The sequence below is a fragment of the Thunnus thynnus genome, chromosome 22 (assembly GCF_963924715.1).
Source record: "Thunnus thynnus chromosome 22, fThuThy2.1, whole genome shotgun sequence".
Taxonomy (NCBI): domain Eukaryota; kingdom Metazoa; phylum Chordata; class Actinopteri; order Scombriformes; family Scombridae; genus Thunnus; species Thunnus thynnus.
Genome location: NC_089538.1, coordinates 13,715,883 through 13,860,061, shown reverse-complemented (window position 1 = coordinate 13,860,061; position 144,179 = coordinate 13,715,883). Strand labels below are relative to the sequence as shown.

The following is a 144,179-nucleotide window of genomic DNA, read 5'->3' as shown; positions in this document are numbered from 1 at the left end:
AGGATTGACATGCGTAGGTTAGACGTGCCGTAAGAGAATCCCTGCAACAACTCCATTCGGCACATACATCTCTCCTCATTCATCTCCCTCTTTTACTCTACGAAAGCATCAAAATAAGCTTTGATATTACATTATTTCCATTATCAAGTTCTTTTGATTTGGTCCACATGTGTGTGACCATCAAGATTATTGTTGACAGACTTGTATTAGCTCATAAGACAGTCAGTCAACTGTGATATAACCAGCTTTTTCATCGGATATGTCATTCTCTCTTTATGAGTGCGAAATCAATCGCAGCAAGTGTCTTTCAGAGGGCACTGCTCAACACGAGACAGGTGGCAGTGCAGGGCTGTTAAACACACACACACACACACACGCATGAATATACACACACACACCACACCTGGGTGAGGGGGGCTTTTATCTAACCTGTCGATGCAATAAAGCCGGTTTCCATAGCGATAGCAGGGGTTGGCATGGTGATGGTGTCATTGACCCGGAGATTAAGCATGACAATGAGCCATGACTGTTTTTTTTTTTTTTTCTTCTTCTTCTTCTTCTTTCCTCTCCTCTACTCTGCTCTCCAACAGTCTCAAATTCCCTCATGTAAAGACCACTGAAGCTTGATAAATGCCTCAAGGACGCATATCGGCGCACAGTATGTAGCCGCTCATCCAGTTTTGCGGCTTTTTTTTTTTTTTCTACTCGCCTTGCTATGTAGTTTACCGCATGTAAGAGGATAGTTGAGGATAATGTAGCTCTTATTTTCTCTTTCTGCTTCTCTCCCCCATTCACTTTACATGATGTAACTGCTAACATGATAGCCCAGACTGGGTGGTTTAACTCTCATCTTCAGTGGTAGTTGATCTACAAAGAGTAGTAGAAATGAACAAAAGCTATGATGTTGGAAATTCATATTTTTCTGTATGCTTTTGCAAAGATTTAATATATTTTTTTCATTTTCATACCATGCAACATATTAATTCTAAGCAGGTGCGGTATTTATGACAGTGTTCAACCTGGAGTCGGTATGCATACTAAATACACAAAGAAAATAGAGGAGCTCCAAAAAAATCTTGGGGAAAAAAAAGAACATCTTTGTGTCTTTGTGATGTTTAAAGGATAAGGCTATAAAAACACCAAAACTTAAGTCAGTTTCTCAAAACTTGTGAACAAATTCTCAATTTCTCCCAATATTTCAACTGAAAACATCATCTTTAAAAACAGGTCATGTATATATTGTTTCTTTTTTTTTTCTTTAAAAAAAAAGGCTAAGTAATTGCCTAAGAGCTGGGCACTGTAGTTTTTTTGCAAACATTACTCAAGCAAGAGTAAATAATGCACTTTTAAGGACTATCTATATCAAGCTTTGGCTGCACAGGCAGTACTTGAGTGTAGGATAACTGAATTGACAATATGAAAAATATAGAAGATTGCCATCATTACCCTTTAATTTGCAATGTCATTAGTGCGTGTATTGCATCCTTTTATGTTAGGACAATAACTATTAACTACTGTCTGCAGTGTGGGCGTTGATTGACAGCTGTGATTGACAGTTCACTCACCTGCTGCTCTCCCCAAGTTTAATGTTGCTTGATTACGATATCTGCCCTGTTAGCACAATTTAGCTGAAGTAGCTAAAGTTAGCCCAAGCGTGCACCGCAGTAAGCTAGCCTTAGCTTGGGTCCGAGGTAGCAAGACGTGTTTCTAGAGCGTGAAAGGCAACACCCCGCCCTCCTTATTCTGAAGTTCCTGGCTCCAAATAGTTGGCGTTGACCATAAGCAGCAACTCTGGGCTTCAAACTGGCTCCAGTGCAAACCAGTGGATGGTGTCACACCTCGCTACATCCATCTTTATAGCCAGTCTATGCTTTAAACTCTGCTCTGTGAGTGAGACTGTATGTCTTTCTTTGATGAGATCGTTCCCTTCTTTTTAGAGTCATTTGTCCCTTGACTGTGCCAAAGCTTATGCAGCAAAATATCAGAACAGTTGACAGAGTGTTTCATTGATTGATTGACCATGCGAGTGATTGATTTGTTGATTCATACTGTAGCTGTGTACAATGTCTTAGTTGCCTCTCCCAACTGGCTCATCAGATAAAGTGCACTTAGCCAGAGTATAAAAAAACCATTCCAAGGATGAAAAACCAGAGGAGGGAGGGAGAGAGGGAGATCTACTTGGCTATTGTCACTTTAGCCTCCTGTGTTTCTTGCACCTGCGGCTGCTAAAGTGTAATAAGAACTACTGCAACCCCTTCTGTCCCCTTTCAAAAGGCAGTACACATGAACTCATACACACAAACACACACACACACACAGAAGAGTGAAGTTTTAGCTCGTCAGCTGTCATGCTGTAATCCACTTTAGATGGCCTCATTCCAGGCCCGCTCTCCGGCTAAGACAGGGGTGTTAAAACCAGCCGGCAAATATTTGGACACTTTTTACAGTTTGGCTCTGGTAAGTCGAGTAGGTGATGGAAGTGACAGTAGATTACACAGAAAGGTGGAGTGTGTGTGTTAATGTGTACGTGCATCTGAACACCCGATTTTGTCATTTTTGATAGGAAACACCGGGTAGTTTTTTATCCTAATCTCTATCTTACATACATACACACACACAACCACTCCATTCATCCTGCTGTATCACCGCGAGGCGAGCTGACAGAGACTTTGTCAGCAACTTGGAGAGTGGCTGTTCTGCCCCCCCCCCCCTTCTCGCTCTCTCTCTCTCACACACACTAAATGTCTCTCTCTCAGCATTACTGTAGTTCAGCCCAGTGCCTCCATCGTCTTCTGACACATCACTGCAGCATTGTGAGTCATAGGCGGCCATCTAAAAGGCGGGCGGGCGGGCGGATGAGGTGACCGGCAGGGCGTCAGTCACAGCTTCCTAGAAGATCTAAGGTGTTTGTCGGCTGCTGCAGCTAAAATATGTCAGTTTGGCTTCATCATGAAAAACTTATATTGTTCAGGGTTCCTTAATCAACCTTCTCGTATCACTTCCCATTAAGAAAATCTGTTAGATCACATTTATCCCAACGAGATTTCATTTGTATTAGGAAAAAACACAAATTATGCAGTTATAAATATTTCTTTTTGAAGTAACCCTGAGCTAAAACGTGCGCTCATCACCGGAAACAATTTGGGCTTGAATTCAGCTCGCAACCTGTTCTGTCAATCACAAGTGAAGATAGTGAGCAGCCTGCCCTACTTATCTATTAAACTCTTTATTTTGCCAGGAAGAGAGCAGAGAGAGTTGCACACAGGGGGAAACCCCTTACCTTCTTCTTTTTCTTTGTTACTTTTGTTGTTTCTGTATTTTAAATATGTTTGGCTCTCGTTCTCTGCTTAAATTAGCACTATTTTCTTATTAGGCTTCTTGCTTTATTGGACATCCTTGAACATTCCCATCACAAGGGGCTTTTGTGTGTGTTTTAATTTATAACAAAGCATCGGTTTTGTTTTATTGCAAATACTTAAATATTCAAGGGTCACAGGATTATATTTTTATCCCTTCTGCTGTTTTTTTGGCCTCTACACCCCTACAAATGCATTATGCAAGTGAGTTTGGATCCAAAATGTCCCATAATACCTAACCTTGTAAGTGACACCTCCTCCTCCAAACCAACTGATATTGTACATGGTAGCGTTGTCTTCTAGATCCAAAAGATGCTGCAAAATGGTACCACATTTGTGCCACACAGACACATCCACTGTGTGGATGTAAATTAATTTACCAACAGGCATTTGCGGGAGAGTAGGCTGTCCTACAGACCACGCCACATGCCATCCTCTCATTCTGCTTGTTCTCTGCATCTGTTCCCACTGCGAATGCCAAGGGAACAAGGAGTCCAACACGGAGTGGCTTTGAAGCGTCATTGCCCTGAGCGCACCAACGTAGTTTTCCTGCTCAACGGAGCTCACAGTCGTTCGGCTTGTCCCTCACTCGCTCTGCGTCTTCGCCCCGAGGCTGTAGCCGCATGTGAGTTACAACACATGGAGTAAAGATCAGTTGGTCATGTAGTGGAAGGTTTCCAGTGATTTTTTTTTTTTTTTTTCCCCTCCTCTCTCCTCCTATTGTCCTCCAATGTGACTGATAGAGCACATCAAGGGACCGTGCCAGGAAACGGCCCTGATCATTTCCGACGGTATCGAATCGGCTGTCACTCAAATGTGTGTGCAGAGCGGCCGAGGGGGGAAGAACGGAGAGTCACTGGAGCTTACAGTAGATATGCCATGTGGAGTGGGAGATAAAAGTGGGATGAAAAGGCCACTATTTAATTTGATGATGCCTAATTATGCAGCTACAGTGTTGAGCGTTCTGGTATCCGACTAAAAAGATTGCGGAGGTCGATCGCTGTTGGCTTTGGTGTGTAAGACTAATGGTGACGATGACGACGATGATGATGGAGGCAGCGGTGGTGCTGATAATAACGTTAACTTACAGCACATAATCACACTTAAATCACATTTCATAGTCATATTATTTCCACAAATCTGCATACCCACATTTGATTAGTACATTCATTTCCTTTCATTTAAAAACAGTCCCATCTGTTCTATACATAAAGCAAATCTGCTCATATTCTTAATACCACTGATTACTGAGCATTAGGAAATCTGGCTAAGGCTGTGTATTATACATAACTGTGTCATTCAAACGTTTGCTGTGCAGCAGCAGAACAAATCTGCCTTTTCTTATTGAAAACAATGAATTATGAGTAGGACTGGGTATTGAACCTCAATGCTTTTATGGTACCAACTGAAATGTCTCCAATAGCACCAGGTAAGTAAAGCCGGCATCAAATGTAATCTTATTTAGTGCTGTTTGATCAGATATTTCTTAATTTAAATGATGATTTTGCCAAAAGGTTCTTGTAGGGATCGTGTGTGTTTAGACAACATTTAACATTTAAGAAGTTTAGCTTCTTTTGTCAAATGAAATGGAGAAATAGATGTTTATTATTCTTAAAGTAAGATATTGAAAAAAAAGTGTAATTGTGATAAATGGTATTTAACTTTAACAAGGTATCATATCAGCACTAAAATCAAAAGAACTTCAAACAATAACCAGCCCTAATTACGAGTGAAGTGAAGCTAAAATCAATTTTTTTCCCCTAATAAGTTTCTCTGATCCTTCATATCAAAGCTGTTTAATGAAATTACTCCCCCTTTTTCATCTTCCCTCAGTTTAACACTTTAATAGCTCTTCTCTGTCAGTTATATATGTTTTTTTGTGTCATGATATTAAAGACTTTATATTTACATGATAGTTTGTGACGTATGGCGGGCAGATGGCGTTTTCATCGAACAAGCGCAGGTTTTTCAAACATGACTGCTATTACGTGAGTAGAGAGGTGTGACGCTTTCTTATTTAAACTTTAAACTGTGATGTTAAAGCAATTTCCATCCGAGATAGAGCTGACAGCGTGCACCGCAGCGCACACAGAGCAAGGATTGCGGTGGCAGGTACATCCCTGATGTCACAAACTGGCTGGTAACCGTCCCCCCGCTGCACCGCAGTTGCGCCTGTGGCTCTGGAAATTGCTTTAAATAAGTTGCACCGTGTGCATCATTGACTCCACTATTCACCCTGCGCCACTGATCCAAAAAATAGAGCCCTAAAACAGTTTGGAAGATCACAATGATACACATCTCCTGTCTCTGTTTCTCACCTTCCCTGCCCTCTACTTTTCCTCCCCCCGCCACCCCCCCACCCCCACACCCTTCCCTCCTCAGGGTCTGGTGGGAGAAAAATACGGCAGCATCCGAGTGCCGGGGGAGGTGGAATCAGCGGAGTTTGAGATGATCTTAGATGCTGCTGTGGAGGCGGGGCTGGACACACACATCTTGGAGGAGTGGTACTGCAGGGATGAAAACTCTGTGCCACCCGCATACTACCTCAAACCCAAAGCCCAGATGCTTAAGAACTACCAGAACTCTGTAAGTCCGACTAACCTGTTTTCTGAGCTACTCTCTCGTGTTATTTTACCCACATTGCTGTCATAACGTCACTTACAGGAGGTTTTAACTGCTAGTGTTGATAATGGATTCTTGTCCTTGAAGAACATATTTTCATATGCACATCAAGAACAGTAAACCAGCTTTGTTCGAAGTTTGTGAGGAGTCTTTTGAAGTCCTGTGCTTAAATGTTCGCCCACAAAAAAAGAAAGAGTAAAAAGAAGTTTTAGTATATTTTCAAATGACCCCATAAAAGTGATTTAACAACATTTCTGTGAGCACAATTAATTTTAAATAAAACTGTTTAGCTTCTGAGTCCCACCTTCTTATCTTGTCCCAAACTTTATGGAGGTAATGAAATATCTGGCTGAGTTTTCTTTAAAAACTGCATGATAATGCTGCCTTGAATTTCACTTAAGTCATAAAAAAACAGTATATTATTGGCCAGGGAAGCACTTGAGGATTCTTTGAAGACGGTATAATCTCAAGAATCAATCGTGCCCGTAAAGTTGTGTATGCTTTATGTTGTCGAGCGATTCTGCATTCATGAAAACGCCTATTCCGAATCCTCTCATGAAGCACAAATGTGTTACTGTACATATCTGCACAGTGCTTAAAGATGAGATGATGTGATGAGAGTCCTCAGTCCAAACTGTAAAGTCAGACTGTCCTCTCTTTGCCCTCTATCCCGCTTAGATGGAGTCAAGCAGCGCAGCCAAGAGCAAGAATGACAAGGCCTGGAGGAATGTGTCGGAGGAGATCAAGAGGATCTTCCGAACGGCGGTGCTGCAGCTTCAAGAGAAAGGGACCATGAAGAGCGCTCAGGCCAAGAAATTCCTTTGTTCTGGTTAGTTTCAGGTCCACTTTTTTTATTTTTTCCTTTTTCATCTTTTCATGTCAAATCTTTTGACGGCTTCTTTTCAAGTGGGAATACTGTCTGGTGGGTAGCTCTCTTCTGTCTTTAGTAGAGATTACAAATCTGTTCTGTTACTTTTAGCAACATTTTTCATCAATAGTTGCCACAGTAAGCTATTTTTCACCTAGAAAATCAAATAAATCATATCTTTTAATATACATTATGACAGATATTTGTAATAATGCATCACAGCGTGTGTCTGATTGGAATGATGTTTACTTGCTGGAGTTTTCCGCAGTGTTTTATAGCAGAGGAGAGCCACCTCGTCTGAAACATTAGAGGACGTTCATGCATTTTTTTTTTTTCAAAATGCCATTAACCTTTAGGGGAAAAAGAGCAAAGCAGCTGTATCACACAGGCTACAAATCTAATAACTGGATCTGTTGTTTCGACCGTCATCTTGTAACATTGATAGCAAGAGATGAGATGCAATCAGGATCTGTCCGACTCTGCTCAGCAGATGACACTGATTGATCGATCACATCGTACGTTCTCCTCACAGTAATTAATCCAAGCAGCGGAACACTCCAGTAGCTGGATAGGCACTGCGCATGTCACATAACCACAACGTCCCTGGTTTGATTCCAGCTCGGGACTTTTATTGCATCTCATACCCATCTCTCTCTCCACTCGTTTCCTTCTGCTTCTTCACCGCCCACCATCCGATAAAAGAAAAAAGCCACAAAAAAAAATCCAAGCAGCACATTGCAAAGTCAGGTAGCGCTGTTTTTCTAAAGGGAAATGCTTTTTTATTCAATGATTTTTATTATGTTTTGTGTATGTTTATACGCAATATTTTAAGTGATTATCAGGCTAATTATTGAGTTGCTTTGCTGTACGTTTTGTCAGCCATAAAAGCACAATTTTCCAATTAATATGGTTCTTAAAATAACTCAAAAAATACTAATTATGGATTCTGAGCTCTCCTGTTAAACATTAAAATTGAGAATTGAGTCAAGAACCTTAACAACGTTTCTCAATTTTTCATACCTCTGCCATTGCAAAAGCTACAAGTGTAACTCTTAGACATTTAATGTGTGCAACATTAGCTCCTATCTGGAAAAGACTCTCCATCTGGGATTCTCCCAGTGATTACTCAACTGTTTGGACAGCACTGAACTAATCTTTCCAGACATCTCTTTTTCTTTTCTTAGACAATCATTGTTGGAAATGATCAGGATTCGATCATTTCCAACAATGACAAGCTGTTGTTTTATAGGTCTGTGCCTGGTCCTGTTTTAAGAGTCCGGGCACAGCTTGTAGTGTTTTGCAGAATAATACAAAGCTAATTAAGTAAATGCAGTTCAAGTTGTATAATTTAATATGAAAAGTAAGCACTTCTTCTGTGTCAGGAAACTGCAGTTTTTGTGCATTTTAATTGAGCACATTGGGCTTTAAGCGGTGCTTGATTGTACTGTACGGAGGAAGTTGTGCCGTCTCCTGGAACTCCCAACTTTCCTTTCACACTTTTCTCTCTCCCGCCTAATTAGTAGGCTACCATGTGAGCAAAACTACACAGGAGATGCTGGCAGGATTTCAGTCAGCTGGCTCTTTGTGGGGGAGCCTGTGATACAGTTCAGTAGCGCCGGCTTATGTGATTTTATCAACTTTGTTTCTCTTTAAATAAGGCTCAAGAGAAATCTGTCTAATCTGAGGCTAAAGGCCTCTAAAAGCCGTTCAGATTTGCTCCCGAGAGAAATCTAAATCCTACATCTGTTAGACCGCTATCTTTGGAAGTTGTGCATTACAGTCCAGCGGTGGTCCTTATCGGCTGCTTAGAGAAACAATGGCGAGTTTTCACAAGTGAGAAATTAAGGAAGATTTCACCAGAAAAACAAAAAATTACAATTCTTTTTTTTTTTCCCTCTCATTTCAGCCTTGGAGGATGAATTAGACTTTGCCCTTGGGAAACAAACTCCTGCCTTTCTCAGGAAATGTGTCTGCTACATTCGCAAGATTTCCAACTTTGACCGCTTCGCCAAACTCCCCGACATGGCCAAGTACATGGACACCGTGGTTAGCGCCGACCGCGTCATGCGCAACCAGGAAGCCTATGAACGCCTTCTGAAGGTACGGGACGAGTTCATCCCCACAGTGGTGGCTGCCTCCAACCTCCGTGTCTACTCTTCGGTCACTCACTGCGACATGAAGTTAGGCTACTCCCAAGAAGTGGAGAGCCACTACGTTGAAGGTCTGTGTAAACAGTTCTACGAGGACATGGTGGATATCATCCAAGCCACAGTCCAGCAGAACTTTGACACAGAGACTGACCCGCTGTACGATGAGATCCTGCAGCACCTATCCCTCTGTAAAAACTACGCGGCGCTCTTCGAGTACAAGAGCGAGTCGCTGGATTACGTGCAGGAGTACGTTCTTCCGTCCAAGGGGAGCAGAATGAGCCCTCTGGTGGTGTACGGGGGACCCTGCACCGGAAAGACGCTGCTGCTAGCCGAAGTTGCTAAACAGGTGAGACATGAGAGAGGGAAGCGAGCGAGTTATAGTGTCATCTTTCTGCTTTTTAGTGATCCCCACCTATGTGTCTCTCTCAATTTGGTCCTCGCCCACTCTCACATTGTGTTCCCTCTTGTGCTCGTCTGTCGGTCTGATGTGAGCATGTGTCCATCTTTGTACGACAGAGTATGAGGGGGCGTGCAACTGTTCATCTCTTTTCACCAAACACTTCCTTGACCATCTGTGTGTCTGCCAAGACAGACCATCACCGTGCACATGGCTCTAATTTCCTGTGAAGCCATGCGGTGTGAGTGTATGTGTGTGTGTGTCTGTGTGCATGTCCACATCTGCATATCAAATTGTAGGTGAGCATTTGTTTTTTTTTAACATTTGAGTGTAAATATGTGCAATGATGTTTTTGATGATGTTTCATTTGTGTGTGTCAGTATGCCCATGTGCCCTATTCTCTGTTCACTGTCTGGCTTTGTGTGCGCCATCTGGCTGCCCAGCTACATTAGTATCACGCCGTAACCCAAGATTACACAGCAGAGACCCACAGATCCACCCCTCCTATCAAACCTTTGTAATAGATGTCACATTCACACATTCTTATTTTAAGTGGCATTCAGGGTGTACACATACTTTATAAAATGATAAGACAGGCAAAACAGTGTTCAAGGATTAGCACTCAGAATGAAAGATTACAAGGGGAAACAACTTCAGGACAGACAACTGTAAAGGTACATACACACACCCACAGAGCAGAGCTCAGTGATGAAGAGGAGAGGGGATGGAGGAGGTCTTGTGAAAGGAAAAATTATATTATATATTAGTATTACTTTATATATTAGTAATGGATGAAGAAATTCCATGATCATTCCAGCTTATAGTGCTACAAAAAGTCTGGATTTTAGTGCCATATCACTACATTTTTCCACCAGGGGAGTTCTTTCTTAGAGCATGTCCCGATTCCTCAAGTGAAAACAAGTTTTTGTAAATTGAAAAGGATAAAATATGCTTTCTTAAATCATCAGAAAAGATGTTAGAAATACACAGAATGGTGTGTATCTATTTTATCCATTCAAAACTGACTAATAATTCTCCCAATTGAAAAGAAATAGCCTGTTAAAGCGCAAATAAATTAAATAATTCATTTAAATGGTTGTGGTTAACATTTTCAAATATTATGGAGTATTTTTGAACAATTACTGCCCACACAGATAAGCTGACTGCTTAATCACACAATCATATTACATTAATACACATGTGTGAGTGGGATGTGTTAGCTGTGTTGAAACTGCCCACGTCATCATTTACTGGAAGGCTGAAGGAGAAGAACTGTGTCATAAAATACTATAACGTCTTGCTCCTGGTAATAAGCTTAAACATAATCAGATAGATGGAGTATAATTCAAATGTTGGGTGTCTCTCACAGCCATGTGGTCCTGTGTATTATCTTCAGCCATTTGTTGCTTATAACAAGTTTTTAGAAAATCATTTTAAGTCCTGTGTGGCTCCTGTGTTGAAGGAGGAAGTAATGTTATTAGATTTAAGCCAGACTAAAAGGTGCAAGAGTGTCCTGGGGCCTGTGTGCCTCTGTGCTGTAACTCTGTGCTCAAGTCCAGTGGGTGTGACTCACACCTGATCTGTTCGGTTTGATTCATCTGAACCCCGGAGGCATTTATAAAATGTCTTTACTCTTGAGCTCTGACCACAAAACTAAAAGGCTGACAGAAAATATGGTTCTCCTCTGAGTTGACTGAGCTGTTTGTTTACAGCACAGACCAATCACAGCTAATGTCATACAGTTATGTGTTAATTTAAAGGCTAAAGTGGATAAATTATTTTCATTAATCTTTTGATCATAGCGTCATTTTCCATTATCATGTAGTAGCCTTAGAGAAGTTATGCCCTTCTTCTGTTTCTAGTGTCTCAGTATCTCAAACAAAAGCCAGTTGTTATATGTACAAGAAGAAGTACAAAAAATAAATCTAGTTATCTATAATTTGCACACGTAATAATGACCTGTGTGTGAAACATGCAAATTTTAAGATAATGAGCAAAAAAAAAGAAAAGATGTGAGGATTAAGCTTTTTTTTTTTTACAATGTGTGTAATATCATAATTTGCCACGAGTTTCTGCTGGATTGGATGTAAATATACATGCACGTAGTAATGACTGGATGTTGGTTTTTGACAGCATGTCTGTATCACATCTTAAGTTGCATACTCACAGAAGCATGTGCACAGACTGAAAATCCTTTTTACCACAAACAGGGAAGTGTAAAGAGTTAAGTAGATAAACTACGGTAGGAATTTGAACACACTGAATGCATAGCCTCGGGAACATGATTTCAGCTGACTATTAACGCCCCAACTGATAACGATAAACGATAAGTGTGTCTCCCCATTGAGAGAAAGGGAGAGAGAGATGCTGTGCACATTTACTCATGAGGCACAGCAGTGTAACTTCATTGATTATTTAAATCTCCTGACACACTGACAGGATCGGTCAGGATCTAATGTTAATTAACGTTCTCTGTTCTTCTACACATCTAAAAGCTCAGCTGTTACACAGTCCAGGTTCATACAGTGAAATTGTTTAGAGTAAAAGCAGCTGTCCTCCTGATAAATCCTGCTCCATCAGAGCTGTCTAAAAGGCTAAAAGTTTAATTCTGTTTCCCTTGGAGAGTTTCCTCTGTCCTGTCAAGTTGATAACTGCAGTTTTCAGTTTTGCTGTTTAAATCCTGCTGTTTAAGTCCCACGATATTTGCTGCAGTGACATTACTGCTCGCATGGAAACGTTTACAATTACTGAAGGCAGCCTCTAATCATTAAAGTAAATCATTAAAGAAAACACTCATACATCACAAGAAATCACCTGGAAAGCTTGCAATGCTCGACATAATTTAAAAAGCAATACAGCCTATTAAAGGGACGGGTAAAGGTGGAGTGTCATGTCCACAGTAAGCAGTTCTGTCAGGCTGCCGGAGACAATTGTAACCAGCATGTGTCAACCGGGTCTGTGAGCCACCGTGTAACGTCCGCTTCTTTTACCCACTCCATTATCTTTACGTGCAGGGTCTATTTTTGCCTGACTGGCTGGAACACACCAGAAAAAAAATTATTACCCCTGCTTTCCGTGGCTGTGACTAAATGTATATCTTGTGTGTGACATATAATTAAATGTCTTCAGTCTTCCACAACATTATCACAGTGAGCTCTAAATCCTGGACCCAAATGTTTTAAAAAAATACACACAACTATGTGTATTTAAAAAAAAGTATGAATACAGAACTTTTCTTATGAACTTTTATTTCTAATAAGACAGATTGTTTGCTCAGTTGAGTCAATAGAGTTTTGTAATGATAACAGGTTTGTGAAGATACATAACAGGTTTATATATCATCAGCCAAAGCACACTCAGTTGAAGTATAGGAATTATATACTGTATATCATATGATAAATGACACTACTTATTAAATAGGCAATTATAGCATAATATACAGCCATAATGGCTTCCCAACAGTACCATGGCTGCTTTGGCACAGTTAGAGAATATTGCCAATGTAAGAATTGGTCTTCAGAGACTCTGCTGAGTTTCCGGCCTATGATAATGGCTGGCATTTTCTGTACACAAGAAGGTTAATTAAAGTTATGGCTTTCATTTATAGCTGATTGTAATAGTAGGAATTAAGCTGCGCAAAGGCATACAGATTCACAAAAACTCAGAGTGTTTCAGAGTTTGAATTTAACTTTTCATTAACAGTTGAAATTTATAAAACCGTATGACTCATAAAAATTATGTAGGATGGCAAAAAGATTGTATATCATTTATTCAAAAATGTTTTGAAACAGACACTCAACCACACAGACACACACACGTAAAACATGTTCACAATTGTAAATACTCCACTGACACATGCTGTGTCTCTCTCTATTTCTCCCCATTTCTCACAAATACACACAGCTAAATGTGGAGTAGGCGTCATCACTGTTGCCCTGAAAGTGTCAAATAACATCTTAATGTCTCCGGAAATCTCAGCTGGGCCATTTAATGAATTCATGAATGAAATTATCATATCAATGAAGCTCCAAAGTTGGAGTAGTTCTCATTCATAGAATATTCTAATTGTATCATCATTCTCATGATGATACAATTATTCATATATGAATTGAAATAGATGTATTTGTGACATTGTCAATGTTTGAGGACGTTAAAATGAACATTATAAATGTTTATGCATTTTCTATGTCTCATAGGAGATATAAATTTGGTGTAGCACAGATACACTGTCATAATGTAAAAATAGAGTAAACCTCTCCTGCTTGCTGTGCTAATGAGCCCTTGCTCATACTGTTAGAATAACAATTTATCACTTTAGGGCTTTGATTATTCTAGTTGTTTGACTGTGGTTCTCTGATCAGACCTGGCAGAATACAAGTAATTTTTACTCACAATAAACAAAAACAATTTCCTGGGCCCCATGGAATTGAGATAAGATTTGTATTTCACAAATGTGTTAGGGTTTTTCAAATTGACTTTACAGCTTTACAGCCCTATGTGTTATTCTGATATTTAGAGAATCTGTCCATAAAAAAATGTATTCTAACAGCCTTTTCTCTCAATCCTGTTTTTCAGGCCTACACATGGCTGCAAAAAGAGATTGGCCCTGAAGCCGACCCAGTGGTCATTGTTCGTTTTATTGGCTCCAGCCAGCCCTCCACAGACCTACGCACCCTCCTCCAGAGCATCTGTGAACAGATTGCAATAAACTACCGCTGCCTGATTCACTTTTTGCCTAACAAGATCCAGGAAATGAGGGAGCTCCTGATCAACCTTTTGGGGGAATCATCCTTCCACAGGCCCCTGGTCATTGTCCTGGATGCGCTGGAGCAGCTTTCAGATGCTGATGAAGCTCGCAAGCTGTGGTGGCTCCCCATACACCTGCCTCGGACAGTCCGCATTGTAGTCTCAACTTTGCCCAATAAACATGGCATCCTGCAGAAGCTCCGACACACCATCCATGATGAGGGGTATTATGTCGAATTAATCCAGAGGGACCGCAAGGTCTGCAGCCAAACATTAAAGCAGCAGTTGCTGGGTGTGAAGAGAAAGGTCACCTCAGGCCAACAGATCTATGTCAATGAGGCACTTGCCAAGTGTACATTGCCAATGTTTGTCAACCTCATCTACAGAGAGGTAGTTCACTGGAGGTCTCACAAAGATGTTGACGACAAATCCCTGTGCTCCACAGTACATGAAAGCATAGAACAGCTATTCTACTCAGTGGAGAATAAGTTGGGCCAACGATTTGTCTTCAGAGCATTAGGGTATATCACCATGGCCAAGGCAGGGTTAACTGAGGTCGAGCTTGAGGATATTCTATCCCTGGATAACATAGTTCTTGGTGATGTCATTGTGGCATCTTACCTGAAAAACCCCTTGAGGATCTCTTATGACCTGGTTGCAAGGCTCAAAGAGGAGCTGGAGGGTTATCTGGTTGAACGTCAGGTACGCAATGTCACCCTGATGGTCTGGGCCAACAGACACCTGCATCTCATTGCCCAGAAGCTGTATCTTAGCAACGAGGAGGACGTCCATCAAATGCACAGCCTGCTGGCAGAGTACTTCCTGGGAGCATGGTCAGGAGGCAGGAAGAAGATCTTTACTTACGATAACAACCATTTCACTTCCCTAAATATATCTCATCACAAAAACCCCCACCATCAGCAGTCCCATGAGAAAACATCTTCTGACAAGTACTCCTATGACAGGCAAACTCCTGAGCAGCCTTGGGTGTTCCAGTGCAACCTTTTGGAGCCTGACATTTTCTTTGTCAACCACAGGAAGATGACAGAGCTGGTGTACCACCTCACCAGGAGTGGACGCACTGATGACCTCATGTTTGGTGTCATCATGAACTTCAGCTGGCTATACACAATGATCAAGATTGGCCAGTTTGAAAAGGCTTTAACAGACATTGACCTAGCTTACAGCTACACCCAAGAAAAAGAACTTAAGTTCCTGGCCACCACTCTCCGTAGTATCAAGGTAAAAGTGCTGAAGAACCCAGCATCACTCTCTGCAGAACTGCAGCAAAGGCTTCTGCCAGTTGTCACCTCCCTCCCCAAGCTCAGACACCTCCTCCTGGAGTGTGATAAAGATGGCCCAAAGTACTGCTCCATCGTTCCTCTCCACTCCTCTATGGATGTCACTTACAGTCCAGAGAGGCTTCCTCTGTGCTCAAGCTACATGCAGATTGTGGAGATCTTGCCCACTCTAGCCCCAAACATAGTCCTCGTAGCCCTGGAAGATGGGTCTGTCAGCACCTGGGATGTAGAGAGCAGACAACTTCTACGACAGATCGACACAGCCAGATCTGTTGTGCTGGGAATCAGGCTAACCACTGATGAGAAGTATCTGGTTGTGGCCACCACCAAAAATACGCTGCTTATCTATGATAATCACAAGTCCTGCCTTTTATCTGAGGTTGAAATCAAGGGGTCCAAGCAGGGTGGCGTCACTGGTGGGGTGGCCTTCATCAATGGTTTTACTTTGTCCACCCATCATGCTTTGGCTTGGCTTGAGGCAAGTAAAGATGTTAATGTCATTGACCTACTCTACGGCTGGCCTCTCTACCAGTTCCATTGCTGGTATGAGGTGACCTGTGTCCAGTGCTCTCCAGATGGGATGTATGCCTTCTGTGGCCAGTACCTCAACACTGCATCCATATTTCATCTGGGAAATGGTGACAAGTTGGCCACTGTGACCTCCGAGTTTTCTGGGGGGTTCGTCAAGTCCATTCTTGTTCTGGACACCCTTAACCAAATGGTGATGATTGACAATGAAGGCAGTCTATCAGTATGGAACACCAAAGAGATCACCAACCCGAGACTGATGGAGGATTATGATTGCAGAGGGGATGATAGTGAAGTGGTGGGCATTGAGTTATCTGAAGACCAGCGCTCTATTCTCATTTGCAAAGCCAGAAGTATCGAGGTTCTGGACACAAAAGTATGGAAAATGGTGGAGAAGTTCAAAGCCAAACGTACTGAACGCTTCGTGGCTGCTGTTCTATCCAAGAATGGACAAAGCATTGTGGCCTCCATGGAGAACACCTCCTCTATCTTTGTCTGGAGGAGGGACAGTGGACAGTGCATGGCTAGCCTGATTGAGATCTCAGGGGCTATCGTCAAACTCATTAAATCAGTCCACCACAATCTCCTCCTTTCTGTTGCCAGCAGTGGAGTGCTGTCTGTTTGGGACATTGATATCATCACAGCCATGTCCAATATTGACAAAACAGGTAAGAAGATCCAGACCTTGCAGCTGTCTGGCAGAGAGGATTACGTGTTTACCATGGATGGTTCAGAAGCTGTTCACAAGTGGAACTTCAGCACTGGCTTTATTGAGACAGTCTTCAAGCATGAGGGCATGGTGGAGAACTGTGTCCTAACCTCCTCAGGGGATCTCATGGTGACTTCAGATGACAAGTCCAGTCAGTACATCTGGCAAACTAACACTGGAGAAAACATCTTCCGCATCAATGGACAGAGAATCTCCCAGCTGCTAATCACCCACAATGACCAGTTTGTGGTGTCCCTCTGTGAGCAGAACGCCTCTAGAGTCTGGAGACTCGCCACTGGGCACAAGGTGTGTAACATTTTGGTCACCCTCCAGAGTGCACTCATCACCACAGCAAACACTTTTCTTGTGGGAACCTCCAAAAACAAGCTCCTGGCTGTCAGCCTTTGGTCAGGCAGTGTGTCCAAGAAGTTTGTCTGTGATGATGGTATTACCATTGTCAACTTCAAGCTCATTCCTGACTGTCCTGACTGTGTGGTGTTCATCACATCCACAGAGACTGTCTTCATCTGGAGTGTGGCAGATGAGTCAGTTTGCAGGCGTGTCCAGTTGCCAACCAACTTCCTCAAAAATCTAGAGGACTTCCAGATCTCCCCCAATGGGAAACTAGGAATTGTCTCCAAAGGTGATGAGAATATTAATGTCCTGGACCTTCATAGTGGGAAGCTGCGGCTTGTCCATGCTGCTGGTATAATCTGGCGTCAGAAATTATCAAGAGATGGACGTTATCTAGTATACGTCTGTTTCCGTAACTGTGATGAGGATGACGATGCCGGTGTTGTATCTAATCTGATCGTGATGCGCCTTGCTGATGGTAAGAGCATCGGCACATGCTCCTTGTACAAGACGCCCACCTTCTTGTCTCTCTCCCAGCGAGCACTAAACATCATCATTGGCTTTGAGGACGGTAGTATTGGCACTTACACAGTGGTGGACCGTGTAGATGCTGCCCTCAAGATAAAGATAGCCACCTCCAACAGCCGACAGATTGTCAACAATGCCTCGCAGAAAGTGCGGCCCAAATGTGGCAACCATTCCTTTAAGACCATCGCAGACTGCACTTGGAGGGAGTCAACAGAGGTCTTCTCCAGGGACAGCCCCATCAATGTGTCTGACTCCGGTGAAGGTGAGTCGACCACGCCTACAAAAAAGACTGAACTGCTGCAGTGAGTGGGTCAGGATCAGGGAAGCGGGTGGAGTTAAGAAAGAAGGGTGGTGATAAGTGACAAAGTGTAGAATCTCTGGGGTTGCAGTTGATTCTTGTTTACAGCCACGTGATTCAGCTGCAGATGTCAGCCCTCTGGGTAGTTAATGGGCCGACCATTTTAACGCTGCACTCAAATTATGTATTACTTACTTCCAACTTATGATACCGTTTCTGTTTGTTTTACACACAAAGACTGTTAGAAAAATACAATGTTTTTGAAAAGAAGAAAAATGTTAATTCTGTGAGGTATTAGTTTGCCATTATGTGTCCTTTTGCATTTGAAGAACAAAGTTATAATTCAAATGTCTTGGTCAAACATTTTCAAAGCCATTCCAGTGATCTTAGCCACTTTCATTTTACATTTCCTTTATTTACATTGTGCACATTAAGCCATAATGTTGTTCTTTAAAAAAAAAAGAAGAGTATATTTATGTTTGTATTAACATCAGTTGGTACTGTACAAAAAGGAAGAACTATGAACATATGTACATATCTCTTTTTGGCTGCTGCAATTTGTGCAACTCCTTAAAAATGTTATGTTGTGCTTAATGCAATCAAAGTGAGTGCCTGGAATTTAAAATGTTCTTTATGTGCAGATTACAAGATTTATGAAAATGCAGGGAATTTGTAAACACAGTATACACACAGTTACATAATACTTGCATTGATGTTAAATCTAAACGATCAGTGTATTGAAATCCAGTCAACAACACGAGAGATTGATGGCATTGCTTTTGTAATGATGGTTATAGATTCTTGGAACAGTTCAATTTGATTTGGATTTACCTGCAGTTCCATCAGTTTGTGAGCTGCTTGTTTTAAGGGGAACACCACTATTGAGCATACAGTGTAGCATAGCACCATACACATTCACGCCTTAACCAGTGTACTTGCTTTAGGTTTAGTGGATTTTGTTCAAATGTTCCAGTAGAAAAACGATGGAGTGATTAGTCCAAACAGCTTGGCCATGTGAATATATTAGTAGGTGGAAGCACTTTACGAGTGGTTTGTGAGAAATTAGTAGATTTATTCATATGAAACATTGTATAAATTGTTTTAAGTGATCTAGAGTTGTCTTAAAACAGGTATTGGATTCACTTGCAAGCTACAGCTGACTAACTTGAAATGCTACAGTTTCTCTTAAAGCCTGGTGTCATTATAAAATAATAACAACTGACTGCAGAGATGGGGGATTTAGGAATGCACAGGCTCAAATAAGGGTCAGTAAGATCTTGTGAAATGATGTTCAGAGATCTTTTCAAAGCCTGCGTTTGTATAAGCCTTTGTAAACCTGCATGACAAATTCAAGGTTGTGAATGTGTAGAATTTTTTTGTCAACAAAAAAAAAGAGAGACTGTTGAAATAAGATGTGTACACAAATTACATTAATGGTGATGTTCTGCAAAGAAAAAAACTGTGAACATCTTTTTAGATTCACATGTACTTTATTCTAGTCTGTGCTCAGATGTTCACAAAAGTGTGAACTTTTTTTGTGTAACCTCATTGTTGATATAATTTTTGCACAAATGAGACTCAGACATTCTTTTTCTCTACAAAATCTTTTCTACACATTCACAAAATTGAATTTCTCATGCAGAGAGTTCACGAGTTTACAAGGGGTGATATATAAGCATAGGTTTTGAAAACGTTTTGACCTTCATGTGAGCCCGTACAGTAGAAATCTGACTCTGGTAACATCAGGACAGGCTGAAATAAAAGCTGCAGTTCGCTGACAATCTAAAAGCATAAATAATTTGTTTGGGAATCTCTGAGGCTGTACCTTGCAGATACCAGGATAGCTTTTTTTAAGCATGTCTGTAATAACCCAAAACTTAATTTGAGTTCTGCGATTTGAGCTCTAATGAGACCAATCATCGAGAAAAACACACACTTTCACTTTGACATATACTTTTTAAGGGCTATTCCATCTTATTCTATGTTTACTAGTTTTGAACTGTTGAGATAACGGCCCTTAGATAATGTCAAACCGGGTAGCAGCATCAAGCTTTAAAATACTTTACTCCCTACAACTCAAGAGTTTCTAAATTGAAAAAAAAAATTATATCATGTAATTGCCAAAGTCCCGATTATAGTTTGTGTTTCATTTTGTTGACATTTGTTTTTTGAGGCTTGTACTGTAATTATATTGTTACCAAATCGTTTCAGTGTTCTACTGTGATTATGTTTATGATAGAGAAAATGTGCTATCTTTGCTAAAAAACAAAAAAAAAAAATGTTGAAAAAGAGTCATCCTATGATATATTGGAATGCCAGTTTAAGAGTATATTTGAATGTGTCCATATGGAAGCCAGTAAATGGTATTATTGTATGTTAAAGTAACTTGAATGACTTTTAATAACTTACATGTTTGCAACTCATAGTTGACATACTGGTAATGAATGTTTCTATGGTATTCTTTGTATTGTCAGGACTGACTTACCTGTTTAGAGATTTATATTTTCATAAATGTTGTACTTACATTTTGTTACAGAGTTGTTTAACTGGAATTCAAACAGAAAAGAAACTTATGTCTGAAGCAATATGAAACTAGTGTGTATGCATTGTTTGTATGAAACATTTTAATGTAATAAAATGGTTCACTTTTTGCCTCCAGTCCACCGCCTCCGGCTTGTCACTGTAATTAGAGGCTGCTATAAGACATTGCGATCATGTTTCCACATTTAGGCACAAAAGTGTTTTTTATTTACCGCCTTTGATTTCAGAGAAGACAATGACTGATGTGAATAAGCTACATTCTAATTGGCTACAAATAGCCTGATCCTGAAGCAGCAGTGGCTGTTAAGTTGCAGAGCATGCTGTGAAACAGGAAATTTCCTGTTTCACCTCATGCTCTGCAACTTAACTTGGTGTTTTTTTTTGTTTTGTTTCTCAGAGTGAGAAAACACTGACAGAGCTGACAGCCTCAAACACACACACACACACACACACACACACAAGCTGTAAAATGATTTGATAGGCCAGTAATTGCTCTTCCGCGCTTGATGCCGAATGCCTGACAAGCGTGGTGAATATTTCTCCAACACTGGCTGACATTGTCATTATAATTAGCCGATGCATGTGCAGTGCACCTGTACTGTACCCTGAGCCAATCACACACACACACACACACACACACACACACTCACACACACACAAACACACGCACACAAATTTGCAAGGTAAACACATCCAGGATGACGCTGTGATTGGCCAATAAAAGCCTGTTGCTTTGGGCTACCATTTTAATTTCCCAGCGGTGTCACTCTAAGCCAATCTGTGTGTATGTGTTGTGTCTGTGTGTGTGTATATATGAGTGTGTGTCCTGTCTCCACGGCAACATCAGGTCCACAGCGGTGACAGGCTTGGCCACGCCTCTCATTGTAATGATGGTGAGCTCATGTCTGTTGGCTATCGGGGCTGCCTCCAGTCCTTATGACAACAAGGGCTTGACTATCGCTAGCACATTCCACCTGCAGCGCCGCACAGGCATATAATTACACCGCTTGTTTGTTGAACAGGAGGTCTCCACAGGTCACACAGTGTGCGTCTTTGTGTGTGTGTGTGTGTGTGTCCCGTACAGTAGGTACAGTATGACATTGCCTCTTATTTACTCAGGCTGGGAAAAAAGCCACTTCATTGTCAGCGGCATTTACTCTATAAGCCAGGGCCCTCCTTTTGTCATCCATGTATTTTTTTTCTGACTGTAACCTGTATTTTCAGGTTATGGGGAAACCTGTGAGTCACCCATATTTCTCTCTCCCTTCACTCTCTGGCAGGCCAGATAAACCAGCCACAGCTAAACACTTTAACCTCACTGGCAGCTGAAATTTAAGCAGAAGGAAAAACCCTGCACAGTAAAAGCTTTAAAAAAAAATCCACTGGTTGTACACTGTTTGACTAACTAAAAGCCTTCCTCCAAATATGGGACGTTTGCACGGGGAAATCACACCAATTTTTAGACAAAGCCAACATTTAACACTTTAGTTACAACAAATCCTATCATCAAAACATATCGGCTAAAGATCACCGCTCATTTCATCCCTTTTATCTTGTATTCTTCCCCTACATTTCCCCACGGCCTCAACGCTAGACCCCAGATAGGAAAGATAACTACCAACAAGCCCTGACCTAATTTTTCCTGAGCATGCTGGGAAGAGAGATACTGATACTGTATGTGGAGGCTTCCTTCTCCGTTTCTGTCGCTCAATTTTGATTTTCAGGTGGAAAATTGGAGATCTCAGAGGAGCTGTTCGCCTCTGATAAGTTAAAGAGATTAGGGCGCCACTCCACTCCGAACCGCTGTGTTTGGGGTTTTTTGGAGAACGGAAGAGGAAATGGCGAGGGCACAGGCCGATGCTCAAAGAAAAATAGTTGGACGCAGATAAAAAGCTCCTGTGCAAATGTTTGTCCCATGCAGGTCTTATCCTTGAGTCATCAATAGACTCTGTTTAGCCATTGACACAAATTTGAAGGTAAATAATGGTCCAGCTTTGACTCATACGTACCAAAGTCCATTTTTTATTTGTCTGTTTACTGACATGTCACTGTTGATCAACAAGGATATTAATTGTTATCGTTTTATGGTATGAAATGACTTTTAAATGACAAAGTCTGAAGTCAAGCACACCTGAAATAAAGATTCAAATAATTTCCTGTTTCCTGTTGTAGTAGAAGATTAGGTCAAAACTACAAAGTCAACATACCGACCCGAGTAGTCTTTGTTTTTCTTACTGTAGTTGTATTCTTCACCTCAGAAATAGCAGTTTAGACATAAATCTCACCAAAAGGTCCATTTAGTAGCCGTGCTGGAACTTTCAGTCGTATCACACGATCATCAGCAGATTGGGATGAACTTTGAATTTCAGCTTTTGAGCCAAAATGGACAAGAAGTCCTTAAAGTAGTAATAAAAATTAAAAACTTAAGTATCAACATTTCTATGGCCAATTCATGTGACATAATCGAAAACTCCAGTACAGCTTGGTGAGATTGTTTTCTCAGAGTCTAACGGTAGATGTTTTGTCAACCATCGGTTTGTTGAATTTGTTTTCACCTGCTTGGAGAACAACAGGGTTTGATAAAACTGCACCAGGACAATTCAGATGCTGCTAGTCGGGCCTTACGTTACATAAAAGGACACTTAAACCTTTATGTGGTTGGGTCAACTTTCAGTCATTCATAGCTTTGTTGTCTAATGTGCAAACAGAACCATGTGGTACATATTAGGTTGAATAAAAAAACAGTGGAAAAACACACACAACATTGATCATGTAAAAAAAATTTTTAAATCAACTTTCATCTTCTCCTTCCTCCGTGTCAAAGTTGCGTTCTGGTCCTCTCACAAGAGCTTTCTTGCAGAAAAGGGAAATGTAAAAAAGGAGGAAGCAGCGGAGTGAAAACAGAGATGGGCCGTATCCTTGAAAAGGTCTAGAAAGGGTCTATTTTGCATCCGACGTGTCACATCGTTGTCATGTTTTGTGTCTTTGCCATCTTGTCAACTGCAGCCAAAGCAGGAAAATGTCTCCAGTGTTTTTCATTGATATTCTGAGTATTTTCTTTTCCAAAAGCCCGAGTCTGAGGACACCTCATACTGTAACTTCATCTTCACACATGAACAAGTCAATGAATGAGTCATGAAAAACTGTTAACACATAAAAACAAGGTAGCCACATTTTAACATCTCATTTGTTTTCATCCTGCTAATTTCAACTAGACAGCTGCAAGAGAAGTTATTAATCTCAGTCAAAGGAGTATGCCACTTGTTTGTTTAATAATTAATTTATGTTATTCCTACTGTCAAGAAAGCTCAAGGTCCAGTAATGTCAGAAACTGGCCAAAACTCTTTAACCTATTTCGATCAAAACAATTGTGTATTTTGTAGCATTGTCATGAGACAGCACTAAGTAAATTTCAAATATGATTTTTGTTTTTGACCCCTCCAAGGACAAACTTACTTCTGTAAACACTGAAACCGGTTTTTCAGCTGTGTGTCACAGACTGTATCATGCTCACTCATTTTAATACATTTTCTGAAGTGTAAATGTTGGATTTATTCACACTCAGAAACATATAGTACCCTCTCTGGGCTGGAGCCAAGTTTTGTTAAGTGGGTAGCAAGTGCTAGGGGTGATTTCACTCTAATCGCATCCTAGTCATATGATCAACCATAGTAACTGTGAGGAGGCAGGTCAGGTTAAGCTGTGTCAAGTTAGACGCAGGTTCACAGCGTGTAACAGGAAGTCAGGTATATTAAAGCCCCATGTGGTATCTTGCATAGGACTTATAGGTGCTAGTGTAATGCTAAATATGGGTCTGATGGTTATTACTAGACAGACATTAAGAAACTATATTTCACAAAAAACCCTCCATTGGTTTGATACTGAATCATGTTTATAGGATGGTTCCCAAAATGGTTTGCAACCTCCTAAAACAAACCAAGCTCTCATTACAGATTATGACAGTGAGCCATAATCATAACAGATTTTTTTTCCTCAGACTGTTACATGTTTCATTTAGATCAGAAAATGATCTCTTTAATCTACTTGTGACCCCTTAAATTTATCTTTGGAAACTCTGAGGGGCTCTGACCAGATTTGGCACCACCCTGCTAATTTTAAATTTATGTCAGCCTTAAAAGGTGTGTACAATCTTTTCTGCTAAGATAGCAACACAAGTTTAGTTAGAATTAGGGAGATTTGGGGAACTCAAAAAAAGTCTGTGGGATATTCATTTTTATATTTACTTTTATTAACTTCTTTAATGATTAATCCTTGAGATTTTCTCTTTGGTAAAGCACTTTGCTTGAAGATAATTTCTAAATACAGTTGGATAAATTATACATGTGGTAGTCATAGACTGTGAAAAAATATGGACATAGCCATCATGACGTCACCCATTGGTTTGTGGACTACTGTTTTGAAGCCTTGAGTTTGGCGAATTGACTGTCGCCATCTTGGATTTGACCATCACCATCTTTAATTTTTGGAGCCAGAAGTGACCATATTTGGACGAGAGGGTGGAGCTGACCCCAGCACTAGCTTCTAGCTTGGTTAGCACCGGTTAGCATGGTAAATTTGTAGTATATGGTTAACTGTGATAATGCTAATGCTAACTTTTGCTTGTGAAAAACAGGCTTAAAACCATTAAAACAAAATGTACTCACTGGAAAAACTGAACTGGCGATTCCTTAGAGGGTCTTTGGTACTTACTGACAAGACTATTTTAGGTGACCAGAATGTTACAATTAAATTTCATGAATTATAAATGAAATACAATTGGACCTCTTTTGCAACCAGTGGAGTCGTCCCCTGTTGGCCATTAGAAAGCATGCAGGTCAGGTTTAAGACACTTCCGCATTGGCTTCACTTTTCAGACCGTGAGTCTGACCACTTGATGGTACTTCAGGTGTTCAGGGTTTATTGTGAAAATGATGACAGGAAGCAGCTGTGTAACACTGGGTGTAGCTTGACGGTGGTCCACCAGTTTCCCAGGCTCACTATCCATCAGCAGACTGCTGTTCAAACAGGAGACATGGGACTGTGGAGTCACCGAGGGGGGGAAAACTCTTCTCTGCGACTCACCACAACAACTCAAACCAAAGGGAGGAAGTCATTTCTAGCTGAAGATGTTTCACGGAGCCTATATTTCTAATTTCTACTCAGTAAAGGACCGGAAGAGAGACAACTTAAATGACAACTGAAGTTATCCGTGCTTTTTTGATACCTAGGGCAAAGTGCCACACCTTCGCTTAGCGCAACAGGTAGGTTGAAACAACACTTGGATACTTTGCTTTGCCTTTGTGACTCGCTTACATTAAAAATACTGCTCTAAATTAAGTTTAAAGATCGTGAAAAGTGTTGTTGATACGTTATTAAACCTTTGATAAGATATCTTAGACGGAATAACAGGTGGAGGTTTAGTGTTGTCAGCCATATGGTGGCGAGAGCCTGCTTGGAAAAAAACAGTAATAACTTCAGGATAGAACATAAATACAGAAAAATAAAACTATTAAAAGGGAGCCACTGTAAATAAAAATACTTTAAAGCATAATAAGACCTTTGTAACCTCGTTGTTTAGTAGCCAAGACAATATTTATGTCAGTTTTTATGCTTACTATGGATGCGAGTGTACACCTGTTGCACGCTATTACACTATAAACACATGAATAAATAAGTAAATGTGCATATACATGTAAGTATAGGAAGGGCCATAGCTAAATACACCCCTAACCACTATCAGAAAAGAAGGCATTTAAATGTTTTATTTGGATTTTTTCAATGTTTGTTCAATTGTTTTTCTATAAATATCTTTCTCCTCACCACAAGGAACACAATTCTGGGAGAGAAATACTGAATCCTTGATATATTATATTTTTTGTTGGACTAAAAGTAGTGAAATTTAAAAATATAGGAATCAGCTTATTAAAATACCTGCATTATGTAAGTTTTTGATTGTAGAATCTCGGTCTGTAAGTATTAAATATGAATTGTAAATATTTTCTCAATTGATTAATTGCTATGAAATGTAAAAAACAAACAAACAAAAAACAATTTCAAAATTTTTGAGCAACAGTTAAGAATCCAGAATCCAAATATATTCAATTTACAATCATTTAAAACAGAGAAAAAATAGAAAATAGTCACATTTAAGAAGTTTTTACAAGAAAATTTTGGCATTTTTGCTTAAAAAAGTGACTCAAATGATTAATCAATTATCAAAATAGTTGCTGTCAAGCAACTTATCAGCTCCAGTTGAATGTAAACTTAATCCAGGTTGCTTAAACCCCTAAACATCCATGAATAATACTGCATACATGTCCTGAATAATAGCATGTATGTGTGTAAAAACAACAGAGCTTAAAATTTCTGTCTCACCCTGAACAGACTGCCCATGGGCAGGTGAGGTTAATGAGTGAATGGACGCTGTTATTGGGGACATTGGAGGAGAAGGAGGAGTGGTCTTGAATCAGTTAACCAGAACCCATGCACACGGCCTTGGGCTTTGTTTGCACATCAAACATGTGAACTGGGGGTCAGTCAAACTTTCTGTCTGAGCACAAACCGGTCGTGACTGTTGTTTGTCATGTACAAAATTCTTTACAGTAGTTAACAGTTGTGTGCGAGCAGCTATTAATGTGTCTCTTAAAACCTCATGAAGTGTTGTGTTTTTTTAGCTGCGGGCGAGTGAGATTTACAGCATCATGACATTTACACAAGAGACTATGCTGTGGCTTGTAAAATCTATTTTCTTACCTTCAGTGGCTGACGCCACCCATGTGCTTAGTTCAGCTTATTAGACAAAACAAGCCATTAAAAGTACATGTAAATACTGTTTGCTCAGTGTGTAGTTTGCTTTGCACCAGGGCTAGTGACTAAACCTAAAACAGGATATAGACATGAGAATGGAACTCCGTGCTGTTATTTTCATTATGGTCTGATTGTCCAGATGTACTGTTTTTAAGTTAAGGATGTGTTGTTGTGGAATAGTAAAGGAAACCATATTTCATTAAAAACTTATATCATTTTAATCAACAAAGGAGTACAAAAACTCAAGGAAGTCTTGAGTATAATAAAAAGCCTTTAATATTACATGGATCACACCAATGCATTAGATACACTGAGTATATATGTTATTACAGTCAGACTGAGGATGCCTTGGCTCTTTCCATCTTTTCTTTTTTGTATGTTTGAGGCCCTTGACTCCAAAAATCACCTTTGTTCATTTTTTAAAAAACACTGTTTTACATTTTGTTCATAAAAGCAAAGACGGACTCCAGTTATTCCAATTTTTACAGGTAAATTTGTAACCTTACGCGCCAGATGGGGTGTTACACAGAACCATCGTTCCTTGGCAACTGTTTGGAAAAGGAGAGGCACTTTCAAAAAAATACTTGGCAGGTGATTGGATGAACCATCTGTCTATCATCTTCTTAATTTGCGAGGCAGCTGGTTTTGCGAGATCACAAAATCATGCAAGAATCCTCAAAGGAAGCTGATTTGGTCCGAACCACTGGTGCTTCGGATACAAGTGCATAAAATGGATTCCTGCATGGTCTCATGATCTCACGAATCCAGCTGCCTCACAAGATAAGTAAATTTGTCAATAATTGACAAATAGAGACAATCTCCAAAGATTATAACAAATTAATAAATTCATAATTTATTGAGTACCAATGCCAAAAAAATGCTGGTTCATGTTCCACAAACACAAATGGTTGCCTGTTTACCTCCATTGAGACAGACTAACTAATTCAGTTTAGGATGAGATGGATGGATGGAAAATTTTAAGACGTCACCTTGCTTTTTTCTGATGTTTTAACATCAACAGTTAATCCATTAATAAAATAGAAATAGATATATTTCTAGATATGGAAAGAAAACAATGAATTCCACACACTGTTCATCACATATTTTCAATTTATTGACGATTTTTCGATCTTCAGACATCCATCAGGCAAAACTAGATATAAAATCATCAGTCGTAACTCTAAGAAAAGTTAGTCCACCTTTCCTTATGTAAATTCATATTATCCTACCAAAAATATGTGAAGATATCGTCCTTTAGGAAACAAACTGTAGATACAGTGGTTGTTTGCATGGTACAGATCAACTTGGAGATGTAGTTTATTATTCACCCCGGCGTCACTGGTTCTATATCATTTAAAACCTTTACTGCTCTTTGGCTCCTCGGCTCGTAGACTTGTTTACTTACTAAAGTACAATTTGGAGCTCCTGGGTCAGGATCCACGTGTGAAAAAACAGCAGCAGGTCTGTTTGCAGTGCGAGAGCGCGAGTGAGGAGGGGAGCGCTATTGATAAGTGTGGGCTGTTAGGTAATAGAGAGGAGACAGGACTCGTTTTCATCAGACTGCTGCCCAAGGCCATCTGAAGATGATGTTTGGACACAACACATAATATTACACACACGGAAAAACACACACACTTAGCTGTATGATATCATCTGAAATCAGAGGAGGTATTTTGATATTTCAGACATTTCTTACTGGACCAGCAGATCAGGACCAACAAATTAATGCTGCTGTAAATCATCTCTTAACAAGGGCTGACTTCATATAAATTGGTTGCCATGGGTACACTTGCCTAATTGCACCTGCCTTATTCAAATCAGTCAAGTCAAGGTCAGCTCGTCAAGCACATTTGTCAAATCTAAAGTTGTAGAGTCCTTTTCTGTTGTTTTTGTTTCATAACAGATATTTAACAATTTCATTTCCACTTCCGCCTCCACACTGACAGCGGTAATAGTTTCTGACTGAAGCTCTTAGCCAATTTTAATTAGTGATTTTAAAACGGTTTTATTAATCTAAAACATTTTTTAGCCACATTTTACAGACACACTCTTTTCAGGTGCAATGGATTTCATCCAAACAGATTTGGGTCTCATCTAATGGCTTTTAATATGGAACTTGCGCTGAAGTCCTGCAAGAATAACTGATACTGGGTGAGTCCAGATCCTTCTAGTGCTGTTTCACGTATTTGTAAGGTTCCTGTAATAATTAGACATAGGTCTGTCAAACGAAACAGGCACATATTATGCAGCGATATTAATCATTTAATAAGGATCTGAAACAAAACCCCAGTATTGAGAAGAGCCATCTTAAACAGTCTTTCCTGAGTTAGAACTGGAGTTAAAACTGGAGCTGGGGTTTTGTTTGTTGTCTTATTAGACATTTGTTTTAAATTATTTTTTTTTATCTCTTCTGCTGATTCAGATTTTATGTGTTTAACAGAATTCTGGTTACAATCTAGTGATCACAGTCAGCTTGATCTGAATTGTGCCCTCCAGATTATGACGTTTTAGCTGACCGAGGGATTGCGTTCATGATGGTGGCCTTGTTACTGTCTATAGGAAGCTTTTTCAAATGTAACCTAATAGCTTGTAATGATTTTTCTTCCTTTGAAGTGCTCCTTTTTGATGGAGCTTCCTGAATTTTTATCTAGTCTTGTTTTAATTTATGATAGCATTGTTCTTTGTGGTGATTTTAATATTCACATTGATAAGTCCTCTACTGTCCTTGCTACTGATTTTTTAAATATCACTAAATCTTTTAACTTTCAACAACATTTGTCTCATACCAAACTCATAACTGTGGCCACACTCTAGACCTTGTCTTTAGTCTGGTCTGAGAATATCATCTGTGGAAATCATGGACATGTTTGTATCTCATCACCAATGCATTGCTTTTAACTGTGAATTACAGGCTGCTAGTACTGTCTTGTCACGCCCTAAGTATACTCATGTCTTTAATGAGCATAGTGCCTCTAAATTCTGTTTAATTCCCCTGGCAATATGTTTCCTGATTTCTCCTACAACAATGATATGGTTAATTCTTTTAATTCTCTGTGTTCCTCAACCTTAGATGTCATAACTCCTTTGAAGACTGGATCTAACTCAAAAACTAGAAAACAGCCCTGGTTAAATGACAGTACTCATAGTTGTAAAAGGAAATGCAGAAAAGCAGAATGTAGATGGAAGAAATCAGGTGTCCAGGTCCATTTTGTGGCTATGAAAGAGTTATTACTCATTTATAATAGGATGTTGAAAGATGCAAGAACATGCTATTTTTCTGAACTTATTTCTGCCCATCAGCACAACCCCAGATTTTTATCTTATCTTATCAGTTAGTAAACTCAGCCTCTCCTTGCACGTCTGCTAATTGTGATGCTGACTGTGAAAAGTTTTTATTGCACTTTGTTGGAAAGGTGGAGTCGATAAGACTTAGTATTGCCCCCAATTCTACCATTTTAGATGTTGAACACCTGCACCGGGATACCGGGATGCTATCTCTCCCCTATTACTCTGCCTGAACTTCTAGAAATCATGTCTCATATGAGAGTATCCTCCAGCCCTCTTGACATAATTCCAACTAAATTTTATTTGAAGTAGTGGAATGTATTGGGCCCCATTTGCTTTCTATTTTGAACAGCTTGCTATGTCCCAGATTACTTTAAAACTGCTTGTGTCCAACTACTTCTAAAAAGAACACGGGCTTGATCCTACTCTCCTAGATAACCATCGGCAGATTTCTTAACTGCCTTATAATTTCTAAGATTCTTGAAAAAATGTTTCAAAGCAGCTTCTTACCGCTGTGGAAAACCATAGTATCTTTGAAAAGTTTCCATCAGTATCACAGCACTGATACAGCCCTTCTCAAAGTCACTAAGGACCTTTTAAAAAATGCTGACACATGCATGTGTTCATTTCTTGTGCTGCTTGACTTAAGTGCAGCCTTCAACACAATTGATCATGGCATTCTTTTACATAGACATAGAGGCACTGGGTGGGCATATCTGGTACTGCTTAGACTGGTTCTCATCATTTGTCAAATAGGAAGTTTTGTGTCTCTGGCAACAACTTCTTGTTGTCATCTTCCCATATCAAGTATGGTGTGCATCAAGGGTCAATTCTTGGACCAATTTTGTTCTCCCTATATATGCTCCCCTAGGGCAATATCATCTGTAGACGTGGTATCTCTTTTTGTTATGCAGATGATGCACCGTTGTACCTCCCTGTTAAACTTACTGACCTCAGGATGCTGAGTTCTCTACAGGATTGCCTGATTGATATAAAAAAAACTGTTGATAAATTTTCTTCAGCTCAATTCTAATAAAACAGAAATCCTTATTATTGGGTCCCAGAATATCACAAAACAAATACTGCCATCTACTGGTTACCTGTCACAACAGATAAAGCCTATTGCAAGAAATCTTGGGGTACATCTCAAGTCTTGTATTTGATCTTTCCACGCTCCTCGCTCCTCGCTTCTCGCTCGAACCGGAAGTCGTTCCGGTACGCCATTTTGAAGGCTGTGTTATTCCTGTTCTGAGGAGCGAGGAGCGAGGAGCAAGGATGGATTCCTGAGGGGCCATGAGCAAGGATACAAGAGAGTAGCCTTCACAGAAGCCTTTTACTGACCAACATGCCTCCTTGGATTGGAAAGCAGTTATTGATCGGATGCTGCAGCTGATTGGACTGATCTGATACATCACAACATGCAGAGACAGATTACAGATAAAACTCAAATGTATCACTCCCTGTATATTATTTGTTTGCTGATTCACCATCTCGTTAAAAATCTGTTAACTGTAGGTCTGATCAACAAAAGAACCATAAGCAACTTTATTTATTAGAGAAATTTTTCTTTTCAAGATCTGTTAATTCCCCCATTAACTCTTATTATGGATAAAATTAAAGTCAGAGAGAGAGACTGTCTGTTAGCAAGAAACACATTTTAAACACATTTATATTTCACATAATTTATCACCATTTCCATTCAGTTACATGTGAGACTGAAAATCCCGGAGCATCGGGTTTGATATGAGTTACATAATTCCATTTTCCCTGAAACATTTAGCCTAATAAATAATTTCCAGTGTTCAAAAGACACCCTAACCATATTCTGGGTTATTAAATAATGACTTCACAATCAGAATATTAATAAATACAGACACAAATAATGAATAAATAATACATTTACAACACATTCTGCCAGTAGAAATGTTTCTTGCGCCCCTGAGCAAGACACAGTACACAGTATAAATACAGAAAGCAGGTTTTTATTCATGTGCAGGTGTTTGTTAAACAGGTAACAGGCTGCAGAGAGAAAACAGCTGCTCTGGCAATGATTTCTTTGTGTCTTTATTAGTATTAGCACAGTGCACATGTGTGCAGACACAAACTCCATCAGAAGTCGCTACAGCTGTTAAAACCAACTGACAGCTGATCCAGCTGTGATCAGCTGCTGCTGTCATCAGAGAAGAACGTCGCTTCTCGTGACACTTCAGAGGAAAGGACATTTCATTTCTCTAAAAACATATTTCTTCATATCTTCTCTCCCTGCATGGTTTCCAAGACGCAAGTGAGGGAAACATGGATGCAATTAAGAGTCTTCAGATGTACCCCTAATGTCCTGTGTGATAGCAGTTTATGTTTTGAGCAAAATATTACAAAGCTTGGCTAATCATGTTTTTATCACCTCAGAAATATTGCAAAAATATATTAAAGTTTAGAGATGCAGAACTCAGCTGCCAGGCTTTTAACCAGAACTAAGATGTACGATCACATCACACCTGTTTTAGCCTCTTAACTTTGGCAACCTGTTTATGTTAGGATTAAATTTAAGATCTTATTGATTACCTTTAAGCTCTTCATGGCCTTTTAATCCCTTATGAAACTTTTTGTGGTTTGAAATCCTCAAGCAGAAGTCTTCTGTCTCTTCCAGAGTCCAGGCTGAAAACTAAAGGGGATAGAGCCTTTGCCAGCCGAGGCTCTGGAACAACCTCCCCAAAGAAATAAGGCTGTAAGAGTCAGTGTCCTCTTTCAAGTCTCTTCTTAAAACCTTAAAACATACTTTTATCGAAAAGCATTTCTTAATTTTACCTGAGCTGCCTGCTTTATGTGTTTATTTTTTATAGCTTTTAGTTCATTTTAATTTCTCTGTTTTAAATGTGTGTGTTTTTTGTTTTTGTAAAGCACTTTGTAACTGTGTTTTGAAAGGTGTTATAGAAATTAAAATAAAATATAAAATAAGTTTATTATTATTATTATTATTGTTAACAGTAGTTCAGGGCTCTTTGTGTGAGCTGTAATTTAAAAAGTTAGACAGTAAACGTCACTCGGATGAATGGCTCGAGGTCTTTTATGGGAAGTGTTATCAGGCGTGGGAGGTTATCTCACCTACTGTACATGCAGGTTATTAAAAGCAGGATAAAGCAGCGGTGAGACAGCATAATTCTATTTTCTTTTTTTTTGGTCGCTGCACCGACTTTAAAATAGTGTATTGACATTTCAGCTGGATTTTAAAAGCCTCAGAGCTGATAAGAGGCCTAAATTGACCACCTTATCAAATCCTGCAGTTCTCTTTCATTGGAGAAATGCAGAGGTTCACACCGGCCGCTGATGACTACACGGAAATGCTGTCAATTATTGCTTATTTTCCGTCATTGCTTGGGGACTACCTTTATGTTCCTGAACATGCTGTATGTGAGATAAAAGCCAGTTGCACCTAAATAACACGGGATTGAATGCAGATTACATTAAATTGACCCACAAATAAAGCTACATTAAGACCTTTGTTCTTATTTGTCATGCAGATGACATGAGATGTTAATTAATAGATTTCAAAATGACAGGTCTGAATGTGTATCTGCATATTTAGTTGCTATTAGTTTTGGAAACTAAATCTTGGTAGAAGGAAGGAAAAAACCAATTTCTGACTAGTTGTTCATGATAGGGATGCCACATAGGGTTTTTACTCGCCCAAAATTTGCTGTTTTCAACTTCTCAAATGTGATGATTTAATGCTTTTCTTTGTCATATGTGATAGTAAACTGAATATTTTTGAGTTTTGGACTGTTGGTCGGACAAAACAAGACATTTGAAGACATCACCTTTGATTCATGGAAATTGTAACAGTTATTTTTCTGCCATTTTATAGACCAAACGATTAACTGAGAAAGTAATTGGCAGATTAATTGATCATGAAAATAATCATTAGTTGTAGGCCTAGACAAAGACACTCTGATTCCAATGTCGGTAAAATGTGACTTCAGTTGAAGCATACTGACCTTTTTATGTTGACCCTTTATAGGTTATTTCAAAAATAATTTGTTAAATCTTATATCTTACAATCAGCAACAACAGTCTGCTGTTTTTGTGAAACATGATGGGAAAATTTGTGGCATGAAGCAGCTGCTGAAATTTTACTTGATACATTTTCTTACAGTGTAGACATACAAAATTCAAAAACAAATCATTAAGTACTCTGTTTTTGCTCAGGAAATAAGTTGGACAGCAATGATGGGCAGGTCTAGTGCTGAAACTTAACTTATAACTTAACTTAAACTTTAACTTACTTATTTTTCCAGAGCCCAAGGTGACATCTCTAAATGTTTTGTCTGACCAACAGTACAAAACCCCAAGATTCATTTTATAATGATATAAAACAGAAGATGCTGGAAGTAGCAAGTGTTTGGAGTTTTTGCCTCATAATCAGTTGGTTTTGATTGACTAATCAATTAATCCTTTCAGCTCTAGATTGATTCTCGAGAGTTCTGTTGGAGTGATATTTGTTTGTTTTCCTCTGCCTATTTTTTTGCATTTTTTAAAAATATAGCACCAAACTGAAAGTTGCAGATCAAGTTGATTATGATTTTTTTCCTGATTCATTAAAGCATCTCTGGCTCTTATAGTTTGTGAGGAAAGAGTGGGTTTAGAGCCTTTTGAATCGGGATGCAATTTTTAAGTGTTTTTCTTAGATAGTCGGCCATGTTAAAAAACTAAAATTGATTAATCATTAACAATTGATGAATTTGATTAATAGTTATCAACAAAATACCCGTAATGTCGTCCAATAAATATCTACCCAACATTTTCTGACAGTTACACCGCATGTCCCTCGTCTTTTGCGTTATCAGTTAATATTTTTTTTAATAGGTTGAATTATTAACAGCAATTAAATAATAATAAATCATTGACATCTTTACTTTTGAGAGAAGATGAGTATTTATAAAAAGTTTAAAACATCAATGAGAATATTGGCGATGTGGGAAAGTAGAGGAAGGGGATGAAGAACTTAATACAAGGACAATGAAAAGAACAATAATTCGGGAATTTATACTGTAAAGTTTATACTGTACACATAGTAGCACAGTTAGTTCCCTCCATATTTCTGCTGACATCGTCTCTGACAGCACATGATTTGAAAGTTCAAATTTCAAGAAAGCAGATGTGACAAAACGCTGATGGAAAAAAAAGATAAAGACCAAGAAACAAGACAGAAAAAAACAGACAAGCGAGATGGATGTCGGACCAGTTAGCCCACTTTCCCGTCACCACACCCTTCCCATGTCACCCACATGAACTTGATCTCCCTTCTCGCTGTCCCTTCAAACACACAAAACACATAACATACATACTCTAAACGGCCCAGGCTAGTTGTCAAGATTTAATTTATGGCTTTATAATGTAGCGTACGGCTTACATAAGCTGGCCTTTTCAGAGATCCATCATGTGACGGAGTGATGTAGCAACAGCAAACTCTTGTCTGTGAAAGACTCAGCCCCTTTGCTGAAAAGTTCACTAGGGACCCCCTGGACAAATATTCATATCTACACCTCCAGCAACGACTCTTTGATTGAGCATTTAATTACTGCCAGCGAATAGGCGCTATGGGATTTTAGTGGTCTACTAGCAGGGCTCTACTGTCATTCAAGCTCTCTATTTTTGTCTCTGACTAGTGCCCATTAAAAAACATGCCTGTTCGGAGCGGGCCAATTGCTTGGCCTCTGGTATTGCTGCTTGCAGCTTTCTCGAAAACCGCTCATCCAAACAACTTCACTTCATTTTAGATGGTAGTCCTTATCACTACGGGTGTAATCCCCCCCTCCAACCACAATGTGGTTTTCAATGGCAGAGTGGCGCTGTTCGTGTTTCTGCTCGTTGACTCGGCGGGAAGTGACGAAGCAGAAGCAGCGATTCGAAGTTTATGACTAACTGTGCTGAAAACTTTACTGCTTGCAGCTTTCTCGAGAACTTCTCACTCGACACTGCACTTCCTCGGGACCTCAGCGACAAACCTGCCAAGTGTGAAGTCGATCGGATGAACGGTTGTCGAGAAAATGAGAACAGATATGCATACATACATACTGAGACTCCTTCTATTTTAGTTAGATGCTCATCTAGCTGTATTTGGTTTCATAATGTTGATATGCGCAGTGTTTGGACCAGCAACTCAAACCCACAGTTATACAAAAAAGACTGTGGATAGATTTCAGTCGTCCAAGGGCACAACAAAAACAGCTGGTATCAGATATGCTAGACTGAGGGAAGACAAGATGTTCAAGGACATGACGGTGTGTTTTTGTGTTTTGCGGTGGTTTGAGAGGCTGGAGATCAAATCACTACAGTGAATAGCACTTTTACAACAACAAATGTATTTGTATATTTCCATGTTACGCTTACATATGTAGTTCTATGGATGATATAATGTCTTTTGGTTGGTCCAGACTGAAATGTGTCAACAACAGGCTGGATGAATTGTCATGAAATTTTGTATGCATCCTACTGATTTAGTGATCCACTGACTTTTCAATAGTTGCAGCATGAGGTTGCTGCCACCGGTGTAATATCTTGACAACTGTATGGATTGCTGTGACATTTGCTACAGATATTCAAGATGCCTAGAGGATAAATTCTAATGACTTTTCATCTCGCACTATCATCAGGCCAAAAGAGTTTTTTCAAAATGGTAAAAAATACCTGTAGTTGTTAAGCTGTGATGCTAAAAAACCTCTTATCAAGCATTATTTCACCCCTTACCATCGCTTTTGTTAGTTGAAATGAAAAAAACATAACTGGTGTCAAATAATATCAGCTGAAGCCAATTAATGTTTATCCTGTAATACCTGTTATCTATGTGCTCTCTGCAAGCTGGTGTCTATACTCAGCCAATAATTGTTTGTGTGAAAAAAGAAACATCACATTGCTTGTTTGAAACCGAAAAAATGGCGACTCTTCTCACGAAAGTTATCTAGCCAATGGTTTTGCATCAATTTCAGGAGATTCTGTGAGTTAAATTTCCATGCAAGTCGTATCATTATTTTATTATAAGAATAAATAGTTATTTCAGAATTCAACCAACATTTCAAATGCTCGTTTTCAGCACAATAATATAACAATATGTTATTAGGCTCATTCAGCTTTCAGGAAAGCAAGCAGTAGGGCTACATAACACAGCAAACGCCACATGTTTAACAAGTAAACAGTCATATAATAACTACTTCAAGTAGTAGTACTCTCTGATGTAAACTGTGTGTCTCAATTGTATCTTTGTTTAAAGTTAAACCTAATTAAGATTCAACAAGGGATTTGAAAGTATTCAGATTCACTAAAATACAATCAAACCTCAACTGTAATTGCAGACTTAAGCTGCTAATCATGTATCCATTCAAGAAAACCATTATGCAGTTCACTAAATATAGAAGTGATCCAGTCATAAAAAAGGTAATCATATTATCCACTGAGGAGATAAGGTACCCACTATCCTTTAAAATAGGACTTCATACATAATAGTTCTATCCTTTTCTAATTTTGCCCTCATTTCAAAGAGCAGGACTTTTCAATTGTTGGATCATCCACTCTGGTAATGAAATCCTTCATTTAGTGTTATTATGAAAATAGCCACTCCACCTACACAAAGTGATTCCTTTTTGCAAACTAAATTCAAAACAGGTGAAATCGATTTCAACTGGACACTTTCCAGAGGACGCCTTATTTTAAGCCTTATCTTTCCGGATGAAATTTTCCACCAGCAGCAATCGTTCAAATGTGACCCCGACTGCCAATTCCATGGGTATCCCCTGGATTTCAATCCAGTCCACATTTAGGGGACGCGATACAGCAATCTCACTTTTATTGCGCCTGTTTCTCCAAGATGAAATGTTTCAATTTCCTTTGAAGAAAACTCAGAAAGCGAAAAAATGGGAGCCCGGCCAAACTGCCAGCTCTGAAATATCTCTCCCCTTCAGTAATCGTCCTACGATCTTCCCCATCATAAAAAACAGGAGCAATATATGATATATTGAATGGCACAGGGAGCAGATAAAGCACTGTTATTGCCAGCCAACAATGGACAATATCTGAATGAATGATAGTCATTTGATGCACAGATTGAATTCTTGACCTCATTATGACTTTGGAAAGTCTCCAGGGGAACAACATGATTGGTCATTTGGATGTACTGATGTGAATCTGAGTCAGCTGGTTACTCTAATGTCTGTGGGAGGCTTCACAGGCAGAGAGAAAATGCTCATTACTGACAGGTTTGCTTGGCTCTCAGTTTGTCACAAATCTGCTTTAATACTTACTGTTACAATCTGCCTTTTTCATTCTAACCTTAAATACAACAATAACAAAATATGCAGCTATTATAGAGGTTAAAAAAACACTAATTTAACAACGTAAAAATACCCCACTACAAGCAAAAGTCCTGCACTAAAAATTGTTATAGCAAAACATACGCAAGTTGCATCATTCAATTGTTATTTATGCATTACTGTGTTTAGAGCTGCAACGATTATTATATTATTGATTATATATAATGAAATAATTGTGTTTTAGTCTTTACTTTTTAAGCAATAATGCTATCATACATGATAGTGAACTCAATATCTTAAGATTTTGGCTGTTGATTGGATAAACAAGACATTTTAAGATGTCACCATTAGTTCTGAGAAATTCTCTGATATTTCATAGACAAAACAATAGATAATTGATAATGACAGTAAACATTAGTTGCAGCCCTAAATGTGTTCAGGATTTTAATGTCGTAGATGGTCAAGGAACTATTTTTTAACTATAGTACTATACTATTGATCCAACCCCACCCAGAGTTCCAGCTTTTACCTTCTGGTAGAAGATTGATGGTTCCCAAGAGCAGACTGAACCGTTGTGAACATTCATTCCTGCCTAATGTCCATTAAGCTTCTTAACACTAACAAGTAATGTAGATGTTGGCCCAGAGGGTTGTGCAATATGTCGCCATTATCAGTAGGTGTGTATGTGTATATGTTTACAGGCAAACTGTTACATATGTGTATATACAAACTGTGTATGTGTACAGAAGCCATGGGCTGTTAAGATGGTGACTTTTTATTTATTTGTTTTTTCTTTTACAATGCAGTATGTATGACTTTATTTCATTTTCTGTGCAACCACAGGATGGAATTTCCCTACAGGAACATTAAAGTATATCTTATCTTTTCTTATCTTATTACATAGTATAAATTATTACAATGCAAGCTTGGTTCCAGATCACTGCACTATGACCCACATAGCTTTGGGTTGTGGTTTTGTTATTCTCAAATCATAATTTATTAAGAAATTAGTGCCAGTCGTCTGTGTCCATGCATGATGTATTTCAAGTAGATATGTTATAGGAAGAGCTAGGAATGGGTTACAATACATGTTTCCAGTTTGGATCTGGCTTCCAGTCGGCAAAATACACAGATTCGTTGAGCTCTGATGTCGACAGATCTTTTATCAAACCTTTCATCTCTCCTCCTATTTTTTTTTCTTTTGAATTAGCAAAGAGCAATGAAGAAACACTCAGGTAGCAAGCAGGGGCGTTGGCTGGACTGTTGACCATCAGGGGCTGAGCCCAGATCCTTCTCTATCAAGAAACTTAAAACGTACTTCATTTTTTTCCTGTGCATGTGAGGGCTACACATTGGATTTGATTTTATAATCTGCACATGAATATTCCTGCCACTCGAATGAACCAAAACGAGTCATATCAGATACCTACTACCATTATTACTAGGCATACATGATGACCCATAATAAACACATAATACAGTGGCTGTTTCACGAATGAGAGTTGAAAACGGCGAACTACTCAAAGAAACTTTTATAATTTGGTTGGACCTACTTGATATACATCACAATATATATGATTACACAATATACTGTATATTACACCTGACACTGACCTACAGTGATGTGTATGATGTGTCTAGAGAAATAATTTAGCTGATCAAGGCAACATCACTATTTTGAGTTTACCAAGTTAATAATTCTCAATCAGGAACTCCAGTATTCGGAGCAAGTAGCTTGTGTTATTTCACTGTGTCAAATACATATTTAATGAGCATTTCATGTCTTTGTTTGTTCATTTTCAGGTTGTGACTATACGTTTTTATTTTGCAGCCTTGAAACTGCAGCATTTCTGTCTTCTCAGCCAAGAAAATCTAACAGAACCTTTGAGTTTCAGTTATTTGATAAATGCATCGCAAGGATTTTAAATTTGAGAAGCAGATTCATTGCTGGATGCAGATTTGATAAAAATGCTTTTGAACCACAGCTCTAGCAAGAGCAAAAGAATTTAGCCAGTACATCGCATTAACCTTGCAAACTAAAGGTCAGTAATGAATGAAATGAAGAAAAATATTGCTTTTTGTCTCAAATTTACCAATCGAGTCAGGTATTAAAGACATAGGTATAGGTGGGGTTTTTGGTCTCACTTTTTAGTCTGATGCAGAACTTTGAAATACTTGTAGATGTACTTTACTAAAGATTAATCTTATAACACATAGTAGTGATGAGAATTCCTTCATGGTCACTGCACTAGCATGCAGATACCTGTTTTTTCCACTTCTCTATGTGTATCTAAAGCTATTTACTGTGCACACACAGTGTGTCAAAGATAACAGCTACATTTAGACACACTGGAGCTAGAACATATATCATCCCGCCTCATGTTTGTCTTGTCATTTTCCTCAAGCAAGAGTCAAGAGTTCTTTGACTTTGAATGCTAATGCTGCTAAGTTACCAGCTAGTTACTCATGGGCCTCTTTTGCTCGGAGGAGCATTGGTAGCTGCCAGGGCTAAGATGGCGCTCTGTCATTTTTCCCCTCCAGGACTAGTTCCCCTCTGACTGGGAGCTGTTTCTGCTGACCAGCAGCAGAATGGTTAGCCGGAGGCAGGTAACACTGCAATCACATTGTCAGCACTCAGTCAACCCAGAGCCAATTTTTGCCTTGCAAATTTGTAACCCGACTCCATTCCAATGCAAACCAGCTTTTTCCGACCCAGTCAGACAGCCGTCAGTCGGCCTGTCTGATAATGTCCTCTTACTGGATGTTACATGTCAGCCACAACACTCCAAAACACATGTGCACCTTACATACAAGAATATTTTATATATTTCTTGTGGTACAAAATAAGAATGTCTTCAGTTTCTATCTTTTAAAACATCTGTTTAAGCACGCGTGAAATGGTTTCAGGAAAACCACACTTTTATGTAACTTCCATCACCTTCTCTTATGTATACAGTGGATTCATATGACAGACTTACGTAAGCTGGAAAGGGAGAGTGGACTACTGTAATACTCATCTAAAAAAAGCTTTACGATTTTTCAGCCTTTCCAAAGCTTGTTAAACTCCCATGATTTGAGACATGAGAGGGAAAGTCATGAGCTTGACTTGAGGGCTGAATATTCTTTTAAAAAAGATCATCTTGTGCCATCCTCTCTTTGACACTTGTTGGTTCGTGCTCATATTATTTCTTTGTTGTGGTTCTAGCAGAAAATTAGATTCACTGGTGTGATTACTAGACAATTTGATAAGCTAGATAGAGCCAAATGCTGCCCTGCAAAACCCATCTTTTTTCATCCCTTATAAAGTATATTATGCTCACACATAATACGCACTCTTTTGACCATCCTCTATGCACTGTGTGGCTTTTGCAGATGTTTTTATAGAGAGAAAAAGCATTATTAAGTAGTAGTTTATTTAGTTGAATAATCAATTTGTATATCAGAATAGGATCTATGGGAAATATGGATAATAGCCTGCCCATCATTACACTAAAACAACAGATGCAAGTCAACAATGCCTCTGAGGGATTAGACGGATGAGGAATCAGTAAATAAAGTGGTTTAATATTCAACAGCACTTTGGGTGCAGGGAAAATGAGGGCAATGAGCAGCTCAAAACCCACCTCATTCATCATCAACCGACTAACGTGAGCTTAAAGCTGCATTAATTGATTTTTGGCCACTTGGGGAACAAGCTGTAAACACACCATTGACATATTGTATTACAGTGAGTTGCCATGTTAGCAAACAGTAATTTATTTAGACATTGAGCATACACAGAGAGACATTAACCTTCATTTGGAGTCTTGTTTCAGGCCACTTTTAGCTCTGCTTTGCTCTTAATCATGTCCTGAGAAAAAAATATCTGGCTCTTCAGCAGCTAACTACATCATTTTGTTTACCGGCTAGTCGCTAACTTTGTCTGCTATTTGGTGCTTTGCAAGTAGCATTTGTTTATCAGAGCTTTGCCACTGAAAACGGCTGCCTGTTGCATCTAGAAATGATCCCATTGAGAGCAGGGAGAGTGAATCAACATAGTAAAATTGCAGGCCGTAAAACTATAACAACATGCTGAAAGACACTGAAATGCTCTGTAGAGGTAACAGAAACTACATAGTCGATAATTTTCTGTGGGTTTTTTCATACATGTGACCCCTTTCACATTATATGTGGTCATTTGATGCTTTGTTTTATATAAAAATATTGATTAGAGGAGCTTTAAGTATTTTGTTGGCTGGTGTAAGTTAAACAGCAACCAGCATGCACCATTTACAGGAAGCCAGGAGAATCATGTTTTCATGTGTGTAATATAAAAATTAGTTCAGAAATTAAATTATAATTAAAGCAGTTTTAATTTAAATGTGTTTACAATGCTCATATTACCCTTATTGGTCATTTTATTTAAGAAAAAAGACTGTAGAGTGAGTAACTGGATTCACTTGAAGTAAGTTATTGCTTAATTACTCCACTGTCAAAATACTTAATAATCCAGGTACTGTCAATGTGTTTTAATATAGTCAGAACAAGGTGCCAACAAGGAACTAAACTTATTCATACTCATAATTAATTCATAAAAATTCAGTCAGAGACAGTTATGTCAAAAGGGTTTAGGACTATTCATTGCAACAAATAGATATGCAGATGTGTTTGGCAAGGAAGAGTCTGAGCTTTGGGAGCCTCCCCAAACGAATCCGGGCAGCCTGCACAACTCGGAGGCAAAGCACATTAAAAAGACCCCCAAGGGTACAGAGAGCAGAAAGCAGCAGACACATATCACCGAGATATGGAATATACATAATGCACAAGGCAAGAAATACCACCACTGCACAACAAGAAAACAGGAGGAGGAAGCTTGTGGCGGTGGAGGGAGAAATCAGCATATCCAGCAGCAGCAGCAGCAGCAGCAGCATGAGCGATCAGAGGATTGAGAGTTGGAGTTTGTCAGACGATTATTGACCTGCTTGAATGTGACTAGTAATTTTAAAAGTCAGTTTATAGTGACTTCAGCTCTCTGCGAGGACTAATGCAGCGCTTCATTAATGTCCGCTGGGAAATTACGTCCTCTCTTGCTCCCCTCCTGGAAGATAAGGGACACTTCAGCTGGGGTGGGGGCGTGCTTGGCAGTGCAACAGTGTGTGAAACAGGGTCCTCTATTTAAAGTGCAGCCTGTTGAACCGCTGGGCCTCTCTGCCACTCACCTCAGCCTCTGAATTACATTTGGCATGGCGGACCCTAGTGGCTTTTAGTAGCTGTGAATGTATTGGGAGGTTCCATTGGAAATGTAGATTGACGTGTTGTGGGGATTTGTTTCAGCCAGGTTCCTGTCAAGCCCACCTCAAATCACAAGCGTTCATTTGTATGAAGAAGACAGAGAATAGAGGGCTCTTAAAGACAAGAGGATGCTACTCTGACTTTGAACACCCACCTCTGGCTCACAGCAATAGTCCTTTAGGGGGATATGTCTTGGGATGGCAAAGTCATGCTTTGTTGCTTTCACACAAATAATACAGCCTTTCATGCAAAAAAATGTGACCCAGCTGCGATGGTCCTGTTCACAGGATTAGATTGATAGCCTTGTAAGGCAGCTTGCAGTGAGTTGAGTCCTTATTGTGTAACTCAGCAGGTCCTTTTCAGTTCTATTTGCTTTTTTTTAAATGGTTGCTAACACAAGGAGCATGCCGAGTGCGTATTCACTGGTCCCACATGCATTTTTCTTGCCAATCCCCCAAGCAAAGCCCACCTGGACCTCTTAGCTTGGTCCCTCAAGGACTTTGCACAAAGGACTTTGCACTCTTACATCATAGTTGCCTGGCCTTACACTGCATCTTGAACATTTTCAAAGGTAATGAATAGAAATGGTGAAAAATGATTGCAGGAGTCGTGGTACAATTCTTTCTTAAAGGTTGGAAATAGTCTGATATAGGTTATTCCTCTGCTATAGACCTTCACTGGTGCCAAACACTATTAAAGAACACACCAGTAAGCTGCACGGCTGCACTGGGTCACAGGTTCCTTGATGAACATCATATGTACTGGAACAAAAACACCTTCTCCAAACCTTGTACATGCTTCCATGCAACTGTCATAGGTATACAGTAGTTCAATTTACTTTTCACACTAAAATATATATATTTTAGATTAGGTAAACAAAGCAGAGCTCAATATCTGGAAACTTCAGGTATGCAGATGGTTCAACAGATGGTTTAATCAGATATGCAGACCTCTATCCTGAATCAGAGCCTGATTGTATTCAATAAGTGGAGCATCAAGTGCAAAAGATCTCTAGTGTAAACAATGCTCCTGCCTCTTAAACCACAGAATTAACATGCCAAAAAATGCTGTCATGCATGCATATCCATTGCATGCTTGTAGAGCTGCAATGATCAGTCAATTAGCACAAAATTAAGAGGCAACTATTTAGATAATCATTTCAGTCATTTTTCAAAGAAAAATGGCAAAAATTCTCTGGTTCCAGCTTCTTAAATGTGAGCATTTGATGCTTTTCTTTGGCATATATAACAGTCAGTTGAATATCCTGAGATTCTGGACTGTTGGACGGACAAAACAAGCTAATTGAAGGCATCATAATGGGCTCTGGGCAATGGTTAATTGCACTTTTTAAACCATTTTTAACATTTAACAGACCAAATGGTTAATCGATTAATTGAAAAATCATTTTTAGTTGCAGCCCTACATGCCTGCATGCAGTAACAACATCAGCCCCATGAAGTTGCTCATATATAGACATAAAACTGTAAGGAGGATATACTTAACAGATGATCATATGATTGTTTATAGTTGGTATTGTGGTTTTGTCCACCTCAAAAAATATGAATATGAAAATATGAATAAACATCATAATGTGATTAATTGTCCATAATTCTGTCTTAAAAATCAAACTTTCATGGTTACAAATGCCAGGACATGTTGAATATTACCTGATTAAGACTTAATAAATCGACTTTTTGTTGCACTCTTTTCTCTTGAGATTGTTTTTGCTCCTTGCCAATGCACCTGATTTCATGTTTACAATATCTTGAAGCATAGAAATCCCAGGAATCCCAGAAAAAGAGTAAATACTGTATATTTAAAGATTGTCAGTAGGAACCAATGGGCTTGGGGCTGAGAGCACAGACGTGGTGGGGAAGTCGGAAAGTACTAAGAGACGAACTAACACATTGTTGGTTTAGGTCTTTTTGTGGAGTTTGATAAGAAAAATATAAAATAATGCTCTGTTTTCAATGCGTATCCACGTCAATGTCACCCTGATAAAATTTTTACCCACAAATTGTACTTTTCAAGTCAGTTCTCATTGTTTCTCGACTCAAGACAAAAGTAAAGACCTACAGGGTCAAAGAGTTAAGGTTCAGACTAGAACCTGTTTGTCTCGTGGGCACACATCCTTCCTTTTATCCCTCAAAGAGATACTGTGTCCTCCACCTCTGTTGTTCTCTCTGTCTCCTTCGCTTGCAGACAAACCCATTCAAGACTCAGTGATTAATTATTTACCCAGGCAATGAAATGCCAAAGCCTAGAGAAACACACCACCAGGAGAGAAAAGGTCACTCTCATCCTGGACATAGATACACACTCTACAACACACACATCCAATCACACAACAGTGATGGATGGCAATAACATCTTTATCGGCGCTTCAGGCAGACAGAGTTTTCATCCTCGTGTCCAAACACCGTCGAGACCAAGGGCAAAGCAAAACTTGACTGATGAGGTAAAGCTCTCATTTAAAAACCACTCACATGTCAGAGGTGGTGAACTGTCCGATCAATAGCAGTCTCTGACTCTGTCAAAGCATATGTGTGTGTATGTCAGAGCAGTGGCTGCCGAGCTAACTGTAACCTTTCCTTGATGAGAGACGAGGAAAATGTCACCAACTGAAAACGACGTGCGCACATTTTCAGAGAGGTTTTTTTTTCCACTTTAGATTTTGTCTGTGCTGTTCAAGAGAAGGGTGTTTGTGAGATTAATTGCTTTGTTAATGTCCCTCCACAGCTCCACTACACAGCTGGCCAAATGGGGTGCCAATGCTGCAGGATGATAAAAAGGTGAGAAGTGTTTCTGTCTCTGCAGTCGTTACCTCTTCTTGTTGTTGTGTTTTTTTTTTGTCTGGTGCCACTTCTCTTTTCTGTGTCGCACAATCTTTCTCGGGAATATTGGTTCTCATCCTTCTGTCTTACACACACTTGTTCTTAGATACTTCATTTATTTCAGTTCAGTCAAATTACAAAAAAATAAATGACGAAGAGTGACTCTCCCACCACCTTCTCAGCTCAGATTGTTCTGTCCACACATTTATGCAGTTTTCATACTGTGTACTTTTTTAATAGCCATTCACATTAGGTGTGTTTCCATCCATCTATCTAAAAACACAAACTATCGCTTGGCTAAGGTGGAAAAGTCGGTCTATCAATAAAAGCCAAATGTGAATTGTAACACATTAAGCATGTGACCTAATTGTTTGCGCTCCATTGAAGAGACGAAAAATAGTGGCAGACGAAATTATGTCTGAAATTAATGCTCCTAAAATGAATACATAAAAGAAACAGAAATGTCATATTTGTATCATGTTTTCTATGTTATTTTTTAAAACTGTTTGAGGTTTGACTGGCGCTTTTAATTCGTCATCTAAATGTGCCCACTTCTTCTTAAATAGTTTAATGGCCCCAACTGGGAAATAGCACCACCAGCTGTTTATCTTGATGAACCCACTCCAAATACTTGCAAAATGGCAGTGGACATAAATATAAATTAGATTTTTTCATCCTTTTTTATTTAATTCTGGAAATTCAGTTGGGAGATGTGTTAAATTTGGATGAAAACCTAGATACTGTCTCTTGTTTTTATGTCTGTAAAATTTGGTTTATATTATATAAAATAGAGAAAAGCTGTAAATTATGACATTTTGACTTAAGACCCTAAGGCACCTTGAGTGGGAAAATGAAAAAAATCTTGTTATTACAATTGTAAAAGCCAAAGGTTACATGTAAATTAAGAATGTCTTGTCTCTGTTTTAAGAAATTTCTTCTTTCCTATCCACGTAATCATCGTCTGGAATCAATAAATACCTGAATTTGAAATAAATCGGGTTTCTTTACTTAAGAACAATAAATGTTTTGTTTGCACAGTCAGTTAGCTCAATTATGCTATTTTCTTTTCTTTGACAAACTTCAAATTTAAATGTAATTGGGTTTTTTGTGAGATGTCTTTCTAAACCCTTTCAGACTTTTTAAATCTCACAAGCACGATCCTTTTTTAGTTCTTCAGTACATTATGTTTTCTCCTCTTAGTTGTTGTGCATAACAGAAAAAGATACAGCGGGCGCCTGAATTGTCTCCCAATGTTTTTGTATGAATTTAAGATACATTACAGCATTTGCTTGCCTTATCTACAGCATGTGTAATCATACCAAACCTCTGAGCATTGTGTAAAACCTCTCAGTAACAACCTCTCACTTTAGATCTCCTTATCTGCACGCACGTCCACTGTGCCAATTCAAATATCTCCTTGCCCACATAATGATTTCTTGTCTTGTTTCATGCAGATAGTGAGAGGTCCCTTTATAATATCTCTGCACTCCCAACCTCACGTGGGCTCTTTGTACAAACTGTGAGTCAATATGCCAATAGCCATCACCCTTGGTTACTGTATTTCTTTGCGGGACTATTCATTAAAAGCCTACAAGGCATCGTTGTCAGGGCCCGACATCGCTGTGCTTTTTGAGGTGCACACAGAGACAGAACGGGGCAGGGAAACGAGATTTTGATTGCGGATTAATGAAAGGGCACGCTGTGATTCGCATACCAGAGTTGTAATCCCCCCCCTCTCCCACCCCTCCACACTGTTTCCTTTTTTTTTTTTCTTTCCCATGTCAAAGACACACATGTGAATGCTTGTGACACACACACATACCTCCCTAATTGTCTGGAGTGTCACATTTCTGGGCTTAGCGGTGTTTGGGGTTTGGTGGGGTGGGCCTAGAGGTTACTGGGTCAACAGTACGAGCTCAGTGTCGCAAGGCTGACACTCACACACTCCCAACAACCCTGCAGAAAACCTGTTATGCTAGGTGGGGCTTAATCCAGAATAATAATCCCATGTTTTAATTTAATTTGCTTGATAGACATGGTTTAATTGTGGGGTTTTTTTTTAATCCAGGGGAAAAGGGGAAACAGAGAAGTTTTCAGATATTAGTTTTAAGCTTCAATTTTTGTTTCCAGACACCCCTCCCATTATATACACAACCTCATTTTTAAAGTGAATCATACAATACGACCTAATACAAGTCTGATTTACATTTAAATACACACACAGCTCCCACTGGGTGTATTTCAGTCAACAAAAACATAGACAATGAGGGATATCAGTGTGTTTCTGCATTTTCAACAGCAGTAGGATGGACTACAAAATTATTTTTTTTTTAAATTCTGAGAAACAGTACAATGTGTACCACTTTTTTTTGTTTAATTTTAGTAAAAACTTTGGCTTCAATTAGTCGATTGACAGGAAAGTAATTGGTAATTGATTAATCATTTATTTCATTTAATCAAGAAAAAATGGTGCACGCTTTCTGGATTCAACTCGTCAGATGTGAAAATTTGCTGATTTTATATCTTTTTGAACTGTTGATTAGACAAAACAAGAAAATTGAAGATTGTCAGTAGAACTTGTGATTGTTCATCTTTTTTGACATTTCAGAAACTAAACGAATAATCACTCATTTCAAAGAAAATCACCAGATTAATCAGTAAGGACAATAATCAGTTGCAGCCCTAATTACAGCGTTACACTTTTCCAACACTGCTACTTTGCAGTGGAAACTTTCATCCACTTACGAGGACAATTTACCTGGCATTTAACAAAAAATAAAGATTAGGAGGTTCTTCACAAGTCTAATGACGTTGGTGGCATAAAATCCATAGGCACTGCTGCACCCTGCATTATATTTTAGAGCAGATATAATCAGCTTAAACCTGTGTAGCACGAGAAGTGTCTTAGCAGTGTGGTCACATACTGCAGGTGTGGCTAATCGTTTTATTAGCGCCACAAGCTTGAAGGAGGCCACTCCTATGTATCTAAATCACACAATGTGGTGTAGTAAACAGCATCTTGTCTGATGCACCTTAGAATCAAAACATATGCAAAGAATGGCTTCTTCCAGGATGGAGGTGCTCCCTGAAAAAAAACATAAAAATCAACATAAACCAAGTCCCACAGAAAGGGAATCCCAATTGAAAGGGAAAGCAGGAACTCCTCAGAATCAACTGCAACAGCTTAAATGCAAAAATCCTACTTTGGTATTAAAATCTGATGCTCAACACCGGGGAGCTGCTGCTTTTCTCTTTCTGTGAGACTTTTTATGCCAGGAGCAATTTGCATCAGCTGTTTGATTTAGCACCGATAAACCACACTTTTCTAAAATTAAATGTACGTTTTCGTCTGCTTTGTTTCTCCGTCCAGTTCACCTAAAAGACAAAAACAAAGACTTGCAGCAACATGTCTGTTTGTTGGCGCTGCTCTTTTAGAAAACAGCTCGGAGATAGAAACGTGGGAGGCCCCCTGTTGTTGATGAAAATACTGTTTCATTTTCTCTCACAGCTTTTGTCCAGCTTTATGAGTTCTTGGTCTTTGTAAAAACACCTTGTGTCTCGCTTTTTTTTTTTGAAAGCAAGCTTCAAATTTCACCTTGGCAGCCGGGACGCAGCGACAACACTGCCCAGGAGCGAGAGAAATGGAAAACATTCATTTTCTTAGCTTTTCACTGTGAAGGGAGACGGAGGGAAGGGTGCAGGGTGAGAGAGAGGTGCTTAAGTCAGAGGGTGAGCGTGTGTGTGTGTGTGAGGATGTGACTCTACATGTGTGGGTGGGTGATGTTTTTGTGTGTCTGCTTACCAGGAGAGGAGAGAGAACCATGTTTATTATCAAGATTCTTGTTAAGTATTAATACTGAACAATGTGAAGAAAAGCCAAAACAGAGCCAGGACAGAAAACAGGAGTGAAGAGGACAACATGAGGAGGAGGAGAGTCGATAGATGAAAAAGCTCGAGGGAAGGCGCTCAAATGAAGGAGAAGTCAAGTGCAAAGGGATAGTAGATTAGTGAGTTGAAACTACATTAGAATGACGCTGAAGGGAGAGGTGAAGAGGAGGAGGAGGAGGTTCGTGCGGAGGGGGAGAGGCACCTGGAGAGGTGTTAGATGGAGGAGCTCTGCCGGGGTTACGAGGCTCGCAGGGTGGAGGAGAAAACAAATGAAAGGAAGAAGAGATGGGAGTAAAAAAAAACAAACATGAGGCTCTCGCAGCAGGCGATGTCTGACAGCCTGTTACACTTTCAACAAAATAAAGCCCCCCTGCCAACACTCCTAATACCTGTGGTGGTGTGAGTGAGAGGGTGTGATCTTGTACTCTTGAAAGAAAATCCACAAAAACGGGGTATCAGACAGTCATTACAGCCTACAAGGGACTATTTAAGGTGTTGAGCTTAAATGAGCATTAATTAGTCTCTGACCTTTATCAACCTTTACCACCCAACGAGGAATTGGGACGGCATTGACAAGTCTCTGGCAGAGCATACGGCAGGTCTGTAATTTACACAATAAAAAGACTCATTTCACAGAGAAGATGAGTAAGCAGATGAGCGTAGGGATTCGACGGGAAATGTCTGGTGAAGGACTGAACAGGAAATACATCCCATTCATGCAAAATCATCATGCATCAGCGCCGCTCGTCATTTGCTTAATCTGTTTGGGAATGAAAATAATTCTTCTGCCGGTTGCAGGTGAAAGTTCCTCTCTTCAGCATTTGTCAATCATCTTAATGAGATGAGGAACTCTGTGGTATAACTACAGCTCATTATTTTTGGTTTTCCTTTCAAGAAGAAAAATGTGAATTTATCTGTGTTTTTTTTATTATAGTTGATTGTTTGTTGGATTGGATTCTTACAAATAATCAGCAGCTCATTTGCATGTACTCTCCATTTTTCTTTCACTTTACATCACCAGAAATATTTGATGTTGTGGCAGGAGGGCCTTATAAATGATGATCAGTAAGAAACAAGACACATAGATGTGTGAGGATGTAAAATCCAGGTGATAATTAGTTTAAAATGATCTACAGTGGCGTATTTTTCTGTTAAAGTCTGTAAAAACCAAAAATAATGAGCACTAGTTGCCTCTGGGCTAGCATCATTAGCTTGCTCCATTGAAAAAAGTAGCTATCATCTTACATGTTAGCATTATGCTGAATAAATTAGCATTTAATTGTAGTCTAATTGAATGCAATAGTTCAACGTTTTGGTAAATATGCATATTTGCTTTCTCTCAGAGAGTTAAGATTGATACCACTTTCATATAAACTCTCTGAGAGAAAGCAAATATGCATATTTACCAAAATGTTAAAACATTAATTTAGTTTTCCAGCCTTGTTGATTATGACTTCCTGTCTGTGTCCTGCAGTATGTGACTCAAAATCTCCTGAAAATCTTAGGGAAACCAGTTTCAGGCTAAAGGGAGTTTCATGAATGGGCAGCAAGAGTCAGAGGTTAAAAGCTGAAAGTGCTATTTTCATGTTAATATTGAAGCTTTAAGGTCAGAATAAGAGCGAGTGCAATCCGGGAAGATTCTGACAGTAATACAAACATCAGCGTTTGTGTGTGTTGTATATCAGTGTCTGTTTCTGTCAGCTTCTGTTTGCCTACATGTCTTTTTTTCCCCCTGTGACTCGTCCCTCTCGAAGTTAGCAACACAAACAAAACAACATCTGAGAGTAAAAGTCTGTATTTTACAGTTTGAGCCAGACAGAAGTGTGCAGTCACAGTCTTGTGTGCACTTCCCTGTCCTCCTTCCAACAAACACTCTGCATAATATAACTGACATTCACATGAGCAGTGCAAACATAACCACAGCTAAGGCAAGATACAGTCTGTGTAAACATCAACTGATGCATGACTTAGATATAACTGTGGCATTTAGATCGGTGTATCGACTGCACAGTAAAGTGTTCTTGTTGCAGTTGGTGTACAGTGTGTGAGGGTGTTTTCATCGATTGACACGGGAACATCTGACTCCTTCCTGGAGCCCCGTCAGAAACAATCCACTGTCTGTCGTCAAACTGATGCAGGCTAGAAAGTCTCTGCAAGTTAGGAGGGCGCTGCAATTCATCTTTCTTTTTTTGTCTCTGGAGCAGTTTTGATTAAAAGTCATATTTGTGTTCAGTTAAAGGGAAAGCGGTATTTTCAATCTGGACCCTCTTTTCCCATCTTTTTGTGTCTCAGTGACTAATGGGGACAAACATTTTTGAAATTGGTCTCAGCCACTGACAGGCTCAGATTGTTATTATAAGTGTCTGACATTTTTTCTTTACCTTTGGCTTGATCCTGTCTGTTTGTTATTGTGTCTAACAAAGTCTCGCTCAAGGAGAAGTCTTGTTCTGAAGTCTCGCAAGAGTTGAGTTGTTTGTCAGCTGAAGCGCTCTCACTCAATACTGGACCAATTTCAAAAAATGTTGTCCCCATCAGTCACTTAGACACACAAAAAGATGGAAAAAGAGGGTCCAGGTTGAGGTCGATACTATATATGAGTTAGCATTTTCTGAAATGTCTAGGGTTGCACCTTTTACATTTAGCTTTTAAAATGTCAAAAAATAGTGGAAGAATTTCCAGAGCCTAAGTTGACCTCCTCAAATTGCTTATGTTGTCTAATCAACAATCCAAAACCCAACAAGACTTAAGAGTCTACAATCATGCTAGCAGCTCTGTAAGGCTGAACTTTGGCACTGTGGTGCTTTGAGATAAATGCTAACATGCCAATGCAAAGTTTTCCATAATAAACATGTTTTCCATCATAGTTTAGCTGCCAATGTAGCTACTTTAAGCCATTACAGTTCATCATGAGGGGAACATGAATGTTTGTTTAAAGTTTCATGGCAATCCGTCCAATAGTTGTTGAGATATTTCACAAAAAAAACAAAAAAGTCAACCTCATGGTGGCGCTAGAGGAAAGGTCAGGGAATCATGAGAGTCAATAAGATATATCTTTTTGCTGCTGTGAATGTTTGTACAGAATTTCATGGAAATCCATCCAATAGGTGTTGAGATATTTCACTCTGGAAAGTGGTGAACCGACTGATGATGCCAACCATGCTACGCTGCTAAAGTGGCTAATTAGAGAATTAGAGAAAAACAACAAATCCTTATATTTGAGAATCTGGAAACAATAAATGTTGACATTTTTTCTTTATAAATGACTTAAAAATTCCAAAATTTGACAACTTGACTAACTGATTGATCAACTTCAACGCCTGTAGTAACACTCTCCGTCTCTCTCACAGCTACATCTACGACCCCTCCGTGGCAGTGGATGTGAGGAAGACCGACTCTGCAGGCAGCTCGCTCTACCAGCCCCACTACCTCTCAGGCGGGGCCCCCGGCAGCGACCCGCTCAGCAGCCACAACAAGCAGAAGCATGGCTTCCACAACCTGGGCTACAGCAAGTCCAGCGACAGCACCCTCAAACTAGAGGTGGACAACAACCACGTCAACCACAGTCTGCACGCCGCACCTTCACCTATGAGGGAGCACCACCAAGGCAGCACTCCACCTGCAGAGGTGTACATCATCCAGCCAGATGTTCTGGGGCCACGATGGATGATGCAGGATAAAAGCCCAAGCCCGGTGCCGGTTTACCCCAACATAGACGAGTATGCCAACCAGAGAAGCTACGGCAAACGGGGACACCGAGCGACAGAGAACGGGTGGGACAGCTCCATCACCGAGTGTGGGACCGGCAACGAAAGCCTGTCAGCAGACGAGATAGACGAGGGCGTAGGAGGGACGCCGGAGTACCCGTGCGACACCGGAGACGAGGGGAGCGTCCTGTCGGTGGACATCCACACCAGCACCACTAGCCTGTCCTCAGCCGACACCAGAGAAGACCACAGACCGCCAAAGACTCCGGACCTTTCCACCATCGAGAGCGGGATCTCTGTGACAAAGAGTGAGGACGAGGAGGAGGAGGACGAGGAGGTGCAGAGCGTCACGGACTCGATGGTGGCGGAGGCCCTTGCCGCTCTGGAGGCCGCAACAGCCGGGGAGGACTTTGAGTGACACGTTGAGCTCTGCGTTTTCTCTCGTCACCTTGAAACTCAGACTTGAAACGCAACTCGACAGAGCGTTCAAAACCACAACGAGACTTTACCACAGTTCTGAATGAAGGAAAACTCTGTTTACAAAAAAAAATAAGTGCAGATTTATTTTTCAACTCGAACTCTATATATACACGTTATTTTTTTATTGTGGTCGCTCAGACAGAAGATAATGTCTGCCTTGTGAGTTAGGCAACATTTCCAAAGCTGCGAGGTTTGCATAAAGCCACAAAACAAGAGACATCAGTGTGTAGACTGTGAATATCGCCTGCAGCCATATCAGCCTGTTAGCCCTTTTGAATATAGTGTATTTAACACTCCACAGTCCTAATAAAATAAATATGTGCTCATACACTGTTCTGCCATGTCACTACAGCCCTCACAGACATTAGCAATACACTACATGTTGCTTTTATCACATTTTTAGCCTCATTTTGGAACATAGCTAACATGCTAAATGTTAGCATAGAGTCAGATATTTCCTCTGTGCTTGCCACAGCTTGCTGTCTCTTCAGGAATCTTTCACTGAGCAGCCGAAAGAGGAAACGTCATTGCTTCTTTTTTTTTATATATATATATATATGCTACCAATGTTTTTGTTTATATCTTGTCTTCTCTTATTATTTATAATATCGTCACTCACTTCATATTTTGATTTATTGTGAATAGAAACTGAATGTTGTCGACCGGAGCAGATGAGAGTGAGGAAGCAGTTCTTATTTATCACATCTATTTGTGTGTCAGTGCAGATTTCATCAAAATGAAACAATTAACATCATATTCGCTTGGAAATTTAGGAAATTTGTTTACACCCTTTTCTGTGTCACGTGCACGTTCAAAATTTTCCTTTTTGAATCAATGAATCAAACTTTTAATGAATAAGAACGTTTGTCATGAGTTGGCATATCAGAAGATCTATGCACAGTTGAAATCCTGAGCAGGTTCCCAAACAATTAAATGGAAAAAAAGTTACCTGTGCATTTCACTGATATCACCTTAGTTTCTGCAGTTTTCCATCCTCATCTGATCTTTGAGCTTAACAAGACCAGCTAAGGTCAAATCTTTGGTGAATAAACCACTGAGGAGCCATCAGTTCACTCTACCAATTTAAAAAAAACTTTTTTTTTCCTTCTTTTAATTATAGGTCAGGATTTGTGTTTCTAGTCTGGCCTGTGACATTAGTTCAATCCGGAGCTCACTTACGTGCCTTATAATGGACTAATTGAGGCTAGACGGTACAGAAAAGAAATTGCAGATATGAACTTTTTGAAGAATGTGTTCATGCTAAAAAAAAAAAAAAAGCTGTTTTTCTTAATGAAGTTATGAATTTGTTTCACTGCGACTTCCCTTTTTCAGTCATTGTTTGCCTGCCAAATCATTTCTACTTATTATATTTGTATTGTAAAATAAAGAAATGTACTTTAATAAATGTAATACTGAGGTACTTTGTGTACTTGTGTTGTAATTATTCTAGTGTGGATTTCAGAATAGATTTTAGGGGCTTACAGGACAGTTATTAAGAGTTTTTGGGTGTATTTGTTAAGTTATCTGACACTGCTAGTGATTCCAAGCCCTGGAGGACACACTGTGCGAGTTTAAGAGAGAAAAATGCTTTTTTTCCACAAGCATTTTTCATGTGTTAAAAGACTGTAGTAGACTTAATATTTACCCTTACAGTTATTACCATTTTTTGAGACCTGAGGATCCGTTTTGATGTTGCTTTACATGTCTTTACTAGCAGTTGGGCAAATTGTAAATATCAGTTGTTTTAGCTCTTTACCGCAGTATTTTTTTGTTGTTGTTGTTGTGTTAAGATTTTCTTTGCTTCATCAGTTTTTTTTTCTGTCTTCTTTTTAAAAGAATATGTAAACAAGAGCAGTCTTTGAGTAGTAACGCCGCGAGAAACATTTTATCTTACTCCTCGTGTGTTGAGAAACAGTTCGATTGGGGATAGAGAGGTCACAGATAATGTTAGCGCTTTTAAATCTAAGATTTTGTTTATTTATTTGCACAAACAAGACACATAAACCCATTATGCAAGAAGTGAAAAAAAGGATTGTGCTGATGAGATTTTTAAAAAAAAAAAACTCAAAAGGGCTTCTGTAGATATCTCACCAAAAAACATACAAACACATTGGTACAAAGTAACAGGAGAAAATAGAAAGAAAAGACAAGAATAAAGAAAGTAAAGTAAGTTTTCTGCAAGAAGAATAGTGATGTAAATGCATTTAAATGTACCATATGTGACTGAACAAGCTGTTCATTGCTGACACGTCTCAACACTTATTTCAACGTATTCTTTATTTGAATTAAGTCAGTAATGCAGTTCAGTTAAAAGAATGAGAGATAAATGGTTACTAATGACAATATAAATGAATCATGTTTGATATAAATGGTATTTTCTGCTGTGTGCAGGGTTTTTTTTTTGTGAGTGTGAATTTGTTTCTGAGACGACGACGTCGTCGATCGAGATTCAGCGAGCCAGGATCCTCATCTAATCCCAGGAGTGCGGGAGTGAGTCTACTTCATCACACAACGCTGCTTCTGGAACAGATAAGCTCATGAGATCTCAGCAAACTTACACACTACCTGGTTAGCAACAACAACAGACTCACCACACACACACACACACACACACACACACACACACACTCTCTCTGGGGGAGAACGTTGAAGTTGAGCTGTGAATCAGAACGGCAGGATTTAAGGACAGTATTTTGCTGCAAAGGACGAATTCTCGGCTCAATTGTTTACTGTTTTTTTTGTTGCTTGTAATAAATTCCTCTTTCTTTTCCTTCGACCTGTGTGTCATTCGCTCTTGAGTCAAACTCAGAAGAGATTGTTCCACACATGACGATATATCTACACTCTCCTCCATGTGTTGTAAATCTATAAAATGTCAAAAAGCAAACGTGAACTTCCTTGGAGATTCTGCGGCGCATCAAGTGCTTGTTTACAAGTGCCGCTTCCTTCTTTCCCTCTTCACAAGCGATCACTGTGGGACTTAGGTGTTTAAAGCTCACCATCGCAGCAGTTAGAGCCTCGACGGGCGCCGTCCGGGGGCCCCGGGGCCACAGTTAATGAACACCTCGGGGCTTTCTCTTGAGCCTCGAAGATCACACACACACACACACACACACACACACACACATAAATACACATATACACAGAGCCTTGGAAACTTCCACAACAGCTGTGACTGAAAATACAACATCGGCTGACTGACTTAAGACTCCTCGCGGCAGGAGAGGCTGTTAGTGTGTCTGTCTCAGTGTCTCTCTCGACACAGGAGGTGGAACAGAGGCTGGAGATACTGAAATAGCCCCTTTCTTTGGAGCTTTAACTATTCATCTCACCCACCCCCTTTTCTATCTTCATCCCTCTTGCTCCTCACTGTAATTGCTCCTTCAATCATAGTGTGCTCCTTTTAAGCCTGAAACTTGCTAGTTGGACTTTTCCAGGCATCCTTTGTTTTCCTCTAGATGTTTTAATTTATTGATTTATGTGGAAACGTGTGAGTTTTGTACAGATTTTGCTCAAACAGCATTTGCAATTAGCTTGTTTTGAACTGCAAAAACTCAGCAGAATCTCTCACGTTTTTCCATTAAACCTCTCCACATGTACTACATCAAGTTTCACGCGTCACAGCAGCACACCACATGAAACCGATACTGGTTTTATGCATGTCGTCACACAATGGGAAAGACCACCAGCCTGAGGCCGCATTGAGGTCTGCATGTGTGAATACATTCACAGTCTGGCTGAAGCTGTGATCCAAAATGACTCCGAGCGAGCGAACAAAAAGGTACAGTACATGTCTCACTGAAGGGAGCTGTTGTTGCTGTTTTTATTTTTAGTTCTCTCCTCCCATGATGGACAAGATAACTTGCGGACACAGTGTGGCGGCTGTTTAGTCAGCAGCCTGCACGGTGGTGAAATCACAAGCTGAAGAACAAAAACAAGCTCAGTCTAGTGCTCCAACTTCTAAAAAAAAAAAAAAAAAAAAAGAGTGAAACCACACTGAAAACATCTCTGGCTTCACAAAATCTGAAGTGAAGATCTGTCAGTGTAAAGTTTTCCCTTGTTTTAGATGCAAATCAGCTTTTTTAGAAATTAAATCACACAACCTGCGATGCTGATTTCTGCACTTTTCTTTATGAAGTTGTGAATGTGCATCTGCAGCCTGTTGTTAAGAAACAACACCTGCACACCAACAAGAGTGTGTATGTGTGTGTGTGTATTTCGGTGTGATTGTCTTGCGAAATGAGAAAAGGAACATTTCCATATATCCATGGAGCGCGATGACAACAGGATCCGCCGCGGAGTTCCTGCTTAATAGAACCAGCGACTCATCTTTTCATCATTTCGCGGCGAAACAACAGAGCTGAGCCGGGCTTGTGCGTCACCAGATTACTTTGATCCTTTCAATCAGTTCGAGGATACACAGAAAGATGGATTATGTTGAGATAGATAAATAACAGCTGGGGCTTGATTATGCCACAAATGGAGAAGTATCAATTTTGACAAACTTTGCAGTAAGTCTTAAATTAAACAGAAAATAAGTTTTAAAAAATATGTGTTTTAAGTCAAGGAATATGTGCCTGATCACATCAATCTTCCAAAATGTGAATTTATCTGAAACTAAGTCAATCTTAAGTTTAACCTTGTTTTGGCAGAACTGCAGTGTTTTCTTGGCTTTATGATGGGTTTTAGAGGGTGTTTTATGCACCTGTAAGGATTTGAAAACTGGTATTGACCGATGGAAGAGTATCTGATCCTTCAGCTTGTTAGAACGCATTCAAATGTGACAAAAACGTCATATGTTTGAAAAAGGAGGAAATGAAAAGCAATTCATTTTAGGCCCCAGATTCACGTTGACCTACAACTTCCTCAAAGTCCTTAAAAACTTAAAATACAGGCTTTGTGTACTGTTTGTTCATGAGTACATGAGCATGCACATGAAACCTTTATATATCCGCAATTTGAATTGTGAAGAGTTCAGGAAAATAGCCTTGTTTTGGCTGAATGACATCACATTTTTGGTGACATGTTTTCGAGAGAATGTTGAGGTTATATTTTCCTTATTTTCAATGAATCCCATGAAAGAACCCGGTGCAACAATGCAGCTAATTTAGGTGTTTTTAATGGTTTTTGGACACTTGAGAAGATCATTACACTCATGACACGATACTAAAGAGCAAGAAGACTAAAAATATCAAATCTTGAAAAAGGAAAACTCCTCACTTATTGGTCCAGCACATGTATTTAATCAAAAAAAAAACAAGCTTTCAGTGTTAAGACCCTCATCAGGGCAAATGTTTGACAAAAGCAAACGTCAGAGCTTATAATGATGTCAAATGGAGCACACCTGCGCTTTTTCTCAGCAAGCACTCATGGGAAATGTAGTTCACAACTGAAGTTCCCAAGGTGAAAAAAAATGGAAAGAAATCAATACAGAAAGCAATCAAGACATTAATATGATATAAATTCATGTAAGAAGTAGTCATCATAAGGTTTTTGTGATATATATGTGGAGTTTCCTGTGTATTTGGATGTTGGAAACTACAGTGAACTACATTTCCCAGGTGTGCTTGCATGAAAAACCACAGGTGTGCTCAATTTCATGTGATTACAAGCTCAACATTTAACTTTTTAGGAGGATAAATTCCTTGTTAGTTGTGGTCTTTTCATTGGAAAGAAAAATATCAATATCACCAGTTTTCATCTTCAATTCTTCAACTAATTTGGATGCAAAAAAAAAAACACAAAAAAAGGGGACACAAGATTTCACCTGACAGAAATGTGTTAATAATTTGTGTGTGAGAGACAAAAAAACCAAACTGGAAGCAGATGAACCCTGACATCTCTGTCGTGAAAGCAGGAAATAGAGTTCACCTTTCTGTTGACCATCATGTTTTCCATTACAACAAGTTAGCTCTCAGCACCCTTCACTTTTACACTCCACTGTTGCTGTCATTCCAGTGACTCACGGTAATCAATTCCGCCTCACCCCGCCTCGAGATAACGGCACAAAAGTAGTTTTGCAACACGATAATTTGTGCCACAACCTGCTGTGAGCTGAATGTAGATGGAGTGTGTGTACGCCGGCCAATAAAGAGCGCTTGTGTGTCAGATTCCTTCATGTTGCTTTTATTGGGTCCATTAAGCAGCTGCCTGTAGAGAGTCCCCTGAGGTGTGTGCACTCGCTCAACATGTTTGTTTTTCTCAAGGCTTTGTTGGAGTTAATGATGTCACCCTTAATTGTGGCACCGCACACACACTTCCTTGTCTCAGAGGTATAGGTAAGGAGGAATAATTTAAAGAAAAATCCCCTCTTGAAACTGTTATTCAGCAGATTCTTGAAATCTGCGTATAAATAACAAACCCATCAGAAGCTAGAAACATATAGTAGGTACCAAAAGTCTTTATGGAGCTGCAGTAACGGTTAAAATAGGGATTTTCCCTGAATTTATTTCCTGGTTTCCATCTGTTGACACTACACAAGCTGCATTTCAGGGTCAGCAGCCTGCTGTTCTTTTTAGTGCTTGTTGATTTAACCTCTAACAGCCCTGAAAACACCATTAAATTACAACACATTAAATAGTACTGACATGAAATGGTATTTTTCATCTTTAAAGGACCAGTGTGTGGACCTGAAAGCACTGCTACCCTCAGCTCATATCCCAGGTCGAACCACCTGGAGGTAACCACCAAGCCTTGTCACTCCCGCAGGGCTAACACCAAATGCCTTGACAGGAGCTTTCTTCACTCTGCTGTAACAACATGGAACAGCCTTCCACCTGCTGGTGCCGGAGACATCACGTCAAGTAGCGTTCATGTTTTCAAGAAGAGACTGAACAAACACCTCCTTAGCACGAGATCTCAACCCTATAGCTAAAGGACTTGCAAATGTATACAAATCAGCCTCATATATATTCCTGAGTAGCAGCAGATCGGTGATAGGCTCTCTGAATGGTATTCATGAAGCTTATATCTGTATCTAGCAGTGAGGTTGCAGATTGAAACCGAATGAATACCACTTATCCTTCCTTTCAAGCGTGTAGAAGAAGCTAAAGCTTCAAAACTTGCAAAAAAAAAAGGCCCTCTCTAGAACCAGTGCTTGCTTTGTCCGTTTTGGGCTACTGTAGAAACTTGGCGGTGCAACATGGCAGCCTCCATGGAAGAGGACCTGCTCCCCATGTAGACAACAACGATTCTTATTTTCAGGTGATTATACACTAATTAAAACATACTTATATTCCATTTCTGCCAAGTCTGTTTCGCTAGATGCCACAAGATAAATTCTACACACTGGACCTTTATATGTGAGAGAGAAAGAGCTCCAAAATAATCTTCCTCCATGTTGGAATTGACCTAGCATTCCTGGAAGTTTGCGAATGTTTCACTCAGGTTAAATATTACATGTGTTTTGCTGGGAACTGTACCCAGTTCTCCTTCTCAAGCTGCTTTAAATACAAGCTGTTTTCCAGCAGCCGTCCGTCTGTCTGTCCACATCTAAACCATGTGAGGAGGCTGGAATTAAAGACGGGTGAGCCATTTCAGAAGGTCACTGGTTCTGAAGTGTTAAACATTGACTAGACTTCCTCCTTCTGGTCCCTAATGTTTCCCTTCATTTTTTTTTTCTTTGCCCCCTGAGCCAGGGCTCCATCGTCTTGGCTGATAGCCAGCGACGAAGATAAGATGTAGCACTTAGCCTGGCATCGGCATGGGAACCGTGTCGCCTGGAGGCCTGAATAATTCAGAGCCTGAGATAAATTTACTGCTTATGAAGTCATGCAAAAAAAAAGAGATAGAACAGACCTTTATTATTATCTATACAGTTTTTATGTGCGTATCTAATTTCCTTGTGGATTTTTTTTTTTTTTTTTGAGTCGCTTTAATGTAGTGTGAGAAACTTTGCACAAGCCGGCAACACCCTTTGTTTTAAGTAAACACACATACAGTACATGCAACAGGAGTCAATATTTGCACCAGGTTTTTTTCTGAAGCATGTCCTGCACCGTCAGCCGCATCAATCTGACAAGTTTAACACCCCTCGAAGCCGACCTGGGTGTTTATAAAAGGTAGGTTTGTTTTGAGCCTACAGCTATAGGTGTGGTGATGTCGCCTTGTGTGCTATCAGGGTTTTTTTCCACTGAATGTAAATGTTTTCTTCCTTGTCAACACTGAAAGCAGATCCTCCCCTCCAGCGCTGTCAGGTGACACCGGCAGCGTCGGCACGTCACTCAGAGGCCTTGTTTAACCACGTCCTGGCTGTTGTTCGGAGCAGTTAGGCATCTGTAAATAATTCAGTGAAGTAATGAACTGATTTGCAGATTTTGTGACACTTTTCTTCGGGTTTTCTAAGCTGCCTGTGAAGTGAAAAAGCTGTTTCCTGCACGAGTGAACCTGATGATATGAGCAGAGGGAGGTCAAGAGGAGACTAGTCAAGGATGGATAATCCTTAATCTTCTCCATCACATCTCCATTATCTGGAAATAATATGATAGAGAGCCAGAGGTCCTTGGACTACCTACCTCGAGATGAATAAGAAAAATCATCTTTTCATTAAGAAAGTAGAAAGAGAGAAGGAACTGGGACGGTGTAGGGATGAAAGAGGGGAATGAGGAAGAATATGAAGACGAATGGTTCGCTTAGAAGAGGGAGGAGGGGGAGAGGTTAGCCTGCAGGTCAGTCTAATGTACAGTACACTCATAAAAAAAATAATTATTTATGGTTTGATATGTTAGTCATCTTTATTTCCTCTTTTTTTTTTACATTAATTTCCTCTATTTTTTTTTTTTTACATTATACAACAATAAAAACACAGCAAACTGCCCCCCAAAAAAATGAATAACAAACATGTGCGTAATTCATTAAAAAGAGGCACAATGATGTGACATTCACAAACTCTATATCAACACTTAACATACGTAAAATGTGAAGTTTAGATCAGATGTTTTCGCTGATTTTGTCTCAGTCAGGGTTCAGTCTCAGAGGAAGACTGGCTTTAACTCTTCGCTCTGATGTCTGAACCAGCCTTGATGTTGCTCCCTCGGTTTTTTCTACGTGAGGAGAAAAGAGGTAGACGCTTCGCTGCACTCTCTGCTCTGGTTTAATTTGGTTAATCCTGACAAATTGGACCCCAATTACAGGTTTTATACCAAGAGTGTCAACAAGCATAAAAAAACTCATCTGATTTGGCTGTTTATAGAATTATGGCTAATAAATTTATAACCTATTATGTTTCTCTGAAATCTGTATTTTTTAAACTCATGAATGGACTGATTATGTTAAAAGTAATGAAACTTGCATTACCGGAGGGGGAAATACAAAAATAATTTTACATCAGCGTGTGGCACACACATCTGCATCTCTCTCTCACATACAAACACACACACACACACACACACACACACACACACACACACACATTAGACCACATTTCTTGGAGGTAACATGAACGTGACTAAAAACGTTTTTTTTCTTCTTCTCCGACATGTTAGTCGTTCAGTGAAATTTGCTCGCAACAACAAATGATTCTTGACACTGTAAACACGTCGTGAACAACAGCACATGATCACTGCCCTTCACATACACATGCTTAGAAATGAAAGGCACGTTTCATAAGTAAAAAAGTAAGGCTTACTTCCAGGTGGGCCGACTGATAGATAATCCATGACGGATTAAGTCTTTTTTTGTACAGTTATCTGCTCGTGAGCCTTCAAGCACAATGATGAATTTACAGGCAGCTTGTGGTAAAAAGATAAATCCAGACTAAGTTAAATAAGTAGCTTCATTTGGCTTTATCAGATAAATTAATCCATTCTATACGCACTGCAGGAAGCCAGTAGACACTTGACAAAATTAATATAAAATGAAAGAGTAAAAGCAATTTGCTCTGTGGTTCTTAGTCATATCCATGTTTTACATGTCATAAATCTTACTCAATATAATGTGATACATCTATAAATTATAGTCTGTTATTAAGGATACGTTTTAGCACAAGTCCACTCTAAGTGGCTGCAAAATATTTATTTTATCAATGAGTCAAATAGCTAAGTGTAATATGAAAGAGGTTGTTTTTTTTGTAGTGATGAACTCACAAAGAATCATCTGACTATGCAGCTCTGGCAGCTCTACAGAACGTTTTAGCGTCTTTCAGCTTATTTTGGTTTTAAAGTCTACAAACTGAACGTTTTGATTCACTCTCAGCTCTCGTGGTGTCGTTTCTCGCCGTAGCAGGCAGCTGTTTTCGGTGGGGGAAAAAGCTCTGATAAACCCCACTGTACACTACCTGCTCAGCGCCACATGACAGATAAACAGTTAAGTTAGCGGCTAGCTGGTGAACATAGAGGAGCATTTAGCGGCTAAAGAGCCAGATGTTTCCATTAAGAGTTGGTGGAGAGCTGAACAAAGCTAAAAAGGAGATGGAATATCAGATTTACATTCAAGTAGACAAAAACACGACTCAAATTAAGTGTTAGTGTTGCTCCACGTCTGCTGGATGTGAAAACTGTTTGCTAACAATAATGTGTCAAAATTGCGTTTAAAGCTTGTTGTGCTGCCCCCGAGTGGCCAAAAAAGTTATTGCAGGTTTTTAAGGTTTGCGTTTGACAAAATAACACTGTCACCGAGAGCTTTACAACTAAAAAAACATCTAAACATTAATGTTCGACCCTGAATACTGCATTTTCTTCTGTTTTTTTTTTAAAGAAGTCCGATTGGAAGCTCAACAATGAGGAGCTGAATCATCAGTTGGAAAAAACACTGACCTTGCAACATGCTTAATCATCCTGACATCAGGAACACTGACTCCATGCTCACTCTGTCACAGGATAAGATTACCGCTGCTTTACTGTTTTATCACATCTACTGTCGCTACGGTCTACTTCCTGGATCTGTGGCCACTACGTCAGGTTGTTCCTTGTTCCTGTTTGTGAATGACAACCTACACCTTTTATCTCAGACTGGCTGTACCTGTTTTCTGAAGTCTAGTTTTATAAATTCACCGGCTGACGGCATGCAAAAACTCCTCTGTACCTCCACACACAACTTATTATATAATTATAATTATGTACAAACGTCAAGGGCCACATCTGCGTATTGAGTAATAAGACTTTAGTTCATTGGGAAAGCTCTGGTTCAAGCTCCCATGACGTCAAGCAGCTGCCCTTGAACAAGGCACTAATGTAAATCTCTGGTTTTTTTGGGGGGGGAGATGAAGTGTATCTCAAACAGACACACGTTCCCCGCTTCTGTTTGTAAAATAACTCTCTAGTGTGACTCTGTATTTCACCGTCGTCACCATCAGCAGCACGTTTTCGCTCCCTGTGGAGCGGGAATACGCAGGGACGATTCCCGGACTGAGTCTTCTCCTCCTCCTCCTCCTCCTCCTCCTCTTCCTCTTCCTCCCTCCAGTGCTGATGTTTTAATGTTCTCATTTGGGTTTTTAAAAGTGTCCAGATATAGTTTTTCTTCTCTCTTTGGAAAGCTGCAAAAATGCAGGAATAAATGTTAGATACGAACATGTATGTTAGAAATGAAGACGTGATAAAAAGAGGACACGTTACCTGGATTTCTATCATTTCTCTTTGTCCAAGTTGTCCGTCTGTTCCTGGTAGGAAGGAAATAACATCAATTTAATACAGAAAACAATCATAAATCAACAGAGTCGATAATTTTCAGCCTGATGAGTGTACAACCATCATGGTTTGTTTTCATGGGTTGAAAGCATTTTTCTTCCTCTTACAGTCAATATGAGAAAGATAAAAGTCAATAAATGAACCAACAGTATGAAAAACACTGATGTTAAATGTGTACCAAATGGATTCTTTCCATCGTCTCTGTGTGCAGTGTCTCTCCGCCCTAAAACAAACTCGGTCATGACATTAATTTACTCAAGGCAGGTGAGTCTAAACAAGCCCGTCCCAAAGTCTGAAGCAAATATGTTGAGACTTTAATCTCCTCTAGAACAAAGCCAGACTTTCAGGATCTGCTGGAGATTTTTTTTAGGATATCTAGAAAACTGTGAATGCTGTCAGGGTCAAGGGTGGTTTGCTGTAATAGTGATATGCTCCAGTAAGTAGCTCTCTTTTTACCCAAATTTAAATTCTCACGTCCAACTTGTCTTTTACATGTAACAGTTCCAGCTGTGGGGTAAACTGGTGTAGTGAATACAGATAGAGAGCTATATTTTACAAACCAGAACTGACCTGCTAAACAACGTAGCTTCTCCATAGGTGAGTACATTTAAACTACAGTTTCTAAATGTTTTTTTGTTAATAATGTTGGTCTTGGTTTCCTTTTTCAACTTGTTACAGACATTCAAATGTATTAATTGTGAAGCAGTAAATGAACGGAGCAGAACAGAAAATTGAATGTAGATTTAATTCTGTCCTGTCAGAAACCATAATGTTGAAAATAATGAAATTGAGTGTGAACAAGCATGAAGATTAAACGTGATTATCAAGCATGCACCTCTGATGACTAATATTTATGTTGAATTAGTGCTCAATCACACAGGGCTCGCTTTGAAGCGGCAACAGATGCTTGTTTGCTTTCTGTGAGGTGAGAGGTTTTTGCAGTTTGTGTTCAATATTTCAGGCATTTTTGGCACAAAAGAAGCTGAAAAAGACCGGAGGGAAAATTTCAATGCTGTTAAACGGCATGAACAGGAAGACGTGCTTTCTTATAAACAATAAATGAAACACTGAGTAGAGACGAGTAGATGTTATCATGATCACCTGGTGCGTTGCCATTTCATGAGTTGCTGTGATGTAAACAGCAGAGCTGGAGGATAATTAATGCTGCATTTGGATTGTTCAACAGCTCTTTATTATGATTTTTTTAATATTTAACTAATTTTGCTGACATCACATTAACCTCACTCTATGTACTACAATAAAAAAGCTTGTTGAGTGGTGAAGAAACAGCACAACACACAGGTTACTGTGTACTGGAGTGTGTTCAGTGTTCATATTTCTTAATTGAAAAGTTTCTCTCTTTTCTTTATAGTTTCTATTTTCCTCATTTAGGTTTTTTGTTTTGTTGAGCTACGTTCAGCTGGTTTGGGCCTTTCAATGTGTTATCTGGCTACTGTATACATGCTGAAACTTCAGCATGTTTCTGTGTCTCCTACAGTTACACAGTTATATATCAAAACATTGCTAAACGTAACAAAAAACCCCCCCACGACATTCTCTATTTTCTACATATCTGATTATGATTATGACATCTATCTTTATGATATTTGTCAGTGTTCAGAGGGAGTTCTGCAGATGTCACCAACTGCTGTGAACACGCACATCATTAAAAGAGCGCAGACCAGCTGTGGCGCTTACATGCAGACACATACATAATTTTGCATATATAAGCAACAATTATTTATACACGGAGTGACAGCGGGGACCAATGGGATGAATGCGTTTCCAGGACACCGACCTCCTGGGACTCAGACGTCGCCCGGCTCCTAGGCGCCGCTTCTGTCGGAGACGTCGGGACGCTCCCGTTGGAATCTGTTATTAGCAACGTCCGCCTCTCCCTGGCTGGTTTTTCACACTTTGTCACGCGGAACCTGAGAGGAAAAATTAAAAACAAACAAACAAACACGCATTTAAAATGTTTTTGCGAGCTAGGAAGGTCTCACACATCATTAAAATAAAAACAACAAGATGACAAAGAAAAATACACACAGCGTGCAAGAAAGTTTAGAGACTAAAAGGGATCTCAGTGTGAATCGTTTTTTCTGGGTCACAATATAATACAACTTTGCTGTTGAATTTTTCACTTTGTAGTAGTGTATTCATGTCATAAGCAATATAAAAAAAACACAGACTGCTCCTTTAATAAAATGAAAATGTCAAAGCTCAGTTCATATTGCATTTGTGCCACAGCTGGCATCTGCTTCTACTTCTAATAATACACACACACACACACACACCCTCCCTACGATTCTCACCAACCTAAACTTTACACCTCTCTCATCCACCCGCTCCCTCAAAGGCACGCACGCACACACACACACACTTTCCAAAGCTTTAATTAAATCAGCGAATCAATATTCGTATCCAGGTCAAGCTGACCCTCTGCCTACACGGCCATTCATCTGGGTGTGCAAATGAAAAGCAGCGCCTCTGCATCCCAATCAGCTCGCAGCAGGACATTAAGGATGAGGAGAGCTCTCGCAGCGTGAGGAGGACGAGGATACGCACTTTGCCGGGGATCCGACTGAGAAATGCTCTCTTTACTTTAAACATCCAGGACATATTCCGCATTTAAAACTCCCATGCCTGGAGGCGTTATGTTTTGGGGTTGTATGTCCGTCCCATTCTCTCGGGAACGCGATGTCTCAGGAACGCCTTGAGGGAGTTTCTTCAAAATTTGGCACAAACGTCCACTCGGACTCAAGGATGAACTGATTAGAATTTGGTGGTTAAAGGTCACTGAGACCTCACACAACATGTTTTTGGCCATAACTCAAGTTTCACACAAATGATGAAGTGATGACATTTTATATCCAAATAGTCTCTAAGTAAAGACGGCATGTTTCTCACTGGAAATTATTCACAGAGATCATACTTGTCAATATAATTATGATCCATTTTGCCAGAAAATACACTTATACCTTTTGTTAAATTCCTTCAAAGTCTTCACTACAAATATTATATGAGTCTGGACAGACACGGATGTAACTGCAACTTGACTGGCAGAGGTGCAAGGTGGTGTTTCTACTTATGCCTTTAAAATATCACTTTCTAGTATCTGTGCGTAAGAGCATTGAGCGACTGCTTTGATGTGACGTTAGATGCTAAGACTTCTTTCTTAAGCTGGGAACAGACCTTAAGATAACTGAAACCTACAACTATGTCAACCAACATTAGCAAATATTGAACAACTCAGTGAATCCCCACAATCCTATGAGAAGAGCAGTTTTCTTGCTGTACAAATTTTTTTTTTACTGAAAGTACAAAAAGTACAAAAGCAGATGCTTCGTGTGCCCACAGGAAGGAGATTCATCAAATGAGGTGGAACAATAACATTTAGTCAAACAGTGAAGTTGCTCTCCTGAACTTTTTGTACTTTCAGTAGACATATTTCCTAAAAGTGAGCGCTCCTTCGTCAGTGCGATGAGGAAGAATCTGTTTGAAATCCCTCATAAACAGACCGCCTTGTCGGCTGATGTTCAAAGTTTCATGGAAAAGTCAAAAGAAACTGAGGAAAAATGCAAAGTTTTGATCCGATTGTGGATTGTGGAGAGATTTGGTCAAAAAGGGAGTTTGACCTTGATCGATTTTAGTTTTTAGATTTTCAGACAGTTTAAAATAAATATCCTCCCTGCTGATGGAGGCGGTTTTGATTTCAGTAAAAATTAAACAATGTTGTAAATGATCTTAAAGAGAATGATGAAGTCCAAAAATGATTTAACACCGAACTCAGACTGTCAACAACAACCTCGATTCAACTTGGGTCGATCGGCCTAAATCATAAATATAATCGACCCAAAAAAACTGAATGTGCATCTGCTTTTAAATCATTGTTTGTGCTTTTATAAGACTTCATTATTTTGTGTTTTTTGGAAACTTATATCTATTTATTCATGTATTTACTACCAGTCCTACATTTGTTTTTAGCTTTGTGATTAACAGTGTTTTTTCTTTCTTCTCCTACTTATTATTTATGTATTTGTTGACCTGCTGAGAAACAGCAAAGTCTCGCAGAAAGCCGTTAGCCGCCGCAAATTCCTCTGTTACTGTCGCTGTAAGCTCTCGCTCTTGTTTACTGTGCTTTTTAACAGAGGTCACTGCCGAGGAGCACTGCGCAGGTTAAGCACTGAAGCTCGACACAGTCTCAACCCTGCAGCATCTTTTTTTCCCAGGCTTCACTACAAACACACACACACAAACACACACACACACACACAGGCTGTCCTCTCGTGCGTTTTCCAGGTCGTTGGTCTGGTGTCAAAGTGCACAGCTGCAAACTTAACCTGTGTAATTAAGTGTGGATTTTTCAGCGGTGATTATTTAGAGTTAATGTTTGATTGTGAATGCTGTGTGTGTGTGTACTCATGCCTGACACACCTCTAGGGCAAACTGCTTTAATATTATTTATAGTTCACCTGGAGTTGCATGATGATGAAATCTTGCAAAAGCATTATAAAGCAGCACGAAGCTCTCCTGTTTTGTTCCTTTCTCTATGACTCAGACACACACTCATACACACAAACACACACACACACACACACCTGCCGACAGCCAGGACCGTGACCTCTCCGCAGTGGCTGCGGCGCTGCTCCGTCTTGCGGGGCGACGGCTTCCTCATCAGCGGCCATTTCTTCTGGCTGCAGCGGGTGCAGATGTTCTTGTTGCTGCCCATACCCCCGATGGTGTGCAGGTGGTTGCAGGTGTGCTTGGCGGCTCCCGGGGGCGCCCCCGGTGATACGGGAGTCAAGGGAGGGGTCGGGGTTCCGGGTGAGGTCGGGGTGAGGGGAGGACTGAGGAAGGAAAAACAGAAGTTAGTGATCCAGAAGGTGCAGGCAAAAATAATGCAAATCAGCTACTGATAAATGATTATACAGCTAAGAGAGAAATGAACCAAGAAATATTTTATAGGTCAGCAGCATGTTTGAACATCCAAATATTAAATTATAGGTTGTCTTTTTTTTTTAGATTAGCTGTCAGATGTGTGGCTTTGAGAATTGAAACCGTTCACAGACTAACAACTGACCTACATTCAGTCTCAAACATCTCATGGAGAGATTTCAAGCTCATTGAGTTCTGCAGTGCAGCCTGCAGAAACAACACATTAATATTTCCTTCTTCAACAGGGCGAAAACACTTTGAGAACAATCACTCTGAACAATGACGACGTTTAAAGTAATAATGGAGGCAATTCTCTGTACCAGCGCGCATCAGCTGAGGTGATCAATAGAGAATCAACTACCAGTACCTGCAGAAAGAAGGGCTATCACGACGAAAACTGCTTCTTTCCACATGCAGCGTACAGTGTTTATCTCAGCGCTAACAGCGACTAATTGAGGCCAGCTTAATTGTCTGTTTGATCTTTTTTTTTTGGAGGGGAATTGTGTGTGTGTGTGTGTGTGTGTGTGTGTGTGTGTGTGCTCTGACTCTGGAGAGCTACATTGTTTACACACGTAGGTAGAATAAACAGTTTCTGTACACTGATGTAAACATATCTTACACAACATGTATGCATATGTGTGTGTCAAGAGACATGCAGAATAAAAAGTTGGGCCTCTTTGATGTTTTTCCCCATCGGGGTATCATAGAAGAAGAGAGATGGGAAGACGCGCTATACGGCCGAAACAATGTGCACGATTGCTGAACATCTCATTCCTAAACAGCTTCCACTCTTCTGGGAAGGATTTCCACATGGTTTTTGGGGACCTGGCAGCAGGGATTTGCTCCCACTCAGCCTCAAGAGCATTAGAGAAGTCTGGAACTGATCGATAAAGCCTGCCTCACAGTTTTGGACCTCGCTTTGTACACTGAAGTACTGTCATGTCCAAAAGAGGAAAAAGGTTTCCCCGAACTGTTGCCTCACAGTTGGATGCGCACTGTTATCTACAACAGCGGTTCCCAAATTTCTTTTTCTTGGCATTATTGAACTTAAAGTAAACACTGATTTAAGTTATGTATGATAAATAATTGATCTTTTTTTGTTTTGAAGTAACATTAGCCTATATTTTCGGATTATAAGGGGGAAAAAAAAGGTATTTTGATGGGACATATGAAGCTGCTGTTACGCGTGTCTTGATGCGTGAGGAGATCAAAGGTTCTGACTACAATGTCAAACCAGTGTTTGTCTTATTTTTCATGCGCAGCAGGGATGAGAAAGTCAGCTGACACAGACATGATGATGGGAACAGCAACAATATATGACGATGGTCTGGTAGTTCTGTCTCGGTTCTTTTGACTTGCTCAGGTTCAGTCATCTTGTTGAGGGCTGAGATGTATATCAGCATTTCTTTAAGCTCCGTTTACACTGACTAATATTTATATGGCGGCTCTGACAGATGCTAAAGCGTGCGTGGAAAACCAGCAAATGTGAGCTGTTATTTCAACACTCATAATAAGGTTTTTAATATGATATTAATAATATTATAATATTTTTATTTATACAATATATTTATTTTTACAATATTTTTGTGTTGATTGCTTATATTTCCTCAGTTTTGATGTTTAAAATAAATATAAGAATGTAATTTAAAATGTTAAAGGATAGACTGTAAAAATACAGTCTATAGTACAACATAATGTTTCTTGTTAGCTTGTTTTATTGAGGTAAAAAGGTTGAAAAATGAGCAATAAAAAAGGCTGCAACTCTGGCCAGTTGGATAACCACTGCTTTAAAATGTGACCGTCTGCGGTAACAAGACTTCACTTAATTGAAGCTAAGACATGTCGTCCAAACCACAGAAAAACAAAAAAAAAAGTAGGTGGACGGGAGCATCCACATACTTTTGGCCATGTAGTCTTAACAATGGGCCTCATGCTAGAACCAAATGCACAAACAGATTCATTCTTCTCAACATCTGTGACATTCATCAATCTTCTCGTACTTAGAATTTTCTCTTAGGCACAAATGAAATTTATGAGCAGTCCAGTCCTGTCATACGTGTCATGAATAGATCATCTCTGCCGATCTTCACTGGGGAGAAACACTTGTTTGACTTCCGATTATAATGTCCTAATCTGCATTAATTTGGAGTGTAAATATGATACTCAAATTAACAAAAAATTAATATATTAGTAAAACAAACGTGCACATGCTAATTCAGATTCTGTTTACCATGTTTTCATCATCATGGCTGCCAATTTACTTGAAAGGTTTTTTTTTAGATTTTATGACTTTTAGTGGCATATTTTGGAGCAGTAACTTCTACATTTCAGTAGTTTCTAGGAAACTTCTTTCACTCTGACAGCTGCCTCTGTGTCTCTCTGCAGGTCTCTGTCCAGTATCATCATCTGCTGCAGCTGACAGTGTAACATCACCTGCAGACTATAATATTCTCTCCTGTTATATCTCTGTGACTGTCACATCCCTTGACCGCCTCCCCTCACATAGCGCTTAGCTTTAGAAAGACGTTTTTTTAGCATCTAACTTCACATCAAAGCATTCTCTCTTTATTTCTGTCACGGCGCAGAGCTGCTCTGATGACACGTCAGCATGGTTTCGTATTTTCTGATTGTTTCGGGTCTCCTACTGTCACTCCTAAATTTGTTATGCGTTTGTCTTCTGATTTCTCAAAGCTCTCTCTCTCTCTTTCTTTTCTCTGTGAGGTTTGCTTGTACGAGTCTTCGAAGTCGGATTCAACAAACTCTTGGAAGTCGCGCTTTGTTTTTACTCTCTGGGAATTTTTTTGTGAATGAAACTCGCCCACAAACGGAGCAGAACATAAAACCTTATATGGCAATTTTAGGGGCGTGGATTACGCTAATGATCACATCTCACGAACGCTCACCTCAGTGCTGAAACGAACCGTTTACGACAAGTTCAGGCAAGTTAAGAGAGTTTGTAGAATCCGACTTGGAACACTCGTACAGAGAAAAGTAAGAGTGATTTGAGATAATTAGATGAAAATGTTCTTGCATGAGACCCAGTGTGTATACACATGTATACACACGTGAAGAAAACAAAAAAAAAATCTTGCATTTGTGTGGATTCCTGGCTAACAGCAGTAGGAAACATGAAACAGGAGGAGGAAAAAACATGACAAAGGGGAGATAAACTGATGTGAACAGGGCATGTTGTGCAGAGCAGACAGGGGACTGAGGGATGGCGGGGAGGTTGAAGCTCGAGTACTGATGTGGGGGGGGGGGGGGGGGGGGGAGCAGCACTGAGGAGAGAGGAAGTTAAGTACCAAATCTGGAGAGGCAGATAGCGAGCCCTGGCCACACTACAGTCACTCTCTCCATCCCTCTCTCCTTTTCCTCCCTCTATTTCTGCCTGTCTGTCTGTCTCCCCTGTAAGTGTCCCATAAATTAACCCCCCCCCACACACCCCCACCCGATACCACTCTCTTCCCCCTCTATTCCACCATCTCTAAGTGATCCACTGGCAGACTGCCCGACCTGGCTGAGATAGAGAGAGAGAGAGAGAGAGAAAGATATGGAGAGTAACAGCAAGAGAAAAAGGAGTACTACAGAGAGCAATTTGAACAAAGGCTGAAAATGAACAAAAAGTGGAGAGAAATGGGGGAGGAGGGTGAGTGGTGGGGGGGCAGGGGGAGAGAAAAAACAAGGGGGTGGAAAAATATGTGGAAAAATAGATTTGGAGAGAGAACTGAAGAAGCGAGACACATGAAAGTGATGCTGGGGAAATGTGTGCGGTTGCAGATTTCCGCTGATTTTTCCAGGACACCCAATGTGACTGAGCAGAATACCTCAATACTTGTACCTAATCCTCGGCGCAGAGGAACGGCTCTCCTACCGTTTATTTTCACCCTTTCTTCCATAAAAGGAGAACATCCACCTTCTCTTTATCTCCCCTTTTTCTCCCTCAGCGATATGTACTGTGGCGCGACAAGTAAAAAATGACAGGAGTAGAGACAGAGAGAGAGAGAGAGGAAAACATACTCCGCTAACTCGATTTACTTACACTCCCCCCTTCTGTCACAGGCATCCCTCCCTCTCCTATCTGTCTATCTGCCTAACTCCCCTCTCCTCTTATCTCAGCGGCAAAAGCGGCACCACGCTCGCTCATTTACTCTGCTAGTCGCTCCGTACAGATGAATGGCGGGGTGAAGAGAGCGGAGACGTCTGATCTTAAGGCAGCTCGCGCCGTCGGCTCCCGTTCTGGCGACGCCGGGGTCATTTCAAAGTGACACGCAGGCCGACTTAGATTTGAGACGTGAATGTCAAGCTTTCTGTTCTTGTGAGGCACATATGCGGTTTACAGTGACGGCGGTGGCAGATTTACCACTTGATTTTTAGTCGTTTTTGGGTCCTTGAGTTCAGACAAAGGAAGAGAAAAGCAGGCTCCTCATTTTTAACTGATGTCCACTGATTCACCGATTGAAATGAAAAGTATCGCTATCAGATTTGATCAGTTGATTAAGCTAATGTAGGTTGTCTCATACTGACTTTATCATGACTTTATGGCTGCTTAGCTTACATACTTGGTAAGATTTATGCTTTATTGTTCAGATTTTAAAACAGTATTCACTTTTAACATTACCAGAGTTTTGGCTTTTAGGATGAGGACTAACCAGTGTGCAAACGTAACATGTATGTAAACTTCCCTGTAACCTGTAACCCTACAAACTGATGGAGCATGAAATGCTCCTTGGCCTAGGCAAGTAATGCTTGATTACTACTGTACGTAGGGTTGTAGTAAACTGGTTAACAGATTGCTAACAATTGCAGCTTACATTAGAGCAGACAAACACAGTATTTAATCCATTCCTTTCATTTTGTCTCTTTTGTTTTTGGGTTTGGAGAAGCTAAAGAAGGACACCACCCAACAAACTCTTTACAAAGAGATTGGACAAAGGCTGGACAAGTGACTGGTTTCGCAAATGGTCAGTTATTTTCATTATCATTTAGACTATCGATTATATTTTTAATCACTAAATACATATCTTGGTCTACAAGTGTCACAAATTCTACAAATTACCATCCCAAATTCCCAGACCACAAGTCCATAATGCTCTATATCAACAGTCCAAAGCCCAAAAGATAAATTAAAAGTGATAAAGTGATTATAAATAGCAAAAAAGCATCAAATCCTCACACTTGAGAAGCTTAAACCAGCAATTGTTTGGCATTTTTGCCTGATAAATGACTGCAACAATTGAGAAATTACCTAAATTGTCAAAGATCAATTTATAGTTTAATTCAGTAATTGTCTCAGTACTAATGCAGGCTACTGTATTTATTAAGAGTCTATAATTTAAATATTGACAGTTTCTTTGCCCAGCTCTACCCCATTAAGTGGAGTCACACTGTGAATTCTGGCTTAGGATCCAATAAGGAAACATGCCAAAAAAAAACTGTGCTTGATATGCTTTAATAATCCCACAATACAGTAACATGGAGCTCAGTGGCATTTTAGGAACGGCCCCCAGCTGCTTGCCCTCAATCAAACCCTGCCAATCTGGAAAAGTATCAGAAGAGAAATGTGGCCTGATTGCCTTGTCTGTTTCCTGCTGGCTACTCTCTGTCCAGTCACTTTCATAGTGAGGCTACCAGGCTTTAAAGGAGGCTTATGGCGCCATCTGGTGGCCGACCTCCGCTCTAGTCGGTGTTCAGGCACTTACCCGTCAGAATCAATGCTGTTTTCATGAACCATGGCTTTCAGGGCGTCCGAATTTGCTGGAGAAAAAAAAAAAATGAGAGGGAGAGAAAGTTACACATTATTACACACAGAAGAAAGGAAGAGAGAGAGGGAGAGATAAAAGCGGTGTTGGGAATTAGCGAGGAGAACGCTCCAGTGACTTCAAAAGCACAGCGTTTATTGAAAGATGGCTCCAACAGATTAACTCCTTAACACAATTAAACGGCACATCACATGCAATCACTGAACACAATTGCTGGTGCAAAACAACCTCAAAGGAATGAGCCATACAAGTGAAAAGTCAAAAAAAAAACTCCAGAATATGATTCTGGAAAGTTATATTTCTGTATAACGATGTTATTATTGACTAATAAGAGGTCAGGAGTTTGGCCCTTGGAGATAAACGTGTTTTGATTTTCTCATATTGCACATGAACAACAACTTCTGCTCACGTACAAAGTAGCATCAACACAGCGCCAACAGCTCAGATATAGATTTACATAATTTGCTCCCGGAGACGGCTTTCCCTAAGGCCTGGCCCTGATGCATTCACTGACTTCACCGGGAGGAGCAGAAGCTTACGCAGATAAAAGCACACTGTGTGCACTGATAGAGAGACTCTGTGTATACCTTGGGAAACGGGGCAGATGTACCGAGCTGCGCTGAGACACAGCCAGATGACTCACATGTAGGTGAACGCGTAGGAGTCGCATGTTTTGATTCTGTGTAAACGTACGAGGACGTCTGACTCAAACCACTGACCTCTTTATCACCCTGGATCATCCTCGTATCACCGAACACCGCAGGGTATTTTACAACAACATCCTTGGTGACTGCTGGTTATTTTAAGCCTTTAAGTATTATGAACTTCCTTTTGCTTTAGTCACTTTATAGTGTTTACACAAAGCTACTGTGGCACGGGGTGAAAAAATGCAAGACTGTCATCATAAGAAGATCAAATTACAAAAGGTTTTAGTTTTTGGCAAAAGTTTGGTGTCTTTAAAAGGAAAATGTGACCTTAAATGCCAGTTTTAAGAGAACAGCTATTTGTAAAGTGACTTCAATTTCTTGTATTTTTGCATCTACCTGGTCGGCATAAATAATGCACCGTCACACAGACATTTCCAGTGTATTATAGCTACGATGAAACCTGAATGCAGGAACATTTTGACAGCTTTCAATCTTAATGGTTTTGATTTTAATCTGCAAGAACTGAAGTGCTTCTTTACAGCCACAAGACACAGTGTGTAGTGTTTTGAATATGGATGCGCTGTAACGTCTTCCTGTCATCTTTGAGAAATGTCTTTTCTAGTAGAGAAGAGAAAAGTGAAAGGTATTATATTCTTGGAAACATTTTTGATTAAATATTTTACCCTCCAGGTGGACTTAATTTTAAAGTTTGTTGTGTAATGATGCTACGTTTGCCTCCAACGAGTGTGAATGTGGCAGCGCTGTGATGTCCTTATTTGTGGATGATCTGTAGATGGCAGTCTCTGTCTGTTCAGCCCTGGAAACTACTAGTCATGCTGAGTTCTTCTTCTGTTTACCGCACAAACTGTTAAACAAACAATTACAGAAACTGCTGCTGCTGCTGGAAATGGAAAAAAATCACACATGACTTCCTGTGTTCCAGTTATTAATACACAATGAAATGTGCCAAGAGTTCGGTGAGCGAGGCTGAGATGTTGTCAACAGGGAATTTACCGTACGTATATGAAAATGTGTCAGAATATTAATGCAATGCTGATACAATCCTGAAGCACACACCAGACATAGTGACACTGTGAGTCGCAGTGGACGGTTTACAACACCGTCTGTCCAACTCTACAAACACTGTTACAACGAGAGCACTGATGAGTCACCTCACAGTTTACCTCTTGAGGGTGGACAAGGAAAAATCTACTTGCAACACTGGACAATGATGTCCAGTCTCTGAGGAAGGATGGCGAATACGTTGCTTTCTTTTCACATGTTAGTCATTTGTGTCAGACATGAGGGAGTGGAAATTTGCAGATACAAATCCTAAATAATAGACTGTTCTGATTAGCCAGTGAGTACAATTTTAGGGTAATACTACTACTTTGATGTTATTTTTCATATATTTTCACAAAGTATTTCAATTTGAGCATGAAGAGTTGGTTAATTAAGTGCTTAGCTTGTGTCATGAGTCAAATTTTATCTAGAATCTATAGTAAAACACTTGTTTAAGTGCCTGAAATGATCTAAATGGAAACAGATTGAAGCTACAAACTATCAATGTGTCATTATACACTTTACAGTATTGACAGCAACTGAAACAGCAATTCCCTCTACTTCACTAAAATATCTCTTCTATCTTTTTACCTCAAGACAGAAGCTACATTCTCAGATTTCAATAGAAACTCCGCTACCATGGGAGGTTTATCAGCACTGAGGTAAATAACCCCCAGTTCTCAGGACAGGTATGAGTGTAAATATGAATCAAGCTAATTGATTTTGACACAATAGTAGCCTTATCTCTCCTGTTACCACTTTTTTTTTTTTTTGCAGCTTAGATAAATTGCTTGTTAGTAATGTCATGACGCTATTTAATTTACGGGCATAAGGCAGTCAACTAATAACTAAACCACTCCTGAGACTGAGAAACAACAATCAAACAAACATATTGTAAAACCTTTCTTTTAAATTCGTCTGCAGTGGCCCGTTTGTGATGAAACTCCACGAAGATCCTCATTCACGAGCCAAAACCTTTCCCAGAAGAGTCCCTCAAACACATGTACACTACCACAGTTACACAGGAACATACACACCTTCTTCCTGAATAGTGTGACAATAACAAAACAATAGTGGAGTGACTTCACAGAAGGAGGGCTGATAAATGCTGGACTTGACTGAGGTAAAAAACCCCTCGAAAGTCACATGTTGGGAAGCCTTGAGTATCAAATGTAAGAAATGTTATGTTTTACTTTATCTACTGCCTCGGCATAGTCATGAAAACATCTATGACAGCCATGTATTAGGTGTAATCAGCAGTGGAAAAAGCATATTTAGTTTGTTTGTCGTTTAATATGTCAGGTACGTACCTTCATTTTTCATGATATAGTGAACAATCTGTCCAACTGTGTCGTTGTTGTCACTGAAGGTGTCATTCAGGTCTGGAAAAACAAAAACACACAGAAATATTTCCATTACAAATTATATGACGCCAAAGTTCAACATGACGGGGAAGTAGAGTCAAAACAAGAGAAGTCGACTATACAGCCTGAGTGTAAATACGCTTCTAAAAGGTGACGACCTCCAGTCTGCCAGCAAACAGTCTTCGGGCATGGCCTGAGGGCCTCGACAGCCAGAGACTGCTGACATCTTAAATACTGAACATGATTCTTATAAATCCTCATTTAAGAGCACTTGTTAATATCATAACTTGAAGACATGACTCCCCTAGGTTTGGCTGTTTAGCTGGAGCAGGAATGCAAATGATGAGGTTTAATGCAAACCCATGCATGGTTACTCTGTTCCTCTATTACCTGAAACCTGAGCTTAACATTTCATTGATATAATATTAATATTGGGATAATAAAGAAGATATGATCCCATCACTTTTCATCTAGCGCCACCACCAGGTCAAAGATTTAATAATAATCGACAGATTAATCGATAATCAAAATAATTGTTAGTTGCGGCCCTACTGTACATGCTAAAAATCAGTGTATTAGCATTGTCACTGTGAGCATGTTAGCATTCTGACATTAGCATCCTAGCTACAGCCTCTTGTTTTAGTCTTAAAGGCAGCTTCACAGTTACAACTTATTAGACTACTCTGGCAGAACTCAATCGATTAGTCAATCAAAAGAAAATTAAACTATTTTGATAATCTATTCATCGTTTCAGTCATTTTTCAAGCAAAAAATGCCAGATGTTCTTTAATTCCAGATTTGTCAAATGTGATGATTTGGCGTTTTTCTCTGTCATATTTGACAATAAATTGAATATATTGACATTTTGGACTGTTTGTCAGACAAAACAAGCAAAGTGAAGACATCATCGAAGGCTCTGGGAAACAGTGAACGCCATTTCTTCACTATTTTTCAACATTTCAATCCACTAAACACATAATTGAGAAAATAATTCGCAAATAATCATTAGTTGCAGCCCTAAAATATGCAATCGTATGGTGACTTTCTACCTTCAACATTGTGGACCAAATAGAAATAGAAAACACCCCTGTGAGGCACTTCCTGGAGTTTCCTGTTGATTGCTTCCTGTGTTTTTCCCTCCCTTCTGATAAACATAATACTTTTTCAGCAATTTAGATGGAATACTCCGGTATGTCATAATCGCCTATATATAGTAACATCTCACAGACCTGCTCACTTTAAAGGGTGCTGCTCACAACTTGTAAAAGACACAAGCAGCTGGAAGGTTATGAGAGAAAGAGAGAGAGAGAGAAACTGGAAACCTGATCATTGTGAAACCAGAGAGGACTGAATCGACTGAATGAGTGCAGTCAGAACACAGGAGCGATGTTTTTTTTCCCCCCATGTACTCTTTTGTTTCGATGTGTGATAGAGAAAGGGTTGGGCTCTTTGAGAAAAGGCACACGCAGAGAAACACAAAGGCAGCAAGGGGAAAAAACCCTAATGGACTTACAACTATTGTTGCTGCTTCTGGCAGCGAGCTCACATTTACTCCTCGAGAGAAACCGGATTTACTCCTCTCCTTTTCCAATATGAGAACACCTAATGCCTCCACTTAACAAATGGGGTTATAATAAACAAGATTCAATTTGGGCAACATTGGAAATAGTGGAGGCCTGATGTGCCAGTTAGGAAAACTGACAAAGGTTTCTAGTGTATGATCACAGATAAGTGAGAGAAACATTCAGCACGGATTCTGTTCAAACTTGGCAGCAAAGTGTAAACAGTTCACTCTTTCGTAACCAATTCTCATGCCGGTGACATACCCCGAGTGCAAACAGTGATGCCAGAAGTTTCATAGCTGCACACAAAAAGTGCTAAAGCTAGAGGAGAGAGCACTAACCTCCCCTTCTTCACTCTTTTTGTCTTGTCATGACACGTAGTATGCCAGAAAAAAAAAAGTGGCACGACAGGTACAGAGAGAGAGAGAGTGGAGTAAACTGGGTTTCACTTTCTTGCACGGTGAAGTTCAGTGTCGACCAGAAAACTCTTAATCTCACACACACACACACGCACACACACAATGCTAATAACAATTAAGCATTATCTGCAGCTATCATGAAGAGCCGAGGGAAATTAAAACAGGCTCTTTGCAGAATTTTTTTTTTTTTTTTTTTGGCTGCACCTCGATTAACACACCCCTAGTTGAGTCAGAACATGAGGGATGTGAATGCCAAATGTCTTCCTGGTTGCTACTGGCTGCCACTTCTTAAAAAGACAGGCACCTTTTTTTAATATAGGAATATGGCAAAGATAAGGTCAAATTGCTGTCAATATCACCACTTTTTGTCTTATTTTCTTGATTTTACAAACAAGTTTTCTGAAGATTCCTCCATCAGTACAAACATTAAAGTGTATAACTTCACAAAATACACAGCATGATTGTCTATTCCTTATATAATCTCTCTCTTATGTTTGTTTGTTGCTTTCGGCATAGAGGAGCAGTGACAGCTCCTGGTCTTAGGCAAAGAAAGGAGCCATTCACATCAGGTCTATTCTTATCATCACCCGTCCCCACCTATAGTGCAGCACCTGGCACACACCACCTCATTAGATTTAGGAATGTAGTACAAGCCTGTAAGTAATACAGGGCAGGTGAGAGCATCTTGTGACTCTATTGCCTGATGGCTGACCTTGAATTGCACTATCACATGTGCATGACAGGAAAATAGGAAACCCTGTTCAGGCAAGTGACTAATCTGGAATCCACAGCTAAAGAAATCGGCTTCTTCTGCATTTATTTTTCCACTGACTGTAACGCAACAGCATCACGACTGCGGGGAAAATGTGGCTCGATGTTGAATATTAGTTAATGTTTTACCAGAGTGGAATTTTTCAATTCATGAGACGAGGTTGAAATACTGCGCTAATGTGCGTTAAAAGTGAAAAAGCTAAGCAGAACGTGCGTGAATGAAGTTTGTTGTGTCTTTAAAGTTTACTTAAAAAAACATGTGATCATCTTAACCTAATGATACATGCATATATTTAGTTTTGAATCGTTTTCCACTGAATTTAATCCAGTTTTCCTGTGAAAACTCGATGTACTCACAAGTTCACGGGAGGCTGGGAAAACTTTATAAAGCCTGGTCCATTACCAAGTTGATGCTGTATTCCTAACTGCAACGAACACATTATTACCCGCTATCTCATGTACACACATTAAACACATTACACACGGTCAAAAGCTTGTTTTAATCATAACTTGTTCTACATCTTAGTGCCACATTTTTTAATCCCACACGCATTAAAACTATCAGCTGTCACATATAACAAACATATATGTTCCTGCATTCCAGCACTTAACCTTAGCAAAGTATACCTATAATAATCTTCAAAATATACTTAGATAGCTGTAAATAAACCGCTGCATGAACTTCAATAATACTATTAGAACATATATAGCGTGTGATTACAACATGAACAGTTTAAATACCACTATGTGCCTATGTGGCTCTTACAATATGCATTTTAATGATTTAATTTAAGTCAACAGGCAACAGTAAAAGTTGCTAAAAGGTGCTAAGTACAAAGTCTCATGGCCTGTATGAACTTATCTAATCTGACATGTGTCAGTAAAGCCTTTTCTTTAAAGAAAAAAGCCATGCAAAGGAAAAAAATGCCGCAAGAGGACAGAGGCTATACGAAAATGTTATCTGGAAATTCAGGCGTTTTAGCAGTTTACAGTTTCTTAACTGTCAAACTAATTTCTCTTCTTCTGCCACTTGGTTTAATATGTTGAGCAGTAATCCTGGGTGTATGCTGCATATTGATAATGGATGCTGTAAAAACAATAAGTACATAATGTGGATGCAATAAAAACTTGAAGCTAATCAGAATACCGTCGGACACTTCACTAGGAGTTTATTTAGATCCAGCCTATTCCATATCCCGCCCAGAAACAACATCTGGGTGGCGCAGAGGCTATTTTAATATTTTAATTGTAATACTACTTTATAAAAAATATTTGTTAATTGCAATGTTATTGTGTATCCTAAATAGTTATAGCCCTGCAGCCATGGTCTAAAATCCGTAAGCAGTCAGGAAACAAAACCAACATGAGACACCTATTCTCCCGCCTGTCACTACAGGATCTGAGTCAATCAGGGATGTGAGTCACATATGCGCAAGCGGGTTCGCCATCTTGGACAGCTAGCAGCTAGGTATGGCAACACCACTTTGACACATCACAGGCACCCGCCCCACTCAACCGCGCCCCGTCGATGTACATCCGCTAAAAGTGCTCAGATTGTTATTATAAGTGTCTGATGACATTATGGAAAGGACCATACAGAGAAATAAAATTATTTTCTTCACCTTTCACTTGATCCAGTCTGTTTGTTACTGTGTCTAACCGAGTCTCGCTCGAGGAGAAGTCTCGTTCTGGAAAGTGAGTTGTTGCAGGAAGATAATGGTGGGAACGTGAGTGAGTTTGTCATGGCTGAATATTTAGCCGTCTTCCTGCTACGACTAAACTCTTATGAGATTTCCAAGCGAGACTTCTCCTTGAGCGAGACTTGGTTCTTTATTCCTCTGTATGGATCCTTTAAATAATGTTGTCAGACACTTACAATAACAATCTGAGCCTGTCAGTGGCAAAAATAAGCACTTTTAGTGGACGTACATGTAGATACTGGTAGAGAGAGAGTATGTTATTTTTTCTGTTTTTGCACTTTGTGATGTACCTGAGTCAGATATACGTGACCAAAATTAAAAATAAACATTGCTATTTTTACTACATTCATTTGCATTTGTTTATAATTTTGTCATAACCAAAAAAAAAAAAAAAAGTTTTTAAATAGGTTGCTGAAAATGTCTGACCCATCTGCGTTTCCTGGTTTTAAAATCTGACCTAATTTGTAATTTAATAGCCCTGATTTAGATGATTGGACAAAGACAGGAAAAGGATTTCTACCAGACAGTGACAAATTTCCAAACGTCTGCACTGTCACATTCATTTCAACACTTCAAAAGAGTGTTTGAAACTGCCTCCGCTCCCCTCCCCTTTCCTTACCTCCGCCCAGCTCAAGATCCCTCTCTACTTCTTCGCCCTCCTTCTCGCCCTCATCCTCGGCCTCGGTGGTGCACCGATAGCCCTTCCTCTTCAGTATGTGGCAGATCACCACCCCTAGCAGGCCCAGGAGGAAAAAAACCGGCACCAGCACAAAGGCGGTGTAGTCTGGGTTGCCCCCTCGTCCGTCTTTTCCAGGGACTGTATTCTGACTCGCTGGAGGACAGAGAGGGAGAAAGACGAAAGAGATAAACACACAGTACACAGTAATACTTCTAATTAGCTAAAGTTTAATAATGTCATACTTCATTGTGGGCACAACGCGCAGAAAACAAAACAAACGGATCGTCATTACAACGCCCTTCATGGTAACCTGATATCAACAGAGAGTCTGAGGGTTCGCTTGAGGCCCGGGCAGGGCAGCTGAGGGGATTTAAATGCTATGAGCTGCGGCATGACAGAGATTTCATGTTCCCCTTCCTGGATCAAATGAATCTGCTGCTGTCTCTGCCCTCTAACTGCTCAGTCTGGTGCAAGCGGTCGCCTCCATTCACAGATTTGCGGACCCATTTGGTGTAAGAGGTGGATGTAAGATGTGAGATATACAGTGTAAAGCTGGGAAGTACAGTACAGTACTATGGGAGCGTCTGTATGTACCAGGGTTGGTATTTGTATTTGTTTTTCATGTAACTGACTGCAACAAAAAGAGCACAAACACCATAAACTTACCACTCTATCTTGTGCTCTCCCACTCCCATCTGCCCACCCACCCACCCAAACACCGGACTTTAGACCCATTAGGGTGCCACAAGACTCTTGGGAGGGCTGCTTGGAGAGGCTTTACAGCTGAAACTGACAGTTATTTTCATTACAGATTCATTTGTCAGTTATTTTCTTGATTAATCAATTAATCGTTTAGTCTAAGAAATGTCAAAAAGTAGTGAAAACGCCCATCACAACATCCTAGAAGCCAAAGTAACATCTTTGAATTGCTTGTTTTGTCCAAACCCAGAAGTATTTCATTTAATATCATATATGTGGGACTGCAACTAGCGATTATTTTCATTATCTATTAATCTGTTGATTATTTTCTCGATTAATCAATTAGTTGTTTGGTCTATAAAATCACTGTTACCCAAAGCCTACGATGCAACCTGAAATGTCTTGTTTACTGTATGTATGTTTTTCAGTTTACTATCATAAAATACTAAAGAAACTAGAAAATGTTCACATTTGAGAAGCTGGAATCAGAAAATTTGGACATTTTTCTCTTAAAAATGACTCAAAATGATTAAATCGATTATCAACATAGTTGGCGATTAATTTAATCATTGCAGCTCTAGTGCTGATAAACCTCCGACGGCAGCAGAGTTGCCACTAGATATGTTTTAGTGAAGTAGTTGGAATCGCTGTTTCAGTCGCTGTAAAAACTGTAATGTAGCCTATAATTGGTAGCTTGAGTCTGTTTCAAGTTAGACTATTTAAAGGTTTCCTGGGAGGTTTCCATGCTGTAACAAGTGACTCACTGTAGATTAAACACTGGAACTCTCAAATATTTGGCATTTTTGCTTGAATAATGACTGAAACAATTCATCGAAGATATTCTAATTCAATTCAATTCAATTCATGAAAATAGTTGAAGATTAACTGTCTTTTGATTGATTAATCAATTAACTGAGTTCCAGCTCTACATGTTCTTAAAAAATCTCGGGAATTTCAAGCCATAATTCTGTCACAGACTTTCCAGTTACACGACTGAATGATCTTATATTACATTCCACATATTGGGCTAACTGTCTTGAAACTGACCAGGTCGTAGGTCAAAGGGTAGCCCGTGACCTGTGGTCAGCTATAGGCGAAAGCTCCCCTGGCTCCTGCTGTTGGCGCACCACATGAGGCATTCCAGCACAACACACAAACGGGCTTTTGTCTGTTTTCCTGTTCAAAAAAGTGTGTGTCTGTGTGTGAGGGAGAGAGTCAGAGAGAGTCAGTGAGAGGCCGAAAGACAGAGACCGACTGACATAGGAGGTAACGGTTTGGACAGAATCTCAATCACTACCAGATTAAATCAAACCCTCATGCCGTTTGAAATGTACTACAGCACTGTGGTGTTTAAGTGTGTATCTGCATACCTAACCATGAGCCTCCTGATGCATACAGGCATGTGTGCCCTTCCATTGTCCCAGTTCCCTGGTGCATCAGACTGCGCATACTCATAAAGACCATTGTCTGCTCAGTGACCGTCCTGTGACCGCTTTGTGTCCATGTGCTTATATCTAGAGATGACGCTGGTGACGACCACGCTAGTAAGCTGTCCTGGCACAGTCCCACGCCTCCGAAGACAGGATGTGTTGAGGATGTGATTCTCTGAATGATTCACAATTAATCATGGGCCAATTAAAGGATTGTATTCAAAGCATTAAAAAGAACTGGAGAACAACAACTGGCAAAGTCCTTGAGGAGGATTTAGAGTTGCGTCACAAATCTCATAGCAACCACAACTGATGCCAAGATGAGTGCCATGATGGAGGTCATCAGAGGGAGGGATAAACATTGGTTCAAGTCTCCCTCCACTCAAAAATATGTTTTCCTTCTTGTTCCTACAGTTGGATGTTTGAGCTTCACTGTGCAGAATGACGTACATGTAGTTTGACACTAGAAGGATGTTTTCACATTCATCTGCTGACAGTGGAAACTTTCTCTGAGCTCACTGAAGATCAGATTTTAAGGGACGGACCTACAAGCAGGATTTGTGACATCACAACTAGTTTGGAAGCCAATCCTGGTCCAGCGTGCAACAGCAGTTAAACATTTGAAATGAAACAATATTTGCATGTTCATAGATTCTGGATTTTAAGATTCAGGAGAATCAAACAAGTACTGAGAAGCATACTTACTGGGAAACATATTCCTACAAGGAAAACATATCAAGTCTTTACAGTGAGCAGCATCATCTACATCTCAAATCCAACTGAATACTTTAACCATTTCAGAACTGCACAGGACCTCCAAACGATGATAAAGTCACCCAAACGGTCAATACCTTTCTCTCTTATAAAAAGGTGTTCACCCTCCGGAGGAGCAAAAGTATTTCTGTCTACAGTGTCAAATCCTTCAATTGAAACATTCTTTGGAGCTGAGCCCAGGCTGAATAGGTCAGCATTACCGTTCTGTGAGTTTAATTTCCTGCACTTTTATGAAGATTTACCCTGGGAGCGCTTTTGTCTGCTTGAAGGTTATCAATGTCTTTTCGGCAACGGCCTCTTTCACAAAAGTGATGTAAAAATCAATCTCGAGGGGCAATAATTTGTGCTCAGAACAAAATAACCTCAACAACCTGAACTGTCTGACAATTTAGCAGTTTGTTCTGCCTTTTCTGTTCACACTTTCCCCTCCCCCCCATCTTCCCTTGTCCACCTCTTCTCCTTGAACACTGCTAGTATGTGCTGGAATATCTGCATCTTGAACTTCTCTCTACTCTTGTTATCACCCAGATTGATCTATACTGTGCATGGAAATCACCCCAAAAGACAAACGCAGTTCCAAAGTGCAGTTTAGGAAAAGAGGATGTTAACATTCCTCTCTGCTGATATCAGCACAAAAACCTCATGACACCAGGAAGCATGTCTGAGTGTACTAACCTAAATAATATTTCCAGTTTTATTTCAGTTTCCAGATACATTCAAGATAATTTGAGAGTCCAAATCTAGATAAAATAATACCAGTCTGAGTAAAATCTTTTAAAACAGGGAATCAGAGATGCCTGCTAACCTTTTCTTATAAGTAACTGACCTCTCCGCTATAAACAGTCATCTGTCATCTGACACTTAACCAGTTGCATTATTGTCTTCCATTACCTAATCTTAGGAGAGAGAAAGGAAATGGAAACAGTTCAAATTCCCACACTGATCACTGTTGTTGCAATCTAGCAATAACCTCTACTTCCTATTTTATAAGCATATCTATCACCATAACTCTGCGCTGAATACTGATGGCTTAGAAAGGCCCCATCTGTTTGTGGTTTACCAATCTTTCCGCATTCAGGAAATCACATGTGGCTAGAAAAGCAAATCTAAGACTCGCTTACTCACTCACTTACTTATTTACTTACAGATGGGTGACAAATTAATGGAAAAACCTAAATAAATGAGTGGAGAAACATAACAAATGCAAATGCCTCCACACAGGTGCACTGCATGGTACAATTAAGCAATTAACATCCAATCATGCTCTGTTGCATGTATAAGAATTCTGAGCAGGCCCAGTTGATTCTGATTTTGTATCAAGATGGCAAGAGGAAAAGATCTGATTGGTATTGAAAGAGGGTTTATTATTGTGGCAGGAGCGTCAGTCACAAAGACAGCTCAACTGGCTGGTGTATCAATAGGAACAACAAGAGATTTATGGGAAAGACATCAGCAAATAGGGTTGGAAGTTGTGGTCAACAGCGCACATTAGATGACCGTGATGCTCGTGCATTAATGTGATATGTAAGGAAAACCAGAAGAGCAACTCTTCCTCAGGTGACTGAGAATGTTAATGCAGGATGTGATCAGACTGTCAGCAAGAACAGTCAGTTGACAATTACATAGAGAGATGTTATAGCAGGGCTGAAATGCATAAACCTCTCATTACAAAGATGAATGCACATTTGAGAGTTCAGTGGTACAAAAACCATAGACACTGGTCTACAGAGATGTGGAAAAAGTGATATGGTCAGATGAGTCATCCTTCACCAGTGCGTATGTGGCGTTCCCCAAGAGAACAGAACAGGCCTGAATATTTGACCCCTACAGTGAGGGGATCTGGTGGCTCTGTTATGCTGTGGGGGGCATTTTGCTGGCATGGTTTGGGTCCACTTGTCCCCTCGGAAGGAAGAGTCACTGCAAATCAATAAAAAGTTGTTCTGAGTGATCACCTTTGTCCTATGATGAAACATTTCTCTCCTGATGGGAGTGGTGTCTTCTAGGATGACAACGCCACCATCCATAGGGCACGAGAAGTCACTGAATGCTTTGATGAGTAAGAAAATGATGTGAATCATATGCTATGGCCTTCACAGTCACCAGATCTCAACCCAATTGAACACCTACGGGGGATTTTGGGCTGCTTGTTAGACAGCGCTGTCCACCACCATCATCAAAACACCAAATGAGGGAATATCTTTTGGAAGAATGGTGTTCATCCCTCCAGTAGAGTCAAGAGACTTGTGAAATCAATGTCAAGGCGCAATGAAGCTGTTCTGGCAGCATGTGGTTACACAACACCTTATTAATACACTTTATGTTGGTTTTTCTTTCTCTTTTTGGTAATTACTCAGAGCAGGGTGCAAAATTAACTTTTTTGTCCACTGGCTAAATGGCTAGTCATCATTAAAATTTAACCCACCACACAATGGATTACCATTGTTTTTCTGTCTGGTGAGTGAAGCCACTGGAATATTTTACCTGCATTCGGCTGGTGTCTGCTGCTAATTTTGCTCCCTGCTTACTGACCATACCTGTTTGCTTTGGATCTCTTTAGCCCGAGTGCAAATATCTTTCTGGAAAAATGTGATGTGTTGAACATCCAAATTGCACCACCCACCAACAGGTCAAATTCCTTTCTACAAATGTCTGCTGTGAGGTAATTACAAGTATGTGATAAATAGACAGGGAGGAGGTTGCAGTTACCCCAAACTCCCACATCTCCTGACAGCATTAACTGCTCATCTTCACCCAGCATACTTCTTAAAGGGGACATATCATGTTTATAGTGAATTTCACTTATTTGTATGCTCTTATAATGTCTGATGTCTAAGTTAAACATGGTCAAAGTTAAAAAAGTTGAGGTGAATGTGAATGGGCTTCAGTTTGCTCTGAGCACTTTGTTTGCGATGTTATCTCTATTTCCTCATTCAAATGACATAAGATTGTTTGTGCACGCCCACAAACGACCATCCTTTCCGTTGTCTTTGTTGCTAAGGTTGTGCAACAGGTTGTTCACATTGTCCAATTGCATATTTCAGATCAGATGTAAGCTCAAACATGTGCGAATGTATTCAAGAAGTTTCCATTTCAAATAAAGATCGAGAAAAAGAAGTGAAATCCGACTACTACTATTTGTTTACGTAGCCTCCTGAACCAAGTTTGCCGAGATGCAGCTTCCAGAAGCTAACCAATCAGAACAGAGTGGGCTCATCGGGAGGGGGGGCTCAAAGAGACAAGAGATAAAACGGTAAATAATGCAAAGATATTCCAGTAGGGCCCCAGAATATATAGACCTGGAAATGTGCATTATACATGCCCTTTAAATGCAATTCCACGCAATGCTCCCAGACAAGTACGTTAATTTTTAATCATTTCGGAGATCGAAAAAATATTTGGCTTCCCTATCTCGTGACCCCTCACATTTATCTTAGGGGAGGGGTGTCAAATGGAAGTGTGTTCACACTCTGTATGCTATAGCATAGCATGAAGTGGTGAAAACACACAGACACACTACATTAATGTATTTTTAATTCCAAACCAACACACGGGATAACAAGGTCTAATTGAATGAGCATGAAGATTCAGCCCTGGCCTTTTGTGGGCTACAGACCCCCAATGACTCTTCATGGAAAATGGAAACAGACCCAGAATTTTTAAAGATTATGAAGAAAACCAAAAAGCCAGGCATTGGCAAGAGTACTAAAAGCAGAACTCTAGCTTGAGTATTCCTTGATGTAAAGACTATAGTGCTCGTCTTTGACACATAAATAGTCCTAGAGACTCTTTATAAGAGCTTTAACGGGCTGTATAAAGCATTCATCAAGATATTTACCCAGAAAAGTCCATAAAAGTCAAGTTAACAAGTCAAGGATCCTGTTCAAATATACACTTCATTTTGTATTCAAAACATTTTCTGTGTTCCTCCAAACACACCCTGGAACTTAGTTTATTTATGTACTTAAAAGCAACATTTTGGAGATATAATTTAAAGTTTATAACATACTTGATACAGTTCCTAAATGTGTTTTTGACAGACACTGTTCTCCAAAATGTAACTTCTCAAACATTATAGTTACTTCTTATACTGTAGTGTCATAGAGTATCCTTTGGCTGCTGGTTTAATGCAAATCACTGAACCTCACTGCCATCATATTACAGATAGTGGTGCCAAATTGGTTTAACAAGTAACTAGAAAGTTAACGTCTGTCCTCTGAACAAAGTCATGAGGTTTTCAGATTAGGTTTTGAATGTTTAATACAGAAAATGACACAAATTGGGATCATGGGAAAAGTGCACTTTTGCACTGCAGCACTTTTTAAGGACAATTCTTAAAATGTAAACCTCAGACCTTGAGAAACTAGCTAGTATACAGAATATAAAGTTCTTTATTACATTAAGACAAAACTTCATGTTGACTTAAGCTTTATTAGGGCTATAATAAATTAACTGGGATGGGCTGATGCTCCTAATTTCTACAGCGGTGATGGAAGAAGTATTCAGGTCCTTTACTTAAGTAAAAGTACTACATTCAAAACCTACTGAAGTAAAAGTATGTATTATCAGCAAAATTTACTTAAAAATATCAAAAGTAAAAGTACACACTACACAGGAAATGCTCCCTGTCAGTGTCTTCCAATTATATATCATGTTTTTGGATCAATATTACTGCTGTATTAATGTGCATTTTACTGCTGTAGTTATTTGAGGTTGTGCTAATTCTAACTACTTTATATACTGTTGATTAGTTTAACCTACAGTAATGCATCATAATCAATAAGAGCATCATATTTGTAGCGTCGCTGTCCTGTGAGAACCACATATCTCTAAAAGGTCAACAAGCTCAGAAAAAAACAGTCAGGTTTTCAGCTTTGTGAGAATGCATTTTCCAGCTAAATAGTTTATTTATCTTAAGAAGTAGAAGAATTTTCTCAACCCATAAAAAGGAGCATTTAATCCTTACAATTTAGAGATACATGGCTTTCACTAGACAGGAAGGGTATGAAAATGTACAATGTGAAAAGCTGTCAGACAAATGTAGTGAAGTAAAAAGTACAATAAATACCTCTGCGATGTAGTGAAATGGAAGTATAAAGTTGCATAAAATGGAAATACTCAAGTAAAGTACAAGGACCTCGAATTTGTACTTAAGTACAGTACTTTAGTAAATGTACCTTCGATACATCTCGGTACACTGTACGAGTTAGAGAAAACTAAAATTAAGTTTTTTTCAGGGTTTGATAACATTAGTCATTCAACGCCTCTATAACGAGGGGCTAACGTGTAAAGTGGTGAATATTACGTTCACAATGATATTTTCAAAGCAGCCTTTCAATTTTCTTCTATATTACAGTCTTTAATGGATGCTCACTTTTTCCTTCGCTTTACATTAGCTGCATCGTATCTTTGAGTTCGCCTGGATACGTGTCCAGTATCCTCCCTAAACTTTGCCTCCAGTTGACCCCATGACTTACACACTAGCTTCTTACGGGATGTACATCAAGCTTTTCTAGAAAGGAGATGAGAAACTGTGACATATCGACGACACTTGACTTGCGCTGCACCTTTTCTAATTTCCACGCAGAAGAGGAGAAGCTCGGAAACTTACGCGTTACGATGGCTGAATCGGCCATTGATGGGTAGGACAGCGGCGAGCCGGCGGGCTGGTAGTGTAGTAGTGACAGGCGACCGTTGGGCGCTGTGGTCACCGCCAACCGTGGTCACTATAATAAGATAAAAGGAGGGACAAACACCGCAAACATCAACGTTGTTTCCTGATTCTCAAACAGCGGATACGCCCTGTTCTTAAAGGGGAACCCCCCCACTCCATCCCTCAAAAAGCAGCGCGTTATTCTTTTTCCCGCTGCATTCTGTGAAGACCCGCCCCTACTCTGTCTCTGATTGGCTCTGACTTTGATTTTCTTGCCTCATGCCTAAATTTAACCAATCTGACCAACGAAGACAATGAGCACTAGCCAATCAGAGACAGAGGAGGGCGGGTCTTCGCGGAATGCGGGTGGGAAAACATACACCGTCGATTGAGTAAGATGAGTCACGTAGTAAGACTTCCGTCTTCGTTAGCCGTTGCTTAAAAAATGCGGTTTTCAGTAGTTCAGATTGTTTCATATGCTTGTAGCTTATGTAGTCATTGTAGTTTTGACATTTGAGACTTCTGTATTGATTATTTTAAATAAAATCCACAGGTGTGCAGTAAAGTAGACGTTTAACCTGTTTCCTTCAACTAAACAAAGATGGCGACCATAACATCACAAAATAGAAGTATTGATGGAGCCATAACGGGGCCAACTTTTATTTCAACTAATTTGTTAAATGTTAACCTTAAGTAATTTAAAGTGGGTCTCATCTCTCTCACATCTCTCATCTTACATCCTTTCCTCGTCCCTTTCGTTCTTTTCAGAGGGTTCACAAAGGTTGAATTTTGCCACTTCTCCAACAACGTGGAAAAAAGTGTTCTTGCTGCTTTTTAAAAGAAACTGTAGCTAGGTTCAAATCAGAATATATAGATGACAGTCAAAAAGGTAAGTGGGCTGCAAGATAATGTTAATTCAAAGTCCAAAACAGATCTGTTCCATTATCCAAAAACTGATGAATAACCACTTGGAGTGTGAATTGCATGAAAAGCATTAAACCTGGCAACTCAGAGAAACCAGCCCGAAATACAATCTGGTCATAAAACAAACATAGTCATTCTTAATCAGGTGAAGGCGAAAGTATTTCAGATTTCACTTCAATTCTGTATGCTCTTCCAATTGAGCACATGTATTACAAACTAGGCAGTAAAATGTCTGGCCAAAGGTCCAACGCAATGAGTAACAGTATCTTAAGTAGTCCTTTAATATTATCTGCAACATATCTTATCTGTCCTTCCACCCAGTCTAGTTCAATAAACAGGGAAAAAGTCTGAGTGTGTGTGTGTGTTTTTTTATGTCATCCATAAATGATTTAAACTGAAACATGTTTCTCACATCCGAGCCAGTTGGAGTACCAGTGAGAGTGAAGTGCTGAGGAGTCATCACAGTAGTGCTCATTCTTGAGCCAAAGTGAGTAATACGTCAGACTAAGTGGTTTCTTCCACTCCATTTCCCGTCTACTATCTTCGCCTGCTGTCTCTTCTTCCTCAATCTCATTTCTGTCAACGGTGTGCTGATCCTCCAGTGAAAGAGATTCAGATTCACCCGCTCCTTCAGCCTTGAGGAGCTGCACAGCCTGATCGTTCTACTAAGGGAGCTGGTGGTGGATCCTGACTCCAGCATCGCCAAACAGGTAAAGAGGATGTTCAGTAAAGGAAATGCACACTTTTTTTATTTGTCTTACAGCTTTATTTGATATTTAAGTAGACCTCATCACATTGTGAATAACATTCCTCATTTTTCTCACAATGACAAATGTTTTTTCTGGATGTCAACTGATCTTAGACCCAAGAACAAAAGATTTTAAGAAAACAAACACAGAAATCAGTCTGTTAAACATACACTAAGTGCTGTGAAATGAAATGTATCTGTGTGTGTAGCTAATTGTTGGTAACTTTTTTTTTTTAACAATGGCTCGCTATTCCCCGGTGAGCATTGTGAGCCATTCGGGCTCTACAGCTCACTCTGGTAAGTGTTTGGTTGGCTCACGTATTACGACACACAAATCAGCAAGACCACCGGTGCATTGGTCTGTCACCAGAGAAGAAGAACATGCGTACATGCTGTTCTACAAAAAGCAGGTGAGAGAACAGTTCTATTCATATCCAAAAAAGTGTATTTCATGTGTTGGTTTCTTTTTTGAAGATGCTGATAGACAGTCATGTTCTTAACAACACTCCCATAGAGCAGGAAAGAAAAATATAGCATTGTTAAAACAAACTAACACTTCACTTATGTATGTGTGTGTTTTGCCTTATCAGCAATAGGCAAGTCTCATGGTTGGAGCACAAAGAAGAAGAAGAAGAAAGGACCAGCCTCGTGCCTTTAAACAACTTTTTATTTTTGTTGCTGTTAAGAAAATAATTTTTAAAACACTGACACTCAAATCAAGAAGTAGAAATGTACTTTATGCATTAAATATGACTTATACACCAATCTCATTTATGTGACTTATATATAACAAGTACTTATATACTTTATTTAAGTAAAAGTAGAAATACCAACCTTTAAAAACACTGCATTACCAGTAAAAGTCCAGCACACAAAATTTTACTTAGATAAAAGTTCAGAAGTAATATCAGCAAAATTAACTTAAGTATTAAAAGTAAAAGTTTTATAGTATTGGATATATTGTATTATTGGCGCATTAACGTATAAGCAGCATTTTTATGTTTCAGCTGGTTGAGCTGGAGTACTTTTTTAACTGCTTTATACAGTTTTTTTTTTATCTATAACACTTCAGACTATACAGTATATTATTCATGAACCTATTTAATCTGCAAAGTAAACTGTAGCTGTCAAATGAGGTGGAATAAGAAGTACAATATTTCCCTCTGAAATGTTGTGGAGTAGAAGAACAGTTACATAAAATGAAAGTACCCTTAAAATTGTACTTCAGAAATAGTTACGTTACTTGAGGAAATGTTGTGTTCTGAAAATGGCAGAATAAATGTGATAATCATCCTTCCTACTAGGACTGGAGGTACTATTGTTGCACTTTATGTTGGTATGAATCCATATTTGAAGTTCTATGACTTGAGGTACTATTGCAGTATTTTGTTGAATTCTTGTGTGCAAATCTTGTCAGTTTGATTGTTTTTCCTGTTCAAAATGCCACGTCAATGTCCCTCAGGATTATGTAAAAGTTATTTTTGAATAAGTTATTTCTTGTTGTTGTTGTAAGTACAATTGTATTTATTATAACATGTACTTATTTAACATACTTATTATCTTCTTTATGAAATTCAAGTTCAATTGAAAAGCAGTTGTTGGAGTGATGGGGGTGGGTGGGGCTCCAACCTAAAACTTGTACTGTGGTTTTACTGTATGTTTTGTTGTTTTCATTGTTTTATGTTGTAAATAAAATATTTTTCACCTGAAAACTCTTCTGTGAACAATTCAACGATTGAGCTCCTTGACCCTTTTAGCACTTTGTTGATGCACTTCTTTCTTGTTGTTTATGCTATTTCTTATACACTTATCTAGTTCCAGTTGTTTCTTACTTTAATAATTATATTTGAACAAATAAAACAAAACCTTCTGTCAAGCTGTCTTTTTCATTGCACTTGCACCTGGTCAGCTAATCACTAATCGGACAGATTATCTGCCCCAACGTCACAAACAGAAAATCAACCACAATGCATACTTAACCACCGTAAGGTTGAGCCCAGATGATAATAAGGTGAAACTCAAATAAAACTATAGCTACAAATTTAACAAGTTTGTATTCTCTTGCTTGTATAACCTGGCTTTAACTTTAAATTAACAGATCAACTGTAAATTTGATTAAAACCATCAATATACATACCAAAAACATTACTATACACATCTGCTTTCTTGACATGAAATATTCTCCATACAGTATGTTCTTAGATATTAAAGATAATAAAACCTTTACGTAGGAAAAGCACAGTTGTAATTAATGATGCTAAGTAACAACAGCAATATTAATATGAGCAACTGTCTTACTGTTACAGAACAAATCCATCATTAATGTTAATAGTTACACCTGTGATTTAACTGCCATGATGTCATAATGTCAGCAATGGAAAAGGTTATTTTTTCTAATGACACAGAGAGAAGCAAATAAGGATTAAAAAATACTTGAATAAGCAATTACAAATGACATTCTGCCCAACAGGTGACTAAGAAAGATAATATTGGGCAAACCCACGGTGCTTATTGTTGAACTTGATAGAAAATTAAAGAACTTGATAGAAAAATGGCTCAGCAACAGCTAGTTTTAAGCACTTGTTTAAATGCTACAGAGACAAAGCGTTATAGTATGATGTGAATAGTTTTCTTCTTGTCAGTCTAACAGTAGTTTCAGTTGTGATTACACACATTAATTATATTACTCCAGTATGTCAGTGTTTTCCCTCCTATGGCACCAAATGTACGCAATGCTGCCCTCTACTGGACATATCCATGTAGTTTGAATATCCCATTCTTAAAGTGGCTGATCCACATCACACTGCTTGTAGAATGCAAATGTTTGTATGTGCAAAGTTAAGTATGACATTTATCCATCCTACATACTGAATTGTATGCACTAACAAGTGGATGAAGAATGTGATTCTAGATTTTGTGACTAATAGGTAACTTCTTTGTAAGTAGCATATTACTAGTGCAATGGTCAGGGAAGGATTTTGAATTAGTTTTAATTTTTCGCATGTCATCCACTGTTCAAAGCATTTGGATGTGATATATACTTTTAAAACATGCATAAGGGTTTTCCCTGAGTCAGAGCAGCATATGTCAGTATTGCACTGAATGGTTTGAAACATATCACATTGTCACCTATTCCAAAATTGTGGCTGAATTGAAAGAGCATACCTAATTTCTTTGAGTTAGGTTTACTCAAAGTGGTAAACATGACAGCACAGTGAACTGGTCTGAATGTCTGCAGCAACGGACACAAGCACCTGCCAGTAGCTGGAACCAATCACATGAACCAGATCTTTGGCCAGATGGCCGCTCAACCAATAAAAGGCTGCGTATCAACGAAAATAACCAACTAGTGAGACATAAACGCCTTTTATATCATATATCAATATTTTGTATTGTATTATATATATTTTTCTTGTCAAAATGCTTTATGTTATAATAAATTTGTTCCTAATAAACACTAAAGTGTAATATTGTAGAAATATACAATTACACATTGGCATGTGCCCGCGTACTGCCCTACATCTGCTCTGTTTACAGCCACTCAACAGCCACCCCGCCTGCCGCGTGCCTTCGAAGGCAAGGAGAACAAATGACGTCACAGTACAGAGAGCACGTTGAAATGTGCATGCCGGGGCCTTCCCGTTGCCATAAATACAAGGCAAAAGCGCAGCAGAAACAGCCCTGTGTTGTTCTGTGCGTCGGTCAATAGATACAAACGTAACTTTTCAAAATGTGCATTGTCCACAGTAACCTCGTCATATAATTTTGCAAGGTCAGTGTTATATATAGGGGGAAGTAAATGTCATCATTTTTGTCAGTTAACTCATGACAAAAACCAACTGATATGTATAACTTTGTATAAATCTTCAGCTGTGATGTTTGAAGAACATGATACCTAAATGTATGATTAGTTATAAAATTATAGTAGTTAATGGAAAATGGAATAATTGTAAACTTAGTAAATAAAAAATAGTTAAAGTAAATAAAAAAGGTATATATAACTATAAGAATCAGGTTTATTGCCAAGTAGGTTTGCACATGCAAGGTGTTTGGTGTTGTGGTGCATAACAGTCAAAAATATACACAAAATTAAGTAGTCCTAAATAACGAAAAAGAAAGAAAGAACTTACAATAAAAATGTAAAATATATTCCACAGGTTTAAATTTTAAATGAAAGAGAATGAGATGAAATGTACAAAATATTGACCAGGAATAAACAGTATATGCAGTGTGTAATTGATAATAATAATAATAATAATAATAATAACAATAAGAAGAAGAAGAAGAAGAAGGAAGAAGAAGAAGAAGAGGAAGAAAAGTTGCGTTAATGTAACGCACCATGTTATATACAACAGTTGTAGACAAATGTTGTGGGATAAAAGCCCTGTTTTCATACCCTTATCGTGTTTAAATACATGTATGTAGGTAGAATTTGGCCTCTGCGAAAATAGAATAACATTACCCACCAACACCAACAACAAACTATCATTGCGACGTTATTATTGGTATTACGGTCAAGCCAAGCAGGGTACATGGAGTGTGCGCGCGGACGACGCCCTCTCATGTCCCAGTGTGTTTAGAACTGAACTCAGGACCAGACACTCAGCAACGTGACTACCAAGCCCCCGTGCAGCTCGCCCCGCCCCTCTCAGCCAATGAAAACCGTTCGGGGCGGGCCTGAGGCGGGGTCAATGTCTCCTGCCGTCCAATCAGAGCGGCGTATTCAATATTACTTGCCAGACCATGCACTTGCACGTGTGTTCCTGCGTGTAAACTACTGTTGGGGGCGAGCAAATATGTCTGGAGAGAATAGACTGACTAGGAGCGACAGTCAGTGCTACCAGGATTTATACTGTCTTCTTCAGACTTCTTCAGACCTCTGCGCATTTCATCGTGGAATATCTAAACTATTGATGTCGTTTTTGAAGCCTATCTAAGGTAAACTGATGGGGTTTGGGCTGTAGTTAGTCGTGTTTTTGACCGTTGCTGTATAGCTAACGATAGCGTGCTAGCATGCTATCAGTATACCAGTGTACAAAATATAGACATGATTTGACTTAACTGCCATATATTGTAGCCAAAGTATGTTGTTTAATATCAGCTTTAGGCTATTCAAAATGCTGACAGTTGACGGATGAAACTTGAAACTATTCTGATTTAGCCTTTTATGTGTAAGAAGAAGAATCCGGCACGACCACTGAAAGAGAGATCCCTGAGACCCCTAGTTGGCATCTATCCAAATTTCAAGACCTATTTTTCGCAAATTAAGTGATCTTGTCATTTGTCTGTGTGTGTGTGTGTGTGTGTGTGTTAGGTGGGTGAGGGGGGAGGGGGGGACGTTGCACAATGTGGTATCAGGGCTGAAATGCCCCACTGTGATAGGTCTGTACCATACAGTACTTGCTTGCCAACGGTGACGTTAAACATAGTCAGTTTTTACTAATTGCAACCACCCTTTGCTTTTGTCAGCAGCAAACTCGTGATCATGAGTCTGTTATCAGCAATCCTTTTTTTATGTACTGTTATGACATGCATTGATTGCCTCGCACACACAGAAAAAAATCTTTCCTTATTGGCCTTCTGGGACCAGTAAAGGGTTAATACAATATTAGTTGCAATTTTGCAAAATCTGATCAATCTTCACCCTACTGCTGATGTTTTGTAGTTATTTTGCTGTAATGCAGCAACAGCTTTAATGTTTAATGTATATATTGTCATTACATCAGTGTAAACTGTACATCTGATTTAAAGGGACTTCCAGTTTTGCTCCACTAGAGGCCTAATTGTTGAAGGCTGGTTTTTCTAGGTGGAGGAACAGACATCACTAAAGCCTTGTTTTCTGTGGATAGACTTTTACTTTCATATTCTGTATTTTCCTTGTGATCTATAGTATAATTGTGGATAAGCATAGTTGTGTGCTACTTATAAGTGCATTTATTTGTACAGAAAGCATGCCTCTAGCCAATCAAATGATGTCATGTGATTGACAGTTGTTGCAAACCACTCATGTGTATGCATTGCGCTGCTACACATCACCTACACAGGCTGCACGCAGATCCCACAGCACAAAAATCCCTCATCACTAAGCTATAGCAAGACCTGCATAGTACATCTAGTAATGAATGAGCTATACTTAAGGCGTATGCATATTCAACTTGTGAACACAATGAATGTAGATCCTTTTATAAGAATGTACACATAACCACCTCTGTAGCTCTCACCAGACTTTATGCTTTACTATAGATGTCCTATTAATTGTATTGAATACAAGGCCATTAATAACAGACTATAGAAGCTGCAGAGATGTTCAGTATCAAACTCTGCAGGTTGCAGGAGCTTATTCTCGCAGATCTCCTTTCCTAGTAACTACCTATGCGAGCAGCTTAGCAGCTCCTAAACATCCCAAAAAAGTTTAGAGGCATGTGTCAAGTTGCAAATAGAGGATTAAAAGAAAGAAAGTGTAAAGTAACCTCCCTGTACTTGTGTGACCTGTTAGTCCCAGAGGGAAGTGTGAGTGAACACCATAAACTCAACAAATCAGCTGGAGAAACAGCAGAGAATACTTTGCTGCACAGTGATACTTAGAAGCGAGAACAAGTGACTCACCAGCAGTACTTAGTCTGAACACTGATGCAGAATAACAGCAACACAGTGTTCCTGCTTCAGCAATAAGAGTCTTGTTTGTGTCTCTACTGGCCACTAGCGCTGCAACTAACAATTATTTTCATGATCAATCAATCTGTTGATTATTTTCTCGATTAATGGATAAGTTGTTTGGTCCTTAAAATGTCAGAAAATGGTGAAAAATGTTGTTTTCAGTTTAGAAAATAACATTTTAAGAGGATGTTTAAATATTTTAATGAAAATAATTACTATGATGAAGTAAGAAATATTGATAGATCAACAGTTCTGCAGGAGGAAGATCCTGATTTGACTTTAGATGTTTTTACTAACTTGTCAATGCCAATTATTGACAAACATGCCCTTGTAAGAAAGCAAATTGTGAGAAATGTTAAGAAAAATACATGGTGCAAAGACAACCAAATCAGGTCATGCAATACAATATTGTAAATTAAGCAATTATCTAACAAAATTGAACAAAACGAAAAAAAAAATTACAAAATAGAAGTAAGGATGCTAAATTAGACAGTAGAAAAATATGGAATGAATTAATGGGAAGAAGAGTTAATAAGCAAAACACCATTGTTTTGGAAGCAGATGGAAAAGTTCTTACTAAACTAATGGATATTGCTAATTATTTAAGTTATTATTTCAGCAATAAAATTAATAAAAGACAGAATAAATAGTAATAAATCATGTAAATTTAAATTTGAGATGGTTAGTATTGGTACAAAAGAGAGTTAGGAGGAGGAAGTAAGGATGGTTTGATAAGCTTGTTGTGAAGCCAGTGAAACCTGCATTAAAATTGATTGCTCCACCTATATCTTGGTTAAGTAGTACAACATGTTCTAACAAGTTAAGATTGTATTTGTTTACACAAGGAATAGTGTAGAACAGTATGACTTTTTGTTTTTTCTGTTCTTGAAGATGTGATTGGATGTAGAGAGCTGTCCATCTCACTTTTATTTGTGATTTAGTGGATGAGTTACTAAGTGATTTCCTTTCTCAGTTATTTAAGAGATGACATTATTATACAGAGCTTAGACAGGCTTTGAGTTGGTGTCGGTTGTTGTGTGTCTTAGTGGGTGTGTTATGTATTGTGAGTATGAATGTTACGGATGTTTATTGACGTATTTCTGTTATTGAAGTATTGTTTAGGGACCTCAGGAAGAGTAGTCACTGCTGCAATACTGTGGCCAATGGGAATCTGAATAAACAAACAAACAAAACTGCCATAGAAGACTAAAGAAACCAGAAAATATTCACATTTGAGAAGCTGGAATCAGAGAATTAAGACATTTTTTCTTCAAAGAAACTGAGTCAAAACAGTTAATCAATCATCCAAACCAGCTGGCGATGAATTTAATAGTTGGCAGCTGATCGATTAATCGACTCATGGTTGCAGCTCTACCGGCCACATAAAGTCACACAGCGTCTCCTACTGAGTCTCTGTTCCACTTCAAAGTAGTTTAGTTGGACTAAGTTGCATGAAAATGGTGAAAACAAATAGCTTAAGACAGAAGGACAGAGAGGGAGAGAGAGATTTGGAGCGAGCAGATAGATAGTCGGAGGAGTGTATGTGTGCGTGTGTTTGTGTATTCATTGTTCTCAGATAACAATAAAACAGTCAGGGCCACCTAACTTACCACAGGCTGCCAGAAAATAGCTGAGCGGTGGCTCTTAAAAATGCCTGAGGTGGTACTTGTTCTCATTAACGAGAGCTGTCTTGCAAATTCAAAAATGATTAATCCCAGGTTTTGTTGTAAACTGTCATCTGCTGACTGTTGAACTGTTTCTCATTTAGTTTCTCTTTTTTTTCTTTTTTTTTTTTTCCACCAGTTACAACTTGTTATAGAGTTTGTTCAGCTCAGCTCCAGTATGTGCACAACTCCAAGTCCGAATATTCTCTTACCACTGTGATTTAATAAGATAATGAGCTATTAAGTGTTTCAAAGCTTCAGTTGAAAGTGTATTAAGACTGTTACACTTGGATATGATTTGCTGGGAGGCTTCCCTGATTGCATTCATTATTGAAACTGATTTATGTGCCGTAGATGTTATTAAATATGTTTCACATTTCTCCCGCTTAGAATAGAAAAGTTGGCTTCCTCTAAAATAGTGGATCATGTTTTTGTTTTTTTACATCTGACTTTTGATAGCTAATGTCGAGCAATATAAATATCATTTCAATCCAGATTGAGGCTGATATTAATAGCTTTTATGTGTTATGTGTGATTTGTAAACTTAAGTGAACCTTTAAGCTCGGCTTTGGGTTTTAAGTACGCATGAAAAAGGCTTTTCAAGAGCATTATATGTCAGTAACTTGATATATTTACTATTGAAAGAGGACAGGATTTGATACAGGAGAGGATTAGGCAAAAGCATAAACAGTTATTTAAGGATCAGTTAAAGTGATAGATGCAATTTGATACGACAGAAGGGATTGCTTAAAAATCCACACTAGTTTTACCGGTTTAAGTAAGGTATGGTTATAGTTTAAGGTCTTATTGTGTTGTCATTATTACAGTAATCATACTAGACAGAGAAAGATGCTCCTCCTCTTCCTCCTCCACCACACACTGTGAATACGACACATCAGCATGTCGGTAAAAAAGCATGTAATGTAGTGGGCGTAGATGATGGAGAAAGCCATGATTTGTTGATAGAGACAGAGGAAATGAGCGTGGGACATTTCCTCCATCAAAAAGATTTTGATGAAGGTGCGGTCTGTGGTGCTGGTACATTCATAAGATATCTGTGTTGTCCCAGATAGAGTTTTGGCTCATGCAAAGTTCTTAATTTTTATTTGCACGTGTCATTACGACATACAACAACTGATTAAGGACTATTTTTGCGTGGTTGGGTCACGTCAGGCAAAACAACGCACATCAACTAATGAGTCTCATACCTCGGCGGAGAACTAAACAAGGCTACTACAGCTACATACAGTCAAACAAGGAAAGTTGGCAGATATGTGTACTATGGGCATTATGTCAGTGTGGAAATAAGGTCAAAAATCAGCAAACTGTTCCCAGAAAAGGATACTATATTCCAGGAGGAACAAATAATGGGATTGCAACACTTTGACCAATTTTTGTTATTGCTTCACACTGTCGCTGGACCACATTATCATGCATTAGTAATAATCCAACTGGGTTATTATAAACACACTTTTCACAGTTTTTCTTTGTAGAAAGTCCTGCAACTGCTCTATATTTATTTGATCTGTTCTTAAACTGTTTAAAAGTCCTTAAAGTGAAAAAGTCAGAAGTAAAAAATAAGCATTTTCTGTTGAGCCACTCATGCTTCTTGTCATTAACCTTTTTTCCATTGGCACCTTAGGCCGCACCAAATCAAACCATGCAGCGCTGATTTTTTGCCAGATTCAAACGCGCCCGGTCACGCCCAAGGTGGACTACCTCCAAAGTCGGGTCAAAGCACGCCCGACCCACCTCCTAGCTAGTCAGATGGGCTTCATTATCACTCAGGGACAAGTCCAGCCCTCCCCTAACTTGAATGGGATAAAATGATTTACGATGAGGCTCTTTTAGACTTTCCAAATGTTTTTGGACCGCATGGGTGGGAAACAGTGGTTTAGAATGACCCCTGTGGGAATTGAACTCTCAACCGTAGTGGACTTTGTGTAACCAGGGGTTTTTTCCCCCCACTGAGACATCCAACACTCCTTTACTTCAACTTTTAATTTTACAAACTCAGTTTTTACAGTAATTGCAATAAATAATATTAAATTAGGACTAAATTATATTGTTTCACAAGTTATTTAAATGGTGTAATATATAGTCTTATATATTTTATCTCAAGAAATACAATAAAAGGTTGATTTTGTTTAAAGTACTGACTTCTTTTTTTTTTGTACGGGCATTCCTACTATGCTGGGAAATCATGTGGCCACGGTGTACTTTTTGTTTCTTTAACCCAGACAAAGCGCGTGTCTCATACATGTACATAATGTGCAGTTCCCACTCCGCCCAAAGACACTGATCCTGAATCAGATCGCGCATCTGTCCATGACGTTGCATATTCAAAAAAGAGGAGCTCTGAGGCGGAGCTGAGACCAGTGATTGCTGGAGCCCCCATGTCGCAGGCAGTACAGCCTCTGCGAGGGCGTGCGCTCCCATTGGTCGAGGGAGCCAGCCAATCAGAAGCCGGCAAGGCCTGCGGAAAACACAGCCGCGTACACGTGCCGAATGTACACAGGAAAGCAAAGCGGGACAGAACTGCTGTGCTGTGCTGTGCAAGCATCGTAACACACTACACAATGACAGTGAGGAGAGGCGTGTAGTCGCTCTACGGATGTTCACACCGGTGAGGGAAGTTTAACCGCACCGCTTTAAATATGCTTGAATTATATTAAAAGCTCGCAGCGTCTTGTCACGGAGCGGTACGGAGCGTTTTCTTTCATCCGAGAGGACAAGTTGACACATGTTCACGCATGGAGCCACGCCACAGCTTCCCACAGACAGCCGTCCATCTGTAGCCTCCATTGCAGTAGGGAAGTGTCTTAATGTTGCCAGTTGGTGTTGGTGACTGTCATTCTGTGTAAGCAGCATCTTTCTAGTGTCGGATAAGTTCAAAATATGTTTGTGTGAAAGCTGTAGTATAGTGACTGTGACTGTTATTTATCTGATGTACCTGAGTATGGTGTCTATTGTAGCGCATATTCTACTGATGTAATTGTACTTTAATTGTTTTTAACTTGAAGGAAACTTTTTATCTTCTTAACAATGAAAGGAAATCCTTTTTTTTTGTAGCCAATTCGTGTTTGAACTTTTACACAGAAGAAAAAAAAACGTGGCCTGTCATCTCATTACAATATTCATAAAGTCTGTCACTGTTCAGTTACGCTGACAGTTACCATGACGTTCATTATGTGTGTGGCATCAACCAGATGTCATTGTTTTTCTGTCATCTCTAGCTAATGGAAGAGGTTTGTTCTTGCTGATAAGTCTTACATTTTAGAAAGGTCATAAGACTGATGGATATTATGCTTTTGTGTGTCCGGCCAAATTGGCATCGCCCTGCATTCTCCAAAGGTGCACATGTTTAATTAAAGTTTAATTCACAGTATGACTAAAGATTTGATAGACCATTTGAGTTGTCAGTTCTACATTATGAACAAATGCACAGGTTAAGGTATCTGAACAGTTTAAAAGCATTTTGTGTTGCTCAGCTTGTGTGTTGCAATGATGACATTCAGCAATCCACACATAGTCATAAAGGTTGAAGTAGTTGAATGACACTATGTGTTAAATTTACTTTAGTGTAGTTTAAATAATATTTATAATGGTGGGGTTTTTTTGCACCTACATATTTGGTAATATGCAACAAAACTAAAAACACGATGGCTGCTAGTTTAGCTATACAGACAAATAACACTATCTGGTAAAGTGACCAAATATGTTTTCTTCCGTTATTTTTTGATAGCTTAACTTTATTTGGCTAGGTTATGCTAGTCAATAATACATATTGCTAAAAAAAAAAAAAAAAAAAAAAAAAAAAAAAAGACCACTCTGTTGCAGACTGAGAGGAGTGAGGGTTGATTCTTGGGTAGGTCAGTGTCCTCTGGCTCTGAATTGGATTCTGGAAGCTATACAAGTCCAATAAAGTTCAATAAAGCTGCTAGACACAGCATCTATTTTTCAGGCTGTAGTGGTATTTGACACTTGAGACAAGCTGCACCTCTCCCGGGATTGGGCCTTCAGCGGACACGCCCCCCCCTAGCGTTTCAGAGCAGAGAATACTGCTTATTTTTTTCCACAATTTTGAAACCTAATTTTATATACTTATCGATTTATCTATTTTTTAATCTGTCAAATTTGGTTGGATGGTTAATAACACATGTTTCTGTGGTGTGACCACCTCAGAACACATTTATTAGTGCTTGACATGGACTTTAACCACTGGCTATTAAACGTGTACATGTGAAGTACTTTTAATAGTAATAATAGTACACTTTATTACATAATAATAGACCTACTTCCTGTTATAACTTTCGATCATGTCATTCATGTACTCCTGGACAGTGATCAGCTGACCTATTATTGATTAATACACTGTAATTATTTGTTTGGAATTGTTCCAAGCTTCATAAATACAGTGTTTTATATTAGATGAACGCTTCTTCCTCATTATCATCATAGTGAGCAGATCTGTGGCATTTCACTGGCTGTAATGCTGTATGACTTTGCCAAATTCAGTGATGTCTTTGTTGATAGTTTTGTTGCTCAGCTCATGTGAGCATGTGATTTATCTAGCCTCAGTACATAGTGTGTTTTTCCTCCTTTGAAGAGGAATGGGATTTTGACAGTAGACATAAATTCTGTTTTTGGTTCTCTTTTCTAATTTAGTCATTGCTATTTGTTCATCTATCTTTGTGGCGCTTAAGCCGCAAGCCCTCCACTGTTAGTGCCTCTTCCAGTGCACGTGGAGTTGTTTCACCAGTTGAACGTTCCAACCAGTTCATACCAAAACACATTTATCATAGTATCTCCCTTTACCAAAATACACAATGAGGTATTTGAGATAAGACTGATCTGTTACAGAAGTAATGATTTATTTTTGGAAATCGCTTCTTGGTGAGTCACGTGTTGCCGAATTGAAAAATGTACTTTAAAGCATATTCAAAAAGGGTGTTATGTATCATCTAATAGTCTGAAAGTCATTTTACATATTCTTTCACACTCTAAGGCAGACAAAATCTTGCATAATCAGAAATCGGTCTTGCTGAGTGCATTTCCTGTGAATAATTTGAGAGGGTGGGCGGCACGGTGGCTCAGCGGTGAGCACTGTTACCTCACAATCTTTGGTTCAAAGTCGAGCCGGCTGACTCGGGCCTCGCTGTGTGGCGTTTGCATCATCCCCTCATGTCTGTGGGAGTTTCATCCAGGTGTTCTGATTTCTATCTACAGTCCAAAGACATGCATGTTGGGTAAAACTTTAAATTTGCCCTCAGGGTGCCTTGTGACACTGAAAGGGAAGCGGCACAGAAAATGTATTGAATAGCAAAAGGGCCACTGTAGTTGGCTTAGCATGTTGTTGGGTGGACAAGGACACCACATCCAGGTATTGTAGTAGCCCGAGCACAGTTCAGCACCACCTCCACCCACTCACCTTGTGTCTTTGCAATCAACCCGTGGAAGTATGCATGGATGCCAGCCTGCCTGGACACCCACTCACGCCCTGCTTGCATATTTACAAATCACAATTGCTCCTTCTCCCGCCCAGTTCAGCCGTAGCGCACACTGTTTGTCATGTGCAAGTGTGCATCATCCATCTGACCTGACATAATGCTGATTAACATTTCACGCTTTGGCGAGAGGGGCAGCTTATAGTCGCAACGAGGCAGCGTCACATGAATTCATTGAATACCTGCAATTGTCCACCACTTCTTATTCTCCTTACATTCGTTTTAAAAGTTATTTTTTGTGTCATGAGTAACATTTGCCATCAGCTGTCCACACCTCTTATCCTCTTGTCAGGTCTAATGAGCTGTCTCCAGCTGGTGGCTGCGCTGAAGCTGCCCAGTCAGCCGTATTGGGTTGTTGCGTCAAGACAGGAAGCTGATGTATGTCTGAACTGTCAGTACAGGGCCATAGCTAAACCTGTCCTGACCAAATTCTGCACCAAAAGCATCACTGCACACCTAAAGAGGCGGGTAAAGCGGGGTTATGGGCCATCTGAGTGTATAAAATTGAAAGGATTGACGACTAAAGACTAGCCTGTGCCGTCTTCTGGTTGCGTCTGCAGGGTTTTAAAGGATTACGGGGTGTCTCACTTGCCCAGGGAATAAATAGCACCAGACTTTTACTTGCGTAGGTGGTGGCCATATATATACTTTGTGATACTATTCAGAAGCAAAGCCTAGTTTACAACAGATCTCAGATGGTGAGCTTTGTTCTCTCCACCTGGCGTACTGTTTGTTTTGAATGTCCTCTGCGTAAAATGGGGTTAAGCTATGACGACTAACAAATGTCCTATTTAATTCAGGCATTAGCGCATGTTCACTTGTTCTATATTGAGATGCATGCATACGCATTTGTTGCATGCAAATAGGCGCAAGAGATTATTGTTATTCTGTTATCAAGATGTGAAGACAGATAATCTGGGTAAAAGGCTTACAGTTGGGCCCTTAACAACTACTCGTATTCTGACAAACATGCATCCAGCACCAGGAGACAGTGAAAACATTTCATGGCCATATTTGAATCTTGCTTGGAGGCCAGTAGGATAAACAGATGATAAGCGCTTATTTTCTTTTGTTGTTTTTTTTTTTTTTCCTCTCTTTTCATAGCCGTCGTCCTTGGGAGACGCTGGCTAGACCGAGCTTTTAGTCGTCCTCCAGCCAATATTAATGCCTCTCTTTCTCTGTCCATCTCTCTCATCTTAGGTGGCCTCAGCACCTAGAGCAACACATCCCAGAAGAGACGAGAAGACCAGACACACAGTGAAAATGACTCTTTTTCGCTCACACTAGAGCTGTTTTTCTCACTCTCCCTCACAATCTCTCATCCCATCTGTCGGAGTACACATGCCAAGGCTGTTTCATAAGTAGACATTCATCTCTCGTCTGCAATATTTTGAGTGACACTTTCTCTCACGATCATTAAAAGATTACTTTCTTTTGGACAGGAAGCCTTTGCTTTTTGGTCGTTTGCAAGATTTTTACGGTCATATAAAAATCGGCACTTAAAAAACCCTCAGAGGGGTTTACAACCCCAAACTTTTTTTAATTTAGCAGCTTCAGAGGAAGCAATGGATTTTCTCTCCTTAGTTCTTTCAACATCAGCTAGCATCATGATTCACCGCTACGTACATAGTAGTCCCACTTAAATTACAGTTGTTCCTATTTTTTCGCCTCATCGGACACCTTAAATCAAGCTCTGCCAGCCTCATCCTACTCTAGTATGAGTTATGACAACTCTAAATCAGTGGCCAGCAGCAACGCTCGGGGGCGAGTGGCAAGGGCCGGCGAGAAAGACAATGACCAGGAAGCTGTGTCCGAAGGGTTAAACTCGCCAAAAAGCAGCAACAGCAGCAGCAACAGCAGCAGCAGCAGCAGCGGCGGTCAGCCCAGTGCCAATGTCAGCACTCAGGAGCAAGGAAGCGGAGTCGGAGGAGGCTCCTCTCCCAGCGGAGGGTCGGGATCTGGAGGGATGTCCAGCGACCGAAGGGGACTCAACTCCGACGACATGGACGGCCTCTCCAGCGGGAACGACTCCGGGGAGAGGGAGAGCGAAGGCGGGATGGAGAGGGACAGCGGCTCACGCGGGCGTCAGTCTGTACACAGCTCCCACAGCTCGTCCAATGGCAAGGACTCCGGCATGATGCTGGAAACCACGGAGAGCAACAAGAGGTAAGAGAAGTTACTTTTCTACTTTGATTGGACTTAAAGGGATATTCTGTTTTTGCCTGCGCCAAACAGATGTCATGTTGTAACATATTGCTCGCTTTAACAGTAAAATCTGATTTGATAGAGCTGTACAGTGTTCACTCAGTTGAATTGAATTCAGCTGTTTTGAATTCCTCTGTCATAATAACATTATAAAGTGTGGTACTCAAAGTACTTACACATGCAGAAAATTACTGTATTTGTTCTGGTCAGTCATGCACGTGTCAATACAGAAGCTCATTCTCTCGTCTCTCCTCGCCCAGCTCCAACTCCCAGAGTCTCTCACCTCCTAGCGGCTCCCTGGCCTACAGCTTGCTGTTGACCAGCTCAGAGCGCGACCCTCCCTCCACATCGGGCTGCAGCAGCGACCAGTCGGCAAGGGTCCAGACCCAGAAAGAGCTAATGAAGGCCATCAAGGAGCTGAAACTCCGCCTGCCATCCGAGCGCAAGTCCAAGGGCCACTCCAGCACTCTAAATGCACTTAAATACGCCCTCCAGTGTGTCAGACAAGTCCGAGGTGAGGGGATGTTCCTGTAGTTTTTAAATAATAAGGGAGCCCTGTCTGAGAAAGCGGCAGCGCATATGTGACACATACAGTATATAGATCTCCTTTTTTTTTTCTCTGAGGTGTTTGTTTACTTGTTCTGTGTACATAATGTTCACTGCGGTATGTAATTTCATCCATTCCCGTATTCACACCCTGACCCCTTTCCAGCCAACAAGGAGTACTATCACCAGTGGAGTGTGGAGGAGTGCCACGGCTGCAGTCTGGACTTGTCTGCCTTCACAATTGAGGAGCTTGACAACATCACCTCAGAATACACCCTCAAAAACACTGTAAGTTCACTATATATCACTGAAGAGCTACTTCAAAGCAGTGGTGGTTTTCACATACTGATTACATGGACTTAAGTCTCATAAAACTTGTGAATATTTTTTTAATAGTACCTCACACTTTTTGCAGTTTGTGAGCCATGGACATTATTGTTTTATAACTTTTTTTTTTACACCACATATATAAAATTAAATGAAAGGAAAGGAACAGAAACAGCCTTCTTCACCTTGCTTCTATTCAGCGATAAAAATTGATGCCAACGAGCTGCAAAATACAACAGTGCCCCAAAGAAAAGATCTCATTGGCAGGTTTTTGGAGAAGTTGAAGCACGTCTCACTAAATTCCTCCGACCTGACCTCGTCTTCTCCTCTTGTGTTTTTTTTTCCAGGACACGTTCTCCATGGCCGTGTCATTCTTGTCAGGGAAAGTCGTGTACGTATCACCCCAAGGCTCATCTGTGCTGCGCTGTAAGCCCGAGTGTCTCCAGGGGACCATGTTTTCGGAGCTTTTGGCGCCTCAGGACGTCAGCACTTTCTACAGCGGCACGGCACCCTGCCGTCTGCCGCTCTGGGCGTCCTGCATCGGTTCTGGTGAGCTGAGGCAGATTATTGTTATTTCTAACACAAAATATTGATTGTTATTGAATGTCAAACGTCTTTAAACTATTTGCTGACTTTTTCTCCAACTCTGTCTCCCCTCCACCCCCCAGCCTCTCCTCCAGTTGACTGCACTCAGGAGAAGTCCATGTTCTGTCGAATCAGCGCAGACCGGACGCAGGGCGGCGAGATGCGCTACTACCCCTTCCGCCTCACACCCTACCAGCTCACTATCAGAGATTCAGACACTTCTGAGGCACAGCCCTGCTGCCTGCTCATCGCTGAGAAGGTCCACTCTGGATACGAGGGTATGTAAATGATGCCGTAAGGGTTCAGCTTTAAAAATTTGCCAGTACAATATCAGGTTTTTTACGATATAAGGAAGCCTGTAGTGATTTGGAGCTACTTCTGGTCTTGAACTGAGCAGAGGAAAGAAATGATGAAGCTGCTTACAGTGTTTTTATTGTGGCTGTGAAGCAATCATAATCTTATGTCAGGCTAACCCAGGCATCACAGCTACAGAAGGTGTCATACTGCACACTTAAAACTAATGCACTTGAAACGATCTCTGCATGTGGGACCATAAAGGTGACAAGCAACAGACTGCGTCTCACTGATTAGGTTTTGATGCCATATTCCTCTGAATATGGATAATTGCACCGATGCCAAATGATTGGATGCATTTCAGAATTGCAGATTAACCCTTAGCATATATATATACGGAATGCCTACTTATTTCACTCTTTCACTACTTATTTCTCGCATTTTACTACTCATCCTGTGCCCCGAAACATGCTTTTCATCTGTTGTATCTGTGCCCTCTGTACCCGTCAGCTCCTCGGATCCCTCCAGACAAGAGGATCTTCACCACCAGTCACACTCCCAGCTGCCTTTTCCAGGAAGTCGACGAGAGGTCAGTTACCCACCTGCGTTGCCTTCTGGCCACAGTGTTTTTGAAATGAGGAACTGATGATCATATGGATGAATAGCAGCAGATGAGGGACAGTCAGAGCAACGGCAGTTGCATAACACAAAAACTACCTGGAATTTAGATAATTAATTCAGTGTTTCTTTTGCATTTGTCAACGTTTTTGCTACAGTTGAGTACAATCCAAGTGTAATAATAAAATCCCATGCCCTCATATTAGCACAGCTTTTTCATTAAAACCACTGTTGCTGTTTTAACGGTGTGTTAATATGATGTGTGTGCAGGGCAGTGCCATTGTTGGGCTACCTGCCTCAAGACTTGGTGGGAACCCCCACCCTGCTCTACATCCACCCTGAAGACAGGCCCACCATGGTGGCTATACATGAGAAAAGTGAGTCTATTGACCTTTTGAGCTCTGTTTCCATTTTGTTAAACTATCGAGTCAGAGCTCCACATCTTCCAGTTATGAGGGAGATGGATTCATTCATTAATGTAATATGTTATAAGTCAGTGTGACTCATGGAACAGTATTTTAATATCTTCCAAATAAATGATATCATGCATGATCTCACCCTCATATAACGTGTGTTTTGTTGTCTTCTCTTCAGTCTTTCAGTTTGCAGGGCAGCCGTTTGAGTATGCGCCGCTGAGGATGTGTGCCCGCAGTGGGGAATACCTGACCATTGACACCAGCTGGTCTTCCTTTGTCAACCCCTGGAGCCGGAAGGTGGCGTTTATTGTTGGGCGCCACAAAGTCAGAACGTAAGATTATTTGTTGGTCAGAAACATGTAACGTTACCAGGACAGTCATTCAGAAATATCTGCATTTTAAAAAGGCATACAAAAGGAAGAGAAGGAGTCTGTTTCAAATATATATATATTTAAAGTATTACAATTTGTGGCCCTCTGCCGTTCTCCCTGTCTCCAGGAGCCCACTGAATGAGGACGTGTTCACGGCACCGCAGGGCTGCGTGAGTCGCGTCACCACCCCGGACATCGTGCAGCTGAGCGAGCGGATCCACCGGCTCCTGGTGCAGCCCGTGCACAGCGGCGGCTCTCAGGGCTACAGCTCGCTCGGGTCCAGCGGCTCACGAGGCTCTCGCCGCTCACACCAGCAGCACCTCAGTGCCTCAGCCACCTCCTCCAGCGACAGCAATGGCCCCGCCATGAATAAAGCTGCCGCTGCGGTCGCTTTGCACAAGCCTGTGAGTCTGAGCAACCAGTAGTTTGACATTTTAGTCTCCAATAAAGTTTTTAAATAGGCTATTGAGAGACAAACAACATCATAAGAAATGTACTTTTTCCATAAAACACAACGTAATTGATCATTTTCTCATGGTTACACACACTGTCAGATATTCAGCTGATTCAACATGAGGATAATGACAGATTAGATTCACAGCCATACCATGTTTTAGTTAACCGAGTGTGACGCTTTGGTTGTTCCAGATGACGTTCCAGCAGATCTGCAAAGATGTTCACATGGTCAAGACTAACGGGCAACAGTCCTTCATCGAGTCCCGTAACCGGCCACTACCCAGAAAAAACACCAGCACAGGTAATGTTTAAAAGGACAGTTAACAGACATCCTGGTTATTTTATATTTATATACAAGTCGATTTTTATCTCGGGTAAAATAAGTTGTGTTCTTACTGTTTTCTTTTCTGTTCCTCTATCTCTTTATTCATCATTCAGGCACAACAACCAGCCTCCGAGCCATCAACAGTGACCCAATCAGAAGTCTGATAGTTGATATGACCAAACCTCTCGAAGCCCTGGTCCCTCCACCGCTTGTACAGAAGGAGCCCCCCACTGGCTACTCATACCAGCAGATCAACTGTCTGGACAGCATCATAAGGTGTGTTTACCGTTCAAGTATGTGTGAATATAAGTAGTCAAAACCTAAATCCATACACTTTTTTATTCATTTTGCTAATTCAACACTCTTGACTCCACCCAGGTACTTGGAGAGCTGTAACATTCCTAATACGGTTAAAAGGAAATGTGGCTCGTCCTCCTGCACTGCGTCCTCCACATCTGATGATGACAAACAGCAGGAAGCCAATGGAAACACCAAAGGTATTTTTAAATTATGTCTTCAAACCATTTTGGGTTGTTTTGTAATTTATTATGTAGATAATATTGTAGCTCAGGGGGGTGGACAAAAACCTAACAGTAGAATAAGTCCCTGTTGTATTGTCCTAGTCTGGTATAGAAATGTATGTACAGTTATACAAAGATCACAGAATTTAGGTCTTTAAAAGCCTCTTTCACACATAGTTCCAGTTAATTACTGGGAAAATCTTTCAGGCATCACTGGGGATTTTCACTATTTACACATGCTGCTACGCTCAGAAACATCTCGGTGTTGTGCCTTTTCACACATGCCATGGCAATGCCTGAATAGATAGGGCAAGGAACAGTCCAGCAGATGGCGGTAATGCTACACTTATGGATGCCAACCACCATAAAACTCAACAGCAGCAGAAAGGGCACAGCCGGATGTGTGTGTAAGCAGCGGTGGACATTAGTTTCAGGAACACGGTTAGCGAGAAGCTGTTTTCTTGAAAAAAAGAGCAAATAAAAGAACTTATGTTGCTCGTTAGTTATCAAATCACCTGTGAAAGCATTTGCAAGGCAACCGTAAAGAAGTTGCAGATTAAAATAGTCATCAGCGGAGTATTGTGATTGGTTCACTTGCTCCATGTGAAAATGTCTGTTGTGAGATGAACACAACCCTTTATGTGCCTGTCCTTGCAATGTTATCACAACACAGTACAAGCATTTTCCCTGAAATGTTACTAGGTCTTGAGGTTGGAGACGGAACAGATTTCCATGCAGGAAATATTCCTGAACATTTCAGGGATAGATGGCATGTGTGAAAGGGGCTCCACTCTGCTTTAAATTTATATTATGACAGTGTTTAAGCTTTGTTTGTTTTTCTGTATGTACTTGCTAACAAAAAAAAAATCCTCATTTTTTTTGTTGTTGGATTGTATTTCTCTGTGCTGAAGTTGTGTGCAGCGTTCTTGATGTGTATCACAGGAGACCTTTTGGGGTTTTTTGCTTCTACAGGCGGTTCAGTTAGCCTGGTAGGGGAGCCTCCCCCTCTGCCACCACTGACCATGGCCACCAAGGCAGAGAGTGTAGCTTCAGTCACTTCCCAGTGTAGCTTCAGCAGCACCATTGTGCATGTGGGAGACAAGAAGCCTCCTGAGTCAGGTGGGAATCATCAACACTGACACCGCCTCAGTGGCGGAAAGTAACCACGCACATTTACTCAAGTACTGTAGTAAAGTACAATTTTGAGGTACTTGTACTGTACTTGAGTATTTCAATCTTATGCCACTTTATACTTCTGCTCCACTACATAACAGAGGGAAATATTGGGCAACAAACATCAGTTTATAAAATGTTGCTACCCAACGGTATATGAAGCAGTTCAAATTAGCTCTACCTTGACTAACCACAGCATTGAAGTACCACTTACATATTCATGTGTCAATAAGAACCCATCAATAATAATGATCCAATAATCTGATAATGTAACACTAACAGGGGCCATTCTGCATAATGACTACTACTACTAGTATTTTATTGCTAATACTTCTGTACTTTTAACATTTTGAATGCAGGACTTTGATTTATCTGAATACTTGTTCCTGCACCATCTTGAATTTAATGGCCTTCAATGTGGTTTAATTGGCTAAAGTTTTAGATTTTTCTTTGTACCCATCCTTTTTATGTTGTTACACACCCTTTATATTGTTATCTACTGTTTTCTGATTTTACCTCTCTGGCTTTTTAAATCTGCCTAAAAGAGGATTTATTGCTTTCAAAGTCTTGAAAAATGAACTTGTAGTAACCTGTAGCCCCACACACATAATCTGATTTCTGCCTTTGTTTCTTTCCAGAAATATTATGGCTGTCATCTCTTTTGCAGTTGAGCCTTAACATGTTTTTCTACTGTTTACACTTTTTTTTCCCTGTTCTATGCTGTTCCAACAACATTGATTTCCTCTAATACCCCAACATGCTTCTTCTTAATCACAGACATCGTCATGGAGGAGGCTCCTACCACTCCTACACTTGCTCCGCCTATCACTACTCCAACTCCTCCCGCCAGAGGCCTGACGCCTCCCACTAACACCTCCATTACCCCTCCTTCTCCTCTTCCTCCTCTTCCTCCCCCTCCTCCTCCTCCGCCCCCACACTCTCAAGCCACTCAACCGGAGAGGGACAGCTGGAGAAGTGGAAGTGGAGGAACAGCAGCAGGAGGAGGAGGTGGAGGCCGGCGGGGTCTGACAAAGGAGGTACTCTCCGCCCACACCCAGCAGGAGGAGCAGGCGTTCCTCCACCGCTTTAAGGACCTCAGCAAGCTGCGCGTGTTTGATCAGACGGCGTCTTCGACTGTGCGCTGCCACACACAAGCTGCCAACCCTCTGTCACGAGGTAGGGGCACACTACTCTCACCAGTCAAACACACACACACACACAGTACTGTATATGCACGTGTGAAAGCAGAGTTTATAAATATGCATGAGTAGAGAGGCTTTCATATAGTGGTTTATCATTTGTACAATATGTTTAATAATCAGAACAACTTTCATGACAAGTCAATCTGCTTAATACATAGAGGTCAGTATCTTTGGGTTTTGGACTGTCGGTCGAACAAAACATGCAATTTGAAGACGAATCACTTGTAGTACTTCACATTTTCTAGATTAAAATGATTAATCAGTTATTCCAAAAATAATAAATAGTCTAATTGATAACAAAATGGTTCAGGGATAATATGACCTGCAAGAGACCAGAGTGTATTCTGCAACAGAATGATGACTAAATGTTTTTGCAGTTCACCATGATTTACCTTATTGGGGCCCTCATTGATCTAGTTTTTTATGTAGGTCTTGAAACTATGTATAGTAGACCGAAGCAAAATTATTGCTGTTTAACTCTAAAATCCTTGTTGTTTAGCTTAACTCATTGTCTCCGTATTTTTCTCAGGTGTGCGTTGTTCTCGCGACTACCCAGCTGCAGGAGGCACCTCCGGCCACAGACGTGGTCGTGGGGGTAAGAGGCTCAAGCACCAGGAGTCATCTGACCAGCACAGTTCCCTGGGCCTAAACGGGGGCCGCAGAGACCCCAGACACGGCACAGCTCCCGGACCCCTCAACATGCCTCCAGGGCCCCTCAACATGCCTCTCGGACCCCCCACTAGCTCCTCCTCCTGGCCATCTGTGTGCTCCCAGGCCAGCATTCCCGCTCCCCCTTTCGCTCCCGGTATGCTTCCGATCTACCCCGTCTACCCGCCGCTCACACAGCCCTTACCTGTCCCAGATCCATCACGTTTCCCACCTACCCAGATGGTGCCTCCCATGATGGCCCTCGTTCTGCCCAACTACATGTTCCCCCAGATGGGAGCGCCCATTTCTCAGCCAGGCGCCAACCCCGGACACTTCTACAATCCTAACTTTACTTACCCTGGCGCCACCCCAGCCGTCGTCCCCACTGCTGTTTCCAACCCAATGTCCATTCCAGGCATGGGTGCCCCGTCTCGTAGCAGCACCCCCCAGTCCTACAGTCAGACACCTGCTGACCGCGAGGGGGCAGAGTCCCCCCTCTTCCAGTCCCGATGCTCCTCCCCTCTCAACTTGTTGCAGCTGGAGGAGTCTCCCAGCAACCGGTTAGAGGTCGCCACGGCCCTGGCTGCTTCACAGCAAGCCCCACCTTCTGTGCAGGGTGGTGCAGCCGGGGGACAGAGCTCACCCAATCAGAGGAGCTCTGATGATAACTCCAAGGAGAATGAGAATGTAAGTTCACAGATGCTCAGGATATGATGTAATGTTTTCATAGCTATTGTACATGATTAAAAATGCTAAAGGAAGAATTTAAATTTTAAACCAGATGGCCTCCTTCCTTCAGGAAGGCTCAGGTCTTTTATCAACAAACACTAATTGACCTTGCAATCCTGTAAAGCTTCTCTTACCCACTGACTATAAGAAAACACTAACAGCTTAGTCAGTAGTACATGCAATGTCATCACATCCTGTTTTCGGTCTCATTTCATCCTTAGTGTTGGCGTCACCACTTTCAGTGGCATGGTCAAAATGGTGTAAATACTGGCAATTATAAGTTAATTTCCTGTGACTCATTTTACGACCAAGGACCTCGCTTGAGAAATGAGAATACTAATCCAATTTTAGTTGATACCCCTCTGGACTTCCTGAACTGCAGAGCTCTTGGATTAATCCACATGAATGTGAGAAGCTTGGTACCAAAACTGGACCCCATTAGAATCTGGGTCCAACAAACCAGTCCAGATATTTGAATTCTAACAGAAACCTGGTTGTCTGATTAAAATTAAAGATGCTCATTTCTTCACCTACTTGGCCAGACACCAGAAATCCAGAAAAGTCAACCCTGATAGATATAATCCTAATGAACAAACCACATAAATTCACAGCCAGTAGTGGACTTAAGTGATCATTGTCCAATTTTCTGCATTACATTCCACCACATATTATTATAAAGAGACTACAACATTTTGCTGAGCAGACTTTTCCTTGTGATTTATTTCTCAGTGATATCACAAGGTTATGTGCTATTCCTGACCCCGAGTCAGCCCTGAGCCATTTCACAGATGTTTTTAACTCCTTAGCAAATAAATATGACTCCCTTTTAAGAAATACAGGGTAAAAATAGATTGAATCCTTGGTTTGCACCTGAAATCTCAGGAGGTTTTAAGGTTAAGGGATGTTGCAAGAGCAAAAGTACAAGGCTCAAAGTCCTCTATGGATTGGCAGATCTTTAGACAGTTGAGAAACAAATGTGGGCAGGGCTGATTGAAATGCTAAGTCATGTTATTTTGTCGACACTCTGTCCGATTGTAGTAGTAATCCAGCAAAATTTTGGAAAACAATGTCACCAATTCATGGTCATGCTTACTTCCTACCCAAGCACCTTTCTCTAGATTTTGTCCTTGTCTCAGAAAAAAGAACAAATCTGTGACATGTTTAATAGTCATTTTATTCCTTCTGGTCACCTGTTCAAAAATCCAAATCTATCTACAATTGCGTCAGTCGAGGATGGGAGCAGTTGTAATAGAAATAACCCTTTTGGTGAAAGATTTTCCCTTAGACAGTTATCTGTCAAGGAGGTATTTGATGCCTTGGCTATCTATCTAAAATTTACAGCATTTAACGTTTTTTGTATGCCATATATCTCTTTTCTCCATTAGGGTGAAACTAATGAGTCCAACCAGGATGCCATGTCCACGTCCAGTGACTTGCTGGATATGTTGCTGCAGGAAGACTCCCGCTCAGGCACTGGCTCCGCTGCTTCTGGATCAGGATCCTCAGGCACGAGGTCCTCGGGTTCTGGTTCCGGCTCCAATGGCTGCAGCTCCTCTGGTACCAGCGGCACCAGTAAGTAGACTAATGACTTTCAGTCCATCCTCAATGGAATTTTGTTCTTTCAAGTAGTGAAATTAAATGTTTTATTGGCCATGTGAGGTCAGGTAATAAGTGTCAAAATACAAATTTACCAGAAAGAAATCACCTTCTCTTTCCTTGTTATAAATACAGACAAATCAAACCTTAATTTCCCTCACTTAAACATTGCATTAAATGCATAAAATCTACATAAATGTGAGATTGTTCAATATTGTTTGCAAAATTCATGTTTTGGTGCACACATTGCCCAAACAGACTCAGCATCAAAATGACTAATTACAAAAAAATATCTCATAATCAAATCTTGCCTTTCATTTCTTTGTCCATTCAGGCAGCAGCCAGGGCAGCCACACCAGCAAATACTTTGGTAGTATTGACTCGCTGGAGAACGACCATTCCCGCAAACAGCCAGCAGGGGGCAGCAGCAGCACCGGGGGAGACGGAGGTGAGGAGCAGTTTATCAAGTGCGTCCTCCAGGACCCCATCTGGCTGCTCATGGCCAACACAGATGACAAGGTCATGATGACATATCAACTGCCTGTCAGGTAAGACACTGGGCAAAATGTATCCAAACAACACAGCAGTAGACTTATTGTTACTTAATAGTCACAACAAGTCTCTTATTAGACAGAGAGTTGTTTCTTTTATTTGTTTTGTTTTTTGTTAAGAGGTACGGTTTATTTTTTAATGCTTGAATACACTTGGCCAATGTTACACTGTACTTTGCTAATTAAAAACTAGTATTAAAGTTTAAAATAAGTACCAGAATTTTGAGAATATACAAATACAAAATTTGATGATTTTAATTTGATCTTGCACTCACATGTCACACTCATGTCACACTACTACTGTGTGTATGTTGCAGGAAATGGCCCCATGAAATTAATGTGTTGTGTTATTACATCAGCAATTATAATAATAACAATAATAATAATAGCCTTTTTGTTGGTTTAACAGCCATCTGTTTATTGTAGATTCTCAATTTCTGCTCATTAAATCACAGAAGATGGGCGTCAACAACAAGCTTCAGTTTATAAAATGAACAATCTCTTGAGAATTTATACAAAACAGAAAAAAATAGGCCTAATTAAAGAACCTCAGACCAGTCCTACCATGTTCATACCTGCCATCCAGCAGGCACCAGCTGCCAGACAAGGCATATTCTGACAAAACTAGCTGACTGTCAAGAAAAGACAGCAGGTTTACAGTGACCCACCTTCCTTGTGTTTGTATAACAGAGACATGGAGACGGTGCTGCGTGAGGATCGTGAGGCCCTCAGGAATATGCAGAAACAACAGCCTCGCTTCACAGAGGAGCAGAAGAGGGAGCTCAGCCAGGTGCACCCTTGGATCCGCACAGGACGTCTGCCCCGAGCCATCAACATCTCCGTGAGTACACTGCGCCCATCCCCGAAATTCTGTTGAGACTTTGACAGCTAACATGAGTAAATACACCCAACATGTAGAAACAACGGGAGATCATTCGTTTCTTTATGCTTTCCAGGGCTGCACAGGCTGCAAGTCTCCACCCTCCGTGCCTCCCGCCGCCCCGTTCGACGTGGAGATCCACGAGATGGAGCTGTGCAGTGTCCTCAAGTCTCAAGAAGAAAGTGCCAGTAAGGCCAAGAAAAACCTATCCGAGACAGCCATGGACGAAGCCCAGCCGGAGGACGAAGATGAGGAGGAGGAGGTCCAAGAGAAAGAAACCAAAACACAAGACAGCAACCAAGACATGACAACAGAGGAGCAGAGAGTGACCTCAGAGTCTGTGGAAGAAAAGGCAGCGGGGGCTCAGCCGCCCGAGTCTGACATGACTCACTAAGCAGGTGGCCAAAGATAAAGAAGAATAATGTTTATCGGGACCTTTCTACATTGATATGCAGGATATGTGCACCTGCCAGGACTGTATGTGCCCTTAACATCATTACACAGGATGTAAGATGTTGAAATGGCCTCTGCTGGGACTTTAAGGTGCATATTAATCGAGACAACTGCCATTTACTGTTTGACAGGTCAGGCGGCACACTTTGCCGAAAATAAATCTTCATTGAGTCTGACTTTGATGACAGCACACCAGGCATGTTGTATGACTGCATACGAGATGCCTTGGAAACCACAGGATGTGCACACTCAGTTTTAGAGAGTGAGGTAGTATTTTGTTTTTTTCCCCCCCTCGGCTGTTCTTGTAGTTCTCGGCATATTTATTTAAAGTTGTAAAATAATCAGAGAGGACTAAGGTGAATGTGTTACAAAAAGGCGCCTTTACATAAAGATGGATGTGCTTCACCACAGTGTCCTCCTTGACGTTTTCATCTCTCCTGTTCAGGATTGAGCTCGCGAGGAAAGAAGGGAGCTTATCCGCTCACCTCTGACTTTTCTTCTCTTGTTGAATGTTTCCCAGGTTGTGGGATCCTGCTCCCACTTAGGTCCTGTTTTCTCTCAAAGACTGAATTTAGGTTTTGTCATGGAAACCTTGCTCCGACTACAGAAAAAGCAGCGTTCACCCAACAGATAAAATGTACAGTGAAAGCCAGGTTGACTTTATTTTGTAAACATTGTGTATATTTTTATACTTTCATCTACTGCAAATAGAGAGGATAAATGCCCAAAAGAGTGTCTGTACTATAAAAAAGAAAGATATGTGACAAAGTCCAGGATTAAAATCTTATTTGTTTTACATTTGCGGCAAAAATAACAATCAAATCACAGTCTCTGTAGCTGTGTAACACTGCAATCTAGTTTATTCACATGAGCGATGTACAGTTTAAATCGTAGGGCAGCGTGGCAATCGCCAGGAGACGGACCTGGACTTTAAGGTCTCGCCTTGGCCGGGCATTAGTTTGTGCATTCGTGTGGTCACCCCAGAGTGATAAATGAACAATGCCTCTCTGAGAAGTTACTCTCTCACAAACATCACAAGACAGTATTTCCCAAACTGCCAGCACCCTAAGGAGCTGTAAAGCCCTTCAGTTGAGGGAGAGCTTTTGTGTTGCCAGTGCTTGCTCATGGTGGTAAAGTGAATTTTTTAAAAAGAGGTGGACGTAGCTCTCTAAAAAACGTCTCGAGAGTTCAGAGAGTGTTTACTATCTTCTCTTTTCCTCTCTGTCCCTTTCTCTTCCTCTCTGTGGCACTGTTCTGGTCATGTGATATCCTATGCTTTATGGCGTCAGTGGTGTCTGCGACAGTTTCTTAATATTTTTGTGAAATTCTTTGTACAAGAAACACAATAAAATGACTTGAAAGTCCTTTAAATGTGAAGTCTGTTTTTCCCTTTCAGCTACGCAGTTAGATTTATGATTATATCTCTTTGCAGTCTATTTTTGTTGGTGGGTGTTTTTTTGCAACAGTTGGCCTGGATACACAGGAGTGTCCAGAATGAACTGGAAGCAAAGAGCAGATCGGGGCAGACGAACCACAGTCTCCTTCTATTCAACTGTGGTTTCTACCCAGAGTGGTCACCATAGCTTAAAAAAGACAAAGGCATGCCTTCGTTTAGACACGTTTTAACACAAAGCAGCAACATTGACTTCATTGCACATAATTATAACAATGACGATGATTGTGATGTTCTGTATGTTTGTAATTTTGTTCCAGACAGCTGATGTTAATAGACTAGCTTGAAACGTCATTTAAAAAAGGTTAAATTATGTGCATTGAATCAACTTTTTACAATAATGACGGGCCTTTCTATGCCAAAAACAATATATTTTGCTGTAGAATTCAACATATTTCAAGTAATCCATATTTACTTTTAAGAGCCCTATGCCCTGATTTCTTTTTTTTTCTTTTTTTTTTTAAGCCTACTGTATTTTTCATTCTTTCCTGCATTTAAACTGAACCAACTACTTAATTTCCACTGTGGTGAATTCTGTGGAAAGGAATTTAATCTTCATAATTAACTTTAATTTGCCCCAGCAGAGTAAATTGTGTTCAAGATAAGAGTCTACATATAACGGCTCTGTGAGATTGCATTTATAAAAGCTAAATGCTAACATCAGCATTCTAACATGCGCACAATGACAATGCTAACATACTGATGTTTAGCTGCTGAGGCTAACATTCTTTGGTTTATGACTAAATACCTTCAAATTTAAGTATTTGATAAATTGTGACTTTTTAGAATTAATGATTGCTCAAGATAAACACAAAGTTGGGGACAAAGAACATAACAGCTCAACACCAGCGTGTGTGCACAAGCAACACATTGCAAACCTGATATGAATTATTAATGTGACAAGTCACTAACACGATCAAAATGTTACCAAGAGCAGCCATTTGTTCTCATTTACTGACATTCCTACATTACATTATATTAATTTTAGCTGATATTTTGGTTATTATTGGTATACATTTTTGGGACCTGAAATAATTCACAAAAAGTGCCAGAGTCTTTCCACTTTTATAAAAATTTTGACCTAACAATCAATCACTCTTTTTAGAGGAAAAAGTCTGGAGATAATCAGAGTGATTACAATTTATCCTGAGGAGAATATGAATGTCTGAAGCAAATTTCCCAGCAGTACATCCACTAGTGTTAGAGATTTCACTCAAATAACAAATATGTAAACCTCATAGTGTATGGCAAAGTCAGAGGGTCACCAAAGTGAAGCTGCCAGTATGCTTCTTCAGAACTCCTTTGTAGATGGTTGAATAACTTCAGAAATCCCCTTTTTGATGCCGGATTAGAGGGGCTGCATCCAAACACTAACTTTCCGAAACATCCAGCACAGTAGTGTAGGCAGAAATCACAGTCTGGGTGGGCACAGAGAAAATCAGGTGGGCCTAGCCCGTCCAAGACCAGTCATGCTTAATAAGATCTGAAATACATCTGTTCACTAAAATAAGTCATTACAACTATACTTGCCTGAATGCACCACAGTCTAATCATACAAGCCTTATACATCATCACAGGTAATGTTACAGGCATCAAGATGAACATTAACAGCATCATAGCCTGGCACAGCAGCCACATTTTCACACACAGCTGACAGATGCAACAGCATCATTAATCAAGTGTATAGATAGAGGGACACCGGCACCAATGTGCTCAGTAACATTAAAAATAACACCTGAACATAGCTTGGCACGGCTTTTCCTTATTCAGAACTTTGTGAAACAGTATAACAATGCACTAGCAATGGCAAGTATTGGTGTTTGAGAGATACCTATGCCTGGCTTCAATCTTGGGGTGCCCATACAAGGTAAGGTTTATCATTACATTGCTTGTCCCCTTCCAGAGCAGGGTCATACCCCACTCTTTGCCAAGATCTATTTCCACGATCCTGACCATGAGTTGCAGTACTGTCACGACCACACCTCAAACAGCAGTCTAAAGAATTTTTGCTGAAAGCACAAGAGGCCATTCCCTAGTGCAACCCATACATGCAACAATTCAAGTCAGCCATTGAGCATGCGGCCCAGAATGACAGCACCAATGAGCCCAAATATGTACAGTTTGTACACGGTGCCAAAACCTTCATCATGGCACCTTGAACCTTCCATAAAAAGATACTGACATGGCTGTCATTGCTCCAGGAGTAACAACAACAACAACAAAGCAGTTTGGAAAGCTGGCTGTCACTCTTCACCTCAGAGGAGGAATACTTCAGATGATCAAACGCCATGCATCCAGCATATGACCCATTATCATTATCACCACTGTGGTATGCCAAGGAGTTCCAGGATGTGATGGCCTTGGTCCGAGTCAAGGGAAAACCTGACTTCTTCTTGACCTTCACCTGTAATCCCAAGTGGCTGGAAATCACAGGATTGCTTTTTGAGGGTCAGCCAGCCAGAGACCAGACATATCACTCGAGTGTTCCACATAAAGTTGGAAGCACTCCTCACAGACCTCCTCAAACATGATATCTTGGGGCATGTAGATGCCTACATGATGGTAAAGGAAATGCAAAAGTGCCATCTTCCACATATCCACATGCTCTTGACCATGGTACCCCATGACAAACCCAGGACCTCAGCAGATACTGATCACCTGGCCGATATTCCTAACAAAGACACAAATCCGCAAGTACATCGCATTGTCACATCATACATGATTCATGGTCCTTTTGGGGAATGGAACAATGCCAGCCCCTGCATGGCACACAGGAAGTGTGCAAAGGACTATCCCAAAAATCTTTGAGAGAAGATTAGCTTCTCTGAAGACTCCTATCCTCTCTACAGGAGACAGGCAGAAACAGCACTTGGTGCTCCCATCATTAAGACCATCAGAGGTGGCGTCAGCATATCAACAATGCATGGGTTTGCCTTACAATCCATATATTCTACTCTGGTATAATGCTCACATTAACTTTGAGACACATTAACCTTAACCTTGTGTGTGCGCTATCACCACTGTGAGGTACCTGTACAAATACCTTGAAAAGGGACCAGATCAGGGCCTGGTCAGACTGGATGTGCCAGATGAGTAGACACAAGAGGCATTGCGACATGATGAGGTGACACAATATGAATCAGAGTGGTACATCACTGCATCTGAGGGATACTGGCGCATCTATGACTTCCCCATTCAACGCAAGCAGCTGCTAATGGAGATGCTTGCAATTCATCTGGAGGATGAGCAGGTGATCAAATTCAATGACAAAGGCACTGCCCAGAACCTGGTGGCCTCAGGGCCTCTCAGTCTTTTTCGAAGCCATGACTCTACATCCAGACATGCACCATGTTGTGTATCCAGATGTCTTTCAACACTCCACCTACATGTGGAAGAGATTTCAGTTGTGGAGGAAAAGACTGAGTTCTCAGGATGACTGGATGGCTGACACAGTTGGGCAACTTCCCATGATTGCCTTCCACCCTCGTACTGCTGAGCTGTACCATCTCCACATCCTACTGTACCGTGTTCCTGGACCAACATGCTTCCAGGACCTCCTGGCAATTGGGTCATAGAGACCTATCTGGCAGCCTGCATTGAGCATGGCATTGTTGACAATGACCAGGGGGTGGATTCTGTTATGGAGGAGGCTGCAAACATCGCAAACCGGTAGTGCATAAGGTATTTGCCAACATGCTCATGTTCGCTCTCAGAGGGGAACACTTGCAGTTCTGGGAAAGGCACAAGTATGTGCTGTGCAGGCCTTCATGCATGTAGCAGGTGTGACTGAGCCAGATGACATTATTGTGACTCAAGTGCTGCTCGAGCTGAAGGACCATGTTGAGAGGCACGGCTTTATGCTGAGCGAGAACTCTGGCCTCCCTGGGCCTGATCCAGTTCACATCGAGCCTTGCATTCCCTGCATTATCCAACACAAGACAGAGCACAACATACCAGAGCTTGAGGCTCACGTTGCTGAGACAGAGGACCTTCTCAATGATGAGCAGCATGTAGTTGTCAAGATAGTAATGGAGAGTGTGGAACAGGGACCTGGCAAGATGATTGCAGTTGATACAAGTAGTGGGACTGGGAAAACATTCACATCCTTTACAAATCTAAGCACATGGCAAGGTAGCCCTTACAACAGCTGCAAATGGCATTGCTGTAACCATCCTGCTTAAAGGAACCGCCTTTCATAGTAGGACCAAGTGCCCTCTCATTCTCGCTGACGAGTCCACTTGCAACGTGAGCAAAGATGACAGCACTGTGGCACTCATCAGAATGATGCATGTCATGTTGGAGAATGAAGTGTCAATGATGGATTGCTGTGCATTAGAAGCAGCAGATTGTACATTCCAGTGGCTGATGGGTTCAGCCACTGGAATGGTGGTTGGTGGCATCACAATGGTATTCAGCAGTGACTGGAGGTAGATTCTTATTGTGCAACATAGTAGATAGTAGAGAGGTGCTTGAGGAGCTGATACCTGTGGAAGAATGTCGAGATTCTTTGTCTTACTGAAAACACGAGGATCACTCAGGCTGCTAGAAAGCAACAAGATGAAGCAGATTTTGCCAAATTCCTGTCGGACCTTGGCAGGGAAAGATTCCTGTGATTCCAGAGGTTATGGTTTGCAGTCCGCATGAACAGGACAAAATCATTGACAGAAGAAACTGGACTCCACTGATCCTCTGGAAGTTCACACATGCCTATATATTTTTTTAAATTGTAAAGTGCCATTACATTTTATTACACTGGCATTAAAATGTCTTAGAAAGTCTTAACTTGCTGCTACCTGTAGACACCCTGTTATATGGAGCATTTAAACATAATGTGTAAATAATGACGTATATAGTTAGGTTCTCTTATAGTTATTATGTATAATAAATTTTTTAATTTACTGTATTTGTGTTCTAAAAAAACCCCCAATAAAAACCGACTCGTGGTGTAATAGTAACACATCCTTCCATTGAGTAGAAGATTCCAGTTGCAAGTCCTGGCTAGAGTTTGTTGGTTGTTTGCCAGATCACAGATTTAGTGTAATCAGTTAGTGTGATAACAACAGTAATTAGCCAACTTAGTAACATGTTTGATTTGTCTTCTTTATGTACTTGGTGTTGTTTAGTGGTGATTCACATTTTAGCTCTTTTGCTGATGGAGATGTGAACATGCCAGAGGGTCAGCAGTGCTTAGGTTTTATGGCCACACCTGGAGGAGATGCAACAGTGTTGCATTTGCATCACCTCAAGTCGCACTATTGGGGTACGTAAAATCTGGGGCTTATCCATACACATTACATGGGACTTTGACTCCACTGAGGCAATAAAATGTTCGTGTTAGCTTTTGCATCCAAATGACGCAACTATGTCATGACAGGTGCTCAGGACCCAAGGTGTGCAGTGTCAAGTGTGAAGTTGTTTGGATGAGTGGAAAGCTGCAATCAGCAATTGGCCCCTTCCAAACAGGCACATTTTGAACAGGCACTGCACTAGTAATTGAAATAGGCCATCGGCTGCTGCTGTCTGAAATTGTAAATTAGCTTACTTTTGCTGATTACAACAGGAGATGACAGGGCTTGGTCTTGAACACTGAAATTATGTCAATATAGTTTAATGCTTCAGTCACTTCTCTTTCAAAGGAGAGCAGGGACAAAGTTCAGTCTGTATATCATCAGTGTGTTGCTGCTGCTGAAAGGAAAAGGGCTAAATTAGCAGCCACTACTACTACTTACTACTGCATTTGTTGTAGAGAAACTGGCACAGGAGTAGATGACTGGGTTGAGAATGATGCCTGAACTTGAGCTGAATTCTTTTCCTCCTGCTCCTCATGATGTCTTATTTATGACAAACTTAAAGAAACTGCTCTGTTTCGCCATGGTTTTTATCTTAACCTGCATTAAAAGCAACTAGCAAGCGGACTAGGTGTCTGTTCTTCTGTGCAATGCGTGGGCTGTACGCTGAGTCAAAGAGGAGGGGCTGTTCGCAATCTGGCATATGCGAAATGCACTGCCACTCAAAAAATCTGACCCAACAACATCATCATATGGTAAACAAGAAGTAAGACAAGAATTGTTTCATTTTTATTGGTTGCAAAGTCACATTTGAAAGAGTATTCATTGACCGCTATTCACTGGATGTGCCAGAAGAAAAGTTAGGGTATACCCAAAAGTCAGTAGGTTTCATCCTCTGGGCACCATGCATATCTACTAAAAATTTCATGGTAGTCCATGAAATAGTTGTTAAGACATTTTACAAAAAGCCTAAAATATCTGCCTGTTGGTGGCACTAGATGAAAAGTCAGGGGATCTCCAACTATCTTCATCCCTGTGGGACCCTGAATGTCTGTACAAAATTTCATGGTAATCCATCAAATAGTTGTTTAGATATTTTAGTCTGGATCAAAGTTGTGAACAGACCAAAACTGCTAACATGGAGAGAAGAAAAACCCAGCTACTAGCTAGTGGTGCAGTGAAGTGGTCATTATACACACACATGCAACAGTAGCACTCTGTCCATCAGCCCTCACACCTGGAGAAACATATATTTTTCATATATTCCATGACCTGTTAAAAAACAACAACACAGACCAGGAACATAAGCACACTGTGTAGTTTCACTGTACGTACATTATGTTTGGCCATGGGTGAGTGTACAATGTAATTAATGTTTTTTCCTGTTAACCCATGTCAAATAGCCCTCTGTCCTCTCAATATCACATTCATCCACCTTTTCCTTTCTTCTCCTTCCCTCCATAACACACCACCTTCTCACCCATCACTTCCTTCCTCTTCCTCTCTCCCTCCCCTCCCCTCCCCTCCCCTCCCCTCCCCTCCCCTCCCCTCCCCTCCCCATTTGAACCTTGCGTCTCTCCACGCCTCTAACTCTGCTTCTCCCTCCTTCCTCCTGCCTCCTCTTGTCCTCTCCCGTCTTTCCTTATCTTGGAGGATAGCAGGATGGAGGACAGGGTGTTGACTCTGTGTCTTCTTGTCATTTTGACACTGGGATGGATCGAGGCTCAGAGTCAGACCAACTACACCAGGTAAGCTAAGGTGTGTGTAAGAGAGATTTTTGTATGTGTGTCAGTGTCCCTCTTGTGCATCTGTTTTCTTTTCTACATCCTGCATGTGCACATGTGGCATGTGTGAGTGAGTGTGTGAGTGTCTCCTGGTTACAGTATTGTGATTACTGAGAGTGCAGTAGAAATAGAAGTTTACAGTGGTAAGATGTGGTTGGCATCCCATAAACACACAAACAGGCAGTTCAGACACAAAATGACAGCATGCTGTAGTGATTTTACTGGGCAAATGTACAGTAGCTCATCCTCATGTCTGATGTTTTTGTGAAAAAATTACAATAAATTCAGAGTTTTATGCTCCAGCTCCACATTTTTTGAGCTTCTTACTTTATGGAATGCCATTTGAGTAAATGACGTCTTGGAAATTTTTTTCTAAGACGTTATTTGCTCAAAAGGCCTTCCATATGATCTTGATGTTTGCACAGCTATAGCTACTTCCACACACAGGGTGTAAATTGAACATGAGAGACAAACAAATGCCTGTGGGCCGCTCAGCTCCAGAGGGTCAGAAGGGAGGGACTACACCGCCACTGGGATATTTTGACCAAAATGTGGCCTTACAGTACCGCAGGAGACATACAACAAATGCCTGCAGGACATGAAAGAGAAAAAAGGGGACTATAAATGGTTGATCACAGAAACACAGCCCTCACACTGTAAAATTCATTTTTGGCTTTCCCAGCTCCCAAAGAAACTGGCACAAAAACAACAAAAATTGAGCCACAGTTAAGTTTGAAGACAAAATACAGCAGCAGTGTAAAGAGAGGAAACACGCTGACCAGATGCCAGAGCAGCCAACATCTAAATTAACGAGCCTGGGGCCGGCGAATGCTACAAAATTAAAAGTTGAGGCTGGCCCAGCTTTGATGTGTGTTTATCTGTGTGTGAAATAGTGGGTGTGTGTGTCGCCACACTCCACGTGTGATTGGGCTGTTGTGCAAGAATTTTGAAGGTGCCTGTCTGCTAAAGTAAAGTATGTGTTACGTCTACCGACAACTTTCTTGTGGTGCAGTGGATGTGGAGAAAGCTCACAGCACATATACTGTATATTAACAGTCTTCCTGGCTTAATTTGACTGAGTTTTATGAAAAAACACAAACCAGGAGAGTTCACAGGGAACCTCCCCGGACTCAGAGAACAGAGGCAGACTGTGCCGCTGTGGTTTGCAGCGTGTATGTAAACGTGTGCAGGGGCACAGCCTCAATATATAGGTGGTATGGCTGCATTTCCTTCCAGTGCAGCAGGTTAAAGTTAAAAGTTGAACTGCAGTTAATGGCGTTTGTGTGATACTCATTTTCCTTTCTCTTTCAGGCCCGTCTTCCTCTGTGGAGGTCATCTGGTCACAGATTCGGGCATCGTGGCCAGCGAAGGCTTCCCCAGTCACTATAAACCTAACAGTAAATGTACCTGGTACATCACCGTGAGTCATTTTAAAAATCACTACACATTTATACTGAACCCAAACTGATGTTTACCCAGAGTGGCTGCTGCAATACACGACAGCATCATCACGTCTCTCCAGATTGACAGTTTCATTGCATGAATGATGGTTCATTTGAGAGTTCTTGAAAATGCTTTGTTGACTGTGATTTGAAAATAAATATCACAAAATCCAATCAGTCATTTTCAATTAGTGTAAGCAGGCATTAATGTCATTTTTAAAGAACTTGCTCACACATGGTAAACCTACACATTATGTTGCCTGATTAGACTGTGTCGGTGTGTACAGACAGTGATTGAGATCTCCCTAGCTTAGCTTTATTGCATCTATTGGGGCAAATAAATGACACTTATTCTTATTAGTATATGGAGTCCATTGACCTCATGTAATTTACATTGTAGCACCTATCACCTTCAGAATGAGTGAAAACAGGGCCTTTTGAGAGATACTACTGTATATACACTGTACAGTATAGTTCACCGTTACCTTGCACCATTGTATTTGAGTGTCTGAATTCTCTGTAATTTATCATATCATGCACATGAAAAACAAAAAAAAGTAGTGTCCAGGGCGTGCTCAGTATTTTTTGCTAATAATCCCACAATGTAATATGTTGCATTTTGTAGCCGTTGAGTGGTTCTTCTGCCGCTAAAATGACCATGATTCATTAGTGTCCAAAATCTCATTTACTGCTCACTACAGAGTAAACTATTAAGTGTTGATTATATACAGAGTAGTGAATGAGTGAACAAGGAAGTGATTTCAGACACAGCCTAAATGCGTAGTAGTGTTAAAGCAATTCTATGTTACTTTTGCTGAACAGTGACCACTGTGGCCAAAACTGGTAATTAAAAAGGAGAAAAGCACAAAATTAACTCAGCGATGCTAGTTACAAGTAAGTCACACAGCAGCTATCATATCAAAAGTCTGCTAACATAGTTAGCAGTCTGACACTATAAGCTACTGGTCATACCAGAACAAGTAAGGATATAGCTGCAAAAGCCCTGCACGAATTGAGTTGAGAAATGGTGCATTTCACTGTTTTGGTGTTCAACTTTTCAGTTGTAAAACAATGAATGTGATATACGTTATATCGTGTCCATTAAAGTGCACTTTTTTTCATGCATGCCTATAGTGATAAATAGTTTGTCGGACTTTAGTGGGTATGTGGGCTGGATTTTGTATTTTGTTAGTTGAGTATTATATTCAGTTCCATTTTACCTTTACATACACTCCCCCCCCCCCAAAAAAAATAGAAATTGTGTGGCACTGGAAAAGTGAACATTTAAATAGCACATTTGTAGGCAGATGTGCAAAAAAGTGCCATTTCTTGACCAAAAAATGTAATTTAACAATAATAACTTAAGTTGAAGAAAAAAATACATGCAGCCTCACAGCAAGCTGCCACCCACTCTTCTACTGCCATTGACTAGTAACTGGCCTTTTATCATCTCAGCTGCACTTAACTGGAACGTACCATCTTCTCAGGTAACATAGGGTGAGCTAGACTGACTCAAAGCTTTCATAGAGTGCAGAATAAAAAAATAAAGCATTAATTTAAGATTGCTATGCTTACTGCTTAGAGTCACAATATATATATTGACACACATGCACACTGCTGAGTGCACCAACTTTAACAGAATGTCATTTATTGAGATACACGTTTACTCTTCCTTTCATTACTTGACAGTTCCCAGTCACTCACTGCTTAGAGGACCTAATGCAGTACACCTGCATTCATGCAGCATCGTTAATGTAATTTGTGACACTTGTGCTTTTCCTACTACGAAAAGTCAAAATTACGATTCTGCTGTGAAAAAGGCCTTTTATTGTATACATGAAGTTAAATATTCAAACCAAGATTCCATGTTATTTTATGGTTGCGCCATTGCATCGAATGGAAATATTCTAGATGTCTCCAGATTTCACCAATATTCAGCCTGACATGTTTCGTATCTTTGGAAACTCCACTAAAATGTTGTATTGCAATAAGATCGGTAATATTATAATCTTTGGTCATATGAGGCTTACACTGCTAAACATCCCACATCATTTGATCCCTTGTCTCTCTACAATAAAGTAGAATACATTATATTTACTCCTATAAAGCTATTTTTCTAGCACTCTAAAACCGAAAAAACATTACCTATTTTCCCCTCCAGGTCCCAGAGGGTCATGTGGTCATGCTGTCTTTCCGCCTCTTCGACATGGAGGCTGACCCCACCTGTCGCTACGACTACCTGGACGTCTACAACGGTCATTCCCGCTTGGTGCAGAAGCTGGGCCGTTTCTGTGGGACATTCCGGCCTGGAGCCCTCATCTCCACCTCCAACACCATGATGTTAGAGATGGTGTCAGATGACGCCACAGGAGGAAGAGGCTTTCTGGCTGCCTTCAGTGCAGGGAAGCCACATGTGGAAGGTGTGGACATGTCATCTCACAATAGAAACACACTAGTGAGGCTTCAGCTACATGTTTAATCTTTGTTTCTAGTGAGACATGGTAGCATGGTAGTTGTCTCAGCTGGTTTTACATATTTTGACTGGTGGTAATTTGTTTATTGCTCACTAAGGGTTACACACAATCTTGTCTGGGATGAACAAATTGCCACAGTCTGTCAGGTTTATGAAATCTACAGGGATCCCAAAGAAAACCTGAGATTTCTCCATAATCACACCAGAAAGCTAAAAACAAAGCCGTTGGTGTCATTTTACAGTATCACAGGAGACGTCCTGTGAAGACATCCTTCCCTTGTTTGAAAAAGGTTGAAGTCTGGCGTATTACTGTTTCATTTCCTCTTTTTGTCCCCTTTTTTCTATTATTCCCACAGAGAATCAGTTCTGTGGAGGACGGCTGACCAAAGCACAGGGCTCTGTCAAGACGCCCAACTGGCCTAACTCTGATTATCCAGCAGGCATCAGCTGCTCCTGGCACATCTCCGTAGAGCCGAGCAATGTAAGCCAATCATATTGCACTTTTTTTTGTCTTTTAACACAGAATGACACCTCAGAATTTCAGTATGAATATAATACATTTAGGTTTATTGATCATCCATTATAAAACATCAAATCATCATCCAACTTTTGCTAAAGTTGAGAAGATCAGCAGAGACTTACTGTTTCCCAGGTGCTAAGAAGGCTGTCATCCTGGACAAGATCCCATGCCTCCTGGCCAAACACCCAAGCGCTCATAATGTTATCATCCATGTAGGCTGCAATGATGTTTCCAACCAGACTTCTGAAATTTTAAAACAGGATTTTAGCAGGCTCCTTCACTCGTTTAATGACTGTGGCAAGTATGTTTTTATCTCTGGACCCATCCCTTCACTTGGTCAAGGCATTGGCCATTTTAGCCAGATCCTTAGCCTCCAGCAGACTGGGTGCACATACTTTAATGCACAGCGTATTTTATACAGTCTGACCATCCCCTGCCACATGTCCAGACAGCCAAGATGGCTGGTCACTTCCAGCCTCTAAATGTATGCCCACGTCTTCCCCACACCACTGCCATCACCTCATCCAGGCATAGACTCACTACCTCCTCCTTGTGCCCAGATGCTCTCAATTCACATAATTCCAATAATTCCAATCAGAGATCACAGTATAGGACAAGATTACATAGAAATCCAAAAAATATTACTACTGTACCTCGCCAAATTCAACTACCGCCAATTATTATAAATCCAACTCCTACTTTTGGCCACTCTGTTAACTTTGGTCTGCTCAATATAAGGTCCCTCTCCAACAAATCTTTATTTACCAGGATTTCATCATCTCTGACAAAATTGACTTTTTTATATCAGAAACCTGGCGTCATGCTGGTGACTGTGTCCCCCTGATAGAATCACCCCCCAACTTCTCCTTTTTAAACTGTCCCAAGTTATCTGGTAGATGTAGTTTTAATATAGAGGTTAAAGAGGTTAAAAATGCTTGAGCACGGTATTTTTCGGATGTTATCGAAAAGAACCAACACAACTCCAGGACTTTGTTCAATGTAATTAGCCATGCCACAGAGGCTCCTCCAAGTATATGTATAGTAGTCCAAGTATATGGACTCCTCCCCTGAGAAATATGAAGAATTTTTAACCTTCTTCATCCACAAAGTAGCTAGCATCAGAGTGAACATTTCCCCTCCTGCACAGGACACAACAGTTTCTTTTAAAACTACTGAACTCTTAGAGTCCTTTGACACAATATCTATTGATACTCTCACAGAGTTAATAAAATGAAGCCCTCTATGTGTGCTCTCGACATCCTGCCTGTGAGATTTCTAAAAGAAGTATATGGATCTGTCAGCCCATATGTTCTTTTCATAATTAACATGTCACTATTGACGGGTTATGTCCCTGCTTATTTCTAAAATACAATTGTTCAACCCCTTCTGAAAAAAACCCTCTTTAGACCCTAACTCCCTAGATAATTTTAGACCAATTTCCAAACTGCCCTTTCTCTCCAAGGTTCTAGAAAAAGTTGTTGCTTAACAACTGACTGCTTTTTTAAACAGAAATGGACTCCTTGAGACATTCCAGTCGGGATTTAGGGAAAACCACAGCACAGAGACTACACTCCTTAAAGTGATGACTGATCTGCTGGTTGCCTCTGATGCTGGGGGGATCTCCAGCACTGGGCTGGCATGTCTGGTTCAGTTTTAAAGTGGTTTTATTCTTCTTTACGCAACAGATTTTTTAGTGTAACCATTGGCATGTCACTGTCATCCTCTGTGAAGATGACCTGTGGGGTACCTCAGGGGTCTGTCCTTGGACCTCTCTTGTTCTCTCTTTACATGTTACCCCTGGGTCATGTCATTCACAGGCATAATATGAGCTTCCATTCATATGCAGATGACACTCAGTTGTACCTCTCTTTTAACCCCAATGATTTTTTAAAATCAAATTAATACACCCAATGAATGCATCTTGACCTCAAATGCTGGATGGCCCAGAACATCCTGCAGCTAAATATTGATCAGACTAGGGTAATTATTATTGGCCCTGGCACAGCTAATCCTCAGCTGTCAAAACATCTGGGCTCTGTCCAAAAATTAACCCAAAACTGCAAAAACTTGATGTCACCTTTGATAACCACCTCAGCTTGAACAGGCATGTTAACACAGTCTTGTTTTTTGCAGCTCAGGAGACTCTCCAAGATTACTTCAATTTTATCCAGTAAAAAGTCGCACATGTTTTTAATTCCTTTCATTTGGACTATTGTAACTCTCTCTACACGTCTGAGACAACAGAGTCTACATAAATTACATCTTGTCCAAAATGCAGCAGCCAGACTCCTCACCAAAACCAAAAAAAGAGAGCACATTACTCCTATTTTAGCTTCTAAGTATATCTCAGATCTTCTTACATCATACGTGCCCGGTCATAACCTCAGCTGAGGTTCTCAGCCAAGGCTCTGCTAGCCATTCCACAATGTCGGCTGAGAACCAAGGGTGACCGAGCCTTTTCAGTTAGCGCCGAAACTCTCTGGAACAACCACCCTGAGAAGATCAGACTGGCAAGCTCCTTATTCTCTTTTAAATCCCTCTTAAAGACATATTTTTTTATAAGTGTGCTTTCTCAGGACTTGTGGTCTGAACTCACTTTAACTTTATATTTCACTTCTTAAAACCTATTATTATACAAAGTCATTCTCTTGATTCTTAATTATGTTCCAAACACAAAAAATATTGTAAAGGCGGATTTCTAATCTACATGCACTCATAAATCATAAGCAACAAAAAAATGGATTAAAATATTTTTATGTGTTATTGACTCTGAATGCAAGAACAACCTAATAGTAAAAATGACAATAAATTGTCTTAAGAGACCTTTTGTCAACAAAAAACATGAGTTTATTTTTCATGAATGGTTAACTTATAGTAAGGAATAAAGTGATGCTTCAAAGCACATTGCCTATATATTTTGTATTATTTTAACAAACATTCCATTCAAATGGACAGATTTTTTTGAAAAAATCTTGAGTAAAAGCTATATATCTTTCATATGATATAGATTAAAATGTGCCTTACGCTTCCTCCTCGCCTCATGGTTGGCCATGCTTGCTGAAAAATGGGGTGTGGCTCAACTGCAGTCCACTTTAGATGATGTGGAACACTGTGATTGGCTTATAGATATTCAATCAAATAAGTTGATGCATTTGGGTGGGGTGTTATAATGTTTAATTTTACTTATTTTACTCTTCCTCATATGTAGCTCTTTTTGCTCCTTTACTTCCTTCCCAATGTTTTCAAATGTGCTGTATAAAAAAAGTTTATTATTATTATTGTTATTATTATTATTATTATTATTATTATTATTATTTCTCCCACTTTCTGAATGTTGAAATGTTATAAAGGGATGGCTTAAATTGCTAATGGTTGATTGAAATGTTACGTGGGCTTGCTGAAAAAAGTATAAAAAAAATCAATTTTCATAACATATAGCAGTAAAGTATGATGTTTGCCAGTCACCACTGGCACCATGTAAGTTGACAGTGTGTCTTCTAGCAATGCCTGCTCTCAGATGTTGGTCAACCATGGCAGTGGGAAACGCCCACTCAGAGGCTTTAAGTTATGATGGTGTTTCTACAAATACGTAGGAAAAAAATTGTTGAAAAAAGATACACATTAGCTGCAATAATATCATGGTTTATATTTCCTTACATAAAAAGTGAGAAAAATTCAAATTTCAGTTTGAAATTTCAGCTAGATGTTTTAAATAGAGGAGTAGGAGAAACGAAAATAGTAGTGAAGGGGCCCATGACCAGGTGTGTGTGTGTGTGCATGTGTGTGTGTTTGTGACGAAGTTCAAATGAAAGAGTTCATTGAGAGCCTGCAGGCGTGTTCATGTGTGCCAAGAGATTGAATGTAAGGAAGGAAGCGAGGGCTAAGAGAGGGAGTAAATGCCCTTCTGTATTTCAGAAGTCGGGCCTTCACCTCCTCCACCACCTCCACCTACGTCTGCACTGTACAGGATTCATGAAAATTAGTCTGAAATAAACATGTACCAGCTCACATCCTTCATGCCGTGTCAAAAATTTCATAGTTTGTGTTGGCGTGTCTGTGTGCGTGTCGCCACCTCTTCCCCAGGTGATCGAGGTGAAGTTTCAGAAGCTGGACTTGGAGCCTGACACATACTGTCGCTACGACTACGTGGCATTGTTTAATGGGGGAGAGACTGACGACTCAAGGAGGATTGGGAAATTCTGCGGAGACAGGTCACCGGGGTAAGATTCCTGATCAGAAATGGATGGTAAAAGAGGCAAAACACATACTAAGAATTGCTTTTCAAAGACATGATGAGGCGGCTGTGGCTCAGGAGGTATAGCGGGTCGTCCACTTGTCTGATGGTTGGTGGTCCGATCCTCATTTGCTTGTTGATGAATCCTTGGGCAATATTCTGAACCCCAAATGTATGAGTGTGTGTGTGAATGGGTGAGTAAGCATTAGAAACATTGTAAAAGTGCTTTGGATTAAAAAAAGCACTATATCGCTCCTGATTAGCAGCTTCTGTCATCAGTGTGTGAATGGGTGAATGTTGGCATGTGTTGTAAAGCACTTTGAGTCGTTGGTAGTCTAGAAAAGCGCTATATAAATGCAGTCCATTTACCATTTACATGGCATGCAGCCGAGCTCTGCCAAAGTTCATCTGCTTTCACACATCTTTTTCCCCTTTCCTGTCCTCCTCTTCGTTTTCTCTGTCTACTTTCCTCATCTCTTACGTAGAACTATAGTGACCCATGGGAACGAGCTCCTTGTCCAGTTCGTCTCCGACCTCAGCGTGACCTCAGATGGCTTCATGGCCTTCTACACCAGTGTGCCCCGTGGGTCTCGGACGCCCACCGCCGGAGGGGACTTCATCTACGGACCTCAGACCACCTCTGCACCACAAAAACCAGCCAAGAAGCCAAGCAAACCAACCCCAAAACCTAGGCCTGGCGTCTTGCCTAAACCCATCCCAAAACCAGCCAAAAAACCACTGGTGAAGATACCTCTGAAACCTCCACCACGTAAACCTACCGCCAAGCCTGCAGTTAAGCCTACAGCTAAACCCAAACCAGCTAAACCCACACCTAAAGCACCTGTGAAAAAGCCTTCACCTAAACCCGGAGTTAAACCTACACGCAAACCCAAGTTTATTAAGCCAACGCTAAAACCAGGCATCAAGGCTAAACCCACACGGAAGCCTGCACTGAAGACAAAACCTGGCGTCAAACCCGTAAAGCCTACACCCAAGAGTAAAGTTAAACCAACGACCAAACCCAAGATGAAGCCTAAACCGACGCCTAAATCTGGAGTGAGCAAGACAGTGACGAAGAAGCCCGGCGTGAGTAAGAAACGTGAGTGAAATTAACTGATTGGAATTAACAATTTGCTGTGTATCTCCGTGTATGCATATGTACACCTGTATTAGGAAGCAAGTTTATGTGCTTATCGTGTGTTTGTTGCTGTGTGTGTGTTTCCTACAGCTTTACCACTGAACCCACTGTGTACACAAGCCTGTAAGAGGAAAGGAACTCTGCAGTCCAGCTTCTGCCCTCATGACTTTGGTGAGCCACAACATCAGCTGCCATCTGGTCCTCACAAAACATCCTCCACCATCTCTGTCTTTTCCAAAATGCCACTTATTTTACCAGTTTTGTACTTGTTTTCTCTCTGAAAAAAAACTTTTCTTATGATTTTGATGTTAGTTTTCCTGGAAATGGGGCTTAATTTGAAAAATGTTTTTTCCCAGATCACCTTTGACCTGACTACATCAGCATAACAGGAATATTTATATTTACAGTAATTATTTAAAGATAGCCAAAAATCTGTGAAGTTTGACAAATTTTATTATAATAATAATAATTGGTCAAATAAATAAAATGCCTAAACATCTTCCTTTTATACTCTTTTCGTCCTCTATAATCTGATTGTCTCTCTTACATTTCCCTCTCTCTTTCAGTGATTACGGGTAAACTTATATCTTTGACGACTGGTCCGAGGGGCTCAGCAACAGCCGAGGTGGCGCTAATCAAGGCCTATAAGACAGGACGACTGAACATCACCAAGTCAGGACCCATCATGTCAGTCAAACTGGCCTCCACCTGCAAGAAATGCCCTGGGCTAATCAAAGGTACAATACAACTACCTGTAATTGTCCTTCTCTGCAGCTCTTACACACATGAACACAAGGCTGGATGTCAAACCTCAATACTTTTTCAGCACTGACTGAAATCTGCCTCGAATAGAAAATATAGATATTAGAAATTTTTTTTAGTAATTTAAAAAAGGTCATTTAACACAACACCTGGCCCCATAACATGCATAAAAATCCATCCAGTTTCTTTGGTAGCAACAGTCAATATGACCAGAACATTTAAGAAGGATTGACAATATTTGGTTTGCTGATTTTTGCTGACAGTTTTTGTTGTTGTTGTTTTCCAGGCCGGAGCTATGTGTTGATGGGAAAAGTCGATGCACAGGGCAACGGCCTTCTCAGCCCCTCCAGCTTCACTCTCCTCTATAAGCCCATCCACGCCAAAGCACTGGCCAACCTGGCAGGCAAATCATGCTGACATCACAGCCCTGTCCACCAATCAGATTGTCTGTCAGTCTGAAAACATGTAACTTTACATAAAGAATGAAAATATTATTAAGTAATATACAAACATATTTTTTTTTTTACATAATAAAAAACTAATAATGTTTTTAAAGGATAAACATACATGATTGAGTATTATATTTTGTATGTAAGTGTTAATATTTCTGTGATAAAACATGCACATCAATAAACTGTGATGCTGGTGTTTGAGGTGATTTTAAATAATTTGCATCAATTATCCTCCATAAAAATCACATCTTAAACTCTGGATAAAATGTGTATCAGGCAGACATGAAAACAAAGATCAATATTCGTTTGAGTTCTTTTATTTCAGTCCAAATTTATTTATGCCTGCAACAGCGTTGGTGCATAAACATCCTGCTTTGGTTCCTTATAACAGCAACAGCATAAAAGGACCAGACCTAACAGGACGTAGGTCAAGGTGGTGCTGCAGAAAGCAAACAGGTAGAGTGTCTTGTTGCAGTAGGAATCAGCTTGTGTTGTGTTCTTGTCGTAGTTGGGTTCGTAGAGTATATCGCGATACTACCTGCAGAAAAAAAGAATATACATCTCACAGATAGTATTGTGGCACATTTATTAGCAAAGTTTCCTTTTGGCTTTTAACTAATGACATATTAAGAGCTTTCAGTCCTTTTGCAGGAAGTCACTGGTCACTAGTCGCTCATTTTGTCTGGTTTTTGGTTCTGAGAAGGTAGTGTATAATGAGTTTCTTATTTTTTTCTGAAAGCAGCTGCCTGCTGCTGCTGAACACTGGGTTTGACTGACTAAAAAGAGACACAGCTCTCCTGCTTGTGTTGGTGTATTGGTTAGTCTCAAGTCTTTTGTCTTACCAGCAATGAACCAGCAAAAGAAGAAGGCAGCGGTCACGCAGTAACAGACCACATTGTACATGTCACACTCATTGCACCAGTAGATGAAGAAGAAGATGGCTACAAATCCTTGCAAATAGATGGGGATAAAAGGCTGCCTTGCACAGTCATCTTGGTACTGTCCTCCTGTGGGACACAAAGATTAAGATAATGTGTCTCATCAAGTAATTATAATTGTAACGTTACTCTATTTTATTGATTTTTTTGATTGAAGTTTCTTTCTTGTCACAGAATAAACAATGATTTAAACAACATGAATACACCTTTATGACAGTAAATGCTTCAGTCACTTACCTACTGCCATCTGAGCAAGA

The 144,179-nt window shown here is 40.2% G+C and overlaps 5 protein-coding genes and 1 long non-coding RNA gene across 10 annotated transcripts in view; 5 read left to right on the top strand and 1 right to left on the bottom strand.

The window, feature by feature from the left end:
• LOC137174360 (NACHT and WD repeat domain-containing protein 2) overlaps window positions 1–20,515 on the top strand; it is a 45,089-nt gene extending 24,574 nt beyond the window's left edge. The window contains exons 5-8 of the mRNA XM_067579593.1: window positions 5,739–5,942; window positions 6,657–6,807; window positions 8,753–9,342; window positions 13,969–20,515. Coding sequence (XP_067435694.1) covers window positions 5,739–5,942; window positions 6,657–6,807; window positions 8,753–9,342; window positions 13,969–17,865 — 4,842 coding nt within the window. The 3' untranslated portion in view covers window positions 17,866–20,515. The remainder of the gene's footprint in view (window positions 1–5,738; window positions 5,943–6,656; window positions 6,808–8,752; window positions 9,343–13,968) is intronic.
• A 4,872-nt stretch (window positions 20,516–25,387) lies between these two features.
• zgc:194930 (uncharacterized protein LOC557813 homolog) lies at window positions 25,388–56,381 on the top strand. The gene is made up of 3 exons (XM_067580257.1): window positions 25,388–25,659; window positions 46,801–46,853; window positions 54,131–56,381. The coding sequence occupies exons 2-3, from the start codon at window positions 46,822–46,824 to the stop codon at window positions 54,903–54,905; spliced, it is 807 nt and encodes a 268-aa protein (XP_067436358.1). The 5' UTR covers window positions 25,388–25,659; window positions 46,801–46,821; the 3' UTR covers window positions 54,906–56,381.
• An 8,996-nt stretch (window positions 56,382–65,377) lies between these two features.
• On the bottom strand, window positions 65,378–94,240 carry rell1 (RELT like 1). The gene is made up of 8 exons (XM_067579338.1): window positions 94,001–94,240; window positions 85,430–85,642; window positions 80,305–80,376; window positions 77,226–77,280; window positions 71,190–71,438; window positions 68,387–68,519; window positions 66,517–66,560; window positions 65,378–66,437 (listed from the first exon to the last, which is right to left on the bottom strand). Exons 1-7 carry the CDS (start codon window positions 94,023–94,025, stop codon window positions 66,528–66,530), a joined length of 780 nt encoding a protein of 259 aa, XP_067435439.1. The 5' UTR covers window positions 94,026–94,240; the 3' UTR covers window positions 65,378–66,437; window positions 66,517–66,527.
• A 1,126-nt stretch (window positions 94,241–95,366) lies between these two features.
• LOC137174184 (uncharacterized) lies at window positions 95,367–97,590 on the top strand. Its single transcript, XR_010925301.1, has 3 exons — window positions 95,367–95,453; window positions 95,569–96,124; window positions 96,305–97,590. It is a non-coding gene; the product is annotated as an uncharacterized lncRNA (long non-coding RNA).
• Window positions 97,591–100,478: 2,888 nt separating this feature from the next.
• per1b (period circadian clock 1b) lies at window positions 100,479–124,809 on the top strand. 4 transcript variants are annotated; one of them, XM_067580690.1, is made up of 20 exons: window positions 100,479–100,652; window positions 110,743–111,708; window positions 112,008–112,261; window positions 112,460–112,581; window positions 112,968–113,169; window positions 113,289–113,483; window positions 114,010–114,088; window positions 114,388–114,494; window positions 114,712–114,865; window positions 115,032–115,308; window positions 115,553–115,661; window positions 115,799–115,961; window positions 116,064–116,182; window positions 117,179–117,325; window positions 118,157–118,555; window positions 119,111–119,916; window positions 121,344–121,530; window positions 121,889–122,102; window positions 122,796–122,946; window positions 123,062–124,809. In XM_067580690.1, the coding sequence occupies exons 2-20, from the start codon at window positions 111,260–111,262 to the stop codon at window positions 123,377–123,379; spliced, it is 4,452 nt and encodes a 1,483-aa protein (XP_067436791.1). In that variant the 5' UTR covers window positions 100,479–100,652; window positions 110,743–111,259; the 3' UTR covers window positions 123,380–124,809. The 4 variants fall into 4 exon arrangements, with proteins under 4 accessions (XP_067436791.1, XP_067436795.1, XP_067436792.1 ...); XM_067580691.1 differs by lacking the exon at window positions 100,479–100,652 and adding an exon at window positions 106,545–106,661; XM_067580692.1 differs by lacking the exon at window positions 100,479–100,652 and adding an exon at window positions 106,697–106,895.
• A 6,982-nt stretch (window positions 124,810–131,791) lies between these two features.
• Window positions 131,792–143,190, top strand: pcolceb (procollagen C-endopeptidase enhancer b). 2 transcript variants are annotated; one of them, XM_067579876.1, is made up of 9 exons: window positions 131,792–131,927; window positions 133,275–133,383; window positions 135,567–135,825; window positions 136,235–136,359; window positions 140,482–140,618; window positions 141,118–141,731; window positions 141,861–141,941; window positions 142,337–142,507; window positions 142,819–143,190. In XM_067579876.1, the coding sequence occupies exons 1-9, from the start codon at window positions 131,842–131,844 to the stop codon at window positions 142,947–142,949; spliced, it is 1,713 nt and encodes a 570-aa protein (XP_067435977.1). In that variant the 5' UTR covers window positions 131,792–131,841; the 3' UTR covers window positions 142,950–143,190. The 2 variants fall into 2 exon arrangements, with proteins under 2 accessions (XP_067435977.1, XP_067435978.1); XM_067579877.1 differs by lacking the exons at window positions 131,792–131,927; window positions 133,275–133,383 and adding an exon at window positions 135,181–135,401.
• Window positions 143,191–144,179: the final 989 nt, after the last annotated feature.

Excerpts from the sequence above, each read along its gene's own strand:
- pcolceb (XM_067579876.1), top strand. The coding sequence starts at position 131,842 with ATGGAGGACAGGGTGTTGACTCTGTGTCTTCTTGTCATTTTGACACTG. Across the intron at positions 133,384-135,566 it reads AATGTACCTGGTACATCACC|GTCCCAGAGGGTCATGTGGT; the intron begins GTGAGTCATTTT and ends TTTCCCCTCCAG. Across the intron at positions 136,360-140,481 it reads TCTCCGTAGAGCCGAGCAAT|GTGATCGAGGTGAAGTTTCA; the intron begins GTAAGCCAATCA and ends CCTCTTCCCCAG.
- rell1 (XM_067579338.1), bottom strand. The coding sequence starts at position 94,025 with ATGGCCGATTCAGCCATCGTAACGC. Across the intron at positions 71,439-77,225 it reads AACAGCATTGATTCTGACGG|TCCTCCCCTCACCCCGACCT; the intron begins GTAAGTGCCTGA and ends TTCCTTCCTCAG. Across the intron at positions 66,561-68,386 it reads CGACGTCTGAGTCCCAGGAG|GAACAGACGGACAACTTGGA; the intron begins GTCGGTGTCCTG and ends CCTTCCTACCAG.
- zgc:194930 (XM_067580257.1), top strand. The coding sequence starts at position 46,822 with ATGGGGTGCCAATGCTGCAGGATGATAAAAAG. Across the intron at positions 46,854-54,130 it reads TGCTGCAGGATGATAAAAAG|CTACATCTACGACCCCTCCG; the intron begins GTGAGAAGTGTT and ends TCTCTCTCACAG.
- per1b (XM_067580690.1), top strand. The coding sequence starts at position 111,260 with ATGAGTTATGACAACTCTAAATCAGTGGCCAGCAGCAACGCTCGGGGG. Across the intron at positions 112,582-112,967 it reads AATACACCCTCAAAAACACT|GACACGTTCTCCATGGCCGT; the intron begins GTAAGTTCACTA and ends TTTTTTTTCCAG. Across the intron at positions 114,495-114,711 it reads GGTGGCTATACATGAGAAAA|TCTTTCAGTTTGCAGGGCAG; the intron begins GTGAGTCTATTG and ends TCTTCTCTTCAG.